Source organism: Myotis nattereri (assembly GCF_964212035.1).
Source record: "Myotis nattereri genome assembly, chromosome: 9".
In the NCBI taxonomy this organism is placed as follows: domain Eukaryota; kingdom Metazoa; phylum Chordata; class Mammalia; order Chiroptera; family Vespertilionidae; genus Myotis; species Myotis nattereri.
Window position 1 is genome coordinate 7,777,831 of NC_138084.1, and position 114,622 is coordinate 7,892,452.

Sequence of the window (114,622 nt, forward strand, 5' to 3'; positions counted from 1 at the left end):
GTAACGTGGAAACAGCAGTAACCTGCTTGGGGTACGAGTTACATAATGCAAAAGCCAGCCTAACCCCCGGGTCCAGGCAGCTGTGATAACACAGCCCTTTTTGTACCTGCGACAGGTGGGGTCTGAATGGCGTGACTGTTGACATAGAAGTGCTGGAAGCACAGGCCGAGGGAGGGAGCTGAGGGCCAGCAACTGCCCAGAGTGGGGGCAGCTCCCAGTTTAGCAGCAAGCCACCCCCTTACTCTGAATTCAGAGCCAGGTTCTGCTTGGCCCTCACACGGAGCCCCCTTCCTCTGGTCCCTGGTCAGCCCCAAGGCAGTCCTGTGCCTCCTCCTTCCAGAACCTTCTCCAACCCTGCCACCCCCAGTGCTTCTCCCCGTGCCCTCCTGCTGCAAGGTGCCCGGTGCCCACGTCTGCACCTTGCCTGGGGACTGCTGCCCAACCACGTGGGCCCGAGTCTCCCCTGACGACTTTAAAGCTCCTTGGGGCGATGGGAGGCGGGGGTGGGTGGGGACCCACACTCTCCACCTTCTCCACTTTCCTTCTTACCTTTTTCAGGAACGTTGAGAACAGTGCACCTGTGGGGGCCCCACAGATGATTAGTGCTTAAATCAATACTTGCCTGAGGCTCTCGGTCTGTCTCCCCTTGGGGATGGTCACTTTAGAAAGGCAGAGGGGACATGGACCTGGGTTCGAATTCTGCTCCACTGTCACCAGCTGTGTGGCCTTAGGCAAGTCCTTTCACATCTCCAGCCTCAGTCTCCTCAGCTGTAAAATGGGGATATGCACAGGGCGAGGGGGAAGCAGAGCACGCATGTCTTGAAAGTTCCTAGGAGGATAGAGAGGTCATACCTGGCTGGTGACCGACACAGTGTTAACTGGACTCTGTGCTCCAAGAACCCACCATCTTCTGCATGTTATTATCTTGAGGGACACATGTTACTGAAGTAAGGCAGACAGTTGTAAACGTGCACAGATCCAGAGCTCATTGTTGATGAACTTGTACAAATCGGATTCATCTGATACGTGCCACGCAGAGCAGCTGAGCATATCATCAGCTCCCCGAAGCCCCTTTGGGATGCCCCCCTCCTCACCTCCCCACCCATCCCCATGCATTCAACTCGCCTGCCTTGCAACTCAGCGGAATCTGCTTTTGCTCCACATTGTGTCTGTGAGATGCGCCCATGTCGTTGAACAGAACAGCGCCTCACGGCCATAGCTCTGGAGCGTGCCATCCAGTGGGGTCACCCAGTTCTGCCCGAGGGCACCTGCGTTGGTTCCAGCTGGTGGGGTGGGGGGGAGCTCCAGGGAATAATGCTGGTACTGAACGTCCGTGCATCTGCCACTGGGTTCCCACCGAGGAGGGCACTTGGTCCCGGACACGCTGATGTCCGGCTTCAGTCCTGACTGCCAGATTCCCAACGCTGTGATCATTGAAACTTGTGTCAGTGGCGTGGGGATGTCCAGGAACCCACGCCCTCCCCACACGTGGAATTACAGGTTAGGGATTCTCTGCTCTGTTTCGCTTGGCGCTGAGCGGATCTGAGTGTCCCGTGGACTCTCCCTGAGCTTGTCATGTGCTCTGAGCGCCCAGGGTGGTGGTCGCTACGACCCATGCACACGGCCATTGGGGGAGCCTCTTTGGGAAAATGCCGGACAAGCACCTTATAAGGTTGGGTTTTGAAAAAAAATAATAGTAAAGTTGGGTTTTGTCCTTTTTTGTTCCTTTGTAAGAGTGTATATATTTATATATTTGGATGCAAGTCCTTGGAGGTATGTGTATCACAGTGGCTTCTCCCGCTCCGTGACTTGCCTACACACTCACTTAGTGATGTGTTTTGATCAACACAAGCTCTGAACTTGAACGGGTCAATGCGTGCATCTTTTCCTTTGCGGCCAGTGTTTCCTGTGTCCTGTTCAGGAGGTCGCGGGGCGCATCTCCTCTGGTATCTTCTGGAAGTTTTGCTGTTTGACTTTCCCTATGTGGAATGGGCCTGGTGTTTGCTGTGAGACAGGAGGTCAAGGTTCACCTTTCCCCTACGGGGTCCACTGATTCCAAAGACGAACCCACCCCCCCAGGGTGGACTCTGCCGTCAATCAAATAACAGAAGACGGTAGGTCTGCCTCTGGTCCCGAGCCTGCAGGCCCCTCCCTGGACCACCCTCTCGAGGGCAGAGCGTGGCACGCTGTGTAGGCCCGTGGTTACGGGGAGATCTGTCTATGGGGCTGTGGTCAGAGCAGGGACGTGCAGGCCAGATGGTCCTGCCAGATGGTGCTTGAGAACTGAGTTTCAGCCTTTTTTCTTTTTGGTGAGTGCATCTAATTCTCTACCATTATCTTCAAGCACAGATTTGACTGCATTGATAATAATACACTATAATGTGATATGCTGATAGCATATCTTTATTATATGCAGTTCAAAGTAACTTCAAATATTCATAGTGATTTCTCCTTACATCTAAAGATGAAAGAAGAGTCATACTTAATTTCCAAGTATTTGGGGATTTTTATCTTTATCTTTTGGTCTTTGTTTCCCGTGTTGTCCGAGGACAGAGTCTGGTCTTAGAAATATGTTGAGACAGGTTTTACAGCCCGACATGGGCCCTCATAGTAAATGGTATGCGTGCACGTGAGAAGATTTCTTAGGTTGATTTCTTTTGCCTGAAACTCTACCATTTACTAAAAGGGTTTTGTTAGTTTTTAACAGTTAACATTCACAATTATGATGATTTGTTTATTTTAGTTCTGTCCACTTTTGCTTTATGCTTTCTGAGGTAAATATAATTTAGAATTATGTCTTTCTGTTGAATTGATGTACCATTATAAAACATTCCTTTTTATCTCTGGGAAATGTCATCATTTGAAATCTACCTTATTTGATGTTAGTATAGCTATACCAGATTTCTTTGTCTTGTTTTTGCCTGGTATACATTTCTTCCATCTCCAACCCCACCTCATTCTGAGTCTTTATATTAAAGTGTGTCTTCTAGAAATAGTATAGAGTTGAAGTTTTTTTTAAAAAATCTAGCCTGATACCTGTCATTTCATTGGAGTATTTAGCACATTTATATTTAACATAATTATTTTTATATAGCTGGGTTTATACCCACCATCTTACTCTTTCTACTTGTCTCATTTGTGTTTTTGGCATTCTTAACTTCTTTTCCATGAATCAAATGTTCTTATTCCAATGTCTCTTCTACTGTCTGGTTCGTTATACATTCCTTTATTATTCTATTCAAAATACATCCCTGGCTTTTCAGAGTAGGTCTTAAAATAGTGCTTGTGCCACTCATTTTTGGTATATTTTAACCCCCACAAGGTATTGCTATTGCTATTCTAAATAATCCATAGTCATTTGGATTTGCCTACATACTTACCCTTTCATTTTTGAAAAATGCTTTCTCGAGGTATAGAATCCTAAATTGGCCATTGTTTTCTCTCAGACGTTTAAATAGGCCATTCTGTTGTCTTTAGCTTCCATTGTTTCTGTGGAAATGTCAACGTGATCATTGATCTTTTGAAAATAGTGTAGTTCGCCCACCCCCATCCCTGTTGCTTTTAAGGTTCTTTTTCCTTGTCTTCCATTTTCACCAGTTTCATTGTAGTTCTCCTACCTGTGGTTTTCTTTGTGTATGTCCTCTTGACTTTACAGAGCTCCTCATAGCCAAAATTAAACGTGGCCTGGTATATTTCACCGGTTTTGGACAATTCTTGATCAGACTCCTTTCAAATATTGCTTCTGACCCTTTTCCCTCTCCTCTTTCTCTGGAACTCCCACAGCACATAAGTTATGCATATTCAAAATGGTATGTCTCAATCTTTCCTGTTTTATGTGCTTTCATTTTTCTCTTTGTGCTTCAAATAGACTATTTTCTACTGAACTAGGTTCCACTTTACTGATCCCCTCCACGCTAATCTGCTCTTCTACCCATCTTTTGAATTCTCATTTTTTTCCTTTAGAATTTCCATTCAATATTATTTCTAGGCTTCGGTTTTCTGGTGAAATTATCTTTTCATTTATTTTCTCCTACATATGAATGTAGGTGTCCAATAACCTCCAATATCTGGATCTGCTGTTGGTCTGTTTCTATTGTTGTTTGTTTTGCTTGGTTTTTCATTGTTTGACCCTCCTTCCTGGTAATTTTTCACTGACTCTTGGATATCGTGTGTGAAAAATGGGGGTGGAGGGTAGGATTCTGGATGACGTTCGCTTTCCCCAGAGAGGACTTTGGTTTCTTTGGCAGGCAGACTACGGACGGATCAGCTTGCTTCTATCAGGTATGGAGATGATTTGAGTCTAGACTTCAGAATTTGGGGGGCCCTGGTCTCTTTCTGAAATGTAGCTTTTGGGTTCTGAATTTAAAGCTGGTGGATTTACCAGGACCCCCACCTCCTTGCTGGATCCTCAACTCCAATTCTTGCTTCCCGAGCATCAAGAGACAGCTGAAATCAACTGAGCAGAATGTTGAGTTCATATTTCTGTGGTTCCTCTCTCTCTGGGATCTTAGCCCTTGAGTCCTATCTGCCCTGGCTGTCCTCCGGGCCCTTCCCACGCCTCGGTTTTTCTGTTGTTTTTATGCAGCTTCTCTAGTTCTTAACAGAAAGAGCACCTTACACAGTCGCTGTTCTGTTGTGGCTGGAAGCAGAGCTCCCAGTATGGATCCTACCAGCTGCCTCCTGCAGGCTCACTCATGCCTCGGAGGGGTGGACACAGAGTATGGCTGTGAGAGCTGGAACTTCAGACCAACAAGCGGAGGGAAGGCTGGTTCTGGGGGTGTCGTGTAGGGCAGGGTCCCTACCTCTGCTGCTTCCAGCTGTATGACCTTGAGTAAGCCACCGTCACTGTCAGGGCCTGAGGGTCCATGCTCTGCAAAGCGGGTCTAATACCTGTGCCGTGTACTTCATAGGCTTCGTGTGAGGCGAGCCACTGGGGCACGGCCACAGCTACTCAGAGAACAGAGAAATAAGTGACTTTCTTTCTAATACAGATGATGCAGTGGGCCCCACATATAGGGATGGAGTCGGGACATGAGCCTTTTGCTTTGTGTACTGTAGTAGGTATCACATCCCTGACAGACATTTGCAAACATGTGTAAAAGGTGGGTGTGTGCCCCAGGAACCTTCCCCGGGGGCCCTACTTCTGGAAGACCCCAAAGACACTCTCCTAATGAGCTGAATCGCGCCCACCAGGCACGAGCAGAACAGCTGAGAACGCGGCAGGTGTGGTGTGTGCTGAAAGGGCAGGTGGAGCGCGGTGGGCGGAGGTTCCAGAAGTTACCTCCTCTCTGGGGCCTTGCCCAGTGTCCCCTCCTGGGCACTTCCATAGAAATATGAGCTCAACCCCAGCCCGTCTCACTGAGGGCCTACTGGTCCCCTGTGGGCAAGCCTGTCCTCCTGTGCGCCTGAAGGAGGCAGGTCCCTGGCCGAGGGGCAGGACCATTCACTAGGAAAGCAATCCCAGCTCCTGGGCCCCGATCCCCTGGTCCCACCAGGACCAGCCCAGCTCCACTGTGGCCTGCTGGCCAGTGGCCTTACAGCAAAGGCGGCCATTTCGGCTGAGGGATTCCTGCCTTTCTTACAGATAAGACTAAGTGTCTGTTAAAGCGAGCCTCACCACGCAGGCGTTGCCCTGTGCGGGGGAAGCCCAGCCATCCCCAGTCTCGCCCACTGTTTGGTCGGTGTCTCCTTACGCCATTCACCTTACGATAAGGAGAGTGCCGCTCACCTGAGCGCCTCTGCGAGTCTCTGAAGAACCGGCACCGCGCCCCACCCGCCCAGCCTTCAGAACCCCATTGTTCTGGAGAAACACGACCCAGTCGTATCAAGTCTTTTTCTCCCCCTCTTTCTGTCATTTTCGAATAAATCAAAATCAGGCCACCACCAGCACCACGATAGGACACTGAGGGTCCCGAGCCGGCCCCTGGGGCAGTGATGGCGAACCTTTTGAGCTCGGCGTGTCAGCATTTTGAAAAACCCTAACTTAACTCTGGTGCCGTGTCCCATATAGAAATTTCTTGATCTTTGCAACCATAGTAAAACAGAGATTTATATTTTTGATATTTATTTTATATATTTAAATGCCATTTAACAAAGAAACATCAACCAAAAAAATGAGTTCGCGTGTCACCTCTGACACGCGTGTCATAGGTTCGCCATCACTGCCCTAGGGCTTCTCGCCCGGCTTTTCTCAGCCATCCAGGTCTTTTCTGTGAATCTTGCTCTGTCTTTATTTCCCTCATTCTCTCAGTTCTTTTCTCCCCCCCCCCCCTCCACCCCCCTGCTTCTTTGATTCCTCTTTCTTCTTTATCTGGAAAGAGGTCTCCGTGCTTTGGAGTGGACTGGAGGATGCGGGCGTGCAGCCTGCTGGCGCCACTGTCCCAGCCGCAGGTGGTTTGTGATGGGTGCGGTGGAGAGCGTTCTCGCCGGGCGGCGCCTCTGTGGCTTGTAGAGGGAAGGGCATGAACCATCAGGCGGGTCCTTCCTGCTGCTCTCAGGGCTGCCCATAGCATGAGCTGGAGACCCAGCCGCGGCCGTAGGTCTGGGCCCCGGGTGGGGGTCTCGCCGCCGGTGCCCGCGGAGCTGGAGCAACGTGACCCTCAGCCTCCGCTCTCGCACTCAGGACCCGTCTATCGGGAGGAGCCCCTGCCTCACCTTCGCCCCCACCCCAGCCGGTCGTCTGGCCTCAGCCCCACAGGTGACCAGGAAAACTTCTCCCAAGCCCAGATGTTTATCTGGGAAACAGCTTTCTCAGTCCCCGAGTGGCCCTCTGTTGCCCTTCACCATTTTTCTCCTGTGTTCTTGGCCCTATTTTTGCTCTGGGTTTTTCAGATGGACACCCTGGACTGGAGGGTGAGCTTTGAAATTGCAACCAGGGATCAGCCAGATGCTGACCCTCACCTCTCCCCACTCTGGTTGTGTTGGCCTCCAAAGTCAAGTCACTGGGCAGTCCAGGCCAAACCAGAAGGAAATAAAGGTTTTCCTTGTCCCCCTTCCCCTAAACTGCTTCCTTCTTCCCTTTCCCCTCTCTGTGGGAAGTTCCCTGTCTCCCCTTTTCCCATCTCAGATGTCCGTGGGCCTGATGCTGGTTGCCTTGTTTACCTAAAAAAAATAATTTGGGAGAAGAAAACCACTTACACCTTAGTAAGAATTAGATCAATAGTTTGCCTTTTCCCAGGATATTTGTTCTCTGTGTCAATGAAGAGCGTAGGGCCACCGTGCCGACACTGAGGCAGTTACAGGAGGAGTGAAGGCTGGAGGGGAGGCTGATCTCGGAAGTCCTCTCAAAGCCCAGGCACTCACACACACACAAGTTGCTAACCCCAAGATCTCGCTTAGTTGGCATACTGTCCATGCTTTGGAGCAAAGGGCTCTAAAAATGGTTGAGAGTGACTTGTGGCATCACCAAGGACGGAGAGCTGGGGCTGCTTGGCTGAGCGGGGAGTTGGTGCCGGGAGCCATAAGATTCTGCGGGCTCTAAATCTTTGATGTTTTACTTCTTGAGTCGTTCTGGATGAAGCATAGAAGCATAGAAGCAGGGCCGATGTTGTAAAACAGATTCCCTTTGAGATAAGCAGAGCTGCCCGGAGACAGCCAGCTGCCACCCCTTCCCCCCCGGCAGTGAGGTCTCTGTCACAGGGGTTGGAATCTCTTGGGGTCATTGGAGGCCCTGCACGTTGACAGGGGTTGTGCCAGGTCAGGCACGCGGGGCCCTTGCTAAGATGCACATCCTGGGCCCCACCCCACACCCACGGCCTGCTGCCCTGGATCGCCTCCCCCGTAGCAGTCATGGCCTCTGATATTCCTGTTTACCTGTGTGTTCTTTGCCTTCCCCACGGTAGGTAAGTCCCATGGGAACAGGGACTTGTCCCCAGTTTCCCCTCCAGGTCTCAGTGCCTGCTCTGTGCCTGGCACTCGGGAGTGCTCAGTGAATGAGTGAATGAATGAATGTCCACTGTCTGAACGAATGAGTGGCTGAAAGGCCTGGTGTGGGAGGTGCCGACCCAGGTGCCTATGCTCCTGTTCAGCTCCCTCTGCCTCTGGGGTAATCCTATATAATAAAAGGGTAATATGCAAATCGACCGAATGGCGGAACGACCGGTCACTATGACACGCACTGACCACTGGGGGGGGGCAGATGTTCGATGCAGGAGCTGCCCCCTGGTGGTCAGTGCGCTCCCACAGGTGGAGAACCACTCAGCCAGAAGTCAGGCTCACGGCCGGCAAGCACAGTGGCAGTGGCGGGAGCCTCTCCCGCCTTCGTGGCAGCACTAAGGATGTCCAATGCCAGCAGTCAGACATCCCCTGAGGGCTCCCGGACTGCAAGAAGGTGCAGGCCGGGCTGAGGGACCCCCACCACCCCGACCCCTGAGTGCACAGATTTCGTGCACCGGGCCTCTAGTTGTGGTAATAAACAGCTATGACAAGCAGACGGCCAGATGCTGAGCTTCTCAGTGGTGACCCCTGCGTTACATGCCAGACCCATGCATCCCAACAGCCTGTCTATAATTGGGACCAACGAGGAAACAGGGGTTGCAGATCCTACGTACAGAGTGGGTTCTCTGGAAAGTTCTATTTCAATAGATAGAACTTAAAGTCCTCTGGAACAGTCTCTTCCACATCCATCTATGGAGTAGCTGCTGTGTCAGGGCCAAAGGCAGGTTGCATCTGCCCCTCCTTGGTGATTGGAAGGGGCAGGGGCCAGGACAGCTGACCTTGGCTTTCCCCTAGTAATGGCACAGAAGACTTCTCTCCCAAGGAGTTTAAAATGCCCTCAGGGCCTGGCTGGTATGGCTCAGTGGTTGAGCATCGACCTATGAACCAGGAGGTTCAATTCCTGGTCAGGGCACATGCCCGGGTTGTGGGCTCGATCCCCAGTGTGGGGCATGCAATAGGCAGCCGATCAGGGGTTCTCTCTCATCATTGATGTTTCTCTCTCTCTCCCTCTCTCTTCCTCTCTGAAATCAATAAACATATATTTAAGAATAAATAAAATGCCCCAGGTGCAGAGGTGCAGGGGTGCGAGCCAGCCTGTCACTGTGACATCCACTGCACAACAGACCAGAGCTCCCCACAAGCCCCCGGGCACATGGCAGGAGGAGTGCCAACTTCATAGAGACCGAGTCAGCCCTAGGCCTAAGCGCTGTTAGTTCCGAGGGGAAATGCCTGCCACCCTTATGGACAACACGCCCAGGGGCCTGGCAGGGAAAGGCGGTGTGACAGCATGGGAGGCAGGTTGCTGTTGGCGTCCAGGCACTGCCCACGTTGGTCACTCCGGGTGCTTCCGAGCCCTCTGCCCTGTCCCGTGCAGCCATCATAACCTTCCACTGTGTCAGTTATGTCACGGATGTCAATGCCGCAGCGGCACTGTGTGACGGAGGCACCCACGGCCCCGCCCAGCTGCCCTCCCCTCTGCCCCACCCTCTCCCACCCTCCACCACCTCCACCTGTGCCTCCTCCAGGCCCTGGGTGCCCTGGCCTCCAGGCCTTCCCCCTTCTTGGAGCAGCCATCCCCTCCTCTTCATCTTCCTGGTTCCTGGTGATCCTTTAGGGCTCAGCCATGAAGCCACACCCTCTGGAGAACCTTCCGGAACCTCCTGTGGCCTTTCTTTCTCAGACCCTTCCACACTGCCGGAGCCCTGGGTTTTTTGTGACTCCCGTGCAGGCAGGTCTGCCTCTCCCTTGGTGTCCAAGGCTCACAGCTCAGTGGCTGCACACAGCGGGGCCTCCGTGAATATGCTCATTGCCCGGCGGAGAGCCCAGCCCTGCTCTCTCCCTGGGCCAGGGCACAGTTAGAGGAGGCTGACCAGGGCTTGTCCACGGGCCTTTGTGGCAGCTGGACCGTGGCCTGTGCAGCACTGCTTGCGGAGGCCCCATCAACGTGCCATGTTCTTGCTCCGCATGGTGCTAGGATCCGTGCACGCTGGCAAAGCACAAGTTTTTCACTCCGTGGTGCTTCTGACAAATTCTTTGCAACCTGCGGCATGCCGGCTCTGCGGGCTGCTGGCGCCGAGGACACAGGGAGAGTGAGACAGACAAAGGTCCCTGCGTTCCCAGGGCAGAGACAAAATAAAGGTCAGGTAGCAAGTGCTTTGAAAGAAAGGAGGGGCCAGGAACGAGGGCCAGGAAAGCTCTCTAGAAAGGCGATACTTGATCAGGGGACCGGAGGGAAAAAATTAACTCCTGTGAGGCCCTCAGCAAATGTCTGCTGCGTGGGGAGGGGATCCCAGAGGTCCCAGCGGTCATTTAAAGGAAAACAGTTCCCTTTGTTTGGTCCCCAAGATAAACACGCTGTGGGCTGTGACCTGGAGCAGCAGGAAGGGAAGGCTGCCACCTGTCTCCTCCCAGAAACCTGTCCCTAAATGTCGCGGGTTCTGCAGAGGCCAGGCCAGCTCCAAGGACGGGGCTGGTCCGTCTGTCCCCCCAGGACAGGAGGACGTCTCCCCTGTAAGCTTTGCCTTACAAGCAGTTCCCCTGATCGGCTTACACGGGCCCCGTCCACCTCTGGACACAATCAGTTTCTTTTTCCCTCGTTTTCTGCCATGCTCCCCGACAAAGCTAGGGCAGACAGCATTCTCTCCCGCCAGGTGGCTGGAAGGAGCCGCGTAGTTCTGCAGGGGGAGGAGGGTCTGGGGCGATGTCGGTCTCAGGGAGGCGGGAAGGAGAAGCATGGCTGAGAAAGTCTCAGGGTGCTCGTGCTGAGGATCAAGTCGTGGAGTAAAATCCTAAGCAGTTCCTCCCCATTCTCTTGCTGCTTAGGGGCAGGCGGGCGGGCGGAAGGGCAGGGGGAAATGGAGCCACGTGGTTTTCCAGAAAGTCTGCTGTCGGGCCGGCAGGCTCCGCACAAGCAGCTCTGGGAAGCGACCAGCTGGACGCAGAGGCGGGGCGCCAGGACGGCGGCCAGGGGCCCTCACAGACCTGTGTGGCCACAGGGACAAGATGTAGCCACCAGGGTCAGCTTCTGGATGGACGTCGGGACCAATAATTGCACACATGTGAGGAAGAAGGTCCCACACTGGGTCCATTTTTAACCCTTTGTGGATGAGCCGATGTGTGTATGTATGTGTGCGTGCACATGTGTGCGTGTACGTGTGTGAATGTGTGTGTGTGTGTGTGTGTGTGTGTACCTGTGCGTGTGCGTGCTCACTAACTCCATAGGACACAGGCTTTTGGGTTCTGTCTGCATAAGCGAAGGGGTTGACAGGGCTGAGTTGATTCATTGTCGGTCATCGATGCCTTCTGCAAGGGTAGAGGTCTCTCTCTTCCTCCTCTAAATGGTTTACTTCTTAAAGAGGAAAATGCGTTGTTGAATATCTGGCCCCATTCTGTGCCTTTTTCCTGGGTCCCAGTGGCTCACTTCTGGTGTCATTTTCAGGCACAAAACTCCAGAGCCATCACATCGTGACAAGATAGCCTGGAGTTGACATTGAGGGGGCAGACACAGCAAGATACGGAGTTAGGCAGTAGGTAGAAGGCGACAGAGTCTCTGGTGAAACCCAGAGCTGGGGAGGCGTTTGAGGACGGGGGGAGGTAGTAGAATGAATGAATGATGGGTGAGTGAGTGAGCCAGTGCATGAGCCCATGAAGGCATGAGGGAATGTGTGAGGGAGTGAATCGGTTAACGAAGGAATGATGGCCTGAGCAGTCACTGGGTGACTGAATAAATGAGTTGATGAATGAGTGGATAAATCATGGGTGAGGCAATGAATGGACCCCCCAACCAGCCAACATGGTGCTTTCAGAAGAGCAGGAGCCTGAGATGCCTCCTTCTCAGGGACCCACCTGCTTGAGCGTGGCCCGACCCCAGTGTCCAGGAGTCCTCGGGAGGCGGCTCGGTCAGACACCCTGCCCCGTGCACTTGGCTCATTGTGTCCGACAGCCTCCCCCTGCATGTGGTGTGTGCGTGGTGTGCACTTGGTATGTGTGGTGTGTGCATGAGGTGTGCGTGTGGTGAGGCAGACACTGATGCTGCTGCAAGCACAGCATGGAGGGCCCTCCAGGTGCACTTCCATCGGTCCCGAAGTAGAAAACTTGCTCACCCCCTCCACGAAGAGCCTACGTGACCAGCGGTGTAATCAGATATGTTTTGGAATTGAAAACTGTTCTCTCCAAATATCTTACGAATGTGCCTCCAGTTGGCCCTTAGGCAAAGGTGGTTGTCTCTCAGTTGGCGCTGTGCCCAAGGAACGCCAATAGGCCATTTTTCCTTAGATCACAAAAGGGTCCGACATAAGTCTGCAGGGTACACGGTGAGTCAGTGCTTTTAATAATACTTGCTCTTTTTCTGATGACACACTAATCTGTGTTCAAATCTCAGAAAAACACAGCAAAATATGCAGCAGAAAAGAAAGCCGCCCTATGATTCTCCTTTGGTGATAACAAAAGGCTCCGTCGTCCCCGACCGCACGTGGCTTTGAGCCCTGGTCTGAACTGGGATGTGCTATTAGTGAACAACCACACTGGATTTCAAATACTCATCAGGGGAAAAGGACTCTCAAATCCCCATTAACGATTTTTATCCTGATTATAGGCTGAAAAGATAATATTTTTATATATTAGGCTACATAAAATACTGTCTTAATTCCACCTCATTGTTTTTACTCTATAGTGTGGCTACTGGCACATCTCAGATTACCTGCGTGGCTCACGTCACGTTCCTGCTGGGCAGTGCTATGCTACAGGGTCCGGGAGTCCCTCCGTGGACGGGAGTGTGACACCTGGGTGAGGTTCAAGGTTCTGACCCAGTATTATTGGGTCAGGAGATCCGTTGACTTGCTGGTGAGGCCCCTGGCTCATTGGCTCATTCGTGCGTCCCGCAAGCATCAGGCCACAGCTTGGGCTGGGTGCCCAGGGGGCTGGCCCTGGGAACACAAGACACAGTGCATCCCCGGGAGAAGCTTGCCGCCCGCAGCTCGGCTCAGGATGGCGAGCCTGGACCTAGCTGAGGCTCTGACACAAACCAGAAGCTGGCACCAAGTCACACACACATGAAGATACAACTAGACGAAGGCCACAGTGTCCAAGGAAAGGCCACTTGTGGTCCCACAAGAAGCCAGAAGATCTTTTACCCCAGGCCCGGGGTCTCCCAGGAAAGTGTTGGCATCTTCCCATGGAGACACCCCAGCCTCGTCTGCCCAAGGGGCTCTCGCTTTGCTGGATCTTTGCGGGTGAAGCTGGGCGAGGCCACACCGGTCTAAGAGGTGCCAGCCAGTGCCTGTGGCAATGCCTGTGACATCAGTGCAGCCAGTGCCTATGACATCAGGGCCCAGCCTCTCTGGAGATGGGTCTCTAGGGAAATTAAGGGCTGTGCATGGTCACTGAGCCCAGGGAAGCAATAATGCAGGTGCAGTGCACTCACATGTGTGCGCACACACACACACGCACACGTGCATGCACACACGCATGCACATACATGGAGAGTGCAAGCGCCGTCAGGCCCGGTCACACACTCTCAGTAGGACAGGGTCCCAAGCTCCTTCCTGGTTCGGAGCCCGAGGCCTCAAGGGGCCTTCCGCCAGGAGGATGTGGCCCGTATCTGTCAGAGGCTCCGTGGACCTGGGGGACAGCACTCCTCGGAAGAAGGCCCGCCTCCGCCGTGGGGCTAGGCTCAGAGGGAGGAGATGCCTCCGCGTGTAGCGCGCTAGTCCCTTGTCCTCGGGGCCTTGAGGAAAGGCAGCGCTGTGACTCAGCAGCGCAGCTGAGGTTTTTCATTCTTTCAAACCCCGGGAAGAACTAAACCAGCAAACAAGGCTTTCCTTTGAAAGCGTGGAGTCCGCAGGCCGTGCAGGCCATGCCACGGGGTTTCCACGACCTGCCGGGCAGGGGCACCAGTGCTGGCTGGGCCTTGTCCTGTCCCCAGGATGACCGGGGTTTCTTAGGAGAAGCAGCCATCCTCATGGGGATCAGTGCCGCAACTCCCGCCTCTCTGGGGCAGAGGGAGCTGTTGGAGACTCAGGCTGGACTTCTCCCCACATCACCAAGGAAAGGACCCCCCGTGGGGTGGCAGGGTGGGACGTCTGCAGACAGTGGTAATCACCCTAAGGACCTAAGAACGAGGTAGGAGTTGCAGAGAGCTCAGCACGATGCTGGCCTGACCGCAGTGGGCACAGTACCACTGCCTGTTCAATCAGTGAGCACACACAGGGCATCCATGGTGTGGCAGGAGGGCGAGGGGTGAAGAGTGCAGAATAGCGCAGCCGTCTTGAAGTGATGGGGCAGAAATGAGCCCGAGTGTCCGGACGGAGCCGGGAGCGGGGCCAGCGGAACTGACATGAGTAATGCGAGTGAGCTGGACCAGAAAGGCTTCCGGGAGGAGGCAGTGGGTCTGAGCTGGCTGGGCATGTTTTTAGAGTTCTTAGGAATTATTCTCTGAAGGCAGGCCTCTGAGAACCCTGAGATGGAAACAACAGCCATGGATTCGGGCGGGGGGGGGGGGGTGGAATCCCCCAGATGGAGCTTCACGCTTTGGCTGCGCTCCAGAATGTGGGGCCGGCGGTTTCCATGCCCGCGGAGTCTGCCCGGCCAGCTGCAGCGCCCAGGCCTCTGCTGAGGATTCTGACCTCATGGAGGGAAGGAAATGACCGTGGTCCCGTCTCCCGCCCACCATCTCTCAGTTATAAATTCCCCAGACTCGTCTTCCCCGGGATAATTACACCCCAAGTCCTTTTTAAGGTCTTAGGTCATCTACCTGTTTGGCGACCCTCACCGGAGACTCTACAGGGGCACAGAGCCAGCCGGGGAGGGGAGGGGAGGAGATGGGTGGCCTGGTGGCCGTTGGCGCTCACAATAGCCCTGAGTCATGAGCTGCTCACTTCTTCCATGCTCTTTCCCCACCCGCCGTCTGTGAGTCAACGGCATTTGTTTAGCACCTCTGAGTACTATGGAGACCTGCAGTGGGCAGCTGCCCTGGGCAGGGGTGGCTAGGACCCCGGAGAGCAGCCTCAGCTGCCCAGCACCAGCCCCTCGCCAGCCAGATGCGGGCAGCCCCCGGGGTGGCTGTGTATTTTGTGGGAAGAAACCACACCTGCCACCTCAGAGCTCTCTCGTTCCCTCTGTGAGAGCGAGTGCTGAATTCATGGAATGCGCCCTGCCTTTGGGCTGTCACGTAAACCACCTCTCCAGGCCTCCATGCTCTCATCTGAGAAATGTGGGGTGATAAGATCAGCCCCCACCCCCCGAAATCTTCCCTGAGACTGCATATGGGGGCCATGGCCCCCAGGGAACAAGGAACAGTGTCCGGAGACATTTTGGGTTGTCACACGGGGAGAGGGAGGTGTTGCCCACAGTGCCAAGGTGGAAAAGCCCCCACGATCACCATGCAAGAGACCCCCGTGCAAGAACCCCTGACCACCACTGCCCGGCAAGTCAGAGGGCCCGATCTGCCCTGCTTTGCAGAGCTTGGCAGAGTCACCTTTTCACTAAGTGGCAGACGGTGAGTGCTCAGACTTGGACGCACGTTGCTAGACAGAGAGCAAGGTATCCTTTCTCGTGGGCAACCAAGGAGGTGAAACTGATGTTGAAAATAAAACACTGTTGGAAGGGTGCCCTTCCGAGCCTCTACCTCCCCTGATCCCACTCCGCCTTCTCCTGTGTCCCTTGTCACTTTGTGCCTGGACTCCTGGTATTAAAATGTCAGCAAAATGCCCTGACTGGTTTGGCTCAGTGGGCAGTGTCAGCCTGCAGACTGAAGGGTCTCGGGTTCGATTCTGGTCAAGGGCAGATCTCGGGTTGCGGGTTCGATCTCTAGAAGGGGGCGTGCAGGAGGCAGCCAATCAATGATTCTCATCATTGATGTTTCTAGCTCTCTCCCTCTCCCTTCTTCTCTCTGAAACCAATAAAAGTATTTTTTTTTTAATGCCAGCAAAGACATAAGCGCCTGTTGGTGGGTAACATCACAATGACACGAAAGGGCAACAGGGTGACAGACCAGGCTACGCTGTGAAGCCTTGAACTTCCCGTCATCAAATGTACCGTTTGGGCTAATGAGACTGCTTTTTACTAATTCCTGAGCTGGGAATTAACCCTGCTGGTGAAATCTGTCCCCCTGGGTTTTTAATCCTGAGAACCACTGAATCAAAAAGCGGAAAATGCAAGTTTATCTAGAGCAGTGATGGCGAACCTATGACACCTTTGACACGCGAACTCATTTTTTGGTTGATTTTTCTTAAATGGCATTTAAATATATAAAATAATTATCAAAAATATAAGTCTTTGTTTTACTATGGTTGCAAAGATCAAAAAATTTCTATATGTGACACGGCACCAGAGTGAAGTTAGGGTTTTTCAAAATGCTGACACGCCGAGCTCAAAAGGTTCGCCATCACTGGGCTAGAGGGCCTGTTTGTAAGCAACTCGGAGTAGAGACAGAATCCCATGGGGGTGGCCCACGTGAGACAGCCGGACTCACCACCAGGGGAAGGGCCCTTTAAAGTTCTCTACCTCAGAAGATGTCTCAACATAGAAGAATCCCGTTGCCCCTCCCGATTTTTACTTTTTGTTGGTCCTTGACATCCTGTGATCCAAGAAGCCCTGGGCCACTGACGTCCTGCTGGCCGTCCACTCACCAGCTCTGTACAGAGGCCCTGCCTCTCCCCTCAGCGTGGTGGAGCGTTTTCACACTGTCCACCTGGGAAGACTGGGGAGGAGGGCAGAGCAAGGACATCTACAGGGATGTGGCCAAGAAAGGACGCTCCGCAGGCAAGCGGACCTCCGGAACATCTGGCTAAGGCATACATCACAGACACGAGAGGGCCCTAGGGGGCACTGTGCCCGGAGGAAGTCGGGAGCTGCTGTGCCTAAGAGATGGTCCCCCACGCTGCAGCCCCCCAAGAGGGCTCAGCATCCTCTCGGGGTCAGCAGTCAAGTGTCATTTCCCAAACTCTGGGAATGCCCCCAGAATTGAGGAATCACAGATTTACTCTTTTTCACAAATTACACCTCGTAGACTTCTGCAGGACCCTTTGTACTTGAAAATAAATTTAGAAAGATGACATTAGGGTTACACAATCTTGGTTGTTTACCAACAAGGATAAGAGAACTAAGTTACATAAGCGTGTGTGTGTATGTGTGTGTGTGTGTGTGTGTGTGTGTGTGTGTGTTATTCTTCCCGGCTTTTAAAAATGTGAACTTTTAGGAGTGAGGCCTCCCTGGCGAGGCAGAAACCGTGGAGGGCTGTTTCCGGCGGGGACTTGGCCAGCCTAGTGCACTTCTGCAAACCTGTTATCCCTGTCCAAGGTGCAGACAAAGGGTCCTTTAGGGCCACTTAGCACCCGTCGGCAAGGCCAGCCCAAGGGCAAAGTAACCTCCCTCCCTGCACCTCTCCAAGTTCAAGAAGCTCACAGACTTGAGCCTAAATGAGGGGGAGAGGGGGAAGGGGAGGTGGTGACAACGCCTACCAACACCCAGCCTCCCCCGGTGCCTGGCACGGAGCTGAAGCTTTGCACACCCTGGAGGCGAAGGAGGCTCACCCAAGGTCATCGAGCTGGAAGGTGCCAACCCTGGAACCAGACTTGCCTCATTTCCCCCACCCCATCCTGTCCGATCCCAGAATCTCCCCCCCCCCCCCCCCCCGCCCCGCTTGGAACCGTGGCATGCTACTGACATAATGACCTTGGAGGGCAGCTTTATAACCACTCCTGTAGGCCCTGGATGTTCCTCCGTGGCCATTCATCAAGCAGTTGAGTGTCAACTGCATGAACCCTTGTAAAGTGAGGTGGAGTAAAGAAAGGAAGTGCTGTAGTTGAGGTACAGGCAGGTACAGGCAGGGTTCCTAGAGGAGAGAGGCAGAGGAAGGGAGACAGTTCTCCCTGGGCAGGGCTGCCAAGGTGGCCACCCCCGGAGACCTGCAAGGATAGAGGATTAAAGCTGTCCTGAGGAGCACCTACTGTGTGCCCGGCACCTGCGGGTCCTGGGAGGAGAATAATCAAAGTCACTGCCCCCCCCTCCCCCCCACCCCCCTCAGGGAGGCAGTAGAGAGTCATGCAAGGAGTGTAGACTACTGGGCATGAGCCACCCTTCACCCCCCCTTCCTTCGCCTTCAAGCCCCCACCCCCTTCTGCAAAATGAGGACCAGGCTGTACGTGAGATGGGCTGTAGGAGGGCCTTGGCTCCTGTCCGATCACAGAATACTAAGCATTCCATAAATGGGGGATGCAGGTATCACTTGGGGATTCCAGAGAGATGTTTGCCCTGGGGGAGAGACCCGTGGAGCCAGGGCCTGGGGAGGGCGGGCCTGCTAAAAGCAGGGGAGGCTCCCCGGAGGAGGTGAGACTGACAGCAGGAGTCCGCCTGCGGGTGGAGGGAGAAGAGGCAGAGAGCGCATTCCTGACTTCACTCTCAGAAGCGTCTCTCCCCTGCGAGGCCACCCGACACCGAAGTGCGACTCTTGGAGACTTTTCTTTAAGGTGGGGGCGCTGGGAGTTTCCTCCCCAGAATGAAACCTCTCGGCCACCCTCAAAAAAAATCCTAGGGGCACTTTCTCCGGATAAAAATAAAACTTGGAGGGGCCGCAGGAACGCAATACTTTCTTCCTGCGTTTAAGTTTCTACGGAAAATGTGACCAGCGGCCGCCGCCCCTGCCCCGAGCGGGCGCGGAGCGCTTATATCTTTCTTTAAGGAAAAGACGGCCAGGGTGGGGCGGGCGCGGCAGGGTGGGCGCTTGGGGCGCGGAGCTGCTGGCGCCCGGGGTGGCGGGCGGAGCGGGAGGCCCGGCCCCCTTCGAGCGAGCGCGCCCGCCGCGAACGCTGCCGTGTCCGCTTTCAGAGGCCGCCGGGGCCGTGGACGGGGAGGGCGCGCCGCCCGGCGGTGCCGGCGCCCTGGCAGCCGCGATGAGGGTCAATGAGAAGTACTCGACGCTCCCGGCCGAGGACCGCAGCGTCCACATCATCAACATCTGCGCCATCGAGGACCTCGGCTACCAGCCGTCCGAGGGCACGGTGAGTGCGGGCGCCGCGACCGGCGGGAGGGCCGCGCACCTGCGCCGCGCCCGGGGAGGGCAGCACGGGGCGCCGGGCCTCGCGGGGCTCGGGGTGCGTGCGGGACGCCCACCCGTGCACGTGGGGCGCGGCTGCCGGCGCGCACACAGTCTGCGATCTGCGAGTCCAGAGCGGGGCGCCTCCCCACCCCCCCGCGCAACGCGGCGCCCCTCCCTCGGGCCCGACTCGGCGTCTCTTTTGCCCCGGGTGAGTGCGGAGTCGCTTTTGCCGCGGGCCCCGGGCCCCGGGCCCGGAGCCCAAACTGGGGCCCTGGGTGGGACTTGCCCTTCCTATTGGTGTTGGTTGGGGCCGCCAGGGTGGGGGTGGGGGAGCCACCTCGCTGGAGGAGGGTGGCAGCCTCCAGGCCCCGCAGCACCGCCCCTCTGGCGGCAGCTGCGCCCCTTTGGCGTCCGACCCGCCAGCGTCTCCCTCACCTGCCCCGGGTGCGCGGAGTTCCCAGGGCGCGCGGCCGGAACGGGAACTCCCCACGCCCGGGGCAGCGGGCGGGCTCTAGTCTCTGGAACTTCTTTCCACCCTGTTCCCACCCCGCACCCGTGCCCAATCAATCCTGTGGTAGCCCCGAGGCGTGGGCCAGCGCTGAGCCGGCCACGTGGTTGGGGACCTCTATGGGGTCCCGCTGCCCCCACCGCCCTCTCCAGTCCAGACCCGTCAGTCACAGGGATCCCTGGAGGACAGATTTTGTCCATGAGGGGTTTGGCTTAAGGTTAGAATAAAGTTTGCCTAAGGAGGGCAGGCTCAGCTGGGGGAGCCCTGCGGCTGCTCACTCTTCACAGAGCAGACTCCCCTTCCGCCCAGGGCCTCGGCCCCTCCCCAGGGGATGCCAACGCCCCAGACCGGTGGCTTTGTGCGCTGAGGATTGCCCTGGCCTGCCTCTAGCCTCAGGTCTGGAAACAGGCATCTAGGGAGGTGCCTGCCATGTGGGGCCCCTGTGGGGCAGAGACGGAAGGCCTTGCAGCCCCTGGGGTCACAGTTGAGCTCCTGGCAGTCATTTCAAGGCTCCTCTGCAGCTGGGCTTGCTTGGAGGGGCAGGCAGGCAGCACTGGGCACAGTGTTGGTGGAGAGGGGTCTGCCTGTGATAATACCATTGGCCTTGAGAGCTTCAGGGTCATCATTTCAACAAACGCTGTGTGCCAGGCCGTGCTGGGTCCTGGGCACCCCCACAGGGAAGCCTCGCCTCTCTGGGACTTAGGGAGCAGTGATGGAACGTGACCCAGGACGGTGGCAAGGGACACGTTCTTAGCACTGGGCCAGTCGCTGCCTAGCAGCTCATTTAACTCGCAACAGCCATAGGGGGTAGGTGCTGTTGCTACAGATGGGGAAACCGAGGCCAGGAGGGATCTGATGAGCTGTTACCAGTCACCCAGCAGCTTGGAGGAGAGAGCTAGGAAGGGCCAAGACAGAAACGCGGGTGGCCTGAGGAATGGGATTTCTGGAGAAGAGCTCCTGTGTGTGTGTGGGGGGGGGGGGGGGGGGCGGGGGGAGCAGGTGAGAAGGGGGGTGTCAGACAGAGAACTAGAGTGTGCGAAGACCCAGAGGTGGGAACGCAGGACACCAGTTAGGAGCCATGAGGTAATGGTGGCATTTGAGGAGGACATGGAGAGAAATGGACAGTCCAGAGGTAGACCAGAGTCCATGTGAAATAAGAAATGGAGCCCTTAACCTCCAGTGGCCTCTGGCTCCGGAGTCTTCAGGGAGCCACCTCCCCCCCACCCCCCTGCACTCATCTGGATCCAGAAACTGTCTTCCTGAAATCCTAGTGAGGGTCTCAAAGTCTGCAGAGAGGCAGCTTGGCCCTTCCCTCAAGGTCTTCACTGACTGGAAACCCGCAGACAAGCCCAGGTGAGACCATTGACTCTTACTTTGCAGGTCTCGGGTATCGAGGGCCTGAGGGCTGTGAATCGGGCACTGGTAGGAGAGGTGGCCACAGAAGGGCTGGAGGCAGCAGCTCTGGGAGCCGGGGGCCTGTCTGGGAGCTGGGGGCAGCGTGGCGGGAGAACTTCCTAGAGCCGTGGTCGGCAAACTCATTAGTCAACAGAGCCAAATATCAACAGTACAACGACTGAAATTTCTTTTGAGAGCCAAATTTTTTAAACTTAAACTATATAGGTAAGTACATTGCTATGAACCTAATTAGGGTACTCCTAAGGCTTAGGAAGAGCTACACTCAAGGGGCCAAAGAGCCGCATGTGGCTCGCGAGCCGCAGTTTGCCGACCACAGTCCTAGGGCATCCTTGGCACAGCTGAAGCCAATCATTGTCGCTCTGTGGTTATCTGAGTCACCCAGTGACAGCGGCTCTGTGCATGCAAAGGCCAGAGGGCGTGGGCTGCTTTCCGGTTCCCAGACGTGCCCCCGACGCGTGCGGTGTGGACGTAATTTCAATCAGCCATCAGCATAAGCCGGTCCCATGCCGACCGCCGTTCCCTGCCCATGACTTCGTGCCTCCCTTCTTCTCATTCCCAGATTCAAGGGCAAAAGTCACTTGGTTGTGTCTGTGCAAAGAGGTGTAAGGAATGACTCAAAAGCTAGAGGCCACGTTGGGTGCTGTTTATTTCATGAACTGTTCTTTGTGTTCATCGGTGAGTGTTTTCACTTTCTTCCTTCACACCGGTGGCTGTCAATGGCCCCATCTACGTGCCCAACAAGCCCAGACACTCCAGAGGCACCTGACGCTGGAACCTGCCTGCCCGAGAGACAAGCATTGCGCTTCCCTGCTTATCTGCAGTTGGAGGCGATCTGTTTGTAGATTACAGAGTGTGCCTGATCAGCAGAAATTGGCGCAGAGTGCTGTGAGTCAGGTCTTTTTTAGTTTTGGAATAAAATGAAGTTTGAGTGATGGTCCCCTTGGACCTGAAATTGAAAACCGAAAGAGATTTGGCAGGTCAGTGATTCCATTTTCCCCATTTTAAGAAAAAGAAAGAAAGAGAAAGGGAATGTGGGAGAGTCCCCTGGAATGGTCAGTGAGACTTTGGTCTCTGAGACGTTGGCTATTTCACCAGAATGTGTGATTCAGCTCCTGGAGCGCCAACTCCAGGTCCGAAGCCAAATAAATGAACACGTCACATGGGGCCCCAGGAGCGTCCCAGGTGTGGACACGGGGCCGCAGTCCCCTCTTCTGCCCTTTCCTCGGGGTTTGGGGAGGGAGTTTGTAGAGGCAGGTGTGGCCCAGATGTGGACTGCCCTCTCACTGTTAGTGGTAGTTGGGACAGGGCCTTTGTCCCCTGACATCTTCCCATGGACCCTCAGGGAGCCATTTCTCTTCCATCATTCTTCTATCTTCCTTGGGGAAGCTCCTTCCAGGAGCACTTCCCCCCAAATATTCCAGGGATTGATCTTCAAAATACTTTCAAATCTCCCCTCAGTCACACGTTGCCCTGACAAGAATCCTGCGACCTGTGTCGAGATGTTTTGTCCCCATCTCACCGATAGAAAACAGGCTCAGTGCTGAGGAGTGTCCTGAATAAGCTGGGTCTCAGCTTCTGTACCCTTCCTCCTGGGGCCCCCACCAGTCATGGTGTGCAAAACCCAAGCCTCTGCCATCCGTTCATGCATGCATGCATTCATTCATTCCACAACCACCCATTCAACCACGTTTCCCTGCGGAGTCTCCCGCCTCTTCCTTAAGGATAAGGGAACGTCCTGGAGCCCCTGAAATGGGAGGTTATGCATACAGTACACGTACATCCGCCCACTGCAAGTTCAATCTGCCTTTTTGCCCTGTCCTATACTCCACTGCTCCATGGAAGGGCCCCGTAGACTCACATGGCCACCATGTCAGCGTCTGTGGTCGTCACAGTGTAGCCACCTCCCCAGCTCAGAATTGCTCTTCAGATCCTGGGGCCTCCCAGCCCATGTTGAGTGCTGTAGAAAAAGAGCCCACACTTTCTGTGTGAAGGCTGCTCACCCCTCACCCCTTATTCAGGTAGGATCGTCCCATTTTATAAAGTTAAGCCAAGACGCAAACAAACAAAGCAACTGCCCAGGGACACAAATCAGTGACAGGGTCAGGTCTGGGGGCAGGATCTGGGACTCACACCAGTGCTTGGTGCTGCCTCCTGCATGTCCTGGCAGTGCATCCAGCTCTCTTTTATAACTCTTTTTACATCTAGATGTGGCATTGCCACCATCTTCCACTTGTGGTCCACTTTGACCATGAGATTGTTTTTCCCTGTCCTCTCCTAGGTCTTTGTGCTGTGTCTCACTTCCCAATTAGAGCAAACTTCTGTTTGCAGATTCTGGGAGGACCTGTTGTAGACGTTTTATATATATTAACACATTTATTCCTTGCTACGACCCTTTGAGGGCAGTCACATCAGACGAGAGAGGTCTTGTTATTTAACCCCCAGCCCTCATTTTACAAAGAAGGACCCAGAGGACAAAGAGAAGAGGCTGTGTGCCTGGGATGAGGCAGCAGTAGTGGCAGAGCTGGCCTTTGCCCTCAGGCAGGAGGACGCCCACTGGATCAGGCCTCTGTGCTGCCACTCCCTAGGTGGTTCGAGATGTGTGGGGCTGTTTCTGTGCTCCCCAGACTGTCAGGCCTTACGGGTCCTCGATCAGGCCTCAGTGGACAGAGTTGTCGTCCAGTGTTGAACCTGGGGGGTTGGGGGCTGCACCTAAGTTTATTTCCCTGCTCTCTGGCTTGATGGTGGTACCTCTGAATTTCTTTCCCACTCTCTAAGGCAGTGCTTCTCAACCTTCTGGCCCTTTAAATACAGTTCCTCATGTTGTGACCCAACCATAAAATTATTCTCGTTGCTACTTCATAACTGTAATGTTGCTACTGTTAGGAATCGTAATGTAAATATCTGATATGCAGGATGGTCTTAGGCGACACCTGTGAACGGGTCGTTCGACCGCCAAAGGGGTGGCGACCCACAGGTTGAGAACCGCTGCTCTAAGGGTTCGTGTGTCCACTTTGTTCAGTAGTAGCGGTTATTCCGGCCAATCAGGGCACTTATGGGGCCCACAGAAGGTGCCACGCCCACCCTGTGTGTAGCAGGTGATGAATGGAGGTGTATTGGGGCAGTTCTGGCCTGGCCTCAGGGACCCTGCCACCCACCTTAGAAGCTGCTGTGAGTTAAGGCTCCTAAGTGGAAGGTTCCCCGGCAATCCCAGCACACCCAGACTGGAGTGGTCAGGGACCCCCAGATGGTGGAGGACAGGGGATTCGTCCCATGCCCTGGAAGCTAGGTAGAATTACGAAGCACGGAGGAGGGCGGGTGTGTAGGTAGGGAGCACGGCACGTGAAAGGGGATGAGGATGTCCTGACTCCTGTAGGCCCCGGTGGGTGGAGGGCAGGGGCACAGGAAGCTGGGGAGGGTGGTGTGGGCAGGGCACGAGGATGGACAGCCACGCCTGGCTCAGCTCTGAAGAGGGCAGTTCCCCGTTTGGAACATAGGGTTAAGCACCTTGTACAAATGCTGAGAGTCTGGAGCGCCCAGGATGCTGGCAGCAGGCAGGGTGTCCACTGTGGTCTGACCTCACCCCAAGTTCTTGCCCTGCCCGGCAGCAGTTCATCCCCTGAGCGCCAGCCAGTGGCTTCCCCGGGCAGCCTTCGGGTCTGGCCTTTCTGCCCACTCCGCCGAGAGAAGAGACACCACATTTAGCCGCCAGCTCACTGTGACTCTGCACTTCTCTGACATTCCTGAGATATTGAGGAGAATGAGCCTCTGCCGTTGGCACCAGGATCGAAGGCAGGGTGACAGGACGCCCCCCAGTGCCTGTCCTGGGAATTGGATGGAGAGTGTGCCCAGCACACGCGTTCTGTAACTCGGATAACCCTCCTGGCCGCCAGTGGACAGCTTACATTATCCTCCCATTTTACAGAGACAGACGCTGAGGCCCAGAGCGGGTAGATGGAGCGGGTCCACGCCCAGATTTAGAGCCAGGTCTGGCTGGCTGCAGGGCCTGGTGCTCGGCCACTGCCTCTCATGGCCCCTTCCTCACTCGGTGCTGAAAGAGAGCGGCACCTCGAGTCCCCGTTACTGTGCAGGGATGGAGCACCCTGGGTGTGCACACGGGATTCAAGGCTGGGCAGTAACCTCAGGAGCCCTCACAAGCCCAGGCCTCTATTCTGCCTGTGACCCTGTGTGAGGAGCACTTCCTGGGGTCGACCCTGGTCGCCTTTGACAAACCATCTGGTCCCTCTGGGCCAGCCCGCTCGGGCTCCTGGAACCAGGAGGCCTTCCGAGGGCCGGTGGCCTGCTTGGCATCTTCATGTGTCCTTCCTTAGCAGAGGGTGTCTCCTTCATGTCAGCGGCATGAAGGCGGCCACCGTAGTTGACTTGGCCCCTTCCCGCATTCGGTGATTGTTGAATGGCTGATGACTGAGGGAGCGAGTGGGTGATGTGTTCGGTCTGAAACCCGCTCCCTCTGAGGGCCCATCTCCAACAACCCAGCGGTGAGTGGGTTTTCCTCCTCTTCCTCTGCAGCTGCTGAACTCACTGTCCGTGAACCCTGACGCCAAGTGCAAGTATGGCCTGTACTTCCGCGATGGCAAACGCAAGGTGGACTACGTCTTGGTGTACCATCACAAGCGGGGCTCGGGCAGCAGGACGCTGGCCAGGAGGGTCCTGCAGAATGACGCCGCGCTGGGCACCCGCAGCGCCCGGCAGGACCAGCCCCTGCCCGGGAAGGGCAGCCCTGGGGGCGGGGGCGCGCGCCAGCAGGAGCCCCCCATGGACTTCCACGAGGATGACAAGCGGTTCCGCAGGGAGGAGTACGAGGGGAACCTCCTAGAGGCGGGTCTGGAGCTGGAGCGAGATGAGGAGGTAACTGTCCCTCTTCTTATTGGCATGTTGGGTGGACAGGGTGGAGAGGGCGGGGCGTCAGTGGGCGGGGCTGTGCGGTTCTTTCTTCAGAAGGCGGTGGGACGTGCCCTCTTAGCTTTAAACCTGTTCTTAGGGAAGGTGGATGAGAACGCCACCCTTGTTAAGGTTGAGTAGAAATTGCTTTGGAGGGGAGGGCAGGTGGAGGTAGGGGAGGCCAGGGGAAGGTCAATGGGGGAAAAAAAAAAAGAAGACATGTACTACTATCTGTAATACTTTAAACAATAGAATAAAAATTTTTAAAAAATTAGAAATAGGGTCCTATTTGGCTCAGTGGATAGAGCGTCGGCCTGCGGACTGAAAAGTCCCAGGTTCGATTCCGGTCAAGGGCATGTATCTTGGTGCGGCACATCCTCAGTAGGGAGTGTGCAGGAGGCAGTTGATCAATGTTTCTCTCTCATCTATGTTTCCAACTATCTATCCCTCTCCCTTCCTCCCTGTAAAAAAATCAATAATATATATATATATATTTTTTAAAAGTAGAAATAGAAAAAAAAGAAAGAAATTGCTTCCAATGGCTCCGGGGAGTCCCAAACCACCCTCATCCAGGCCACCTCTGCTCTGGGGTAGGACTGACCTTCTAGCGATGACCTTTGGGTGGAGGCCTTTCCTGCTCCGGTCAGTTCCTTCCCTGGAAGATGTGCCCCAGGGAAGGACGGAGGATGGAGCTCTCCTGGGAGTCTTCTAGTGGTTGGCCTTGGCCCTTCTTGGAGGCTCAGCTTCTCCAAGTTGGGAGGTCAGCCTGATTGAGCCCTGAGGGCTGGTGCTCTGAAATCCCGCAGCTCGAACCCTTTTCTGGAGCCCCGCTTTCCGGCAAAGCCTGAGAGAGATCCTTTCTAAGGGAAAGGCTTGGTGGAGAGCAAACAGTGAACTCACCTGGCAAGCAGGGCCGCCCTGGTGGCGAGAGGCAAGCAGTGTGGAGAGAGGGCCCTCAGCAGCCCTTGGTTTGCCGGTGCTCCCCCCGCCGACCCCTTAACCTCTCTGTGCACGGGGCCTGCCTTCCGCGAACACCGGGACCGGCCCCTGGCCCGAAGAGCTGTCACTGCGAGGGTTCGTGGAGAATCAGCAAAAGTCTGCACCGCACATTGCGAACAGAACAAGTCACGAATGAGCAGGTTAACTTAGGAAGCAAACAGCCACCTGTGAGTGTTCAAGATAAAAGTTGATGTCGATTTGCTATTTCGTCGCTGAGAACCATAATCAATAGCGAATGCTTTGGGTCCAGTGATTAGCATGCTTTGGGGATTCAGTGGGGGAGCCCGTGGTGTGACGTCTGTTCCCACTGACCTCTTTCTACCCTGACCAGTCGTGGGTCTGTGTGTTTGGCATGGAGCACGCCTCTGGGTCATGCTCACCTTCGGGGGTCGGGCGGCCTGCCGGGTGTGGGTGACTTGCGCTGCAGGGATGTTGGAGTTGCAAGGGCGTGTGCGGGGCCTCAGAGTGCTTTGACGGTCAGGGACTTGGTCCTGACACGGTGGCAGAGTGCCTCTGTCCCTGACATTGGGCAGCAGCTGCAGACAGGTGTGCGCTGGCCCTTCCGAGTTTTGTGACTCGCTTTGAGCTGGGGCCACTCAAAAACAGCAGTCATTTTTGATGACTTTCTGTGTTGTTCCGCCCAGCCAGCCCTACAGCAGTTTGTGGAGACAGTACTGCTACTATGCAGAGCTGACTTCAACATGTCGCTTTCTAGCCGGAGGAACAAACGCTGCGGGCAGAGCCGGGATCTTGGGCTCAGTGTGGTGTGTGCCAGTCTGTATAGTATACCCAGGGGTTTGCTGTCGCTGCCATTCTTTCCTCACTACAACTATGAAATCTCACGCTTGAAAGGGCCCACGAGGTCTCGTGACTCACTGACCCTGGCCCGATCCCAGACCCTCTACCTGTCCTTTGTTCAACTGCTTAGGCCTCAGTTTCCCCATGTGTCAAATGGAGATAAGCCTGGTGTTTATATCACTGGGCTATCGTGAGTAAAATGCAAGCCTGGCACGTGACAAATTCGTACTGAACGCTAATAATATTTCATCAGATACTACTGTTCCTGGGGAAGTGGGAATAGCAGTGCCCTCGAAGGAGGAGAGAAAAGAGCCATATCTTTTTAAAATAACTTTGTGACAAGCAAACATAAAGACGTTGGTTACTGTCACCAATAAAAGAGCTAGTTTTCCCAATAAGGGGCCCCGAAATGTCATTGGTAATTTGGCTCTGTGGCCAGAAGAGGCCTTTCAGCTGCCAATTGGGCCATTTTAAAATGAAAATGCTGTGGTGGTGGAGACTAGACGGTTCGAGTTTTCAAAGCAGCTGACGTTGAGTGTGGAGCCTCTCCCCGGTGAACCGTGCTTTACCAGGGCCGCTGTAATTTGCAGCTCTCACCTGAGACCGTCAGGCCCAAGATTGCTGGGAAAAGCCTTCACCTGGTGCTCTCACCTGCTCTCCTGAGACAGGTGGGACCAGAATCTGTTCCAAGGCCGCTTGGGCTCAGGCAGCATTGAGGTGTGTGCGGCCCCGCCAGGGCGATTAGCAGACAGCCGCTGTTGTGTGTTTCAGGGGGAGAGACAGCTTGTCCATGAATCAGTCCCCCTGGTGCGCTCCGAGGATAAGGCCTAGAGGCTTCGTAGTGTGGGAAATGCGATAGCCTCTGGAAGACCCCAGGTGTGCAGTCGTACTCAATTTGAAGCGAAATTTGGTGCCTGTGTGCACTTTTCTGGGGAGAAAAGTCCGTGGAATCCATTGGATCCTCAAATACTCAGTGACACCCAAAGAGAAGGGACCATTGCATTGAGCAGGTTTCTCGCCCTCGGCGGCACTGCGGGCATCTCATATTTAGCAGCATCTCTGGCTCTCTCTGGCCAGTAGCACCCCCAAGTCACGCAACTCAGAATGTCCCCAGACGTTGCTAAATGTCCCTGGGGGCTGATATTGAGAGGCTCAGCTTTCAAGTGTTAACGTAAAAAAACATTCAAACCTGTAAAGAATTTTTTTTGGTGAGTTTATTTGAGTCAAACTGTCGACATATGACGGGAAGCAGAACCTCAAGGAACTGAGATAATGCTCCGGAGAATGGCGAGTTACATCTGTATTTATACAATGCAATCAAAGGAAGGGACATGGGTGGGTTATATGAAATCCATTGGTGATAGACTAGAGACGGGGGGGGGGGGGGGCGTATAATGTGGGGGGAACCCCTGGGATTGGATAAGAGGTAAAATGATAGACACATACTTAGGTGGGTTCAGGAACAATTAACATAACAATGAAGGGACTTGTGGTATCTGTCCTGGCGCCCAGGCACATTAATTAGGTTGTGCCCCAGGGAGTCCAGAAAAAGGGAAGTTACAAGTTACCCAGACATTTCAAGGGTATGTTATGATAGATGCAAAAAGACAGACAGGCTTAGTCAAGGTAAAGGTTGACCTTGTCAGTGAAGATACCGGCCTAGGACGTAACTACCCACCATAACTGCTTTTAAAGTTTAATTTCAGACCATCCTTTGTGGTGACTTTAAGTCTCTGAGTTTGCAAGACCGCCATGCAGGCCTCCCCTGAGCTTGTCAGGTCAGCATGTGGCCCCTTTCGTCCACAAAAGTCTAGGGGAGGGAGGGACAAGAAACGGGACAGCTAAACAAGGCCTCCTGGGGGCGATGGCAGCCCCCCTGAGCTGTCTGCTGGCCCAGGCTCCCCTGGCCGTGTCCAGGCAGTCCCGTGGAGGTCACCAGCCGCACAGACGTGACCTTCCTTTGCTCCCGGAGGGGCCAGCAGGCATGCTGTGCTGTGCTTTGAGTCGGGGTCTGTTGAGGTAAAGACATTCCTGATGACATGGAAGACTGGCCTGGCTCGGGGCGCAGTGGGGGCCGGTTCTTAGGGACACGCAATGGTTATTCTCCTGGGGCGGCCATAACAAACTGGGGGGCTTAAAACAATCCAGATTTATTCTCTCCCAGTTCAGGAGGCCAGGAGTCTGTGGTCGAGGTGTGGGCAGGGCCCCACTCCCCCCCATGGCTCCAGGGGAGGCTCCTTCCTCCCTCTTCCAGCTTCTGGGGCTCCAGGCCTCCCTTGGCCCCTGTCTTTGTACGACCTCTGTGTGACCTTCGTATAAGGTCACTGGTCCTGCATTGAGGGCCCACGCTAATCCAGTATGCCTTCCTCTTGACTGGGTTACCTCTGCAAAGACCCTGTTTCCAAACAGGATCCCATTCAGTCACCGATGTGGAGGGTTAGGACACGGACGTCTCTTTTTGGAGACACCATTCACCAGCACAGCAGCTGAGACTCTGCACTGAGTAGCGGCCCCAGGAGTGGGTGGCTCACGCAGGGGTACGAGCAGTGGGCGAGGGAGGTGCGGTCCTGGGTGGGGGCAGAGCAGGTAGCTGGTCTGGGATGGGCCCAGCCATGGTGTCAGGGCCCAGGATATGCACAGAAACCCGCCGTGGTCCTGTCGGAATGCGGCTCTGATGCAGGTGTGGGGTGGGAACGGGACTGAGTTTCTGACCAGCTCCCAGGGCACGGGGAGGCCGCTGCCCCCGACCACACTCTGAGGCATGAGGAGCGTGCAGGCCTTCTTCTCCATGTGCCCACAGAGGCATCCTCAGAGAAGGGCCCCAGAGTCCACGCCCCGATCCCACGTTGGCACCCAGAGGTAGCCCCGACAGAGCCCCCGGCACCCATGATAGGAAATGACAGGAAGAAAAAGCGCTCTGGAGGCAGGAGGCCCCGCCTTCCTTCTGAAGGAAAGCGCCCTCTATCCCTCCCTCCGACAGCAGAGGGGTCAGCGTCCAGGATCCCATTAAATGGACGAGAGCGGTTTGTGGCCAGCGCGCTTCCTCTCAACTGAAACCCATCAGCATCTTCCAAGTCCAGCCTCAAAGCCTGCCGGACATTATTTATGTCCGGGGTCATCGCCGAGAAGGCCACACACTGTTATCCGCTGTGTGTGCCGGGGGCGCCGAGGCCCACACTGCCCTGAGGTTGAACCTGACCTCGGCTCTGGCAGCACAGTGAGGGCCTCGGACATCAGAGCCCTGGGAAGTCTGTCCGCCTTCACACTGCCGTCCAGGGTTCAGCCGTGCGCCCGGCTGTCTGGCTCGGGTTCCTCCGTGGAGCCCGTGTGGTCCCTCAGCGACATCTGTGTCCCATCCTCGTTACTGGGGATGTTCCCTTTGAGAAACAAATGAGGGAGAACGGAGGCAGCTTCCAGACCAAGCTTCGGGCGCGAGATGCATCGTGGGCTGGCGAAGATGAGGGCTCGGAGCCCCCGACGCGGGTTCAGACCACCTCAGCCACCTCCTGGCTGGTCGGTCTCGGGCAAGGGGCTTCCCCTCCTGGAACTGCAGTTTTCCAATCTGCGAAATGGAGGTGATGGTGCTTCCTTCCTCAGGGAGTGGGCTGAGAGAGTTACTCCTCGCCCCCACCCCGGGCACAGGTGCCCTGCTCATGGTCACAGGGGGCTTCAGCTCCTGCCTTTCTTTCTGCCTGTTGGGAACCAGGAGGCAAATTTTGGGGGAAGGGTGTCCCTGCAGATGGAGACACCCCCAGGTGACAGGGCCGGGGGCCGGGTTGGTCTGCCATGGTCATGGCCACAGGGAGGGGACGTGTTTCCTGCCGTTTCCAGCTGAGGCCTGGAGGGCATGGGCAGGTGTCCCAGGTGGCTCTGGGGCTTGGCTGACTGTGATGACCAGCAGGGGTGAGGGCGGGCCCTCCCCTGTGGCATTGAGGAACTTGAGGTCTAATCCCAACATCTCCATGCATAAGAACAAAGGAGCAGCAAACATTTTGGGGGGGACTTGTCCATTTGGAAGCAAACCCTAACCCACCCGTGTGAGCGCCCTAACCCCGCCGTGAGTAGGTGGTCCGGGAATTGATCCCTTTACAGATGGAAAGAAAGGGAACTGAGGCTCTGAGAGGTGAACCCAGGGAACTGACCCCACAGGGCCTGGGTCCCAGATGCTGGTCCTGTCCTGAAGCAGTCATTTCTCATTCATAATTCCACCAGGATACGTTCGTGTCTTTGGCACTAAAGGTTTTATGTCTTTTGAGTCTTTCTGCTGAGGCTCTTACGCTCCTACCTGAGTTCCTTTGGCCTGTCTTGGTTTGTGAGCCTATCTCTTAAAGTGTATCCTGGACATTCTTTGTAAAGCCGAGTCTTTAAAAGCCCTCAAAGATGTTTGCACAGCCCTGCCCAGGTCCCAGATGGGTTGTGATAAAATCTGTGCCATTCTGGCTGCAGCTGTGTCTCAGGACCCGGAGTGCCCGAGTCAGCTCTTTCTGGCTCATTGGGACCCTGCCAGCCGGTTGCTAACCCTTTGGTAGTTTGCACTAGGCCATAATGGGAGTATTTACACCATGGAAATGGGCAGAAGCTACCACTACAAATCAGGGCTAGGGGTTGTGTTTTCTCTCTGGAGAGCCAGGTTACCAGCATCAACCTGCTCTACCCTGCATGTCTGTCTTCCTTTCTCTGGCTGAGTATTTTCAAACATGTCTGTGGAGTGTTTGATTCTCTTGGTGACACTCTATTTCTGGAAGTTCTCTTGGGTTCATTTCCAAGTTGGCTGTGTCGGGTTTTAGTAGTTTCCTGTCCTTGGCAGAACCTTTCTGATTTATCATCCATCCTAACCCTTTCAGAACCCAAGACCCAGGGCTCACACCTGGGTGTACACGAGTGTCTCTTGCCAGTGTCTTAATTTAGTTGGGGGCCCAGTCGGAGCCCTGACTCTGTCTCCTCCTGGAGACCCCTCACCACAGCTCTGGCCCTGGCCAATCTGTGGCCTCCAAACTCCCCAGCACGAGGGGTCCGAGTCGGGATGGGTCTCACCGCTCTGGGGCCTCCGGCTGTTGGAAAAGGGGACCCGGCCTGTCACAGTGTCTTCCTACCGCGGTGGGCTGCGGGCAGGCTGGGCACCGTGTTTTAAAACATCCCGTGTGTCTTCTTGCCGAGCTGGTCCCATGACCCCTTTCCCAAGTCCGCCAGATGTTTCCCTGGGAGCGACCCGTTGCTCGCATAAACAAAGAAGCGTGTTTTCCCAGGGAGGCGGCCGCGCACCAGCTCCTTGACCACCTCGGGAGAAGTCTCCATGGACTCGGGAGGATGTATTTTGGGTCTGCGTGCGGATGAGCAGTGAACAGAAATAAACTTGATCTGTAGCGGGAGGAGACGGGCTCTGCCGCACGTGGGCATCCATGGTCGTTTCTCCCTGCTCGGGGGTGCCCATGGGCCACCAGGGCCAGCCTCTCGGTGCCCTGCTGGGCCTCCAGGTCCGGGAAGCTGCTTTAGCTTCTTGGCAACGGAGTCCACATAGCGGGCATGGTCTCAGCTGCCTCTCGGCCAGGGAGAGGGAGTCCGGAGCAGAGGCAACAGCCCCTCATTCTCTGACCTCTCCTGCCAGGCATGGGTGGGGGGCCTCCCCCTGACTGTGAAGCAATCCCGTGCTGCCCAGATTTGCAGACGAGCATCAGGGGCTCAGAGAGGTTGCCTGGCTTGCTGGGGACCCCAGAGGGGCAGGGTAGGACTCCCACCCAGGCCACCTGATCCCAAGGCCTCTAAGTCCCATGGCCTAGCCTGGTGCCCACCTGACCTGAGTCCCCAGCCCTGGGCTGCTGAGTCAGGGCTCCAGGCTCCCTGCTGGCACGCCTCTGAGCCCTTGCCCATCGGGAGGGTCCCTGGGCCTGAGCGCCCTGGTTCTGGCTGTGTCTGTGAAGCAGCCCCAGCGCCAGCTTCTGGCCCGTGCTTCTCTGCAACTTCCCTGATGGCCGAGCTCGACGGCCCTGGGAGCACAGCCCCGGGGGGGCTTGGACCGTAGCTTTGTGACGAGTGTAGCTGTGTCCTCTGGACCCTGCAAATGTGACTTTATTTGGAAGCAGGGTCTTTGCAGATATGTAAGGAGTTAAGGATCTTTGGGCAGCATCCTCTGGATTTAGGGTGGGCCCCACGTCCCATGACAGGTGTCCTTCGAAGAGAAAGGAGGGAGATTTGAAGCAGAGACACACAGAGGAGAGGAGGCCATGTGAAGAAAGAGGTGGAGACGGGGGTGATGGGTTCAACAAGCCCAGGGACACGTGGCGCCCCAAAAGCTGGGGGAGGCGGGAAGGACCCTCCCCTGGAGCTTCCAGAGGGAGCACGGCCCTGGGCCTGGCTCTGTGCTGTAAAGGGGCCTCTTTCGTGGTATGGCCGGCTGCTCTGGGGGCCTGCGGCTCACCCCCTGGTGTTGGAGCCTGGACCCTCCCTCCAGGCCCTCCTGGCTCCCTGCTCCCTGAGACCCAGCCTCCCCAGCTCCCTGCGCCACCTGCAAGGAGAGGGCTCGGAGCCCTGTCGAGAGGGGCACGAGGGGTGACGGGCGAAAGGGGCCGGTGTGGCAGCTCCTGACAGGCTGACACGGTGCCCGGAGGTGAGAATGGCTTCCGCCCGTGTCCGCCCGCACGGACTGAGAACGCCGCTCCTCTTGCAGACTAAAATCCACGGCGTCGGGTTTGTGAAGATCCATGCGCCCTGGAACGTGCTGTGCAGAGAGGCTGAGTTTCTGAAACTGAAGATGCCGACCAAGAAGGTTAGTGGGGACGTGTCTGCTCGGAGGCAGGTCTCCGGCCACAGGGCCCCGCAGACGCCCGGCAGATGCTGGCAGGAGGCTCCGTCTGCGTTGCTGCAAAAGCCAGAGAGCTCTGTGCCTCTGGCCAGACCCAGCCTAACACCCCGGGGGTGGCTCAGGCAGGGAGCCCTGGGCCTGCTGTGAAGTGAATGCAGTTGAACTTCCCGCGCAGGGGTTTCTCGCTCTCTCACTGTGTCTCAGCTAGTTCATCAGACTCATTTTAGGTGCATTTCCTGGCTGGCTGGGATTTTTCTTTCTAATCTCCGAAGACGGTGCAGCTCAGACCCCGTCGGAGGGTGGTACGCTCCTGAAGCTCAGCTGGGCATCAGGGTTTCCCCCGGAGAGGATAGTGAGGGGCGGTGGTGCGGGGAGTAAGTCATCCAGGTGTCTCAAATTCACCCCTTTTGAAACTAAAGTTCGGGGAAGTTTCTGGAATGGATTGTAACTGCTCTCTCGGCCGGTCTTGCCCGAAACGCCGGGCTTCCCAGATTTATCTGGAACCCAGACGTGGAGAGGGGCACCCTGGCGGGTCCCAGGGTGCGTTCCCAGGAGGGGCCGCCTCAGGAGGGTGGGAATAGAGCCCTGAGTTCCGGGCTCAGCAGGTGACGGTGCCCCGCCCCGTCTCGCCGCAGATGTATCACATCAACGAGACGCGGGGCCTCCTGAAAAAGATCAACTCGGTGCTCCAGAAGATCACGGACCCCATCCAGCCCCGGGTGGCGGAGCACAGAGCCCAGACCATGAAGAGACTCTCCTACCCCTTCTCCAGGGAGAAGCAGCACCTGTGAGTGAGCCCGGCCCCTCCCCGGGGCCCTGCTGGGTGGTCACCCCCCTGTCATCATCCATAACGTGAGAAATGCAGGTTGTGGGACAAACTCCCCCAAAGAAGTGGGGGTGGCAGCCTCTGGTGCCTCTTCTCATGGCGCTCGGAGTTCTTCGGGCCCTAAAAACGCTCCCTAAGGTCACTGTTAACTGAGGAACTAAGGGGGCAAAGAGCTTGCCATTCTGACAGGGACACTGGCGAGGGCACAGTGAGGGCAGGTGTGGGCCTCGGATCACAGCCCCAAAGCAGTGTCTGGGCACCCTCCCTCCCTCCCTCCCTCCTGCCCAGCTCCATCCCCCTTATCCCTCTTAGGATGCATCCCAGGAGAGGGGCTGCTGAGCGGCCTCCTGCAGGCTGCGGAGCTGGGAGGCAGGAACTGTAAAGCAGCCCCAGCTGGAGTTCCGAGGCCCCAGGGACTCAGCAGCCAGCGGGGTTGCCTGGCAGTGCAGTATCTGTTCCCGAGCCTTCCCACCCCGCTGCCTCCCTGACCCCTCGGGGCAGTGGGGCGTAGCCACCTGGGGTGGTGGTGGCTGCAAGGCCTTGTTGGGCCCTCACTGGGCAGAGCTGGAGTGCGGGCAGTGGTGGGAATAAGTAGCTTGGGCTCCGGGAACGCAGTGGGACTTTGATGGCGAGCCAGGGCAGGGCGGGGGAGGGGTGTCCCAGACACCCCTGCTCTCACGGGCATGGAGACCTGTGCCTGGCTCAGGACTGGGACTTCTTCCTGGCAAATGCAAATGCGTTAGTCACAGCGCAGAGGTCCCGTGCCCCACTCCGCCTATTTTCCCAGGACAAGGGATAAGAAATAAGTGGCTCAGCCCAGCTTCTTCCACCAGCTCCCAGACAGAGAGCTCCGGGGCCTTAGAGGCAGGCCAGGACCCCAGGCCCGGCCGGCCTCGCTCTGCCCTGGCCGACTCCCTTGCACCCTGCCAGCCCAGGCTTGCCGCCAGGCTCCCCCCAGCCGCCCTCCCAGCCCTACCTTGCCGAGTGGGCCACCTACCCCACCAATGTCCCTATGCACTCAGAAGAGTTAGGCAACCTCAAGGTGGCCCAAGACCTCAGAACCAAACCCATTTGAGAGTTACAGGGAGATTATCTTATGCAGAAAGCATGCTGGTGGAATGATACCATCCCCACCCCCAGCAGTGTTGAGGCAGAGACCACAACTGCCCACCAAGACTGTCCTCAAAAGGGCGTATAATTGGACAGCCAGGGGGTCGGGGCTGCCTGTCACTACTTGAGCCAATTAAGCAGACAGGGTTGAATCATATATGAGCGTTTATTCCAATAATTTTGGCAGCGTGGGAGAGCAGCAGGTCATCCACAAACATCTGCACTCCCTCTCCCCATAAGCCAAGTGCTTATATAGGGTAGAAGGGCAAAGATTACGTTGGAAAGTAGGAATTACAGGCACGGGGAAGTTGGCAAGGTATAATCGTTGCAGGCAATAGGGGCTGGGGGTTGCAAAGGATGGGTGCCTCTGGGACTAGATTATTTTGGCCTCGAGGTTGTAAATCTTTCCATGCTAATAGGCAGTTCTTTGGAGAGGAGGACGGACTGCATTCTGATGGTAGCTCCCATGTCCCAGGGCGTGCACCTCCCAACCAGGTTAGAATGTGCTTCCTCTAATCAGAACAGAACCATCACAGTTAACAGAGCACGATGACTATTTCTTACTAGTGGCCTGGTGCATGAAATTTGTGCACATTAAAAGGGAATTAATTAGCGGAAATATTTTAATATTGCTATTTGCCCTTTCTCTATAGTAGAAGTGTCAGAAATTAAAGAAAATTAGTAAAATGTAGATGAAAATCTCCCCCCTGTCAGAGTCTGGGGCGCGCCGTGGGACCTAGAGTCAAATTCCCACCCACCGCCCATAGGCGCTTCAAAAACACAGGAGACCCAGACCTGGCTGGCTCCACCCCCATTGGGTGAGACCCAGACCCGGTTGGCCCTGCCCCCGTCAAGCCCCTCCAGGCGGGGGGCACAGCCTCAGATCCCCCAGCCCGGTGCCAGGTGGGGGTTGCAGCCTCAGGTCCCTGCTGTTCAGTTGTGATGTTACATGTCCCGGCTAATTTGCATATCCCTCTATTACATAGATAGGTAACTGTAGCTGGTCCCCAATATTCTATCTCTGCCCCTAACAGAAGCAGGGTCTTCCAAGGGGAGGGCTGAGCACACTTGCCTCTGGGGTCACTTCCCACCCCTGAAGGTCTCCCATCCTCTTGGTGAAAAGGTGGGGGAGGGGAGGGATAAACTGTTCCAAGCGCCTAGGACAGCCGTGGGCAAACTACGGCCTGCGACCGGATCCGCCCGTTTGAAATGAATAAAACTAAAAAAAAAAAAAAGACCGTACCCTTTTATGTAATGATGTTTACTTTGAATTTATATTAGTTCACACAAACACTCCATCCATGCTTTTGTTCCGGCCCTCCGGTCCAGTTTAAGAACCCATTGTGGCCCTCGAGTCAAAAAGTTTGCCCACCCCTGGCCTAGGATCTGGCCACACCTGGGCTGTGGACAGTTCTGCCAATTCCACAGCTGATGCTCATGGGGACAGCGTGGTTCTCAGACTCCGGCGAACTGTGTCTTATTATTTCAACAGATTTGACCTGTCTGACAAGGATTCCTTTTTCGATAGCAAAACCCGCAGCACAATAGTAAGTATCACGTGCGCACGTGGGGATCACCAGCTCCCCAGCAAGGTGGCCCCAGGGAGAGGGAGGATAATTTCATTTCAGAGAAACTCCTCGGGGTGGAAGTGCCTCTAATTGTCTGTGACAGAAATAATTAGGATAATAAAACCTAGAGAGCTTGGAGGGGCCCAGAGGATGGCCCAGCCCAGCAGGGGGTGGTGGGGAGAGGAGGGGAGGGGGTGGCAGCAGGAAAGAGAGAGAGGGATTCCAGACCCTGGGGTGATTTCTGGGTGGTCTGGTCTTGCTGTTCCCAGCACAGCTCCCTGGGCCCGAAGAGGAATCTGCAGGTTCCTAACGGTGGGGCCCAGGCCGAGAGGTTGCCCAGGCAGCGGCCAGGCAGGTGTGATGGGCAGTGGCCCGCAGAGCCGGGTGGGTTGGAGTAGATATCTGAGGCTTTGCCAGATGAGCAAACCGAGGTTTGAAATCTGACCAGGCCACCCTGCCTTATTCAAGGTACAGTATTGGTTTAATGTTTATCCATTGGCTGCCAACTTGTCCGCCAGCCAAGCTGGGCCCTGCGTGGCTCAGGACCCAACTTTTATCTAAACAAGAAATTAACCTCGCAGCCAAGCCACAGCCAAACCTCTGCTGCTGCCCTCTCCTCCCCGCCCCAACGCCCAGCCGGGGGGTGGGGGGTGCAGGGCTGGACCTTGAGCAGATAACTGCCAGGCCAGAGACAGTGCCGTCGGTCACACAGATGTGGGGGGCTGCTGCTGAGGCCTGGACAGGCAGATCGGGGTCCTGTCCCGCCCCCCCCCCCCCCCCCCCCCGCGCGGTCCCTCCTGGCCTCGTGACTTTGGGAGTCACGGAGCCTGCGTGCGAACTACGGCGATCCTGGCTTCCTGCGCAAAGGACAGCGGGGGCCTCCTCCGAGGGTCACCTGGACGCAGAGCCGGGAACAGAGGCTGTGATTTTTATTGTTAACCGTGTGACTGATTAGTTTTAGCAATTAAATCTCATAATTATAAATGAGGGGGGACTCCTTTACCCGGCATAGCTTGGGGCTGACCTGTGTCCAGAGGGAACCCCTCTCTCTGGGATGCCCACTGCTTGGGAGAACCCCCAGTTCTCACCTCAGTGGTTCCCCTTTCCTACACCAGGATGGGACAGGAGAGAGTGGCCAGCGGTGTTCACTGAGCCACGTGCCCGCGCTCCATTACGTATGTGCTCCCCAACTTTTCGCATTATCCCCGGAGCACAGGGCAGGTGCACATTTGTAAATTCGCTCTTGCTATTATGGAAGGGAGGAATACATGAATTTAAAGTTTTAGTTCTCATACATTGGGGATCAGTCCATGACCCCCAAGTCACAGAAAGCAATTTTGATAGGGCAGTAAGTATAAACTGGACCGTCCATCAGTCCATTTACCTGTGGGGCAGGGTCACTCTCTCACACCCTGAAGGCCAGTTTGTAAACCGCCTGTGCTCTGGATTCAAAACTTTGGCGATTCAAAACGTTGCGCTTGGTTAGTAAGGCTCCATGGTCTTTGAGTCCCAACAGTATTTGGCATTGGTGTGAGGTCATTGTAGGCAGGTAGGAGTCGGGAATAGCAGGGAAAGAGCCAATGTGCTGGTCTTGGGATTTAGACCTTCAGCCTTGGGCACTAGGGAGCCATAGAAGGTTGTGGAACAAGGTTTAAGGTGAGGTCAGATCTGTCCTACAAAGATCACTGCCCATGGCCAGCTGAGGGAGAACAGATGGAAAGTGCAGGCAGATTCATGGTGGTGGTTGTGAATGCAGCTGTGACGGCAGGTGGGTGGGAGGAGGCAGTTCTGGGAGAATAGCAGGTCAGGAAGAGGCCACCGATTAGATTTGGGGGATGACGAGAGCGAGCCAACTGATTGGCCATCGTTCATTCGTTCATTCATTCGGTGGGCAGTTATGGAGCACCTGATGTGTACCCACCACTGGTGGGCGGAGAAGCAATAGGGCAGGTGGTGAAATGCACTCCAGGACAAGACAGAAGTTAGAAGGCAGAGCGGCGGGAAAGGCAGGTGCACTGTGGCCTGTTTGCTTAGGTCCCTCTCATTTAAATCTCGGGACAAGCACTTCTGGCAGAAGGAGCAGCCAGGGTGGAGGCCCTAGGCTATGGGAGAGGGTTTGGTGAGTCTGAGGAGCAGCCAGGAGGCTGGGGTTACTGGAACAGGCAGGATGGGAAGAGAAGGTCAGACAGGTGGGCCTGGGGGGCCACGGGAAGGCTCTTGGTCTTGCCCCAGTGAGTGGGATCGTGGAAGGTTGCAAGGGGGATCAGTGTGCTCTGCCCCGTATGTCTATGGTGCAAGGTCTTGCAGATGGGGAAACTGAGGCACGGGGTGGTGAGGTAGGTGCCCAAGGTCACACAACTACAAGTGGTAGAGGCTGGACTCAGACCCAGGCAGGCAGACTCCCCAGCCGGGGCTCCTGAGGCCACCAGGCAAAATGTTCTGTTAGCAAATGGGGTACGGAGGAGCATGCGATGGGAGCCTTCCCGGGGGGGGGGGTGGGGGTGGGGGGGTTCTGCCAAGCACCCTGTACTCTGCTGCCTCTTGACAGCAGAATGGAATCCTGAGATCTGCCCACTAGGGGTTTCTGGAGCTTTCCTGGCTATACCGGGAGTTGCCAGGTGCTTATGTCTCTGAATTGTAACTCACCTCATAGCCAGGGGGACAGTAACCCATGACGCAGGGCCCACGGGACCACCCCTAACCCTGAGCCTAGCACAACACGGAGTCGGTGCTTCGAGAAGGAAAGTAAAAGATGGGACCCCTTCGAAACGCACTGACTTATCCCTGAGAACATAGAAACCCCAACGCTGTTGACCGAGCATCCGCAGAAAAGTCCCCGGAGAGGAGGTCATCACGGGCCGCGCTCGACCGCGTCCCTCCTCGGCGATCACACGGCGGCCTCTGCGTGCCGTTGCAGCCCCAGTAACTGTCCGCCCTTCTTGTCTCCTCACTAGGTCTATGAAATTCTGAAAAGAACAACGTGTACCAAAGCCAAGTACAGCATGGGTAAGGACATTTCTGGGGCTTGACATCAGCGCTGGGTTCCCAGCGGTAATCTCGCCTCGGCATCATCTCCGTGGGGGGCGGGCAGGCAGGCTTGGGAGTTGTTAGAGGGTTTTGATTTAAGCCCGTGTGACAGTCTCAGAAAGGAGAGCCGTTCCGGGACCGGAACCGCGGGGCAGTTTTACAGCCCGCACTTCTCGGCACCGAAGTCTCCTCTTTGGCTTGAGGCATTGGCGAGGTGGTAAATCCTGGCTGCTGGCCGCTGTAGGATGACCAGGTGTCTTAACCCTCTCTGGACCTTCACAGTCCAGCAAGAAGTAGTTAGGGTTCCAGCCGGGGTGATGGCCCACAGCAGCCCCTCCAGGCCGGTGCAGCCCCATACCAGGCCGATGCACGCCCATACCAGGCCTTGCCGGAAAGTGCTCCCCTCACCACACTCCCTGATCCTAAACCTGCCGCAAAACCACCCGAGCTGGGCTCCTCGGGGGCCAGTGTCCAGAGCCTTACCAATCAAAGCATGTGGACGGGCACCGCCCCGCCGCCGGTCCCTTGCCCACAGCTGCAGGCTGAGCTTGCTAATCTGGAACATTCAGAGCAAAGGAATGCCTTTTCTAGCCGATTCTCCTTCTTCCCGAGCTGTGGTAGGCCCTGCCGGGGGCGGTGCCCACGCTGCAGTTTATCACGCTGGACAAGCACCTGAGGTTGTGAGGCTGTGGCGATGGCCGCAGGGTGGGTCTTGTAGGAGCCGGGGTCTGTGCACCCAGGAGTGAGAGTCCTTGCCGCCTGCTCCCCACGGAAGGAAGGACGCCCTGGGAGGGGGTGGGAGGAGTAAAATGCTCGGCAGGTGATGGTCCTGGACAAGTCCAGGTCTCGGGGTGAGGATGAACCCTACAGGGTTAGACAGGCTGTGTGGCCTCTGGCCAGTAGGACCGATGGCCGGTCACAGGGACACGCTTCCAGGCCTGAAATCTCTAAGCCCATGTCCTAGGTCAGAGGGAGTGGGGCCTCAGTGAGGGGTCAGGAAGAACCCAAGAAAACTGTCCCCACAGGCCTGGCCACCGTCAATAGAGTGAGAGCCTCCAGAATGGCCCAGTGTACACAGTTTTTAGCAGGGAGGAGTAGAGCAGGGGGGATAGAGCAGGAGAGAATAGAGCGGGAGGACTAGAGCAGGGGGGAGTAGAGTGGGGGCGGGAATAGGGCAGGGGGGATTAGAGCAGGGAGGAAGCATGAATCTAGCACCCCAGTACGTCTGGGAGCTCAGGCTGCCTGTGGGGCCCCTTCCCTAGGAAGCTGTTGATAGCCGGGGGCTGGGGCCTCCGGGTGCAGGTGCTCCCTGGGGGTGGGCGCACTGAGCGTTCCCGCTGTTTCTCTGGCAGGCCTGGTTCCCAGAGCCTGGTGTCAGAGCAGATCGATGTGGGGGGCACCTACTCTGCACCCCCATTCACATGGGTGCCTTGTCTGAAAGCCCTACTGGCCTCCAGATTATTCATTCAGCACCTGAGGAGTCTGCCACCCGCCAGGCCCCTCCAGGTGCTCCCTGCCCCCAGGGGTCTGTGTTCTGGGGGAGGGAAATAGACAGTAAATCATCAGATGCACCAGGTCCTAAACTTGCCATTGCAGGGGGTGGGGAGGCCCGGGCGGGGGGGCGGGGGGTGGGGATGAGAAGCAGTGGTCAGAGAAGGCCCAAACCTGAAGGAAGGCAGCTCCGTGTTAAGAGGGTCCTAGGAACAGCAAGGAGCCAGTGACCTGGACCATATCCACATCCTTTCCTTTTCTTTTATTATAATACGTTTTTACTGATTTCAGAGAGGAAGGGAGAGGGAGAGATAGAAACATCAATGATGAGAGAGAGCCATTCATCAGCTGCCTCCCACACACCTACTACTGGGGATCGAGCCCACAAGCTGGGCATCAAGCCCACAACCTGGTCGTGTGCCCTGACCGGGAATCGAACCGTGAACTCCCGGTTCATAGTTCGATGCTCAACCGCTGAGCCATGCTGGCTGGGCCCCGGGTCCATCTCTTATTGCAGGCGAACTCACTTGTGTGTGATTTCAGCCATGTGCTCCCGCCTCTCTCTGGTCTGGATTGCCCAGCGCCCTCAGGTGCCCTGACCATTCCAGGTCACTAATGGTGGACACAGTTTGTAAGCAGATTTCCAGAAGCCCCCTTTCCGGCACACTCTCAGCAGTGGAAAGTGGGCCAGCCAGGCCAGTGCAAAACCTAACCCACATATCCCCTAGAACGCCTCTTGGGCCAGGCAGGTGGTTCTGTGACCAGCAAGGGGCTTCATGGAAACCCCTCAACAGCACTGAATCCCAGAAACGTGTGTGTGGACCAAGACCAGAGTCCCAGGACCCGATCCCCATGCACAGCCAGCCTCTCTCACAGCACTGCCTTCCAGGGCGGGGCGCCCTGATCCACAGGAAGTGCAGGTGTGGCTCTTGGTACAGTGCACTCCGTGCAGGGCCTGGGGTCTACGAATAAGGGCCTGACTCTCATCCCACTGCCCCAGGGGCACTGGGCCGCAGGGCGCGCTCTCCCCCAAACGCAGCTTCGATGCTTTCAGGCCCTTTTGCTAATGTAACTAATAGCCGGATGTATAAACAGGGCAAGGAGAGGGAAGAAAGAAGGACTCTGCCCTTTTAAGTAAAAGGCGAAAGTGTGGTAAATACGGTAAGTGCCTCTGCCCTCCGTGCGTGCGGGGCCGCCGGCCTCCTCCTCAGCTTTTCCAATCAACCTGAAATCTAATTCCAAATTGTATGTGTGTTTCTGACACCATCAATTTTCCTTCCCATCCATATTTTTCTCGTGATTCAGCTTTTCTAACCACTCGAAATCATCCTTCCGATCTGCAGGCTTGCCCTCAAGCAGGCGGGGTCGTTGGTGAATTGCCGGTTTGGGGTTCCTCCTTCCTTCCAGACGTAACTTCCTCTCGGGGTTTCCTGGGTGTCTTCCTGATTCTGCCAATCGAGCATGTGTGTGTCATCGGGTCGAACCTGGGGAGGACGCCCCAGGAAGGTGGCTGGGCTCTGTGCAGCCAGGTGTGGTTCGCTCTGTGAACACTCTCGGTGGTTGCGACAGTCCCGGGACAGCTCTGTCGGGACATGGAGCAGCAGGGGACACGCCTGGTCCATAATCCTCTCTCTCTGCCTTTATTTTCAAGGCATCACCAGCCTGCTGGCCAATGGCGTCTACTCGGCCGCCTACCCTCTGCACGATGTAAGTGACCTTGACAACAGGCTTTATCTCTGCGTCATTTGCCTTCCAGAATCCCCACGGGCCCGCACACCCCCTGAGCTCTCATTATCCTGCGGTCTCGGCTTCCTGCTTTGGCTCGCCCTGAAATGTCAGCTGGGCACAGGCCTTCCCTGTTCCCCCGAGTGGGGACCGAGGAGTTACAGGGCCATCTTTTCTTGAAGAGCAAATCCACCAGACACGGTGGTGGCAGAGCGTCTGCCCCAGCCTTATCTGAACCTCAACCAGCTGTCCAGGACCTGTCTCCCCTGGCTGGTCCCCGCCCTGCCCAACCCCCGGGTTCTGGCAGAGTGGCCAGGGCTCTGCATGTTTCTATCTCTGCAGAGCGAGTGGCCGGCTTCCTGAGCTGAATCTCCAAATCCCACTGGGATCCCCTTGACAAATATAGCCCGTGGCCTCGGCCCGCGTTGTCTTGGCTCCGGGGTGGAGGGAGCGAGATGATTCCTCCTTGTTGTCTCTATGGAAACGGTCTAGAGTTCAGAGGGGCACTGGGAATGGGCCGTGGGGCCGGAGCAGTGTGGGAATCCCGGACAGAGGCTCTCGAACTTTCCAAATGTGCGTTACTGCCACGGTGAGGAGCCAAGAAGCCGGAGAGGACAGGCCTGGGGGCCAGGGACTCAGACGCTGGCCCTGCTCACTCCTCTTCGGCTACAGTGGAAATAGCCCCTTGTGGTCTCCGAGCCCCAGTGTCCCCACCTGCCAGTTGGGAATAATGCCCGCCCCGTCCCGTTGCCAGGGCCAGTGGGGGTGTCAGAGGGAATGCAGAAACGAAAGGGGTTTCAGCAGCAGTGGACTGGACAAACGGAGGGTGTAGAGCAGTGATGGCGAACCTTTTGAGCTCGGCGTGTCAGCATTTTGAAAAACCCTAACTTAACTCTGGTGCCGTGTCACATATAGAAATATTTTGATATTTGCAACCATCGTAAAACAAAGACTTACATTTTTGATATTTATTTTATATATTTAAATACCATTTAACAAAGAAAAATCAATCAAAAAAATGAGTTCGCGTGTCACCTCTGACACGCGTGTCACAGGTTCGCCATCACTGGTATAGAGCAGCAGAGGGCCGACCCCTGGAACTCTGACCTGCTACCCCTGCCCTCACCGCTCACTGTAGGGATTTGAGGTCAACTGGCTTCCCCACCTTTTTTAAAAAATATATTTTTTTATTGACTTTGTAGAAAGAGGAAGGAAGAGGGAGAGAGAGAGAGAAACATCAAGGAGAGAGGAACATTGATCGCATGCCTCCTGCACACAGCCCCTACTGGGGATGGAGCTGGCGACCCAGGCATGTGCCCTGACGGGGAATCAAACCGTGACCCCCTGGGCCAGCTTTCCCATCTTTGTGCCTTCGTGCATGCTGTTCCCTCTGCCTGTCATGCTTTTCCCGCCTCCTCTGCCTGGACAACACCTCTCCCCTCCCAGGACAGACGAAGCATCACATCAACCCACGCCTGCCTTGTTCCCCTTCCCCAGCTCCGTGATCTCTCCCTGCCTCCTCGGGGCCTCTGATGCTCTGGTCCCAGGAAGACACCACTTTGGGCCGCCATTCACTGTGGGTGTATCTCATGAAAACCCGATGCCAGCACCTAGTGGTGCTCAATCAATGTGGTGTTGACATGGGCTGGACCAAGTCAAGTTGCCTCGGTGAGCCATGTTGCTGGATGAAAGTTTCCAGGGCAGGGCTCAGAGCCCCACAGATCTCACCATTGCTCCTGCCTCCTCCCACAGAGCCAGGGGTCCAGAGGGGCTTCGCTCACCCGCCCGCCATCCGCTCAGGCTCAGTGTTAGGTCCCACTGGCACCAGGAGTGCAGCCCTCTCCATCACCCACGTGGCCTTTGAGCTGAGGACTCCTGGCAAGGGTCAGGGACACAGAAGCGGAAATGTTTCAGATTCCCTGCCTGTTTTAAGTCAGACCTTTAAGTCTTGAAAGGGAAAGGGGAGAAATCAACTTTTCTGAGCACCTACTATGTGCAAAGAACTGTATTTAGTAGGAGCTTTACCTTATTTAATTCAGTGGAGACAAGGGGACTAGAGAGGTTTAGTAACTTGCCCAAGGTCACACAGCCTCTGGGGAGAGCTAGAGCCAGAAGCCAGCCCTCTGACCCGAGGCTATGCCTCCATCCCCAAGTGGACCACCACCTCATTTTTCCCTGGGCACCAAATGCACCCCCCCCCCAATCACTGCCACATTTGTCCAGCAATCGAGTCTGTCTGCAGTGTAAGCAAACTGTTCCCACTTTACGGATGGGGAAACTGAGGCTGGGGTTGCTGGGAAAGACGGCCAAGAGGAGGCAGAGCCTAGAGCCTAGATCCTCTGGTTCCACTTCCAGGGTTCTTTCCAGCCAGGTTATGGACTTGGGCGTCTTGAGGGAATACGGAGTTTTATATCCGTGAATTTCCCATACACGTGAAGGACACCCACCTCCTTCAGTGCCAAAGCTGGTGTTCAGACATGGCTGTGAGCGGGGCCACGTGCACCCCATGCTCTTAAGCAGAGAATACTGCCCACAGTGAAGGCGCAGTCTCCTTGGTCGGCGCAGGCTCTTCGCACGTGCTGTGTAGTCCTAGCTCTTTTCAACCCTTTTCATCTCACACACACATAACCTAGTTACTAAAATTCTATGGCAGTCTGGCAAAAAAAATACATATATATAGATATCATTTTGATTCATTCATACCGGAGAGTTACTGTGTTGGCCGTTATCATTTTTTATTTGACAGTCTAAGGCAGTGGTTCTCAACCTTCCCAACGCCGCGACCCTTTAATGCAGTTCCTCATGTTGTGGTGACCCCCAATTTCATCGTTACAAATTGAACATAATTAAAGCATAGTGAGTAATCACAAAAACAATATGTAATTATATAGGTGTTTTCCGATGGCCTTAGGCGACCCCTGTGAAAGGGTCGTTCGACCCCCAAAGGATCGCGACCCACAGGTTGAGAACCGCTGGCCTAAGGGAAAAGAGGTCAGTGCGCCTGACTAAATAGTCAGGTATTACATGTTTAAAAATTCTTGTGGCGCACCGGGTGGAAATCGCTGCCTGAGCTCTGAATTTTTCATCTCCCGTCTCACCACCACTACGGTGTTCGATGTCTCTGCTCGCTGCCCTCCGTGCATGCCCGCAGCACTGCCACCCCTTCCAGTGCCTGGCTCACTGTGTTCGTTTGTTCATTCATTCATTCATTCATTCATTCATTCAGCAAGATCACCTGTCAGCAAGGTGTGGGGTGCTGGTGCCAACCAGAGGATACCTGCCAAAATGGGGTGTGCTCTGAGCAAGACCCCCCCAGGGGGTCTCTGTAATCAGTGTGTCAGCCACAGAGAACGGATTTTGACATTTCAGCTGGCCCCTCAGCTTCCTTCCTGGTTGGCATCTCCCCGCCTTGAGGTCACCAGCTAACTGACCTCTGGATAGATGCGGTACTGTGGGGCCCAGGTGGCTGACTCCACCATGAGAAGAAAGTCAGGGCAGGGGAGAGTCCTTTAAGACTCTCAGAGCATCTCCCTTCCAGGACCAGGGTGGCGGGTTGCTTGCCAGGTGGCCCAGTCCTCCTCACCTGGAGGGGGCTGATGGTGGAACGGGCAGTGGGCACGCCTCCAAGGGGCCTCAGAGCTTTATCTGTTGGGCAGTTCTCAGGACCATCCTCACCAGGCCCTCACTGAGCCCCTCACTTGTGGCTCCTGCTCAGTCAAAGCTGGTGCATGGGACTCACTTTTGACTTTTAGACCCTCCTCTTCCATTGCACTTGGAGACGGGATCTGAGTCCCGGGTTGGATCAAATTCAGCCTTCTATCCTCAGGAAAATCAATGAGCCTCAATGTTTCCATCTGTGAAATGGGAGATTTGGGCTCACTGATCTATACGTGCCGTTACCATATCATTTATCGTCCCTCCTGGGACAATCAAGAGTGACAGGGACCCCACCTGGACGGGGTACTGGGGCCGAGACACTAGGGTCACCTACAGAGTGGAAGGTGTGTTCACCCTGTTGATAGATTCTCCAGCCCCAGAAGGCACCTCCAGGGACCTGGCCACAGTCCTTTCTCGGACTTCACCTCTGGGTCAGGTGGAGGGCAGGGCACGCGGGACACACGGAGTGATTTGTATCACGGGGGGAGGCCTGGTCTACTTCCTGCTCTGGGTGAAGTCTCGTCCCAGGGTGATCTTAACCGGGTCAGTGCGTGTTTGTGGAGTCTGTTTGGAGACGTTAGGAATGGAAATTACTCGAGAGTGCCCTTGGGTGGTAAGAACATCCCTTTTCTCTTTTCCAACAGGGAGAGTATGAAGGTGAGGACGTGGAGTTCAATGACAGAAAAGTAAGTGGATGCGAGGGAGAGAAGGGGCTCCGGCCGGGTCTGGAGGGGCCCCTGGGCCTCGGGAGGGTCAGGGCGGGTTGCTCCATGGGCATCTGTGGTGACAGGGCTTCCGCTGCCACAGTTGAGGGAGAACGTCGGTGAACTCCATTTGGTTGGTTTCTCCGTCTGATGCTCAGAAACGCCGGTGGCAGGTTATCTGTGCTGCTCAGATGCTGCCCGGACCGGGCCGGGGTAAACCTGTGTCTTAACCGGGGTACACAACCTCCGCCGTCCCTGCTGACATTCAGCCTATCCTGCCCTGCTCCGGGCAGATGAGTGTGGGAACCGCTGTGGCCAGCTGCACAGAGAGCCCCCAGCACCCTGGGGAAACTTGCTGGATGGTATTCAACCCAGTGTTTCTCAAACTTACTTGACCTGGAGCCCTTTTTTTTAATCTTTAATTTCTTTATTGGTTAAGGTATTACAAATGTGTCCTCATCCCCCCCATTAACCCCCAACCTCCCCCCCACACACACACACTCATGCTCTCATCCCCCTGTTGTCTGTGTCCATTGGTTTGGCTTATATGCATGTATACAAGTCCTTCGGTTGATCTCTTCTCCTTACCCCCACCCTCCCCTACTTTCCCTCTGGGGATTAATAGTCTGATTGCTGTTTCTCTGTCTTTGGATCTGTCCCTGTTCATCAGTCTATGTTGTTCTCTGTATTCCACAAATGAGTGAGATCATGTGGTATTTATCTTTCTCTGACTGGCTAATTTCACTTAGCATAATGCTCTCCAGTTCCATCCATGCTGTTGCAAATGGCAAGAGTTCCTTCTTTTTTACCGCAGCGTAGTATTCCATCGTGTAGATGTACCACAGTTTTTTAATCCACTCATCTGCTGATGGGCACTTAGGCTGTTTCCAAAACTTAGCTATGGTGGATTGTGCTGCTATGAACATAGGGGCGCATATATCCTTTCTGATTGGTGTTTCTGGCTTCTTGGGATATATTCCTAGAAGTGGGATCACTGGGTCAAATGGGAGTTCCATTTTTAGTTTTTTGAGGAAACTCCATACTGTTCTCCACAGTGGCTGCACCAGTCTGCATTCCCACCAGCAGTGCAGAAGGGTGGAACCCTTTCTAATGGACAAGTTGTTGAGCTAGCATTCGTGGAACGCACTTTGGAAACGTGATTCCTCCCTTCCCCAGTGGGTGTTCCTGATTCCAGCCCCCAGGCTTTCCAGGAAGCTCTGTTCCTCCACCCCCTCTTCCCCCCACCCACTACATGTACACATCTTCCCACAACAGCCACCTCTCCGCCCTCCACACTCTGGAAGGTTCTGCCCTGCCGTCCTGCACATGTGCCCACGCCCAGATACCAGCCTTGCTCCTGGCTCTGTGTCACCCCAGACAAGCTCAGCCCTCCCCCCGACCCCTCGGGGAGCAGCCCTCCCTGGGCCCTGTGTCTCTTTTGTCCCCTGTCCAGCCTCTCACCCCGAGAGTGGATCCCTCCAATGTGGAGAGCAGAGACACTCCCCCGAGAGCCTCACAGTGGTGGCCTGGTCCCAGATGGCAGGGCCAGGAACCTCAGGCTCTGGAATGTTCCTCATTCCCGCCCCCTCCAGCCCCCCATACGTGTTTTTAAACCTCTGGTACTTGATCCAACTTGCCCGCCCCGGCATCCAGCTGAAGATGCTATCTGGGTTAGCACAAAATTACATATTTGGTTATTTTTAGTGGAACATCTGGCATTCGTCTGAGACCCCATGACTTGCAGAACTCCCCCAGCCCCTCCCCCGTCCTGGCCAACTTGACCTCGGAAGCCCCCTTCCTGCTCTCTCTGTGCCCCTTTGGCACCAGCAACCCCCTTCTGGCCTAATCCCATCCTCCAGGCCCTAGGCCCCTCCACCCTAGTCCCCCGCCCTCCTCCGCACGCTCCAGCCACACTGGCTGCCTTGCCAGTCTGAAGGCTCCTTGGACGATGATCACACCAGTGCCAAGACTGTCTCCCCAGTTGCTTTGGCAGGAACTATTTACTGAACACTGCTGTGTGCCAGGCCCAGCCAGCATGGCTCCCAGTTCACCCAGACCCACCTGTTCTCTGCCTGGAAAGCTGCCAGCCTCCATCTCCTTTTTAATGTTATGCCCCAGCAATGAACATGAGGCCTGGCCCGGGGGGCTAGTCAGGGAGTATTAGATGGGTGGGTGGATGGATGAATGGACAACGGACAAACAGATAAAAGTTAGGATGGGATGGAATGGACTAAAGGGAAACAGAGAGGGAGGCCAGGAGGGAGGATGCCCAGTCAGGTGTTTGGGTCCTATCTCAGAACCCTAGAGAACCTCGCATTCTCCCATGATGACTCCCCGCTAAGGGGCCCGGTTCTGAATATTTTGCCTTTCCAATGACAGAGTCTGTGGCATCCTGTCAGTGGCAGGAGCCCGTGTGGCTGACCCCAGGGACAGGACGGAAAGGGGGACCCAGGCAAGCCAAGGCCATCTTCCTGGCTGAGCTCCAGGAGCAGGGGCCCAGCAGGAGGCAGGCGCGGCCACAACCGGGGGTGGGTGCAGCTCTCCTCTGCACCTGGTCCCCTCCTTCAGGTGTGGATTAAGGTGGCTCCATCCTGGGCTGGACTGAGAGCCACAGGGCCCAGCCCATGCTGCCTTCCTCCCTCCCTTCCTTTGTTCATTCATCCATCCATCCATCCATCCATCTGGCAGTTACTGACTGGAAACCTGTTATCTGCCCCAAGCCTTGTTGGAGGTGTTGGGGACGACACAGACCAAACAAACCTGGTCTTCTTGGGGCCTGCCTTCAGGGGGGGACACGGCAAAGGGCAAGTCCATACACAGCCATTAAGAACTGCGCCAATGCCCAGCATGTGGGCCCAGCGGGAGGTCTGGGCAGGAGGAATGCTGGCAGGTTGAGCCGAGACCCCCTCTGAGGTCTGGGTGCTGGGAGCTCTAGGTCACTGTGACTGGAGCCGCCAGTTCCCCACCCAGGGCACCCCCGGCACCTCCCACCCTGCTCATGAGGCTGGGGTGCACCCTGGGAGTTCTGCCAATGGTAACAGGGAAATCTTCAGTCAGATTTCTCTACCCTGACAGCTACAGGGTGATGGATGTTCTCTGCTTGGCAGGAAGAGAACTTTACCGAGGTAAAGTGGCTTATGTAGAAATCGGGGTGTGCCCCACTTGGCACAGCTGTGGGCGCATGGTGGCCGGCCTGCTGTGGGCCAGTCCTCCTGAGCAGGCTCGGGAACACGGTGACTGGTGTGACATGGCCATGACTTCAGAGGCTCTCCAGGCTTCCCCCCTGTGCCACCCCTCCCGGGCCAGTCTTCCTTCTCTCTCTCCCTCCCAGGATCTCTCCTTCCCCCTCCATCCCCCTCTCCTCCCTCCCTCTCTCCCTCCCTTCCTCCTTCCCAGCGCCTCCCAGCCTGTCTATGATATAAATCAGTGACTTGATTTCAGCCAAGGGAGGAAGCCGCCCGGGACAGGGATGGCCATGTTGCTTCTCCGGAGGTGCTGTGCAGTCTCATCAGAGTTTGCTGGCGCAGACCACCCTGTTCACAGAGTGCAGCTGTGGGCTGTGCGTCGCTTTCCGCATGGCCAGGCGTGTGAGACCGGGAGCATGGCCCTCTGCCTTCCACGGAGCTCCCTCAGTGCGTGAGCCCGTCTGGGTTCATTCTGTGACTGGCAGGAAGGACAGCGCCCTTCAGTATAAAGGAGGCGATGGGGCCCAGGGGAGAGCCCCGATGCCCACCAGGACTCAGAGGGGAGGGCCAGCTCACACACTCAGCGCTCAGTGGTTAGGGTCTACGCAGGACCTCCCACTAAGCTCAGAGAGGTCTGCCCGGGATGGCCACTCCAGACTCAGCAGAGCCAACCACCCCGCTCAGAGCACAGCGGGGGAGGCCCCGTGCAACCTGGCTCCCTGCCCGCCCGAAACTGCAAAGCTCCCCTCACCCCACCCCCCTTCCCCAGCAGCAGGCCTGGCCATTCATCTGTCAGAACTTGGAGTCCTGCTGAATACATCCTGTTTGTACCACTCACAGGACTGAAGGTCTGAAGGCAGCTACCCCATAAAGATCAGAGCAGGCAAAACGCAGGATGCTGACAGCCAGGTTCACTGTGATTTATTACGACTGCGCTTTGCTCTCCTGCGTTCTTTCCTCCCTGCTTTTAGAGGTGCGTGCGGACCGCTGACGGATCACGGTGCCACTCTTCCTCCCGGGCGTTCTCGCTCAGCAGGGGCCTGAGGAAGGGGAGAAACTGGCTGGGGGCCATGTCCAGGGAACCCTGTCTCCCTGGTCTGTGGAAGCTGGACCCACCCAGCAAGCTTCTTACACATTTTTCATTTTCAAAGACTTGAATATACGTGGGTGCCCAGAAATGGAGGAGAATGTGTTAGCTCGGGCTGCAGGCACAGAACCGCGTAGAAGGGCGGCTTAAACAGCAGACATTTATTCTCACAGTTCTGGAGGCTGGAAGCCCAGGACCCAGGTGCCGCCGGGGTGAGGTCCTGGAGGGCTCGCTTTCTGGCTTACAGACGGCCGCCTTCTGGCCGCATCCTCACAGGGCCTTTCCTCTCTGCGTGTGCGTGGAGAAGGGACGCTCTGCATCTCTTCTTATAGGGGCACCAGTCCTGTCACATCCAAACCTCACTTTTATGACCTATTTTAACCTTAATTACTTCCCAAATACAGTCACATAGGACACAAACATTCAGTCCATAGCATAGAGCGTTTGGGATGCTAAGATGGGGCCACAGCAAAATCTGAGCATTGGAGACCCCCCAATTTTTTTAATTGAACATAGGAGACCCCCAAAATATTTTAACTATGAAGAAAAGAAAGAAGGACACAGGGCAAGCTGCAGCATCCAGAAGAGACCCTGGCGAGTGCTCACGGGCATCCCCATGCCTGCCTCCTGCCCAGCAGAGACAGGTGGCGAGGCAGGGAAGGCCCCAGGGCGGGCCCCCGCTCCCGTGCAGCCAGCCGTGTGACCTTGGGCTTGGAGTTAAGGCTGGGAAAGCACTAATTACCCCTGTGCGTGGGATTTCCTTCTTCCAGCCAGCAGTCCTGACACGGCGGCGTCCTGGGACACCCTGAGCGTGTTCACGCACAGCTTCCGATCTGTCCCTCTCATTACCGTTCCTGCCCACGGCCCGGGGGTAACGGTGTGTGCAGGCTTCATTTATTTCACTAAGTGTCTTAATCAGACAGCCCGTCTCAGGAGACAAACGTTGAGCTCTGTGCATCCCATGAGATTTTTTTTTTAATCTTGCCACTTTTATTTCTTTGCTCCAAAGCCAAGTAGATTCTGTCCTTTATCACGATGGTTCCGTGTGTGACAGGAGCGACCGGGAAACCTAAATGGAAAAGCCTTACAGTGTCGGATCGCTTTAGATCAAGTCACGAAGGGAGAGGATTCCACGAAGATGCCCAAAGCCTCTTTCCCATCCCCACCTTCACCTGAAACCGTAGGCTCGTTCCTGCTCAGGGAGCCCCAACCCCATCGCTGGCCTTCAGCGCCAGCTCAGCAACCCCTGAGGGTGGGTTCTTTGGGACCCTTCCCAGAGCTGAAGGCCGTGACCCAGTTTTTCCATGTCCATCTCCCCCACCACGACAGGGGCCCAGGGCTCAGGGCTGTGTCTGCCCTGCTCCCCTCTGAAAGCCCGGTGCCCAGCATGGGGCCTGGCCCTTGTCCGACTCTCGCCAGCGTTTGTTGAATGAATGAAGGATGAAGCTGTGAGCAGAGAACATCAGCCCTGTGTTCTGGGAAGGGAACTGGGAGCATCCCACTCTCACCAGCCCCTCGCCGCTTTCTCTTCCCCAGCTCCTGTACGAAGAGTGGGCCAGCTACGGCGTCTTCTATAAGTACCAGCCCATCGACCTGGTCAGGTAAGCGAGAGCAGCCCGGCTCCCCGGGCAGCGGCTGTGGGAGGCAAATCCCCAGTTGGATGCCAGGGGGATAAATGTCCCCACGTGTGCCAGCTGCCCTGACTGTTCAGTGCCTGGGAACCTGTTTGAACTTGACCCGAGGCCTCCCGGCAGGACCCAGTAGCCTTAGTTCACTGGAGGATGGCTCTTTCCTCATACTCGCTGTCTCCTCCTAATTTCGCAGCCCGGCCTGACTCTGCCGGGCGGCGGGCCAGGTCCTCCCGTTGCTGTGCTGAGAGGCAGAAAAGAATGTGTCCTCTCCCAGAGGACGTCTGTCCCGAGGGCAGGAAGGGGGTGGACCAGATCCAGCTGTGTGTGTCCTCTGGGGACATGGAGACAGAGCTCAGCCCCTGAGCATTCGTCTAAACCCATCACGGCATCCGAGACACTCAGCAGGAGGCACAGGCCCTCTCCTGGTGCCCCCAGGCCAGAGTGCCAGCTCTTAGCTGAACCCAACTCGCAAGGAAGCTGGCAGCCTCGCGGGCCATGCATCGCATCCACCAGCATGCGTATCACAAGCACCTCCCCCGGGGCACAGAGAGAGGGGGCGGACGTAGGGAAAGCAGAGAGCACCCCCAAACCTGGTAGCCTGGCTCAGAGCCCCGCCCACTCTCTACTTCCTGGCCCAAGAACCAGGAGCCGCTTTGAGCTGTTGCCTGCAGGGGAGGGGACGGGACTTGTCTCCCAGCGGTGCAGAATGAGTGAGCTTGTCTCTCTGGCTTTGCCCGCCGTGCAGGAAGTACTTTGGGGAGAAGATCGGCCTGTACTTCGCCTGGCTGGGCGTGTACACCCAGATGCTCATCCCCGCCTCCATTGTCGGGGTCATCGTTTTCCTCTATGGATGCGCCACCGTCAATGAAAACATCCCCAGGTAGGCGGGGCCTGTCCCAGGACACGCCCATCTCTGCGACCAGCTGCAGGCCTCCGTGGCCTTGGGCCCCAGAACCTTCCGCACCCACACTCAGCCTGGGACGGGCATGCTGGCCGTGTGCTGTCAGGGCGGGGCCCGGTGCAAGGGGCGCAATTGCCATCTGAAGGCCGGGCATCCTTTTCGGGCACAAACACCCTGGGAGCCGTTTTACTGTCGAAAGCAGACGGGAGACAAAGCTCCTTTTCTTCCTCTGAAGTTTTCTTTCCCCTTTTAGTTCTCAGTCCTCAGGTGACAGGAAATCCCCTGCCTCCTGTGAGGTTGGGACATGGGACAAATGCCACTCATGGGCCTCGGGCAGGGGACTCAGCCGGGTCTCTCTCCACCTCGACCCCGGGGCTTGGGAGGTGAGGCATGAACAGCAGACCCGGCCTCTGCGCGCAGAACCCATGCTCCTGCTGCCGTCTGCCACGGTCAGGGCCGGCTGGGCACTAGGGAGAGGCCGAGACTCTAGGGGCAGCCTGACCTCGTGCTGGGGGGAGGAGGAAGGTGTCTCCCAGAGTGGCAGCCAGAACATAAGTCAAATCGCACGAGCTCGGAGGACCCTGTCTGCAGGCACAGAGCTCGGAGGACCCTGTCTCTGCATGCACAGAGCTTGGAGGACCCTGTCCCCGCATGCACAGAGCTTGGAGGACCCTGTCTCTGCATGCACAGAGCTTGGGGGACCCTGTCCCCGCATGCACAGAGCTTGGAGGACCCTGTCTGCATGCCCAGAGCTTGGAGGACCATGTCCCCGCATGCACAGAGCTTGGAGGACCCTGTCTGCGTGCCCAGAGCTTAGGGGACCCTGTCCCGTGTGCACAGAGCTTGGAGGACCCTGTCTCTGCATGCACAGAGCTTGGAGGACCCTGTCCCCGCATGCACAGAGCTTGGAGGACCCTGTCTGCGTGCCCAGAGCTTGGGGGACCCTGTCCCCACATGCACAGAGCTTGGGGGACCCTGTCTGTGTGCACAGAGCTCAGAGGACCCTGTCCCCGCATGCACAGAGTTTGGGGGACCCTGTCTGCGTGCCCAGAGCTTGGGGGACCCTGTCCCATGTGCACAGAGCTCAGGGGTCCCTGCGCATGCATAGATGTCTCCCCTCCTTTCTAGTTGTTCCTAGACCTGCCAACACCAGCCCCAAGACAACCAGGTTGTGTGTGAGGACGAGAGGCTGCTGTACCCATGGGCAAACTCAAGTTTAGAAGTGCGGGTGCCCCCTGGCCCTGCCTCCCAGGAGCTCCCAGTCTCTCTGGAAAAGCCCTAAGACATCAGCTCAGTTCCATTTCCTATGGCTCAGCCCCGAGTCTCGGAAGCCGAGCTGTGGCTTGGGAAGTGCGCCCACCGTCCATTCAGAAAAGAGCCCGTGAGCCTTAGCCTGGCAAGGAGGTGGCTCGTAGGGCCCACAGCCCAGAGAGGCCGTAGCCAGTGAACCTCGCGTAAATGTTTAATATGCGAGTGATACCTCAAACACGTGTCAGTGTTCTTACACACGAATAACACCTAAGGTCCACCCACTCAGGATCTAACGGTTAAGGGCACCGGCTTCTGTGGGGCACAGGCGGGAGAAAGTTTATCCCTTTGTTTGCTAATGTGACGTGAGGTCACAGTGCTTGGGTGTGGCTGTGGCGAAGATGAAAGTGGCCTAGGTGGGGCGGGGTTCGGATTCTAAAGCCCGCGGGACGTGGCCCGTGGAAGCCGGGGCGCCCTCACAGTCCCCCTGGGAGGCTGCAGAGGACGTCACCTTCCCTCCCCCCTGCAGGGGATGCGGAGCCAGCTGAGGCGCTGCCCAGGCAGGCGTGCATTCCCCAGCACAGCCATCTCCCAGGCCCGGCCAGTGCCTCCACCTCCCACCACATGGCCAGAGGCAGACGGCGCTTACCGGGGATTCCTGAGTCCCATCGGCCCTCAGCCCGTGATGTAGGCTTGTTCCCCGGGGAGGGGGGGTCTGATCTGCCCTTTTACCCCCTCCAAGGACAAGCCATCCCTTTCCTTGTCTTTATTTTGGCTGAAAGTGGTGAAGGGAGTGGCGGAGGGTTTAAAACTGGCAGCAAACAGGCTTTTAGTCTGGCTGGCGTTAGCGCTGGCAGGGAGGAGGGCTGTGGCAGCCACGGGACTCACGGCAGGCAGAGATGCGGCCAGCCCTCCTTGGGGCGTCTGCCCCCCACACATGGGTTCCTTCTGCCTCCCAGCAGAGGCCCCCAGAAGACAGGAAGCTCAGGGAGGGGCAAGGGGTAGACCCCTCAAGGCGGCCCATGGGCCTCCTTTCAAAATCACTGCAGCTGCTCGGCGCCTGGCTATTCCCGTAACAGGAGTGTGGTGCGCGCGTGCCAGCTCTGTTCCAGGGCTCCGCGCTCGCTCTGTGTGATCCTCCTGCCAACCCAGTAACATGGGCACTCTTCACTCTCAGCATCCCCACGCTGCAGATGGGGAAACTGAGGCCCAAGGAGTTGGAGTAACATGCCCGAGGGCACACAGATCCCAAGTGGTGGGGTGAGATTCCAGTCCAGCGCTGGCTGGCTGCACGCGGCCCCGCCACCGGCATGCACCCACCCCTCACGCACACGCACACGCACACGCACACAGACACGTGTACACGCATGCACAATTCCCCAGCTGCCTCGAGCCAGCAGCCTCGGTCACCAGGCATCTTCCCATCCCCCGGGCCCAACACAGAGCTGGGCACATACAGCACCTGCACATTCTCTAATAGGCATTTGGTGAGTATCTGAAAGGACAGAATGGGGCCGGAGTGCCCACTGTGCCGGGAAGAGAACCATTCAGCAGACGTTTACTAGACACCCACCGTCGGCCCTGGGCCAGCTGTGATTCGGTGCATAAAGTCGTGCAGCAGAAATTTAAAACAAAAAGCAGCACCCCCGCCCCCAGCCTTCTCCTGGATGACCACCTCCGCCCTGGGAGTGACTCCTGCCTGGGTCACTGAGAGCTCCGCCTCTTGTCCAAGTCCGTGGGGAGGAGGGCAAGGCAGACCAGAGCTGGGCCCTCCCCTCGTCTTCCAGAAGGTTAAAGGGCCTGGCCAGGGGCACCGTGGCAGGGCCGGGCAGTCCTTGTGGGCTGGCGGAGGACTCTCAGCGGCTCCCTCTCTTCCAGCATGGAGATGTGCGACCAGAGCCACAACATTACCATGTGCCCGCTGTGCGACAAGACCTGCAGCTACTGGAAGATGAGCTCGGCCTGCGCCACGGCCAGGGCCAGCCACCTCTTCGACAACCCGGCCACCGTCTTCTTCTCCATCTTCATGGCTCTCTGGGGTGAGCAGAGCGCCGCGCCCCCACCCCCACCCCCCGGGCCATTGGGGCACAGGTGACGTGAGGTAGGCCCCAAATTTCCTTCTTGGGACCGCCCACAGGCAGCACATGCCGGGGATGAGCACGGAGGGAGGTCGTGGAAATAACCCCCCGCTTGACCTGCAGTTCCCAGGTTCTCCGCTGCGTCCGCCGCAGCTGCAGTTATTCTGAGTTATTCTGACCCAGCCAGAACCCCCCGGGGAAAGGCCCAGGAGGGTGCGCTGCCCTCAGAAACAGGTCCTCCCTCCAGGGACCAGGGTCTGTTGGCCCAGGGAGGCAGCTGCTTTAGCGCAGGAGGCCTGGGCTCTGCATTCCTCCAGCCGGAGCCAGCCCTGGGGCACGTGGAGTTAGACCCTTACAGATCCCTATAGGTGCCGCGTGCCTCTTTCACAGGTTTGGAAGCCATGGCCACTGAAATGCCAGGTCTAGGAACTGAGCCCCCATTTTCCTGAGCTCTGGCCCCTCCACTCCTCCCCACCCATCCCCCGCCTCTCTGGATCCTGTGTCCATGGAGAACCATCCCTAGCCATCCCCCACCACCTGCTGCTCCTCATCCCCAGCCTGCTGGCCCTCCTCAAGACCTCAGCACCGGTCAGCTCACTGCCCACTCCCCTGCTCTGACCTGGACCCAGGAAGCACAGCCAAGCTCAGCCCGCACAGCCCGCACAGACCGCCGGCCTAACCATTGGGCTAATTGGATAACTCGGCTGGGTTGGCCGTGTACTAGGATAGGGCCCCTTCCTGGGCCAGACTCCGGTTTCGTGCCCAGCGCTGTCACCTCCAAGCGGGGACAGGTCTCCGTTTGTACAGTGCAGATAGTGCTGGTACCCAGCTGGATTGTTGGAAACCTCGAGTGCATCACTGTGACGATCTCTGGGCCGTACTGAGAGCCAGCTGTGATGTCCTGCCAGCTGGCACACCAGTTCCATGCCCATTTGCTTTGTGAAAACAGCCTAGACTCTAAAAATTAGAGCCCAAATCTGACCTCCCCCCTTGTGCTTGGGGCCCTCTGTAAGTCCTGTCACTTCACCTTCAGAAAGGAACGCGAGCTTCAGTGAGCTGGGCCCCGCTGGGCCAGGCGCTGTTCTGAGCGCCTCACGGGAGGTGGTTCATCATCCCCCCGTGGCTTTAAGAGGTGCTACCTCCATTGCCCCATTTGACAGATGGACACACTGAGGTGACTTTCCCAAACAGACACCACTAATAAGAGGCAAAGGGAGACGAGAACCCAGCATCTGCTCCCCAACCCCACCCCAATACTCCACCCCTGGGCTCTGCCCCCTCTGCTGGTGTCACTCACAGCTCTGGTGCCAGGCACACTTAGCACCTGCCTGGCTCATTCCTGACGGGACCAGCTCGCATTTGTGCTGGACTGGCTTCCTCCTCTGCCCACCACTCCTGCCTTCCCCTCCAGAGCCTGTGCTGAGGGTGGACTATGCCAGGCGCTGGCAGGAGTGGTGGGCAGAGGAGGAAGCCAGCTTATCTCAGTGACCCCGCCACAGCGCACAGCAGAGGGAGGCTCTGTTCATATTCTCTCATGAGGACACTGAGGCCCAGAGAGGTTAAGTGACTTACCCAAGATCACACAGCTAACAGACTCATACCAGCCATGACAGATCCATGCCCCGGTCACAGCTCCCCACCCAGCATCCCCCAAGCCCTGCTCTGTGCCCTCCTGGAGGAGCCGAGGTTCACCCAGAGCAGGTAGTGAGGGCACTCGGGCAGCAGCACTGCTCGGCCAGGCAGCACCACAAGGTTTCAGTTAAATCCAGTAAATCCGGTGCAGCCCCTTCTCTGCCGCCAGCTCGCTCACTTCACACTTCTTTATTGAGCACCTACTGTGTGCAAGGCAGTGCTGCTTCACACCCTCAGAGGCATTGGCCAGCCCTCACCACAGCCCATCCTTGCGGGGAAAACATATGGTTCCATCTGCACCACCACCACCCCCACCACCAGGAGGGAAAAGGGCAAATCTGTTCCGCTGTCTGCCCCAGCCTCCTCCAGCTCCACTTCCCCCAGGAGACAAGTGCCTGTCAGAGAGTGTCTGTCAGAGAGTCAAAAGCAAGCTCAGTCTACACTTTCCCATTCGGGGGGAATAACAGAAGCCAAACCACTCCCATGAAGCACTTACTTCAGGGAAAAAGGAGGTTATTAGAAATCAAGACAGAAGCCACGGGAAAGAGCCTGCTGGGCGGAGAGGTGTGTGTGCCCTGTGCGGCCGCACCGCACAGGATGTGGGGGTGGCGGGGGGGACAGTCCCTCTGTCCCCTGCCTGGCCTTGTGCTGCGGGTTTTTTAATCCTCTGTCAATTGTTTCTTCATTGCCCTCTCAGGGATCACCTTCCCACTGCTGCTTCATCCCACTGTGTCCTTTCTTTTCCGTTCTCCAGCTTCTAACGTTTCTGCTCACACAGTGACAGAGCGGCCCCAAACCTGTTCCTGCCGGGAGGGGCGCGGGCTGTGCCCCCTGAGGGATGGCTGCCGGCCTGCGGTTCTAATCTTGCTTCCACCCCACGTTGGGATCTGACTTCCCTGGGGCTGACACTCTGGGCCCAGAGACCTCAGCTCCCTGCTGCCTGGAATTTATGACATTTCAAAACCTCAAATTAGGCGTCACACACAGCAACTTTGAGCCCCATTTAGCTGTTCTCCAGGATCAATGTTCTGAAATGATGGCATAATAATGGGTTTTAACTGCCTGTCAGTTTCCTGCAGAACAAAGGAAGTAATTAGATTTGAGCCCGGCCCCAAGAAGCCGGAGGATGATGGTCCCTGCTTGAATGAAATGGCAGAGGCAGGGCTGAAACCCCTTCCCCGGGGTCGGCGTGGAGTGGGCAGGTGACCCGGTTGAGTCACCCTGAGCTGGAGGGACACAGAGAGAGCGACACTGTGGTTTCCCCTGGACTCAGGGAGGCCGTGGAGGGCTAGGGCCTTCGTGCCTGGCCCCCGTCCCCACAGGGGCTAACAGGCAGGGTCCCGTCTGCTCCTCCGCTCTCAGAAAACAGATGTGCGTTGAGCAGACGTGTGACTGTTGGGAGCCACCGTTCATGCAGCTGGTCTCTGCTCTCAGGGGGCTGCGCTTTAAGGAAGATGCAGCCCTGCCCTATGGAGTCTGGGTGATGGAGCCCAGAGGTTTGGGAGACAAGACCCCGGCCCCTAGGAGCGCGGACCTCCCCAGGGAGGCGGGCAGGTCTGCACGCAGCGGCAGAAGCACCCGGACCGGCCAGAGCCTCGCCTGGTGGCCTGAGACTCCAGCGGCCGGTCTGAGAGGCTCTGCTGGCCCACCTGGCACAACAGTCGGCAGGGAGGCCGCGCCAGGGCATCTCCCGGGCCTGCAAGGTCACGCTCGGTCACAGCAGCAGCGTTCAGGGGTGTGCTTGGGAAAGGGCTCCGGTAGCCCTCGGAGGAGGCATCCAGAATTAGGGAAATTGGAGGCAGGCCCAGGCGGGAGGCAGTGGGGACAGGGCAAGACAGGGCCCAGGGCGCGGGTGGATGCGGCCTGGGTGGAAGCTGAAATGGAGGCCTGGGGGGTGGGGGTGGGGGGACGAGCGTTAAGCAGCCAACTCATCGCTGGGCAGGGACGGGTGGGAGGAAGGACGGGCGGTGGTAGGTCAGTGTGTCTGCATGCCCCGGGCCCGAGTGCCACTGCACAGCTTGTTGCGAACGTGGGCCCCAGGGATCTGCATTTTAACAAGCTCCCTGGGGGACTCTGATACCGCAGAACCCAGGCCCAGGCTCTGAGAAACCCCAGGGGAAAACGGTCCATTTCTCCTGCCTTCCAGGTGTGGCAGGTGGCCAGCCGGGGAATCCATCCTTGTCCTGTGATTTGACGCCATCTTGATGCCACCACTGTCAGACCAGCCATTTAATTCCTCTGAGCCTGTTTCCTCCTCTGAAAAAGGGAGAGAGAATAGCACCTCCCTCCTGTCCTGACTGGGAGGTTGATTAATACTTTACACGACGGCCCTTCATATAGGCCTGACTCGGGACAGCTCGACCTTTGCATGCACCCGAGCTTCCTTCCTGGGGAGGAGCGTTAAGGATAAAGGGTGCAGCCAGCATCTCCAGTTGCAAGCTGTGTGCTCATGAACGCCGTCCGCTCATTCAGTGAGCACCCTTGAGCTCCAGTCTGCGCCGGGCACCGGGCGCCGGGCTGTGTGCCTGGGACCCAGGGGAACAGGGCCCCCCCTGCACCCCCCCCCAATAGAAAGGCCCCTTGACATGGGACGGGGATCACAATGGAGGGCAGTGTGGACACCGTGAGCGGGAGAGGCCCCAGGAGGAGTTAGTTTCTTTCTGACACAGGAGGAGGATTGGGGGCTCCCTGGAGGAGGCGGCATTTGAACTATGCATAGTCTGTTGGGAATGCGAAAGCAGGAGGTCGCACCTAAGAGTGCAGCCCAGCAGCCAGACCACCTACGAGGGTTTGAAGCTTGAGTGTGTGTCCTTGGCTCTCCCCTCACGCTTTCTGACCTGGGGGTCCCCAAGATCGATGGAACAGGACGGTTAAGAGCCCAGGCTCTGGGACCAGCCTGGGCCGGCCCCTCACTGGCTGGATGAGTAACCTTGGCCAGGACTTGATTTCCACGTGCCTGAGTTTCTTCATCTGTGAAAGGGGAATGGGACCGTCTCTGCCTCAGGGTGGGCAGGAGGGCAGAAAGGGTTCATTCCTGTGACGTTCTTGCCCAGCACGATGTCACCCTCACTCACCAAATGGTGCAGGAGCAAAGAATGCATTTGTGCCATCCGGCGTCTCAGGGCTGCTCAGCCCTGACTTTATGGTTTTCCTCCCTGCCTGCAGCCGCCACCTTCATGGAGCACTGGAAGCGGAAACAGATGCGTCTCAACTACCGCTGGGACCTCACAGGCTTCGAGGAGGAGGAGGTGAGTGGGGGGCACTGCGTCCTCCCCTGCCCCCACCCATTACCTCCTGGGGACGCTCCTGGAAGCCTGAGGCCCTGGGGCCCAGGCAAGGCTGCCCCCGCCTGCTTCTCAGTTCACATCCCTGGTGTTTGAATCACCCGCGGTTGCCAGGGCGACGGTTTGATGTCTGTCGAGTGTTTCTGATCTCCATGCTCACATGGACGCACCGCCCACCAGTGTGGTCAGGGACAGCTCACCACGCTGACCTCATCGAATCCGGGGGAGGCCGGGCGAGTCTGGGAGGGAATCACCACCGCCCAGGAGATCGAGTCCCCAAAAGCGCTGTGAGTCTTTGCCCCTGTGCCAAAGCCACACCCTCAGTGCCAGTCGTTGGGTGTGACTGAGAGGTAGGAGCCGAGCCTTTCCCAATAGAGGGAAAACCAGACGCCCGCATCCCCGCTTTCCCAAGATGGCCCAGGGGCCACTGGGACGGCGGAGAACACTCCCCAGAGGTTCCTTGGAGAAGCCTGGCCGCTGCCCTCCGAATGGGCAGCTCCCGCCTGAGTTCCCCACGGGAAGAGTGGGGAAGACAAGGAAAAGCAGTCCCCACAGCCTGCCGCCCGCAGAGCAGAGCTGTAAGGTGTGGCCACACTGGTCGCCGCTTAAATTTTTTTTAAGTATATATTTTATTGATTTCTCACAGAGAGGAAGGGAGAGAGATAGAGAGTCAGAAGCATCAATGAGAGAGAAACATCGATCAGCTGCCTCCAGCACACCTCCCACTGGGGATGTGCCTGCAACCAAGGTACATGCCCTTGACCGGAATTGAACCCGGGACCCCTCAGTCCGCAGGCCGACGGACGCTCTATCCAATAAGCCAAACCGGTCATGGCCGCCACTTAACTTTATAAGACGCCAAGCTTGTCTTTTAAAAGCGAGCACTCATGCATGTTCACTGGATGTGAAATCTCCCCCATCGTTTTTTAGCATCCCATCGTTCTCCCCACACATGCTCCCTCCTGACACTGAGTCTGCCCGCCAGTCTTCAGCCGAACCGACTGCAGTCAGGGAAGCTGGTGGGCGGGCTCCGTGCTTCCAGTGCTGCTGGTGGCCGAGGGGACTGGGGTCTGCGGGGAGAGGCACCGCAGGGCTTCCATCCTGGTTTGGCACTGCCCTTGCTGTGTGCCCGAGGCCAAGTTGCCTAACCTCTCTGTGCCTCAGTGTCCTCCCTTCTTAAATACGGATTGTGAACTAGTTCTCACTCTAGAGGGTTTGAGGGGGTCTCAGTGGATAAGAAGCACTTAGGGCAGGGAGGGCCCCGGACCAGTAAGTGCCCCAGGACCAGTCACCCGCTAGCCACCTCTGAGCTCAACCCTCTTAACCCAGGGGGCCCCATTATCCTGTCTCACTCATGGCGACGCCAAAACAGGTGCAGCCTGTTCACCGACAGGCAGCCCTTCAGGGGTGAGCCAGGCACGGAACCTCCCCCTGGGCAGGTTCTTTCCTTGTTACTCTTTCAATTAGGAAGATGCAAGCACAACACAAAGCAATCGCCGTCTTATTTTAGAAGAAGATTGAGAATGTCCTTTTCATGATGTCCCTCTGGTTGGGGAGAGTTGGGGAGGGGGCCAGTCCTGTGTGTTCAGCCCCTCGGGGATCCATCCCACGATCTCTTCACCTGCCCCCCCGCCCCCGGCACTTGACTTGGGGGTGGCAGTCGGAGCCCTTGGGCATGAGGCCCCAGGGAACTGAATGAGGTCCCCAAGGTGAGTCTCCCCATCACCTCCCTCCCCCTCATAGCTGACCAGGGACCCTTTGGGAGTGAATCTGAGGGGTAAAGGCTGCCTCTCCGTGCAGTCTGAGCTCCCGGCGTTGGCCCTGGGAGCAGAAGGAGCCCGCGTGCCCCTTAGCTGAGACCGACACAGTCCAGCACCCGCCTGGGAATTCCCCAAATCGCTCAAACTGCAAAAGCAACAGCACGCACGGTCACCCTAAAGCAACGATGACCGCTAGCGGGTCTCGGCCCCCAGGTGCTCCTTGTCCACCCGTGTCCTTCACCCTCATCCCAGCCCTTAAGAAAATTGTCTTTAGTTTAGAGGACGTGGCCTATTTCTTTAAAAACAACACAAGTAATGGAGTCTTTTCTGTTTGTTTTCATGTTTATGTTTCTGGTTCCCTGAAGGAGGCCGTCAAGGTTTGGAACTTTTTGTCACTCCTCTGTCTCCCCATAGCCTGTCTCCCGGGAAGAGGGATCTTCTCACGCCTTATCTGTCTCTTTCTACCATCAGGCCTCCGCAGCTCCTCCACCGCGGGCGGGGTCTCCGCTTCTCCCCACCTTCGGGTCTCTCTTAACCCCGTTCTTCCGTTCCAGTGCCCTCTGCTGGCCTGCTCCGGGCTCCCCCGAGGCCTGGCGCCTCCGGTCTGCCCGCGCTTGCTGACACTTACTGCGTCTCTCCTGACCCCAGTAGACGTTCTCGGGGCCAGTTCACAGCTGGGTGTTCAAAAGGGGGCCACTGGGCACTGATTCGCTGCCAGCAGCACCCAGAGCCAGGTTCTCTGGCCTTCCCCACAGGCTGCGTTCCCAACAAGGGGTAGATCCCGGACGGACCGCGTATGGCGCGTTCTGAATTGGAAATGGTACAAAACAGCCAGCTGTGAATTGGCCCCCCACAAAGGGTGCCCAGCGCGATTGGGTGGACTGGATTTGGCATGCGTGTTCAAGGTGAGGACCTCAAACTCACAGTTCACAGGCCAGCTTGGTTTCTTCCACAGGACCATCCCAGAGCTGAGTATGAAGCTAGAGTTTTGGAGAAGTCACTCAGGAAAGAATCCAAGAACAAAGAGGTACGTTGGCCACTTCTTCTGGCTTTCCCAGCAATACAACATTGTGTGTTCATCAACAGTGTAGACTGGGGCTCAGAAAACTCTGCCTGTTCAACAGTGTAAATCAGAAGCTGGCCCGCGAGACAGAGAAATATTTAGACTCTGCAAGCCTCTGTCACAACTACTCAATTCTGCCATTATGGCTTGAAAGCAGCCATAGACGGCAGGTAAACAAATGGGCCTGGCCCATTTGTTCCAATAAAACTTTATTTATAAAAACAAGTGGGGGGGGGGGCCAGATTTGGCTGCAGGCTGTAGTTTGTCAAACCTGCTATAGCTCTACCGTCTTGGTCTATCCTGAGCGTGACCTCAAACTTCAGCCAGCATTTTAACATCAAGGACCAGGTAGCTTTGCAGCTTTGTCGCAGTACACTTGACATTCATTGTGTCCACCTCACTGTGTTCTGGGTTGAAGGATGAAATGGAAGGGGTTGCTCAACCAGCCATCCCTGAACAAATGGCCAGTTCCTTGTTCCACTCACAGACAAGGAGGATGAGAGAGAGAGAGGTGGGTTTTGGTGATGTCCTTGCGGCCATCATCTTCTCATAATACATGCCTTTCTTTCTCCCCAAACCTGTCATTCGAGTTGGTAGTCTTACGTGTGCAGCCTGAAGGCTCACAAGCTCTAGAGTGTTGGTTTTTTTGCAGGGGAGGTGTTTGTACATGGCCGGGGCCGCACAGAGCCCTGGGCCCTTGTCAGCCTCTGACTGCGGCTGGGGACCTTCACATCATGCCTGTGGGACGGGGACAGTTGACAGATGCTCGTCCCAGCTCCAGTGTCTGCTGTCCCCTTTGCACACTCAGCCCCTGGAGCTGATCAGGACAGTCCCCCAGTCTTTCCTGGTCGTTGTGTCACATAGGCAGAGTTTTCTGGTTCCGAGAGGCTGGGGGTCGCAATCGCCAGCATCCCATCTAGGGGATAAAATGGGTGCACCATAGCCCCCTCTCGGGCCCGTTTCCATGACAGCAGAGTCCAGCTTAGTCCTCTTGTAGTCACAAAGAGGGTGCACTCTTTGAACACACTCCTACAGTCTGAGCGGGACTCGGGGTGCAAAAATATAACCACAAAGGCATGAGCCATCACCCAGCTCGGGAGATTGTCTTCAGTTAGACCGACCAGAAGGTGTGACACCCCCATGCACGGTGCCTTCTGAGCAGCGACCTGTGGCCTTGAGCGGCTCCGTTTCCCCTCCTGGGCCTCGGTTTCCCCTCCTAAAGGGAGAGGCGTGATGCCAATGCGCTCAGTGCGGCATCTCGGCGGCGGTGGCCCAGGACAGTCCATCCCATGGCTTCACAGTGGCACCTCTGAGCGTGAGCAGGGGTGGGTGTTGCATTCCCTCCTAAGGGGGAAAAGGGCTTGTGGCACATGTCGTGTCTGCGTAAGTCGAGGGACTCAACCAACCCCAACAGTGGGTCTGGGGGCGTGTCAGGAGTGCCCCTGAGACCCCCACTCACTCCCGCTCTGGGCTTTGACCAGAGATCTCAGATCACATGAGAACAAGGTATGCGGTGATTTCTGCAGGCTCTTGGGGGACCCCAAGCCCTGTTTGCCCCTGGGGGGCCACACCCTTTATTTCCTCCTCCATTTCATTGGCTCCCAGCGGCTCCTTTATGGTTTTCGTTTCCCCCGCAGCTGAGGCTCCAGAGTCACTGAGGAAAACACAGTCCACCCCTTAATGGTTATATTAACTTACAGCTCTGGGCGTGGCTTCCTTTGTGTTGGCATCGGGCGCTCAGCACGCGCCGCGTCTGCATAAGCGAACCCTGTAGGTCACAGCAGCCGGTTGGCGAGTCGGGCATTACCGAGCCCCGCGGGCTTCCGTGCTGGGGTCTCGGTCTGAAGCCTGGTCTGCGCTCCCCTCCCCGCTGGTCTCAGCCTTGCTGTTAGGACGGGGTCCCTGCCAGCTCCTGTGGCCTGCAACGCCCAGAACCTGGACCAGCCTCGGCGGCAAGCACGCCACGGGGGTGACGGGGGCCTGGGCCAACGTCACACCTCACCCCGTGGTGCTCTCTTGTTCCCTCCCCCCTCCCCTTAGAAGCACCGGAATATTCCAGAAGAGTCAACAAACAAATGGAAGCAGAGGGTTAAGACAGCCATGGCGGGGGTGAAATTGGTACTTTTCTGTGTCGGGGCGATGCGAGTCGTGACTGTTTGCGACGACCAAAGTCCATTGCGTCCTCCTCAACCAACTCTGACTTTTGTGTTGGTTTTGTCTTTTTTTTAACATTCACATTCATGCTTCCTCTCCTCCTGCCACCCCCAGCGAGCTGTGACGTGTGCGGAGGTGTCACTGCATGGCTACGGAGGGCTGGGGGGCGCGGGGGGGCCTGTGATCTGTGCTTGTCACCACTGCCTGCCAGCGGTCTCGTCTTCTCGTTAACATGCATGCCACCCGCCCCGGAGCGAGGGCCTCCCGGGTCCTGTTCGCGGCAGCATTCCTTGTCCAAACACTCGCGCTTCCCGTTGAAAAGCCCACCCCGGTTCTTGAAACATCCCGGGTTGGTGACTGGCTTCCACCTAGGGCTCCTCCCCACCCAGAGAGCCTCCAGGCGCCTGTCGCCAAGTGTCGCCACGGTCCGCTGCGGCTACGCGGCAAGCAGCATTGGAACGTGTCGTGCGGGCTGCCTGTTTCGACTTGCTCTGCAAAGGAAAATAACTATTATGGTCTGGGCGGCGGAGGGCAGAGCACCTTAGATCTTCTCGCCCCAGACGTGAGACCTTCCGCCGAAGAAATGGGGTCCAGACACGCTTCTCCCCGACGAGGGTCTGACACTCTTGTCATTACTGCTGTTGTCATCACACAGAGGAAGCCCATGTTAAACGAGTTCCCTCTGTCATGACGTGACATCATTTCCTAGGTCACGGGACCCCCGCTGTTTCTGTAAACACTAGACGTTTGCATCCACTCGAACTGTAAATGTGTGTTTTTTTAAGGTGTTTCTAAGTGTTTCTGTCGTCCGAGTTCACGCACACACACGTGCACACACACACGCACATATGTGCACACATGCACACATACACAACGCACGCCTCCCCGCCCGGGTGGTTCCCACGGGTGACCCGCGTTGTTCCATGTTGCAGACGGACAAGGTGAAGCTGACCTGGAGAGACCGGTTCCCCGCCTACTTCACCAACTTGATGTCCATCGTCTTCATGGTAAGTTCCGGAAGGCCGAGGCGGGAGGACGCCGGGGAGCCCACACTCGGGCCGGGGTCAGCCGTCACTGTGGCAGGTGTATGCTCGTGGGATGGTGTCCCTGGAATGGGGAGGAGCGAGGTTCCCCGTGGTCCCCAGGGGCGCTCTGCGGGCCCTGGGGTCGGTGAGAGAATTTCCCAGAGTCCCCGATGCACATCTCTCATTGTGACAGCCAGACCCAGATCTCACAGATATTATTTAAGACAAAACTGAGGTTTTTATTATTTTTTAATTTATCTTGATTGTTGAAAGTCTTACAGAGGTCCCCTCCTTCCCCCCGCCCCTCCCCAGGCCTTCACCCCACTGTTGTCTGTGTCCATGGTTATGCATATGTGTATATAAGTTCTTTGGTTAATCTTTTCTTGCCTTCCCCCACCCCCTTTCCTCTGAGATTCATCGGTCTCTCCCATGCTTCTATGTCTCTGGGTCTATTTTGTTCGTCAGTTTGTTTGGTTCATTAGATTCCACACGTGAGTGAGATCATGTGATGCTTGTCTTTCTCTGACTGGCTTATTTCACTTAGCGTGATTCTCTCCAGGTCCCTCCGTGCTGTCTCAAAGGGTAAGAGGTCCTTCTCTTTTACTGCTGCACAGAGTTCCATGGAGTAAACGTACCACAGCTTTTTTATCCACTCGTGTACTGATGAGCACTCAGGCTGTTTCCAGATCTTAGCTATCGTATATTGTGCTGCTATGAACATAGGGGTGCATGCCTTCTTTCTGATTGGTGTTTCGGGGTTCTTAGGACATCGTGTTAGAAGCGGGGTTGCTGGGTCAAAAGGCAGTTCCATTTTTAATTTTTTGAGGAAACTCCACACTGTTTTCCACAGTGGCTGCGCCAGTCTGCATCCCCACCAGCAGTGCACTGGGGTTCCCTTTTGTCCACATCCTCGCCAGCACTTGTTGCTTGTTGAGCTAATGATGGTAGCCATTCTGGCAGGTGGGAGGTGGTACCTCATTGTCCTTTTAATTGGAAGGTTTTTAAAGAAAGAGATTAAATAAGCACAGACAGGACAGAAGTCAGGGTGATACAACTCAGGGTGACTGGGGGGCTGTGACGCGCTGGTGGGCCCGAATGACTCGGCCACACCTGAGCTCTCTGAGAGGGTTTTCCCCCACACTGATGGGGCTCCCCGGCCGGCCGTGCTTTCATCCTTCCCCAAGAGGTCAGGGCCACTTGTGGTCACTGAAGGAACGGCTGTCCCCTTGTCCAGCCCCCACCCCGTGACCTGGCTCCCAGGGGCCCCGGGTTCGAGGGCTGAGCCTGAGCCCAGCTGGCCAGAGCGCCTAATAGGGAGCATCTCCTTCAGGCCTCACCACCTGCCTGTCCTGAGGCCACCCCTGCAGCTGGTGAAGAAACAGGCCTGGAGGGCCAGTCCCTCTCCCCAGGCCGCCAGCCAGCAGGTGACAGGGCCAGATGCCACTAGGCCCGTCTGCCCCAGGAGCCCGCTGTTCCATATGAACTTGGGGCCAGAGGCTTGTCTTGGTTTTCCAGGTTGGGGTAAGGGCAGGGCAGAGTGAGGACTCAGTTTCCCCTCCTGCTCTTACACACGCTAAAGGGGGCTCTCGGCTAATGGAAGGAAATCCCCGGAGCCAACTCGATGGGGCTGGGGGCTGTTGTGCCATCCAGGGGACTCTGAGCGGGCCAGTCTGGTCTTGAGGGCCCTGGAGCACATGCCCCAAAGGCATGTGAGTGTCCCCTCTGGGCAATCATTGGGCTTAGTGCTGGGGTCACGTAAGGATGATGGGGTCCCTACCCTGAGCCTCCCTGGGGCTCACAGCACAGGGGTCGGGATGCAGAAGCAGGAGACTGAGGCACCTGGCGGAGAAGCCGCAGTGTCCTTGCAGAAGGACCAGCGAGAGCGGGGTGGTGGGGGGTGGGGGGGCTGGCTGGGCCCTCTGCACCGCAGCAAGGAGGCGTTGGCTACATGTCACTTCCTGGATGGTCTTTCAGGGCGTCTAAGCTCCTCGTAACCAAAAGTGAGGAGGTGGCTGTGCAGGGCTCGTCTGGCAGCCCCACAATGCCGCCAGACACTGACCTCTCTGACCTCCTTCTCACCCAGCCTGTGCCTCCTCTTAATCACAACGAGGCTGCTCCAGCCCCGGCATCACCTCCACTCTCCAGGCGGGAGGAAGGGGTAGGGCCAAGGGGAAGGAGACCATGCGGGTGGAGGCAGCCCCTCTTTGAAGGTGCTTTCCAGAGCCCTGCCCACAACCTCTGCTTGCATCTCACTGGTCAGACCACTTCACGTGAGCCCCCCTATCTGCAGGGAAACGGGGACATGGGCGCACTGTCACTCCCAGCAAAGGCAGGCTGGTGGGAAGGGAAGGAGCTGGCCTTGAGGTACTGGCGACCCCGTCAAATGAATCAGCAAGTTTTGTCCCGCCCACAGGAGCTCCATTCACTGAACAAATGTTGGCTGAGCACCTACGATGTGCCCGTGTTCCTGGTCTAGAGACACTGGAGTGGCCGCACCAGCCAGCCCCACGCCCCGGCGCCCTGTCCTTCCAGGGGGAACTGTACCCAGGAAGGAGGCTGCACGGGGCTTGCCTGTCATGGGGACGTGCCAGCCCTCTGGCTGGGAAAGGGGGGGCCTTGCTGAGTCACCCTGTAGGCCCAGCCGCCTGCCTGCCCCACCACACGCGGGCACGAGGGCCAACTCCAGGGCCAGGGCGGTGCCTTCCCCTGGGAGGGGCCCCTTGGCAGGAGCCAGGGATTTTCCGAGGAAAGCCCTTGTTCCCAGAGCCGGCAGGGAGCGGTACCCGCACCTCAAAATGGGGCCACCCCTTCATCAGGGCGTGGTGTGGCCGTGGACATTTCTTGGGCAGGGTGTGGTCACCCTTTAGTCAGCAGCAGAAGCAAAGTCACTGGCCCAAAGTTCAAAATAAGAGCTTTGCTAGGAGACTTCTGATGGCTGCGGTGCCCCCGAGGGGTGAACCAAGCTGCAGACGCACAGTGCACCCCCCCCCCCCCGCCCCAGGACTGTCCCGGGGCCTCTCGGCACCCTCCTAGCAGAGCTGGGGCCCGCCCTCCGCACCCTAATGGGGTAAATGTGTGAGGATGCGGACACCCAGGAGGGAGTGGGAAGAGCGTGGAGCCTGCGCCCGCAGTGTGTCCTCGGGGCTGGGATTCGCACGTGGCCTCACCCCTGGGGCAGGACAGGGTCTCCCCGGCTGAGTTAGGGTCTTTGAGGAAAAGGAAATGGAATCCAGACAGACAGACAGACAGCTCCACACAGAACAGCCTTGTCATTCCAGCCAGCTGCACTCCCCCCACCCCCCTTTCCCAGGCAACTTCCAGCCCGAGTTGTGTGGGACGTTCCAGTCCAACAGTGGGGTGTGGCAAGAAGAGGGGCTCGCTCTTGGGGACAAGCCCGAGGGTGTTGGTGAACCAAGGAGGTTGAGAGAAGGGACCCAATCTGACTGCCCAGCCAGGCCTGCAGCAGCGCCCACCCCAGATCGGGCCGCCCACACGCCACCCGCCTCCTTTAAACATCGCTCCACCGAGTGTCTCTGCTTCTGCTCATCATCAGGTTGAGGGGAGGAGCCCCCACCCGGTGGTCAGCCTGGTGAACCCCACTTGTGTGCTGGGGGACCTGGCCTGGTGGCCGGACCGCTCAGTCTCTCCTGGACAACAGAAACCAGTCCTTTGTTCGTGTCTGTGGACTTAATGCTGTAGAGCCCCTGGCATGTGTGGGTGACAGGGTGGAGGGAGGGCTGGCTGGGGAGCACAGGGGGAGGTCCGGGAGACCCAGGTGGCCCCGCCAAGGTGTCCCTCCTCCTCTGCAGATCGCGGTCACCTTCGCCATCGTCCTTGGAGTCATCATCTACAGAATCTCCACGGCCGCCGCCTTAGCCATGAACTCCTCCCCCTCCGTGCGGTCCAACATTCGGGTCACAGTCACGGCCACTGCAGTCATCATCAACCTGGTGGTCATCATCCTGCTGGACGAGGTCTACGGCTGCGTAGCCCGGTGGCTCACCAAGATCGGTGAGCGCCCGTGTGCGGGACCACAGCCCGGCCCGCCCTGCAGCCAGGCAGCCCCTCCTGCCCTGGGGCCTCGGGCGGGTCACTTTCCTCCTCTGGGCCCCGTCCCCTGAGAGCCGCGTGGAGCGGTCAGCCGGCCACTCAGCAGCCTGCGTCTCGCTCCCTCCAGAGGTCCCCAAGACTGAGAAGAGCTTTGAGGAGAGGCTGATCTTCAAGGCTTTCCTGCTGAAGTTCGTCAACTCCTACACCCCCATCTTTTACGTGGCTTTCTTCAAAGGCCGGTAGGGACCTCCTCAGCCACTGAAACTCACTGCCTTTCCCCCACTCGCTGCTGCCAGGCCCGTGGGAGGCTCCCCTCCCGTGTCGGCAGGCGGGGGGCACCATGGCCCAGGACAGAGCAGTCAGGATGGTTCTCACTGCCGCCCAGTTCTAGTGCCTGTGGGGGTGCCAGGCAGCAGGGACCCTGAACATTAGGGACTCCAGGCAGCAGGAACCTTGGACCATGGAGACCCCAGACAGCAGGGACCCTGGACAGTGGGGACCCCAGACACTAAGGACCCCAGGCAGCGAGCGCCAGTTGCCTCCACAGTGGGTCAAGATGACTCGAGGGCGAGGGCCCTGGGAGAAGGTGTAAGAAGTGCCGCTACTGACCAGCTCCATGTGCCAGGCAGGTGGCAGGGTGAGCCCGTGTCTGGACCCTCTGGAGCCATCCTGGCCCGTGACCCCCTCCACCAGACTCCCTACCACCCCTCCTGCTGGGGCTGGCAGGTCTGATCCCAAAACCCCTCCCGAAGGCTCCTCCTCAGCACCCTATCATTTACAAGACCCTCGGGGTCCTCGCACCCTGGGGTCCCAGAGCCCAGCCAAGGGGTCCAGACCCCCCGAGAGCATACATGACAATGGAGCAGGCCCCCAGCCTCACATCCCACAGGAAGCTGAGAGGCAGCCTCAGGGACCACCACACCCCAGCCTCCAAGGTCCCTGCGGTCCCGGGGCCCTGCCATGGTGGGTGGCAGCTTGGCCTTCGTCCCCTCCTGGGCTCCCCGCTTCCGTCCCCCCTCAGCCACTTGTTTCCTGTCACGTTTCTTGCCCCATGTGGGTTTGGCAGTCACAGGAACACTGGACCAACAGAAAAGCCCCCGGTCATTTCTTAGCCAGTGGAACAGGCAGAGAGAGGCCTCTGTAACACACTCCGGGCTGTGCCTTTGGGGATCTCAGCTCGCCCCTCCCCCACGGGCCCCCCAAGCTGGGACTCTGCTCTCTAACTGACTTCCAACCGTTACAGGTTCGTGGGGCGCCCCGGCGACTACGTGTACATCTTCCGGTCCTTCCGCATGGAAGAGGTAATGAGCTCGCAAGCCTCCCCGGGCCCCCATCACATGTCCACTCAGCACCTGGCCGATTCCTTATCGGGGGGCAGCCTCTTTCCTTCCCGTGGGAGCCCCTCTCCCCCGGGTGGTGGCCGGGCTCTGATAGTCTGAGGTGTGTCCGTACAGGCTCACCCCGAAAAGAGCGTCTCTTCGTAGCCGGGGAAACCCAACAAGGACACCGATTTTTTCCCTTTTTCTGTGAGACCGAGGGTCTTCTCCTCTTTGGTTAAGATGAGGGGAAAACGAAACTCGGCTGCCTTTCATTTTACCTTAACATCGGAATGCCCACTTCTCTTCCCCCCAAACACGATGCCCGTGACCCTGGGCCACCGCGGGTCTGGTCAGGGCGCCCACTGTCCTCTGCCGCCGAGTCCCAGCCCAGACCAAGCTGGGCTTCTGAGCCGGTGGGTTGTTCAGGTCTCGGGGGACCAGGTCAGCATTTCCAACCCCCAGAATAATTCCACGTGACGGAAAATAAGGGGGAGTGTCTTCCTGATGAAGAGCCTGTGGAGGGGAAGGTTGGGTGGGCATCAGGCACAGGGCAATCTGGCTGCCCAGGGCACAGCCTCGAGGTTCAGCCTCTTGAGTGCCAGCCTCTGAACATCCCGACACAGGCCTCACCCACGGGAAGAGATGTTTGCCAAAAGCCCAGCCAGGGCTTTCCTGGACGTGCCCTTCACATGAGCGGCGCCCTGTCAAACTCTGCAATGTCTGGGGAAGTTGGTGACATGCCTTCGTAGAACAGAATACAGCAAAGACATCTTTTTTTTTTTTTTTTTTTAGAGAGTGGATAGGATGGGGAGAGACGGAGAGAGAAAAACATCAATGTGGGAGAGAGACATTCATTGGTTGCCTCCCACATGTGCCCCGACCAGGGCCGGGGACCAAGCCAGCAAGTGAGGTGCATGCCCTCGACCAGACTCAAACCCGGACGCTTCAGTCCATGAGCTAATGCTCCATCCACTGAGACAAACCAGCTACACCATCATCATTTTTTTTTTTTAATGAAATAACAGCTCTGCAAGAAAAACTTTTGGGTAACAATATAAAGAGATTTGCTAGGGACTCAGAGGAGTCATCTGTACTCGGGGGTCTCCTAGTGCGTCCTGAGTTCTCTTTGTTCAGATGAGTTAAGTTCTCACCCTAAGGCCACACAAGCCCCATAAGGACAGGGGCAGTAGGTGGCTGGCTGTCTCACCGTGTGGCTTCCCAACTGCAGGGACCCCAGGCTGCCGTGCCCGTGCCGTGGCCATGCCCGTGGCCATGCAGGGTCTGTGGACAGGCAGCCAGTGTCAGGGACAGGGCACTGGCCTTGGGGGAGGAGGGGAAGCCGAGATCAGCCCCAGCGCTGCCCAGCCTGGCTGTGCATTCCCTCCCTGAGCCAGGTCCCTGCCCCAACGGCCTGCAGGCCGGGCGCACTAGCTCCCGGGGGGCCGAACAGAATACCACAGATGGGAGACTCGAAACAACAGAAATTGCCCGGCTGGTGTGGCTCAGGGGTTGAACATCAACCTATGAACCAGGAGGTCACAGTTTGATTCCCAGTCAGGGCACAGGCCCCGGTTGTGGGCTGGATCCCCAGTAGGGGGTGTGCAGGAGGCAGCCGGTCAATGATTCTCTCTCATCATTGATGTTTATCTCCCTCTCCTTTCCTCTCTGAAATCATTTAAAATATTTAAAAGAAAAACAAACAGAAATGGATCCCCTTGCAGTTCTGGAGGCCAGATGTCCAAAACCAGGGTGTCAGCAGGGCTGCGCTCCTTCCAAAGGCTGGAGGGGGCTCTGCCTGGCCTCTCCCGGCTTCCATGGCCGTGGGCAGTCCTTGGAGCTCCCTTGCATATACACGCAGCACTCCGACCTCTGCCTCCCTCCGGCTTCACTCGCCTTCTCTGCGGGTCTGTGTTCTCTTCCTGTAAGGACACCAGTCATTGGACAGGAGCCCTCCGTGCTCCCGTGTGACCTCATTCTAACTTGGTCCCGTCTGCAAAGACCCTATTTCTAAATAAGGTCCCCTTCTGAGGTTCTGGGATTAGGACGTGAACCTAGCTTTGTGGAGGACACAGTTCAGCCCACCCCACGAGGGCCGAACTCCCCTCCCTGGGGCCGGTCCTCTCTCCCGTGCCCTCGGGGTGGGGTGGGATCTCACGCGCCCTCCCTCTACCTGCAGTGCGCCCCGGGTGGCTGCCTGATGGAGCTGTGCATCCAGCTGAGCATCATCATGCTGGGCAAGCAGCTCATCCAGAACAACCTGTTCGAGATCGGCATCCCGTGAGTACCGCGGGCCGGGGGGCGGGATGATGCCGGGCCTGGGCCAGGACGGGGTGGGGGGCGTGGGGATGCCAGACAGGGAGGTGGTGAGGACAGAAGGGGAGGACCGGACGGAAGCCACCCCACAGGGAACGAGGAGGAGGCCGGGGACTCTGCTCCCCGACTGGCCGAGGATGCAGAGTACCGACAGGTCCTGTGGAGGCTGTGCCTGCTTACCCAGCATCCTTCAGGAACCGTGGCCCGGTCCCTCTTCAAGGCGCCATGATCTATCTGCCTTCTCTTTCCGCCCTCCCAGGGTCCGCGTAGGCACAGCCAGACCCTTGGCACCTTCCCGCGGTTTTAGGTGGCCATTGCCCTCCCTGCGCCTCTGCTTCCTTAGTACCCCGGCCTCAGGGGAAAGGGCAAAGAGGCCCATGGACAGAGCAGTCCTGGCCAGAGCGACAGCTCAGGGTGTGACATGACGGCTCAGGGAATTCGGAGCACGGCTGGCGGTGCAGACTCAGCCCCCCAAAGCCCGCCCTCCTGGCAGCCTGACCGAGTCCTGGCCTTGCTTTCAGGAAGATGAAGAAGTTCATCCGCTACCTGCGGCTGAAGCGCCAGAGCCCCGCCGACCATGACGAGCACATGAAGAGGAAGCAGCGATACGAGGCGGACTTCACGCTGGAGCCGTTCGGGGGCCTCACCCCAGAGTACATGGAGATGAGTGAGCACGGCGGGCTCGGAGGGAGGCGGGCCCTTGCTCACCAGGAGGCCTGGCCACCTGCACTCGGGAGGGTGCCCAAGGGTGGCATGCAACTCTCAGGCGGAGCAAGGGACAGATGCAGGAGGTCAGGTGTGGCCACATGGCAACCACCCGGGGCCTGACCCCACCCCCCACCCGCCTCCCCCGGCTCTGGGCACACAGGCCTCCCCACTGTCACCCAGAACAAGTGGCCACCTCCCTTGCACTGGCAGGGCCAGGAATGCTCTCCCCCTAATACTGGCACCACTCCCCCTCTCCCTTCCCCAGGGCTTAGCCCTGAGTGTCCACCCCAGAGGGTCTTCCTGACCACAGTGTTGAAAGGGGGCGGCCCCTCCCTGCCCAGCGGCTCCCCTCCACGCTCCCTGCACACGGCTCCCATCACCCTCTGACATGGTCAGCTTTCCTAACAGGCCCCCTGCACCTAGAACAGGCCCAGGCGGACAGTGGGCGCTCAGTGCGTGTTCGCTGAATGAACGGATGAGCGATGGAGGCCTCAGCGGGGAGTGTCCCCTGGCCACCACGGACAGGTTATTTAAGATGTGGGTTCCCTGGCCCATCCCTGGTCTGTGCGGGCTGAGACCCGGGGCTGTGGATTTTAAAACAAACCCCTGGGCAACCTGCCGAGGTGAGGCGGTGCGGGGCAGGGCGACCTGGGGCGGAGCTTCCTGCTTTATGAGGAGCCTGCCCTGCGCGCCTGTTGGCCCAGCTGGTCCGTGTAAGTCCCGCCCGGCTTCCCAGTGGTGCACAGAGCACCGCGCCGTTGACTCAGAAGGAAAAGAATCTGGAGGCTTGGAATAAAAGGAAACAGTGTTGTGTTTGGAGGACATTCTCTATTTCCTCCTGGAATAAAATCCAAGCTGAACCAGAGGCAGGTGGGCTGTTCACCCAGCATGGGGTGTGGGAGGAGGCCTCCCCTGCCTGCCCTGCCCCGGGAGGGACGGGGGCGCAGGAGGGGGCGCGGGGGGGGGGGGGGAGAAGAGGCAGCCTCTGATAGGCTAAGAGATGAGGTCGTTTCTCAGACATTCATTTCTATGATGGCTGGAGGTTGAGTCCCATGTTCCCCTGGATTTGATGAAATTAGGTCCTGGGACAGGCTCCTCCTGCCCACCCAGGGAGCGCCCTGTTCCCCCGTGCCCCACGCTGCCGGGACGCTGGGATTGACTTATGGACCAGCTGGGCCAACAGGCCCGCAGGGCAGGCTCGCCATAAAGCAAGAAGCTCCGCCCCAGGTCGCCCTGCCCCGCACCGCTTGCCCGGGGGTTTGTTTTAAAATCCACAGCCCCAGGCCTCGCCTGGCTCAGACCAGGGATGGGCCAGGGAACCCGCCTTTTAAATAAGCTGTCGGTGGTGGCCATGGGCACCCCCCCTGGAGCTCTCTGCAGGAGTCTTCAGACCTTTCCCTCATCCGTTCATCCAGGGGGCACTCTGCACCCCATGACTGTCACCCCGCCACACCCGCTGCCTGTCTCCCCCTCGAGGCCAACTCGCTGGGCACCCAGAGCACGGGTCACGGGTGCCCGTACACGGCAAGAAAAGGCCCCACCGAGAATGTCCCGCCCCCGCCCCGCCCCATCAAGGCTCCAGCTGCCCTCCTGGCCCCATTCCTGGCCCAGCAGTGCAAGACGAGTCGGGGAACCCACAGCCTCAGCCTCAGCAGCCCCTGGCCCCACACTGAGCTTATCCAAGGGCCCCGTCACCCCCAGAGCCTTTAGACCGGACCAGCGTACAGCCCAGAGGCCACATGGAGCCCCCACCCACGGTGCGGTCAGTGGTCACACTCAGCTGCCCAGGCACACCGTGACACCCTGTCAGCTCCTTGTTCACCGCCTGCCTGGCACCAAGGGCCTTGGCCGGGTCCTGTTGTGCAATTCCCGAACCAGCAGCCCCACTCGCTTCCGCTCAGCAACCTTTTCCTGTCCCCTCCGGGTCGCCGGCCCTGTGCTGGCTGCAGTGCCCCCAGCGAAGAAACCACAGAGGCGGCCTGTCCGTGATGAGGATGAGGAGGGAGAGGGAGGGGCCTGAGGCCGGGGGACATCATCCTGCACACTGGTCCCCGCCCGGCTCCCCGAGGCCCGATGGAAGGGGATGTTAAGGGCTTTTGGAGACACCGGCAGGCCCCCCAAGTGCAGGAACCTCTGGCCGATGGGAGCGTAAGGGCCCATGCGAGGTCCTTCTAGCCCAGGCACGATGGCCGAGGCTGGGCCCTGATACCCGTGGGGCCTTTTGCCCATTATTGATTTTCTCTTTTTACTTATTACAGTTTACATTCAAGATAATTTTGTATTCTTTTTCAAGATTAAACATGTGATAAATGAGTACTTATGGACCAGCTGGGCCCATTGTTCAAGAGTCACACTCCCGGGTCACCTTCCTCTGGAGGCAGGGCACCAGCCAGAACCCCAGTGGTCAGCTCCCGGGGCTCCTGGGCGGTGGGCACCCCCTCCCGGGTGGGAGGCTGACGGCTCCCTCTCTCTGCAGTCATCCAGTTTGGCTTCGTCACCCTGTTCGTGGCCTCCTTCCCCCTCGCCCCGCTGTTCGCGCTGCTGAATAACATCATTGAGATCCGCCTGGATGCCAAAAAGTTCGTCACCGAGCTGCGCAGGCCGGTGGCCGTCAGGGCCAAGGACATCGGTGAGTGACACCGGCGGGTTGTGAGCGAGCGCATGCTGGTTTGGGGGGGGAACCCGCTCTGCCCAAGCGAGAGTCAGAGCCAGCAAAGTGGGGCCAGGCAGGGGGTCCCCACAGGCTGCTCACCTCGCCTTGCCTGCATGGAGACTCAGGGTCTCCGGGCGGGGTGATGTACAACCCCAAGGCTCCCCACTCCCCCCACCCGCCGACCGCCTAACTCCCGAGATGTATTGGCCACGAGAGTTAGTCCGGACGCGTCTCACCACCCACTGCCCCAGGTCCTCTGGCTGCACGTCCCTTCGATGGTCCTCAACTTCCCCTCCCCACGAGGGACACTGTGTGCACCCCCAGAGCACAGAGCTAGGCCAATGGGGAAGCGCACGTTAGCTGCTTAACAAGAGCCTTCCTATGCAGGGTATCGTTTAATCATTTGATGTTCACAAGAAAGAAAGAAAAGGAGGGGAAACGCCCCCCTCCCCCTGATGAAGGACTGGATTGCAGTGTGGCAGGACACCCCAGGGCCTTCCTTCCTGGGGGATCACTCTATCATTTCACAGCCGAGACATGATATTGCTAAATATGGGGGCTCCATCAGCCCTGCCAGGAGCTCTTCTGTCCTCTTGGGCCATCCCATCCCTGTCCTTGGCCGTGCCTTGGCCTCTGCTGGCCGATGGACCCGCCCATGGTAGCCAGACCTCCCCCCCACCCCGGCCCCCCCATCCACCTCTGAGATGGCGTGGACTCTATCACAAGTGTGGTCTCTGAGGTTGAACTGTATGAAATCGCCATCTTCATGGCTCCGACATGGTCGCCTAGCGGTGATTTTGTCCGGTTCCCATGCAACGCCACATTAGAGCTGTGGGATCCGTGGAGAGACCTGCAGGCCCGGCTTTGAGAGGAGCCTGGACACTTTGGATTTCCTCAGGGAGGGACGTCAGAGCCAGGACTCGAGTAGAGCAGCCATCCCCCTGCGTTCTGACACGTTAGCTTGCCCCCATCACAGACCACCAGCAAGGACTCAGAACAGACGCCCTCCCTACCCAACTTCCCGGTAGGATTCCATGTGGGATTTTTTTTAATTTATTTTTATTGAGTTCAGAGAGGAAGGGAGAGGGAGGGAGAGAGAGAAACATCAATGATGAGAGAGAATCCTTGATCGGCTGCCTCCTGCACACTCCCTACTGGGAATCGAGCCCGCAATCCAGGGCATGTAGGAATCGAACAGTGACCTCCTGGTTCATAGGTTGACGCTCAACCAGTGAGCCACACCGGCCGGGCTTGTGTGCATTTTAAACAGCTGTTAAGGCCCTTGAACTGGCTGGCTCTCTGAGTCCCTTCTGGTCTGTGATGCTGCCTCCCTTCCCCCGCATCCCCCCATCACATGGGTCGGAGCTCAGCGCACGTGAAGGCCCCAGAGTCAGTGTTTCAGTCCCTGTGGACCAGGAGGCCTCGTCCTCGAGTCAGAGCAGCTGGGTTTCCATCTCACACGTTAAATGTAAGAAGCCGGTCTTCGCTCGTGGGCCACCCAAACCCAGGCGACGCTTGCAGACCCCCCGGAGACTGAGACACGGCAGCAGGCTTCCGTTAGCACATCACGCCTGCTCCGAGGACCGCCCCGGGGAGCAGGTCTGGCATCGAACGTCTCCTGGGGGTTCAGCTGTCCAGTGGCAAGATCCTGGGTCCCACTTTCCAGATGGGAAAATCGAGGCTAGAGGGTTGACAGCCGTGCGGGGACGAGGAGAGTGGCCTCCAGAAGCTTGTGCTGCACCAAAGGCCTCGCCAGGGGTGGCAGGGGCCTGCTCGCCACACACCGGACAGTCCTTGGGAAAGCTGGACCCCGTGCCCAGTGACAGTAAAGAGCGTGACCTCCTGTCACTCTTCCTTATGATTCTCAGGTGCCCGCAGGCCCCGGTCCGGTGTTTGCTTTGGCGCCCTTTGCTTGGCAAAGCCTGGCTGCCCCCTGCAGCCACATCCCGAAAGTTGCCAACCCACCAGGGTGGGGGGAGCCTGGCAGCCTCCGGCCTCTGCGCTCCTCTGTGGCCGTAGTTCCCACCGCGTGCAAGGCTTGGAGCAGGTCTCCGGGCCTGGGGGAGGGTGGCTCTGTTTTTCTCTCGTTCTTGCGGATCACCGCCCACTTCCTGGTTCCTGTATGGTTGGTTGGAGGCATAATCTGCCTCCTTTCACGGCTTTATTTATGGGCTTCTTCGCTGTAACCTTTTCCTGAAGAGGCTTTTGTATTCCTCCTGTGATCCGTGCAGGGCCCCGAGGGGACGGAGGGCCCCCAGGCCCCTGCGACCTGCACCCACGGGCGGGGTGGCTGCGGGAAGCTCTGCCACAAAGGCCGGGCGCCTCCGTCGCGCTGCCTGGGCACGGAGAGGGGGGAGGGGTGCGGCGCGGCCCTGCAGGGGACCCAGCCCTGTGCGTGGGAACCGGCTCCAGCTTCCCAGCCCTGACCTCTGACACCAGATTAACCCGCTTCCGGCTCTCAGCCTCCTTCTGCGGAGCCTCCGGGAACAGACTCCCGCCGGCATTCGGCTCCGGGCGCCGCGTGTGGTCACGGGTGGCTGCACAGCCCTGTCCTGTTCCTGGAAATGGGGCTCAGCACCTGGGACGGCAGAGGCACCTTGAAGAAGGCGGCCCCCCCACCCCGCCCCATAAAGGAAGCCCAGAGGTTTTTCCCACGAGCGTGGTCCCTGGTGCCTGGGGATCCACAGGGCGGCCGTCCTCACCATGGAGCTCAGCCACGCACCTGGGGAGAGTCACGACGCGAGACAGGCTGGTCTGGCCCTGGTTTTGCACTTGTTAAGCGGGACCCCACGATTCTGGTGTGGGGGTCACTCCGAGGACCACTGGCCACCACGTGAAGTCGCTGCGGCACCTGCAAGACAGGTTTCGCTCCCAACTTTGGGAAAGCTCTGCTGGCCCACCCGTTCCCCGCTGCCACCAGCCCGGCCATGGACCCGTTTCCTCGTGCTGAGCTCAGCTGCCTCCCAAGGGAGCCCCCGACCCAGAGACGGCAACCTTCCCCAGGCTACCTGAGCCCCAGCACCCCAGCTCTGAGGTCGCAAACCCAGGCCCCACAGGTGGGCCGCATGAACGGGAGACGGGCACACGCAGGATGCTGACACGGCCACGGAGCACGTGATGGGCCGAGTTCCTGCTCTCAGGGAAGACCAAAGAAAAACACACCAACTTGTGTCTGGATTCGGTCGGCCCTCGCATGGCCGCAGGACTGCTGACCGGAGGCAGGGCCGGCAGCAGGGGGCGCTGTCACAGACTCCTCACAGGCCGGCGGGGAGTAAGAGAGCTGGCCTCGGGCCCTGCCTCCAAGCCTGTGGTTTCTAGCTTCTGGGCCACACAGACCTGGAATCATGTCTTTGCAGACCACCAACATGCACCCCCAAATCGGGGCCGAGGGGGCGTCCAGGTGCTCACTGCTCTCCTGCCCCAAAGCAGCCTCCGCCCTGAGTAGAGAAACCCCACCCTCCACAGTCTTCCCTAGTGCCAGTCGCACCAACAGGCCAGGCTGGGTCGGGGTCCTCTCCCGCCCTTTCCGAGAAGTGCTGGTTGTCCCCGGAATCAGATCTGGTTCAGCGACAGGGTTCCTGGCCCAACAGGACCGGGTTAGGGTCACTGGGCTAGGAGGCACTGGGCCCCTTCCCAGGAGTCGCAGCATCGAGGCCCTAACAGGCAGGGCCCCCAGATAAGGCACTTCCTTCCTGGGCCGGACTGCCAGGGAGGCCGTGGCGGAACACCTGCTCCTCCAGGGCAGCCGGATCCTTCTCGCCTGCGCTCAGGTGCACGGGAAATGGTCATTACACCCAGGACGGGACCCGGCCTCAGCAGCCAGGACCCCGCACTACCTCTGGCTTGTCCCTAAATACAGGGACAGAAGGAAAGAGCTGCCGTAACAGTTCTAGTCACCAACCCTCTGGGCTTGTTGTTGTAGAAAAAACGGCGGCGTCCAAGCCAATCAGTGGGTAAACAGGCTCATGGGAGCTTGTTCAGGACGACGGAGGGACCAGCTGGTGGGAAGCACTCGTTGAGAAATTAGGATTTGCTTACAAGCAGCTGGTGGACCTGCAGGAGCCCAGGCTCTGGGGTCAGCAGGTGCCTGTCTGGGCCAGGGGCTCTCTAACACTGTCCTTCTGCCTCCCCAGGAATCTGGTACAACATTCTCAGAGGCATCGGGAAACTTGCCGTCATCATCAACGTAAGTGACAGCGGTCGGGCACAGGGAGGCCCTGGCTGAGCTGGCTGGCAGCCCGTCGCCCCTCCCAGGGAGCTGGGCACCCTCTGCTTTCAACCTGGGTGAGGCCGCGGGCTGGCAGCAGCGTCTCCTCTTTAGAAGTGTCCCTGGGTCGTGTTGAGACGTTGTGGGGAGCTTTAGGCAGGAATCACTGATCCTCCTGAACCTTTTCCTGCGACCTTGAGCAAAATTCTCCACCATGCCCACCTTGACCCCTGAGTCCACTCTCCCAAGAGTCCTGAGAATAAACAAGAGAGAGACAGAGACAGAGAGACATTGAGAAAGAGATTCCTCATTGGCAATCTTTCTGCTCTTTTTTTTTTTTTAAGTGCCTGGCCGGTGTGGCTCAATTGCTTGAGCATCGTCCCGTACACTAAAAAGTTGTAGGTTCAATTCCCAGTCAGAGCACATGCCTGGGTTGCAGGCTCCATCCCTGGTAGGGGGTGTGCAGGAGGCGGCAGATCGATGTTTCACTCTCACATCGATGTTTCTCTAAACTCTGTCTCCCTCTTCTTCTCTCTCTAAAAATCAATTTTTAAAATCTTAAAAAATATATATATAAAAAAAAAAAACACGAGGCACGAGGATTGTACAGTGGGTGTTGTTAGTCCTGTGTAACCAGAAGAAAAATGGAGGCACAGAGAGGTTAGGTGACTAGCCCAAGGCCACACAGCTAGTAGAGGCTGCCAGCATTCATCCCATGCCTTCCCACCCAGGGGTGATGTGTTCCCAGCTCCTTGGGCTGCCGGAGGGGCTGACGGGAATGCCCCCAACCCTTCCTGTGTTCACTGGGCCTTTGCTCACATCACTAACTCATGGGCAGTGTCCCACGAGCAGGCCCAGGGCCACGGGCCCTGTGCTCACCCTGCTGTTCCGCCCAGGCCTTCGTGATCTCCTTCACGTCCGACTTCATCCCCCGCCTGGTGTACCTGTACATGTACAGCAAGAACGGGACCATGCACGGCTTCGTCAACCACACCCTCTCCTCCTTCAACGTCAGCGACTTCCAGGACGGCACAGCCCCCAACGACCCCCTGGACCTGGGCTACGAGGTGCACATCTGCAGGTACCCTCCCCGCCCCTCCCAGTGAAGAGCCCGCTTTCTGGGAGAACCCGGTTCAAGCCAGGATTCTTTCAGGGGCAAGTCACGGGACAGCTCAGTCGTACTGCGAGAAATAAAAGATCCCTTCGTTCTTTTAACTAGGAAGTCCAGAGTAGCTTCAGGCATGGCTGGATCCAGGTGCTGCCGGGTGCCATCAGGGCCACTCAGGTGCTGCCTCCCACCTTTGTCTCGTCCGTGCGGGCATGGTTTTCTGGCAGCAGGGAGGTCCCCCAGCAGCTCCTGCTTTGTACCCTTTGGCCCAGCAGTCCCAGTGGCAAGAATGTCTCCTGCCCAGTAGTCAGCAGTCCCAGGCCCGAGTCTCGTGGACTCTGCAGGTGCTGCTGATGGCGCTGCAGCAGCAGACACTCGCGGCTGGCGAGTGATCAGTGAGCAGCGACATGGTGCCCTGCGTGCTCTGTGTCAGGGAGGGGCCCATACTTCAACATACACATAGGTGGGCACATGCACCCAGGATAGGCAGAGGATGACCTGCTCCAACCCTCCGCCTGTCCTACTGCAGGCAGGTGCCCCAGGAGCACCAGTACCTTTGTGTTGTCTGAATGTTCATGCCAAGAGCACGCTCAGGCTTGACCTATTTGTCTACACCGAATTTTAAAGGAAGGATGATTCTGAAGGAAGAAGGCAGGGAGGTAGGAGGCCATTTCATTAGAAATCCCCTCGGGAGTGTCAGTGTTGATGTCATAGGGTCAGCCTTGGGTCTTAGGATCAGGAAGCAGGTCACAGGCATTGGTTAAGGAGGCAGCTCCCCAGCCCATGCATTAGTTCAGGTGTCCTGCTCACATAGTGGGAAGCCAGGGAGCAGGGTGAAGGCCCCATTATTTTAAGTATCTTGTTGCTTTTACCCCCGTGGATATGGAAGACTGTGGGCCAGACCCCTGCACTCCCCAGAATTCGCTTTCGGCCAGGTCCACCCCATCCTTTGGCCATGATCATGGGCTGCAGCTGCTGTGAGCTCCACGCCTCCACTGGCCGCGCCCATGACAACCCACTTCCCGGAGGAGCCGGCTGTGGGAGGAGCAGCATGGAGCCCAGCCTGGGGCGGTGGGTGTGAGAGGCGGCGGAGCAGAGCTGAGAGCTGTGATGCTGGTGGCTACCATTTGTCCCTGTACTAAAACAGGCCTTGTCTCATGTAATGCTCACAGCCATCCCCAGAGAGGACATCAATATTGTTATTCTCCCCAGGGGAGCTAGCAGGTGGCTAAGGAGAGCCACGCAAGGGAAAAAAAAAAAGATCATAGAGGTCAGTGCAGGTGGTGGCATCTGGACAGATCTGTAAGTGGGCTTTGAGGGATGCATAGGAGTTTGCCAGGTGACCCAAACACATTTCCCAGTCTCCCGATGCCGCAGGCCTTGAGCACAGAAAGGAGGACACGTGTGTGGCTTCTGATGCTGGGAGAACACGGGCTGCCTGTTCCCATCGGAGTTCAGGTTGTGCAACTTCTGTGTCGCTCAGCAGCTGGCACCAGACTGTGGGTTCCCAGCCCAATCCTATCTCCGGGATTGGCAGCTTAGCCCTCCCATCCAGCTCACGCCAGAGATAACGCTCTGTGGGTGAGGAGCCCTGTCGGTTGTGTTCCCTGCTGCGTCTGCTCCCTGGATTGGGGCCTGGCACGTGGTAGCTGTTCAGTAAAGGCACACGATGTGAATAAGTGAGGGAATGCCAGGCAGAGGCCCAGAGAGGCCAGGCGATTGTGCAGGGACACACAGCAAGGCAGTAACTGGATGGGGTCCAGGCCAGGGCTTCTGTGCCCACAGCGCCGGTGCCGCCCTGTCTCCTCTCCCCACTGGAACTCAGCTTTTCAGTGACCGGCACGGAGCACACCTGTGGCCCCCTAGCCTGGAAACTGCGGGCATTTTTCCTGAGGGCATTTCCAATGCAGAGGGGCATCAGCCCATTAAGCCCAAGCACCCCCAGATTTCAGGGAGCAGTTGGACGGGCCTCGGTGGAGACAGAACCCTGGGTCCTCACCCTGGGCATCTCTGGGCCTGCGTGAAAGAGGAAGGGGATGGAGAGACCGGAAGCTCAGGAGGTGCCCATCCCTCCCACTTGGCAGAGTGGTGGGCAGAAGGAGGGACAGAGGCAGGCTCGGGGGAGGGGTGTGAGGAGCTGGTCTCTCCGAGCAGGAAGTCATTAGGCAATGTCTAAACGTGATAACTGGGAAGGAGGGGTGGACTGTATTAGTCACAGATAAGGAGGTCACAGCCGAGAGGCTGTGGCTGGAAGAGAGAGGAGTGCCCCTGGGCACTGGGCCCCCTGGGGCAGTTGCCAGGCAGGCCCCGGCCACACCACTTGTATGTTTCACCCCCTCCACAGGCCACGCTGAGAAAACATGTTGTTCTTTCTAGTAGTTTCCGCTGCAAAGACTGGGCAGGTGGTTTTCAGACTGGGTTTCAGCAGACCCAGCCTGAGTGTTGTGGACAGCAGGCGTGGGTCAAGGTTAGGGGAGCCAGGCTTAGGGACCCCCACCCACTTCAGCCAGGGAAGCTCTGCTCGCTTGGTTTGACCTCCCGGGGTTTCCGGTGGGACTTCTTTTGGAGATAGGGTTTCACCAGATGGTCCCAGAGCCTCCTTCTGGGGGCCCACAGCTGGGCCTCCAGGGACACTTAACTGGGGTCCTCAACTTTCCGCAAAGCCCCTCGGGCCCTGCCAGCCCACGGTGGCTCCTGGTCATCCCTCCAACATGGAGACACTTCCTGTCCCCTGGGCGGCGGGGCTGCCCCTGCCGAGGCTGTGGCCTCAGGGGCCACGTGGTGCTGGGCAGAACCCCAGGGTCCTCTCGCAGCCCCCCATTCCTGCCGGCGTTTGCAGGTACAAAGACTACCGGGAGCCCCCGTGGTCGGAACACAAGTACGACATCTCCAAGGACTTCTGGGCCGTCCTGGCGGCACGGCTGGCCTTCGTCATCGTCTTCCAGGTACGCCGGGGCCCCGCGTCCAGGAGTTTGAGAGTCTGTGTCAGGCAGGGTCCGGGCGGCAGGGTTCCGAGCCGCGGCACGGCGGGCGTGCCCACGGAGGCATCAGCCGGAGTTCCGTCCTTTTGTGGGCTGCTTTCATGTTATTAATTGCTTTGAAGCCTTGACACTTGTCTTATTTGGTGATGCGTGACCCAGCGGATCATCTCTGAACCCTCCCAGCCAAGGAATTTCGATTCCTCCAGAGGCGTTTCCTATTGACGGAGCTCAGATTCTCAAGCAGGCCGGCCGCCCTGGCCGGTGGCTCGGTCGGTGAGAGCGTCACCCACTCCCCCCAGGTTGTGGGTTCGATCCCCAGGTCAGGGCACCTACAGGAATTCACCCAATGAGTGATGAGCAAGTGGAATAACAAACGGGTGTTTCTTTTTCTCCCTCTCGCTCCCTCTCTCTCTCTAAAAATAACTGTAAAATTTTCAAAAGAAGGCTAGCAAACATGTCGGGAGGAGCTGCTGGCAGGTTTCCTGCCTCAGTTATACCTTCCAGGAAACCGAGGCCCAGGAGCTCCAAGGGGGTGCCCAAGGCCACCGGCAGGGGCGTGACAGGGGGGGCGGTGCTGCCAGGTGGGGAGACCTGGGGAGCATTTTCCGGGGTCCTCCTCTCCACCCCCACACGCTGACGGTCCTTCCAGAACCTGGTCATGTTCATGAGCGACTTCGTGGACTGGGTCATCCCGGACATCCCCAAGGACATCAGCCAGCAGATCCACAAGGAGAAGGTGCTGATGGTCGAGCTGTTCATGCGGGAGGAGCAGGGCAAGCAGCAGCTGCTGGACACGTGGATGGAGCGGGGCCCGAAGAAGAGCGAGCCCTGCAGCAACCACAGCCCCCAGGCCGGCCCGGACGGCCCCGAAAACCACGGGGGCGCCCTGTAGCGGCCCCGGCGCCCGACCAAGGGGCACCTCTCCCGGGCAGGCGGCCCACCCCCACCAGGTCGGGTGGCTCCTGTGTTTGCAGCAAACCTTGAAGACCACCTTCTGATAGAACAACATTTTTTAAAATCTTTTTTCTGGGTTTCTGTTTTTTTCCCTTGTTTTTGCACAAACCCATGATGCAGGGAATTTTTTATCTTTTCTCTTGGAGTTAATCAGAATGGTTGCTGGGATAGGGTGGTGCACGCGGCAGAGGCGGCCTTTGCAGGGCAGTCCTGGCGTCTCCCCCCCCACCCCCAATGGCGGCCGTGAGCAGAGGCGCTGGGAGCACCTTCTGTAATCCCCCTGGCACCCTGACAGGTGGGAACAGCACCCGAGGCCCTGGGCACATCTGGTGCCACCTGGAGGGGGAACAGAGAGGAATGAGCCATTTGAGACCAGTTCCCTGAGACCTCACCTGCCTCTCGGTCAGGAGAGCCAGCGGATTTCCATCACCTTTTCTGTAGGCTCAGAAGCAGGCACTCTGGTCAGGGGAGGTGGCCTGGCCATGTCGGCCAGAGGGCGTGGGAGCGTCCAGCTTACGCCTGAGAGCCAGCGGGGGCAGGTCCCGTCAGGAGCCACACCTGTCCCCTCCCCTCCCCACCCCACCCCACCCCCGTGCCGGGAGCTGGCCTCACAGCTGTCCCCTTTCCTCATGGGCAACGCCCAGCGACAGGACAGCAGGCAGTGAGCGGTCACCCGGAGGCATCTGGGGGCGACAGTGGTTTCAGGAAGTCTAACGGCTCCCAGGGTTCGGTCACAGCTTTCGGATATTTATTGAGGGTTTGTGTTTTTTTTTGTTTTTTTTAATCGATTCTACGGTGGATTTGAAGGGTTTTTTTCCTGTAGCTCAAAGGTGGAAGGAATTTCTTTTACTAGTTAACCAAGTATCATTGAGAGGAATTTAAAATACTGTTACTACCAAAGATTTTTATTAATAAAGTCTTCTATTTTGGTAACACTTCTCTATATTTTTACTCACAGGAATGTTACTGTTGGACAGTTAGGATTTTAAGAGCTTGTGTACACAGGTCTTGTGGGTGCCGGGGTCCAAGCCTCGAGCACCCAGAGAAACACGGGAGGGAAGCAGACACACCGGCTGCCAGCCCTGGTCATAGTCTGCAGGCGGCGATGTCCCTCATGTGCTAAAATCGTGCCATCGGATGCTCCTGTGTTCCTGTGTACAGGAAGTTGTGTGAAATGGGGGTTTTGTATACGAATATTGTATTAAAAACTAGGTGATTACCAAAAATCCTCTCATGGAAACCTTTTTTTTTAAGTGAATGTGCACAGATCCGGAAGCCGTAGCTAGACATTCCTGACTAAATGTGTGTGTGTCACGGAACACTGTCCGGTGACATCTGCCCCGGAGGCTCCCCGGGCTCCCCCCGTGTCCCAAGCCCCAGGGCGGAGCTGAGAATTCGGGAGGGACTTGGGGGCATCCATCGTCTTTGGTGAGACACATGGAGTGCTGTGGGTGTTCCTGGGACTTCCCCTCTGAGTGCGTGTGTGTGTACATGTGTGCAGGGGCATGTGTGCGCACATGTTCATATGTGCATGTGTCTGTGCATGTGTCTATGCTGGGGCTTGTGTGTGCACATATGCGCTTATGTGTTTACTGGTATATGTGCTTGTGTGTGTGCAAGTGTGTATTGGTGTGTGCCTATGTCTGTGTGCAGGGGCTTGTGTGTGCATGTGTTTATATGTGTTTATATGTCCTTGTGTTCACACATGTGCGTTGGGATGGGAGTTGTCGCACCTTCCCAGCAGCCTCTTCCATGAACCCCAAATCCTGACCCCTGCTCCCACCCAACAGAGTATTTGGGATTTCATGGAGCTAAACCTTCCCGCCAACCTTTCGGGGACCAACCTAGAGTCACCAGTGTTTTCCTGTGGCCAAGTGGGGGCACCTGCTTTTAAACCACCACCGAGAACCCCATCATTTCGTGAAAGAAGGGGCATTTGTAATATCAAACTCCAGCGGGCAGCACACCCTGGCAGCTGGACACTCACTCAGGAGCCGCTCGGGGTAGCGGGGTCCGCACACCTCCGGGCCTTCCCTGCCAGCCGCAAGCCTCGGGCGCCCTCTGGTGGCCACGTGCCTCCGTCCCCAAGAAAACCTCAGCAAACCGCAAGCGCCCAGTGTCCTGGTTACTCGCATTCAGAAAGGCCTTCTGAAGCTTTGGGACCGCACTCTAGGTCCTAAATGGAGGGCAGCACCCAGGGCCCGTGTCGCAGGAACCCCTTCCTCTCCTGGGTCCTCCCTGAAGCCTGAGGGCTTATGGTGGCACCTGCCCCGTTTGACAGATGAGGACACAGCATCAGAGCGGGGCGGTGACTTGCCCATGATCACAGGCTCCGTAGCACCTAAGCCAAGACCTTATGGAGGCTGGCACTCAGGGCCTTCAGACATTCACTCATGGCACGCTCACAGAGAGAGCCATGGACCAAGCAGACGACGCCCCTGCTCTCGGGGGATGGCTTCTTACAGAGGGCACCAGATGCTGAGCCAGAAAATGAACACCAAAACACGATAGCTTCAGAGGAAGAAAGGGGTGCTGATGAACATAAACAGGGGGTACCACGGACAGACTGAATTGGTCAGGGAGGCCCCTGGGGAGCTGAGCAATGAGGAGCCAGAACGTAAAACCCTGGAGAGGGAGGCAGGACAGTTCAGGCAGCGGGAACAGCCAGTGCAAAGGTCCTGAGGCAGCAGTGTGCTGGGCTAACTCTAGGAGCAGCAAGGACAGCGTGGCTAGAGCAAAGGGCAGGGGAGGCCACCAGAACCAACTCACGCAGAGACTCCCGGCCACGTGAGGACTGTGAGCTTGGTGCTAAGTGCCATGGCAAAGTAAAGGTGGTTTTAACCAGGCAGTGCCAGGATCTGATTCACATCTTAGTCTTTGCAGCTGTTGGGTGGGAAGCCTGAGAGGAGAGAGCTGCAGAAGTCCAGGTGAGCGAGGGTAGGCTTGGGCAGGGGTGGTAGAAGTGGTGGAGAAAGAGCAACAATGTCAGAAAGACTCACAATCTCACAGTGGAAGGATTCCCCAGAGATCAGCTGGTCGGTCGGTGCCATTACTTCACAGCGGGCACAAGGAGGCCCAGAGAAGGTCCTAGTTCCACTGTAGTCACACAGCAGGCTGCGCAGCCATCTTTCGCACCCAGGCCCTGTGGCACCTAGTGCCGAACACTTTTGTTTCTGGCCCCTGGATGGTGTGGGAATGGGCAGGAGTCCATCCCCCGGCATCTGATGTGGGGTTTTGAGCAGCCCTCCCCAGAGGGTGGAAGCTGGTGTGAGCTGCATCCAGCCCCACAACCTCCATTTGATAGGTTCAGAATTAGTTGATATTTGAGTGAATTTAATATAGAAAAACCAGTTAAATCCACATAAAAATCCTGGCTTGCTGTTCTCTTGAAAATTCTCCCCCACTGATGACACGCCCCATTTTTCACCGTGTCACCTCTCACGTGGGACTGGGGCCGGTTGCCCTTCTTTAGACGGTGCAAGTCCTTTCCACCCGCCACAGTCCACCTCCCACCCTCCCAAACGTGCCTGCCCACAGCCCACAGGGGCAGCTGAGACTATGGCTGCCGGAGCCACTGGCTTTCTAGACGAGCCCAGGGCAGGTCCTTTTCCTGAGATGCAGAACCAGCTCTGGGGGTCCCTGCAACAGAGCTTGGCCAAGGCGTGTGCTGGGACACAGCTGTCCTCACCCCAAGGCTGGACTCAGAGCCGGGCACCCACATCCCCACCTCCCACACATTCACCTGCAGGCTCCTAGGGCCCAACGTGCTCCCTAAAATGACCCCCAGCACAGGTGTCGGTATCTCCACGCTTGGGCAGCACTCATTTACCGTCCACGTTCTGCAGGAGCCACCGCCAAGTGGGAAAGTACTGACCCTGCAAGGAACAGACCCGGAAGGAGCAGGGGCCCAGGCCGGGCACAAAGAAGGCACCAGAAGTGCCAAGTGAGCGAATGGATGATGGGTGGCTGGGAGGATGGATGGATGAATGGATAAGTGGATGGGTGGATAGATGGGTGAATGGGTACATGGATAGGTGGTTGGGAGGATGGATGCATGGATGCATGGATGGGTGGTTGGGAAGACGGATGGATGGATGGATGGATGGATGGATGGATGGATGGATGGATGGATGGATAAGTGGATGGGTGAATGGGTGCACGGATGAGTGGCTGGGAGGATGAATGAATGGATGGATGGATAAGTGGTTAGGTAGACAGATCAGTGAATGGGTACATGGATGGGTGGTTGAGAGGATGGATGGATGGGTGGTTGGGAGGATGGATGGATGGATGGATGGATGGATAAATAAGTAGATGGGTGGATAGATGGGTGAATGGGTGCATGGATGGGTGGTTGGGAGGATGGATGGATGGATGGATGGATGGATGGATGGATGGATGGATAAATAAGTAGATGGGTGGATAGATGGGTGAATGGGTACATGGATGGGTGGTTGGGAGGATGGATGGATGGATGGATGGATGGATGGATGGATGGATGGATGGATAAATAAGTAGATGGGTGGATAGATGGGTGAATGGGTGCATGGATGGGTGGTTGGGAGGATGGATGGATGGATGGATGGATGGATGAGTGGTTAGGCAGACAGATCAGTGAATGGGTACATGGATGGCAGGCAAACAGACTGACAACTGAGCTTTTCTGCCTTTGGGCTGCGTGGACCTTAGAATCAACTGGCAGGGGTGTTGGTGGAGGAGGTTAGGGGTTACGTGGGAGGCAGGTGATGCCTCTGGCCCGCAGATAGGCCCACAGCCTCTGGCAGAGGAGCTGACACCTGGCACACTGACTTGGGCAGCACAGACACCTCAGCCAGGTCTCCTCAGAGGAGTTGGTGTGAGCCCCCGGGGCCAGGATCCTGGGATGCACCTGGGGAAAAGGCAGCTTGTGAAACTGAGGCCTGATTTCCTCAGCTCTGCCGATACTTATTTACTGTGATCCACTCTCCCTCTCCCCTTCTCTTCCTCCCACCCCCATGCCCCCTCTCTCCCCGCCCATTGACGTGTAACACAGAAAACTGCACGTACCTTAAGTGTCTAGACAACTGCCACAAAACCCACACCGCTGTAGCCAGGACTCAGAAGCCTCCCTTGGTGCTCCCTTCTGGTCACCCCTCCTCACCCAACTGTAACCAGGGTCCTGAAGCCCTGTGCTGACTTCCAGCCGCGTTAACGCTGGTCCCTGGGTTTGTTTATAGGTGGCTGCTTCCCTCTGCTGGCTGCCTGTGGGAACTGCACTTTGGGAGGAAAAGAGCCTGCAGGCGGGCCAGGGCTGGTTTTCTGTCTGCTGTTGGGGCAAATTACCACAAATTTAGTGGCTTCAAACAACACACATTTATTAACTTCTAGTTCCGTAGGTGACACGTCTGACACAAGTCTCACTGGGCTAAAACCAAGGTGTCGGCAGGGCCAGACCCACCCCACAATCTTCAAGCCAGTGTCGGCTGGGAGTCCTTCTCACGCTGCCATCTCTCTAGTTAGATGGCATCAAAGGATACAGTCGACAGAGTTAAATGGCAATTCACCAAATGGGAGGCAATGTTTGCACATTATATATCTGACGTGGGACTCATATCTGGAACATATGATTCTCTCTCTTCACTGATGTTTCTATCTCTCTCTCCCTCTCACTTTCTCTCTGAAATCAATTTTTAAAAAAATGCATTTTTTAAAAATTTACCATCACAAGCACCACCTATCTGCAGAATGCTCCCAAATTCACATCACTGCCCAGATCTCTGTGCCAAACCCTCTTCCTGTACGTCCCACTGTCCAGTCAACATGTCTAATAGGTCCTCCCCCAAACCCACCCACCCCCACCTTCCCCAGGTGAGTCAATGCACAAGTACCCTCAGTTCCTCTTGTTTGTGTCCACCCCAAATCTGAAGAGGGCCTCACCCCTCTCACCCCCTGCACTGCACTCGGTCCAGGGGCTCTCCTCCCTCATCGGGATTAGTGCAGAGTCCCATGGCTTCTACTCAGAACAGTTCCTTAAAAATATTACGCAGAGCCCGGCTGGCGTGGCTCGGTGGGTTAAAGAATTATCCCTCTGTGCCAAGGTAGTGAGTTCGATCCCGGTTAGGGCACATACAGGAGTCAACCAATACATACATAAATGAGTAAAACAGCAAATCAACATCTCTCTCCCTCTTTCTCCCTCTCTAAAATCAATAAATTAAAAAGTTTTCAAACATATTACTCAGTTCATAGCAGCATTATTCATAATAGCCAAAAGGTGGAAACAACTGGAATGTCCATCGGCTGATGACTGGTGAACAAATGTGGTCCATCCATGCATGGAAGACTTCTGCCCCATAAAAAGGAACCCACACTGACACCTGCTATGTCGTGGATGAACCTGGAAGACACCTGCTATGTCGTGGATGAACCTGGAAGCACATCATATATATATATATATATATATATATATATATATATATATATATATATTAATGTAACTCAGATGTCTTTGCTTCTCACTCTGCAGGGGCTCCATCTCAGCAGAAAAGCCGATCCTTACGTGGCCCCTCCCTGGCCTCCCCCTGCCTTCCCTCAGCCCCCACCCCCACCCCACCCCTACCTCCTGCCCCCCCCCCCAGCCCCCTTCCTGCAGCATTGACCTCAGGCACACTGCGCTTTCTTATCTGCGTTTTGTAAACGAGTGTACCAATGACTAAGCTCTAGCAGGCAGGGACTTCCCGAATTTGTCCCCAGCACCTACTGCCTGGCATACAGTAGGCGCTCAATAAAGGCTAAAAAGCATTCAAAGCACCAATGACTACAACTTTAAAAATCAAATACCAATTAAAGTTAACCACCTAAATAAACCTGAGTCACCTTTTCCGCACACAGGTGCCTAGGGGGCACTAAAGGACATGCACCATCACCAATGTCAATAAATAAATGAATTTATCAGCAGCAGCTGTCCTGCCACATTCCACAGGAAACGCAGGCCCGCCCTCCCGCCCGCCACCGGGGGTCTCGGGAGCTCCAAGGCCAAAGGTTACATCAGGAGGGAGAAGGTCCGAAGGGCGCAGGCGCAGAGGCCACCCCAGCCCGCGCCGGTACCCTGCCTGGGGCGCCCCCTGGAGGCGGCGGCGCGTCTCCCAGGCAGAAACGGCTACGGTCGGGTCCCGGGCGCATGCGTGAGTCCCGCAGTTCTCGCGAGGCTCCGGAGTTCTCGCGAAACCCGGAGGAGGCCCTGGGTGGACTTCCGGTGTCGGGATCGAAGCTCGGGGTTTGTGAAGAGGGACCCCCAGCGGCGGCGCAGGCCGGCGGGCGGGCGGGCGGCGGGCCGAGGCCGGGGGTGGCGGGCCGGAGCGGGGGACGCGCGCGGCGGGCCAGGTTCGGCGCCCGCCTGGTGGCCGCCGCCATGGATCGGTTCCTGGTGCTGCTGCACTCGGTGTCCACCGGCCTGACGAGCGGCGAGCTGACCGAGCTCAAGTTCCTGTGCCAAGGCCGCATCAGCAAGAGGAAGCTGGAGCGCGTGCAGAGCGGCGTGGACCTCTTCTCCGTGCTGCTCGAGCAGAACGAGCTGGACGGCGAGCACACCGAGCTGCTGCGCGAGCTGCTCGTGCCCCTGCGGCGCCAAGACCTGCTGCGGCTCCTGGACGACTACGAGGCGGGCGCGGCGGAGCGGGCGGCGCCGGAGGAGCAAGGTGGGCGCGGCCGGCGGCCGGGGGCCGGGGGCCGGGGGCCGGAGCCAGTCTGCCCAGCAGGCCGCGTTGCGGGTCTGCCGGGCGTCTGACCGTTGCCAGGTTCGAGTTTGCGTGGGTTTCCCCTAAACCCCCCTGGAACACCGGTGACGTGTGGGAGAACCGAACCTCAGAACCGTGAGCTCGCCCTGGGCTGCAGGGCCTGGACACCCGCCCCCCAAGTTCAGTGTTTGTGGTGCAGAGCCCGGGTCCGCACCAAATAAGAGAAAATACTCGGAAGGAAAAGGCGTTGCTGACCTGCTCCGGGTGGGAGAGGGTCGCGGGAGCCTGTGCTGCCGCCCGCACTGGCCTTCTGCTGGGAGCAAGCGCCCAGCTGTGCCCGCCGCCTTCGGGGAAGAGTGACCGTAACAGTAGGCGGGTTTATGGCTGCCCTTACTGTTCTCGGCACATTACGTATTCAGTTTCACAATAACCCCGTGTGTTAAAGACTGTTACCTACCGTTATTCTTCCTCTTCTACAGGCGAGAGGACTGTGGCCCAGAGGGATATTCAGTGGCTTGCATAGCCAATAATTAACGGAGGGAGGGTTGAGGCCAGGCAGTATGGCCGGGGGCGGGGGGGTGGGGAATTAGGCACTAAACTGCCCCCCTGGTCAAGTCCATTCTGCAGTGGCTCCTGCCCGGCTAGCAGGCACCCCCTCCGCAGCCCGCACCTGTGGCTTGCAGAGCCTCCAGGAGTGAAAGTGAAACCCAAGTTCAGGGTTTCTAAGCCACAGGCCATAGTCTACAACCCAAGGGCAGGAAGTGCTTGGGGGGCACCCCTCAGGGCTTCCGGCTGTGGCCTGAAATGGGTTATTCTGTCTCTGAACCCAAAAAGGATATTAAGAGTCACTCCATAAGCACGGGTGCTTCTTATTGGTGGCAGGCTGACAGCACAGCTCTAAGAGTAGACAGATTTATACATATGTACACGTGCACACACAGTGCTAGACAGACAATCCGGGACATGGGAAAAGTGTATCTTCAAGTATTTTCCGGGGGGGAGGTGTGTGTGTGTGTGTGTGATGTACGTTGGAGGGAAGTGCACCAGGAGGTGAAGAGCAGGTGTGAGGGTTGACAAGGGTGATTCTTCGTGACTCTTCTATAGAAGATGATTAGCCTAAAGATTCAGACTGTCAGGGTTTTGCCACCTGGCTCTGCCCTGGTCTGGCTGTCCGACCTCAGGAGGCTGACTGGCCTTCTCTGTGCTCGGTTTCCTCGTCTGTACAAATGGCCATAGAGTCTCTGGTCTGTCGCTGGAGATGGAATTGGCAGGAACATTTTGTCCTCTCGCCTCTCTCCGCATTCCAGAATAGCCTGTGGTCTGTAGTCCCCGGCTGGTTGGTCTCAGCAGTAGCGCCAGCACTTGAGGACGTGGTAGCCGGGGACTGAAGACTGGTGGTCAGTCTGGGGCTGCCATACAAATCCCCACCGACTCGGTGGCTTAAAGCAGCAGAGCTTGCTTCTCTCGCAGGAGGCAGCCAGAGTCCAGAGCCAAGGTGTCTCGGGACTGTGCTCCCTCCGCAGGCTTTGGGGGTGGTCCTTCCTGCCTCGTCCTGCTCCTGGGGCTCCAGGCGGCCACGACACTTGAGTGTCTGCCCCCATGGTTACATGGCCTCCTCTGTGTATGTCCTATCAGGACACATCACTGGATATAGGGCCACCTGCATAATCCAGGATGGCCTCATCTCGAGATCCTCAACTTACTCACATCTGCAAAGACCCTTTTCTAACTAAGTTAACGTTCGTGGTTCCAGGGAATTGACACGGATATATCCTTTTAGAGGCCATGGTTCGGGATGGGTTAGGGGAGTAGCCCCATTTCCTTCCTTCCAGCAACTCCCAGCCCTTTCTTCAGTGTCCCCTGTCCAAACAGATAGTTCCACCACAGCCCGTCCCAGCCACCAAGTCTTCAGCAGGCCACACCTCCGTGTCTTGGGGTGGCATTGGCTGGGGTGGGATTAGAAGTCACTGCTGGGCTTTCTGTGACCTCCAGCCCCTCTGCTGCCAGGGGACTTCAGCTTTGCAAGAGGACCTCTGGTGTACCCAGCACTTGGGTCAGCACAGAGAAGTCCATTGGGGTGTCTGTCTCCTAAGCAGCTGCCCCAACCTCTGGTCAATCATTGTGTTCTTTCTTTCCCTAGACCTTTATGCAGCATTTGACATCATATGCGATCACGTGGGGAAGGACTGGAGAAGGCTGGCTCGTCAGCTTAAAGTGTCTGACAGCAAGATCGATGCCATCGAGGTGAAGTATCCCCGGAGCCTGACAGAGCAGGTGAGGGAGTCGCTGAGAGTCTGGAAGAGCACCGCACGGGAGCGAGCGGCCGTGCCCCCCCTTGTGGAGGCGCTCAGGGCCTGCCGGCTCAACCTGGTGGCAGACCTCATCGAGGAGCACCAGCAGGCCCGGGACCTCCAGCGCGAGAACGAGAGCGGAAGCGGCACTGTGTCCCTCATGTCATGGGACGTGGACGCACCCAGCGCGAGAGCCTCCTCCTGACCCCGCGGCTCTTCTCCAGGGACCCCTCCACCGAGCCTGACCAGGGCTTCCGTGCGCCTGCGCTGTGAAGACCTCACAGTGAGCCAGGACAAGCGACCTCAGCGCTCACTCGCACAGCCACAGGCATCTCGGCCAGAGCGCTGACTGAGCGCACACTGTGTGCCAGGTGGCGCTTCGGGCCCGGTACCCATACATCCATTCATTCTTCTTGATCACCCTGTGAAAGGGAGTCTGGCCTCCATTAAGTGAGTTCCTACAGAGGGATTTTGGAACCATATCCAGCACATAAAAGGAATCTAGCCCTGGTTGTTACCTCACAATTCTCAGGGGAGGGAGAGAGCTCAGAGTTAAGGCACTGGAGGGAACTGGGGTTGGTGCCAGCAGAGCTGGGATTGGAGGCAGTGCGCCAGCTCAGAGCCCACTCTGCTCGTGAGGCTGTCCGTGCGGACCGAGTGCTCGGGCAGCGCATGGGCGAGAAGCACCCCTGCTCCAGGCCCTGCCCCTGCCCCTGAGGGAGCTGCCTCCTCCGAGGTGGTGCCTGTTCGGGGCTCAGAAGTGAAGTGATCTCACAGTCAGCTCTACACTCAGTCCCTAGAAGCACTATGATTCCTGTGAATCCAGTTACTATTGTAACAAAATCACTGTCCTTCTGGTAACAGAATTGGCAAGGGACTGGGATCTGTAATTTTAGAAAGCAATCTTCCTGTTTCTACAGTAATCGTACTAAGCAAATGCCTTTATAGCAAAAATCTCCCTATTACAGATAATTTTCTATTTCTATCGATTTTATATCACATATTCTCAAGAGTCCCGTCTCAGCCGATCATGGTCTCCCTCGCAGCCCATCCTGGGCTCAGCCTGAGTGGCCGCATTTCCTCACAGTTGCCCCACCTCTGAATAGGGGAGTGTTACCCTCAGGACACCGGGGTCTGAGGAGGGCAGCGTTCGCTGCTTGGGCCCTGCCTACCTCCAGGAGGCACCCGGGAGCCAAGTGGTGTCCCTAGTCTGGGCCTTCAGCTGCCACCTGGGAACAGCCACATGTAATGGGATGTCATGCGTGTGCCTCCCCCTGAGGACCTAGCCATGCCCCCACTCAGTGTGGACCCGGCCCTTGAGCCCCCACACCTTCAGCAGATACTTCCTGTGCCAGGAGCTGGGGCGCAGCAGCACACAGGACAGCATGGCCCTACTCCGTTCACCCCGAAAGCCTGCCCGGAACACGGGCGTTAACCAGCCCATCACAGGTCTGAGTGCTGCCAAGGAGCTGAGCTGGTTTCTGTCCCGTACGGTGTGGTCCGGCCCCGTGTTAGCACTACACACCCCCACCCACCAGCAGCACCCTCTTGAAGCCCCAGGCCAGCCCAGTTCTGTGGACAGCAGACGTCCTCACCATCAGCAAATGTGAGTGGCTTCCCGAATGGGTAGCTTTGGGAATTGAGTTTTCTCGGCAGTGTGTCCATATTTCTTGCCCAGAGATAGGTTTTAGAGGTTCTGCCATTCCTATGGTTTGTGGTGTCCACTGCTGAAATGGGGATGTGTGGAGCAGCTGGCAGCATCCTCCCCCACATCCTCCCTCTCCCACATGCTATAAGAACCCCAGCCCTCCCATCATGCCAGGTGCTCCGATAGAGGCTTTGATGGGCGTGGTTGCTGTATCCGAAATTTCCCATTGCCCGGTAGAGAGACACAGGCTCAGTCCTCAGCTTGCTCCAGTGGCCCATCACCCAGTGCCAGTGCAGTGAGGCACTGACATCCCACGACTCCTGTCCCTGTGGTGAGGGAGGAGCCCTAGCCTTGGGGCAGCCTCACCTCATCCTTTGCGTGATCTGATCTCACTCAAACAAAGCTTGGGTCTTGAGTTGTAAAACTCAGCAAAGGTGATGGGTGACAAAATGCCTCCAACTGATGCTGCTGGGCCCAGGGGGTCCTAGCCCTGGGCTGCTGTGTGCCACCAGGTCAGAGCCGGAGGGTGGGGTGAAGATGAGGCTTCAAGCCAGATAGAAGCGTGCACGTGGTCGGGAGGCTTCCAAGGGACGGCCACCGAGCCTGGCGTGAGACTCGGTCGAACAGGACACGCAGCCTGTCCTTGAGATGCACAGTGTCCCCAGTTTTGTAAAACAAGGAAACATAAACCATACACACAGCTTGTACAAAGCACAGATGGGCACAGAGGTGAAATGCACACAGCAAGCATCTGAGAACGGTTATTTGCTGATGACAGGGTTACTGTACTTGTGTTTTCCGCATTTTCTTTGATGTGTGGAGTAACCTGGACTATTTGGTGGGGTGTTCTGCCCCTGGAGAGCATGTGGCTGAGTCTGACACAGATGGTGAAGGCTGCTTCCGCGGAACGTTCTGGGCCTTTCCATAGCCTCTCCTGGGACAGACAGGGTTGATGTCTGATCAGAGCCGTGGCCTTGACAGGGTCAGTTCCACCACCCAAAGGAGGGAGCTGCTACAATTTTTGGACAAGGAGTTCTCATAGCAACCCATGTGCCTTATTTTTTGCAATCATGACATCGTATGTTTCTAATAAAGGTGTGTAGACAAGTCAACTCGAAAGCTGAATTTAAGGGCATGTTTTGCTCTCTTCACCCTTTTCCCCCAGAAAAAGAGAGGCCTGTGTGTTTCCCAGATTTCAGGCCAATCAAGGGGAACTGGATCAAGCGTCTCCTGGAACAAAGGGTCAGTGCCTGGCCTGCCCACCCCTCCTGAGTGCTCTGGCTTCACACCCTCTCACCTCTTCACACCACAGCCAGTCCTGCCCTGGACACACACAGGGCTCTCTGTCAGTCACCCCGCCTCCAGGGTCACCAGCCACTGGTGGGAGGCCCTCGTTCATCCTGTTTCCTCCCTACTCACTGGCCTCCGTCCTCACTGCATCTTCCCAGCACTTGCTGAGGTTGCAGGTTGCAAACTCATATGCCTGTTCAGCCTCGCTCAGCCTCCAGGCATTGACTGCTCTTGACCATTCCCCATGAAATGCTCCTGGTTTCCTCTTGCCGCTGCCCACTCCTGCACACCCTCTCCCAGCACCAGTTTACAGCCTTGGCCTCACCTGTCCCAGCTCCCTGGTTCCTCCCAGTCTTTTCCTAAAACACCAAACCCATACTGTTTGCAGCCAGGGGTAACATCTGTTGTCATGCAAGAGGTATTCACAGGTTCTGGGGGTTAGGACTTGGGCACCTGGGCGGGTAGGCATTTTGCCAGCCACAAAACTCAAGCTCAGCATCTTCCCCATCCCCTCCCCCCCTCCCCATTCCTGGCCAGTGCCTAAGGTGCAGAACTGGGACTCCTCCTGCCTGGGGCTACCTCTAGACCAGACTACCTCACAGATTCTCCTGCTGCCTCCCAATGAGCCTCACCCCCTCTAGAAAACACAGGCTCTTCTCCTTCCTGCCCTTCCCTCCCCTTCTAACCCACCCCCCATCTGCAGAGCTCTCAATGTATTCTTTCTATTTTAACATTTTTTATTGATCTTGAGAAAGAAACATCAATGTGAGAAAGGAACACCAAGTATCTGCTTCCAGCGTGCCCCCACCCCCCACCCCCGCGCGCAGGGGATCAAGCCCCCAACCTGGGTATTTGCCCTGACCAGGAATGGAACCAACAGCCCTTCAGTGCACAGGATGACGCCCAACCATCTGAGCCACACTGGCCAGGGCCCAGAATGTATTTTTAGAGCCACAAGCTCTCTACACATTTTTTTGTTTTGTGTTTTTATTTCCATGATCACTATTCTGAGTCATCTCTCGGACCGCTTTCTAACCACAGGGTTGCTGTGTGCATTGTGTCTGGAACTGGACAGGCAAGCATGCTGGGGTCGCATGTGCTCGTGAGAAAATGCCCAGTCTCCCTCCGTCTGCGGATACAAAGGCAGAACTTGTCTCTCACAGGGAAAATTTGCAATGGAAATCCAGTTTCATCAAAGAAGCCCTCAGTTTTGAGTCTGTCTAAATTAAGACACTGGCCAGAGACACACGTGTGTGCCCCCCATATTGCCACCAAGGCACAGAGGCTGACTCAGTGGGTGAGGGGGGTCCTCATTGAGTGAGAGCCACGTGATGTGTGGGCGCAGATCTCCTGGTTGGGTTGAATGAAAAGCCATCGGCCATTTGTGTCACCCCAGATACCAGGGGTGCAAGGCCTCCCCCTCTCCCAAGCCTGCCCGATGACCGTGTAGACACGAGGTGACAGCTTTGTCCCACCAAACCTCACGTGCTGCTTCGTGGGACAGCTGTTGGGAGACGACAGTTTGGGGGATGGAGGGTGGCCATGACTGCACAGCACTGTGAGCGTGCTCAGTGACGTTTAAACATGGTTGAAAGGGGCACATTTTGTGTCTATTTTACAGCAATTAAGAAGTCATTCTTCACATTAAATTAACCATTTAATTACGCTATTCATCTACATTGTGTCCGTTTTGTAGGCAACCCTCTAACTTGTCATTGTATTGATGTTCTGTAGTTTCTGAGAGCTGGAAGCAGAAGCCTCCATCTGGCCTTCTGTTTGTATGGATCTCAGTAACATCGTCACAAGCAAAGCCTTGCTCATCACTGAGTCTGGGTCAGTGGCAGTGCTTCCCGGGGGGTCCCAGCTGGAGGAACCGGCTCCCAGGATGCCCAGGTCCCCCAGGATCAACGCTAGTCAGCAGCATCGTGATGCCAGGAGCGGTGCCCAGCAGGCTGCCCAAGCCATTCTGACAGCAGCTTTGCCCAACCCCACTACCTGTCCTAGGCCCCTCCTGCCCCGGTCCCACCCCACCAGGCTCAGCACCCTGAGCTCCACTACCTACAGCTTCCTTTTCACTGCTGCTCCCAGCGCCACCCAGCCGCTTTGCAGGTAAGGCTTACTGTGGGTCTGCTGAGCGGATCAATAAGTGAACTGCATCTGTAAAAGGCCAGCCCAGGTGTCCTGGGGGTCCAGAGTCTCCTGCAGGCAAGAAATTGTGTCATTGGAGGGTTTCAGATTCCCAGGGCGCTTTGCCTTTGCTGGGCTTGGGGCTGGTCAGGCTCTGAGATTCCTGCTGGGGTGGGTGCAGGCAGGCCATCCCCACTGATGCCCAGTGCCCCGGCCAGCACTCCCCGTGATGACCAAGACCTGGAATTTGCCCTTCACACCACGCAGGTCCAGCCAGGGACCTCGGGAGCTGCCCTCCCCCCAGCCAGGATGGATGCCACTTGCCCATACTCAGGAGCATACCTTTGCTCTGGATCCATCCACCCACCCATCCATCCATCCACCCACTCACCCATCTATTCATGCAGTAGATTCTTAGCAAAGGGCTCAGCCTGGGACTGCCCACTGCACCTCCCTCTAGCTGGGTGACCCCACAGTGAAGCCCCACCTCCCCAACCTCCATTGCTCACCTGAGAGGACCCTCCCTCTCCCGGGGCTGCTGAGATGAGGTGTGGTGAGTGACTGTACATTGTGAAGGTCACTAAATGTCATTATCTTAATTGTTCCTGAGTGACCGCATGTTTTAAATGACTTCTTTTACAGCTTGCTGGTATAAACTCTTGGGTCACATGTTTATTTCCAGAGATCTTCACGGGCCCTGGGTAACATCTAAGAAGTCAAGCCCCGTACCTCGCTCTGAGGAGCATTTGATCCAGGCCTGGCCGGCAAGCCCTTACTTATCAAGATTTTTACATATAAAATGGATGGATGGATGAATGGGTGTGTGCATGGATAGACAAATGGGAATGGGACTCCTGTCATCTGGCCCCACTGATGGTGTTTGCAACCCAGACCACAAACCAAAGACTATGGGAAGAAGTCAATGTACATGGATCGAGGAGACTGGAGACTAACTCATCTTTGTCAGCACAGACCAAAATTCAAGTCGCCAAAAGGATGTGGGGGACCGTGTAGAGGTAATGGATAACAATAAGGCAGAGCTAACAGAGACCCAGCGAACCCCACCCCCGGGGGCATGGCATCCCCAGGAGGCCGGCTCTGGAGCAGCCTGGCCAGGTCGAAGCCCAGCTCCACTACTTAGCAGTTGTGTGCCGTTGGGCAAATGAACTCATCTACAAAGTGGGTGGTCCCGGCACCTCCCCCTAGGACCCCGTGAGGATTCTGTGACTTGCTCACAGAACAGAGGGAAGTACACAACTAAGGACGCATCAGCCCCTTGTTCCAGGGCTGTGGCAGTCACAGCGACCTCGGTGTAGCCATCAGCAGAGCCGAATGACAAACATCACTGAGTGGCTAATCAGCTTGCTCTGCTCATGTGACACATGCCTAAGAAATGCATGCCCAGAGCCCTCACCTCCCAGGGCAATGGCACCCTCTGCCTCCCTGCAGCGCAGGGATGGCCCAAAGCCAGGACCCGGGCAGGGCTCGGGGACCCCATTGCACAGGCGGGAGCAGCACAGCAGAGGTCTCGTGGTGGCTTGGGTGGCAGTGCCAGCTGGAAGGTTCCCTGGAGCACTTGCCCTCTTGAAGCCCGAGAGTGGTCTGCTGTCCTTTAGCAACTCGCTTTGCTGTGTCAACCACTCCAGCCTTTGTTGTGCGAGCTGGAACTCCAGGAGTTTGATTTTGTCCCAGGAGTAAGGGGCAGCCCTGAAGACGTGCCAGCAGCGGGCAGGGTAATCAGATTTGCTGCTCTGGCTGCAGGGAACAGAGGAGGGAAAGGGGAGTGGGTTCAAGGCTACTGGAATGGGCCAGGCGACCGGGGAGGGGGGGTGGCGATGGAGGGGGCTGGGATAGTGTGCGGTGGTGGAGGGAGAGCAGGAACGAATTCCAGGGTATATTTGTGGCCTGGCATACATGTGGGGCAATGGGGCAAGAGAGAGGGGGTGGTGCCGAGCGGTTCAGGGCAGGAGGTGGTGTCCTGAGGAGGCGGCCCAGTGGCTGGGGGGGGGTGGGGGGACAGCCCACAAAGGGATGCTGGGTTCAGAGGACGCTGAATGGGAGGGGCCCTCAGGACTTCCACCGAAGGGGGCCCCTGGGCAAGGAGGTGCATCACGGGGCTGGAGTAAGAGCTTCGAGAGTGTGGGTGCCTGCTGATCAGGAGAGGAGAGGGGGAGCACCTATCCCCAAGGAAGAAAGAATCTTCTGGAAATGTGTTCAAATTGCCCAAGCCCATTCATTCATTCGCTCATTCTTCAGGACCACCCTGCCCGGACCCCCACCCCCACGGAGTCTGATTCAGTCCTACACAGAGCCCTGAAGTGGCCCCAGCACCGCAGGGGGCAGGATGACCGGATTCCTTACCAACGTGAGGTACACTAACTGCCTGGGCTCTAACCTGGCCTTCCCCTCAGGATGGGCTGAGGCTGGCTTTGATCTGGATGGAGCCCAGGCCTGTCGTTGAGCATGGGCTGTGGCGGGAGGGGTCTAGCAGCTCCAGAGACTCCCAGTGGTCTTGTGGGGTTCCGGCCCCCAGGGGACAACGCCCCCCCCCATTGCCAACCCGAAGCTCAGGGAACAGAGAAGGCAGGGGGTGTTCTGGGCCAATCCAGTGCGTAGAGCTGAGCCCTAGGCTGAAAGCTGGCCCTCCTCCAGGCTGGAAATGATGTAAGTGGTGGATTTGGGGTTTTGGTTTTCGTTTTGTTTTCTGGTTAATCTGAGAGGCTCTGTCATCCAATTTGTAAAACAAAGGGGGTTGGGATTCACCTTCCTTTCTCCCTGTTTGGGCTTGGGGGCGGGGGGGGGGGGATGTGAGGAGTGACCTTGGGCCACCTCTGACACCCACTGAGTCACCGCAGCTGGGTGCCTTCTAACTGCACACCCAGTGCTGCCAGCCCAAGGAATGTGGGCACTCACTGCTCGCTGATGGAACCCCTGCATTTCCTATGAGTAAAGTTGGGGGTGCCCCGCCTTTCCCAGGGCTGCGGTGGGACAAAGCCAGGGCAGAACTTGAAACACCAAGGAAGGTAGTTGCTGACTTATTACCATCATGGGATAGTAACTGCCTTAGGCAATGGGGAGGAAGGACAGGACTGGAATGAATGCAGGGTGGTATGTGATGTTCAGGAGTTCCAGGTATAACAGGAGAGACAGGAAAACAATGACAAGAGAAGAAACCAGAGTCCTGAGAGCTGAGTAATCTGTCAGATCACAGGTGGGGCAAGGACACCTAACTGTGTTTCGGAGAAGGGGCCTTTTGAGTTGGGTTTCATAGGATAAGTAGGAGTTCAGCAGATGGCGAGCAGTTCAAGCACAGAAAACAGCAAGTGCAAAGGTCAGGAGGCATGAAAGAAGAGAGCTTGTTCGGGAGGCAGGGAGCAGATTAGTGGGGCTGGTTCGAGGCAGGTTCAGGAGAGTGTTCTCAGCCTGAAGGGAAAGGAAAGGCCTGGATTTTATCTTCTAGACAACATGTTTTAAGCAGGACAAGGACATGACTAAATGTGTGGTTCATTTTATTAGAGATTCAGTGAATGTGCTTGCTCATCGGAAAATGAGAAAAACCAAACAACTAGATTCCTAGGGGTGGTACTTTAACTTTTGGAGTTTGGTGATTGGGTGGGGGGGCGGGGGAGGGAGGCTCACAGTAGGAGGCGGAGGGTGAAGTCCGCAGACTGACGGAGCTGGACTGCCCTGCAGCACCTTCCAGCTCCCAGACTGGCCCAGCTGGAGGGGGCGGGGGGGGGGGGGGGGAGAAGCTCATCCCAGCCCACATGCTGTCCTGGGCTCCCACGGAAGGTTGGCCCAGTCACCACAGCCAGGCAGTCACCAGCAGCATGCGTGGCCAGGCGTCTGCCCAGCGCGGAGCAACCCCTAACATAACACTAAAATAAGGCTGTGTGCACTCCAGAAATACTCCGCTGAAAGCAGGGCGGGCGCTGGAAATAACCGCGAGGGCTGGCTTCCTGCCCAGAGCAGTCAGGGAGGAGCCCAGGGAGCCACACTTCCGGTCCCCACACCCTTTTATTTTGGGAAAATGGAGTGTTCCCCACCAGGAGCTGCCGGCCAGGGAAAGGGGTGGCATGGTTCCCCGAGACTCCTGCTTGCTAGAGAATGTTTGCACGCAAAGGCAGGAGGATGGCCCTCCCATTCATTCGCTCATTCTTCAGGACCACCCTGCCCGGGCCAGGCACGGTTCTGGGCACCAGGGCCCCAGTTTGGGAAGCTTCGGACCCTGTGTGGATCTGCTCTGCTGTTCACACGCCCGAGACCATCGGGAGCAGCTTCCTCTTGCTGTCCAATGGGGATAGAGGTGACCGGTTTGCTGCACTGTGTGGGTGCAGCGAGACAATGCAGACAGCGTCAGCACTGCCAGGATGTGAGCCCTCGCCCCATGCACTGCCCTGGTCAGTGCTTTGTCCACATACTTGTTCAGGATGGCCTGTGGGCTTGGCTTAGTAGACCCCTCCATCCTCTCAGCAGCCTCTGACCTAGAGACCTCTGACCTATCCCATCTTAACTTCTTTCTTATTCTTAAACCCCATGGCAGCCCCACCCACCCCCACGCCTGCCCCCAAAGCAAACAAACAGATGCTGATGCCCACAGGTCCCCCCTCGCCAGGCCTGGTTAGCTTTCCTGGTTATCCAGACCTGCGCTCCTCCCAGCTCCAGGGCCTGGCTCAGACCGTTCTGCCCCTCTTCTGGGCTCCTGCCTCTGATCTGTCCTGCTCCAGGCCGCTGTCCACAGGGGCCTGAGATATCCTAAAAATGAAACTTGACCCTGATCCATCTGGCCCTTCGATTATCTTTTGTGTTTCTGTATTCACAGCATGCTTCCTGAGCTTCACTGAGCTCCAGGCCAACCAGGGGCCACCTGTTCCTTTATTTACTTAGCTTTTTCTTTAAAGCGACACTCTTTCCTCACTTGAAATTAAAATAAAATAAAAAACTCGATGTCTCCATCAGGAGAGAAAAGCAGAGCGTGGCAGACTCGCTCGTTTCCCCAGTACCTGTTCACACCTTCTTGCTTTCCCTGAGATCCCTGATTTTTAGATGAGTGGATGGCTGCCCAGAATCCAGGCTGCTTCCCAACCTCCCTTGCAGCCGGGCGTGGTCATTTGAGAAGAAGTGCCATTTGGAACTTCCTAGAAGTATCCTTAAAGGGAGGGAGCTGTGCACGTCAGCATCTCCTTCCTTCCTTTGGCTGGAACGCAAGCCTGGTGGCTGGAGCACCGGCAGGTATCTTGGACCACGAGGGGTAAAGCAGCAAGGTGGACGGAGCCTGGATCGCGGAGCCTCTACCAGCCTGCCTTCGGTGAAAGACATGCTCTCTCATTGAAGCCACGGTGATTTGGGGGTTTCAGACACTTACCACCAACCTACTACAAACTGAAAGAAAGGATTTCTTGGGAGTCAGTAGAAGGTGACCGTAACAATGACTGCGGTGGAAAAATAATATTCAGAAACCATTGACAGATTCAGCTGCCCTTCAAGGCTCTGGACCACAGGGCTGCTCTTGTCTTTAAAACAAACAGAAAACTTCGTCATTCGCCTGAATAACCAGGATCCTGAATTTCAGTTTGCTCGGGATTGATGGGTAACTGAAAGGGGAACAGCTTTCTCACCATGTGACTCAGTGCTATCTGGTGCCAAGTCCCTTACCTCACCGCTACCTAGAGTCCTCCGGCGGGGCACACCCGCACGCAGGCAGCCCCCGGAGCGCCGCCTCTGCTGGCCTGGAAGCACCTCCATTCCTGTCCCCAGGCCCTGCGCTCCGCCAAGAGAGCGGCCCAGTGGATCATGTTCTTTCCATGAGGCAGGCGGCGGTGAGGACGGGCAGGTGGGAGCAGGGCAGACCTCCAGGGGGAGGCTTTGAGAGTGGGTCTGGCTTGGTTCTGTGTGGCACACTGTCTTCACCCCAACTGCAACATCGGCTTTCTCGTCTTGTCCTGGCCTCCTGCCTTCCGAGCTCCAAAAAGATGGCATCTGCCCTTTTCCTGTGCCTGGCCGGTCACCGCCGCCTCCTCAGCTGGATCTCAAGGCCTTGATGCCAACTCCAGCTTCACCGTACTTCCTGACACAATCTTCCTCTCTGTGCCCAGGACGTGCCATGCCTTTCCTGCCTCTGAGCCTTTGTCTACCCCCCCCCCCACCTTTCAGCTCAGGCGTGCCCTCCGCACCCCACTCCTCCTCCTCCTCGGCGGAGAGGGCTGGTCTGCAGTGAGAGGAACCTGCTTGCACACCGTGACGTGGCTGACGGTGAGACGCTGGGCAAGCTCCCACCCTCTCTGAGCTGCTGTTTCTCCACATGTTAAATATCCAAGTCAGTGCGTTTTATTGAGCTCCTACTGTGCCTACAACAGTCTGGGTCTCCGCAGTGGGAAAATGTACATCTTGCTGCACCCTTTAAATGCCGTGTCAAGCAAGTGTTACTTATTTAAATTTTTATTAAAGTATTAATTACCAGTGAAGCAAGACTTAGGCAAGGGGACGATCGCTCACACCAAGGGCTACCATGAGGATGCAGAGAGGTGACACAAATAAAGTGCCAGGTCTGGGACCCAGCAAAGAGGGAAAGCTCTGTAAGTTGCAGCTGTCACCACAATGCTGTCCTCTCAACTCCTCTAATAAGCCTCCTTCAATTAAACCTGACCCCCACCTCCTCATGGCACCTTTGTTTGCACTGTATCATCCATCCACCCACCTATCATCATCCATCCATCATCCACCTATCTATCTTGCCATCCATCATCTATCCATCCACCGATCTGTCTATTCATCATCCATCCATCCATTAATCCATTCTTTACACACCCATCCATCCTTTCATCAACCATCTATCCATCCATCCATCCATTTGTCTATCTAACCACACACCCATTCATCCATCCATTCATTTATCTATTCACCCATCCATTTATCCATCCATCCATCCATTCATCCAGCTCCAACAGAGTCATCCATTCATCATTTATTGCATGCCCACAATGTGCCAGGTCCTCTGCCAGGTGGGTAGGAGATAATGACAATACACTCCCAGCCCTTCCTCTCATGGAGATAAGTGTCAGGTGGGGGAGAGATGCCATCAGAAGGAGTTGACTGTACAGCATCGAGCTTGAATAGCTATGTAGAGTAAATGTGCTCCGTAGAGCACATGGTGCAGGCACAGGACTTGCAGAAAAGAGGCATCTCAGTTGAGACCTGCAGGGAGAGCAGCCAGGTGACGACGGGAGAGGGGGTGAAAAGGGAAGTGGAAGGAGCACAGGTGGGGTGTTGAACCTGAGGTTAAGAGTAGTGTGGGCCTGGAGAGGTAGCAGAGGACTGTAGGTCGAGGAAGGAATCTGAACTTTGACCCAAGCACAGGCTTAGAGGGCTTCAGGCAGGCGGGGCAGGACAAGGGTCTGGTTTTGGGGAAGAAGTCTGGCTGCTATGTGGACGAGTTGGAGTGAGCAGTGATGTGCAGGGAAGGCTGGAGCAGAGGTGACCCTAGCAAGAGTGCAGGGTGGCAGTCTGGGGCAGAGCACAAGCCTGGGGTCGGAGAATAGGCTGAGATCAAAAGAATCCACCCCCAACTTTTTATTATTAAGACTTCACCATGCCCTGGCTAGTGTGGCTCATTTGGTTGGGCATCGTCCTAGGCACCATGAGGTCGCTGGTCCGAGTCCTGGTCAGGGTACATGCTTGGATTGCGGGCTCAATCCCCAGTAGGGGGTGTGCAGGAGACAGCCAATCAATGTTTCTCTTTCATCATTGTTTCTATCTCTCTCCCTCTCTCTTCCTCTCTTCCCAAAATCAAGAAAAACATAATCTGAGTGGCCAGATTATTATGACCAGCCAGATTATTATGACCACCCCATCAGTACTTCGTTGGGCCACCTTTTGCCTTCAATACTGTGGCGATTCTTCTTGGCATTGACTCCACGAGGTGTTGAAAGGTGATGCGAGGAATCTGACACCATGCCTGATGAATAGCTCTGTCCAGTTCTGTGAGATTTGATGGTTGTGGAACCAGCAGCCTGATGGTTCTTTTAACTTTGTCCCACAAATGCTCAATTAGATTGAGATCTGGTGATTGTGGGGGCCACCTAAGCAAGATAAAGTCTCCCTCATGTTCTTGGAACCGCTCCTGCACAATACGAGCACGGTGGCATGGCCCATTGTCTTGTTGGAAGAAGCCATCTCCATTGGGATACGCCATCAACATGATAGGATGAACTTGATCAGCAACGATACTTAGGTATGTTGTGCTATTTAGAGGTTTATAATGATCTGGCCCTCTAGCAACTTGAGCATGAAATTATAGCTAATTTGCCTACAAACGTCAGGTGGTCATAATAATCTGGCCACTCAGTATATATATATATATATATATATATATATATATATGTGTGTGTGTGTGTGTGTGTGTGTGTGTGTGTGTGTGTGTTTTAAACAGACCTTGCTATATAAACATATGGTATGGCCATCTTTTTTTTAAAAAGAGGCATTGTTCGTTTGTTTTTATATCTTTTTTTATTTCAGAGTGGAAGGGGGAGAGAGAGAGAGAGAGAGAGAGAAACATCAATGATGAGAGAGAATCATTGATCAGCTGCCTCCTGCACACCCCCTACTGGTGATCAAGCCGCAACCCTGGCGTATGCCCTTGACCAGCACTGAACCTGGGGCCCTTCAGTCTGCAGGCCTACATTCTACCCACTGAGCCAAACCAGCTAGGGCAAAACATATATATTTTTTTAAAGCCTGCGCCCTGCTCAGAAGGTTGATGAACATTGTGTCCACCTGGAGTCAAGCGTCCCTAACACGCTTCCCCTGTTTTCTCTCACCAGACGGGCAGCAGGACAGGTAGAGTTCTCTCTTCTGAACCATCTGAAAGTGAGTCGCAGACACGAGGACGCTTCGTCCCTGCGTCCTCAGCTGCGCCCCTGGGATAGGACTGTTTGCTCCATCACGAGACCAGTGTCACTCGGAAGTCCGGCAGGAGCGCCGGTGCTGCCGGCCTGCATTCAGGTTCGCGTGATTCCGGGAACGCCTTCTACCGTTGGGCCCTGTTTGTTTTGAAAGTCCCATCAAGCTTGCAGAGTTGCGTTTGGTTATGTCTGCTTGTCTCCAAGAACAGTTCAGGGACGGTGAGTCACTGGGTGGTGGGTGAGAGGCAGGGAGGGGTCTGGGTGATGGGCAGGCTCTGGCCTGGGCAGCCAGCGGTGCATCCCCGAGCTGGGGGTGCCGGAGTGGGAACAGAGCTCATGGGAGGCGTTATCTGGCAGGCAGGTGGGGAAGCAGGTGTGAGCTTCAGGAGACAGGTCGTGATGGGATACAGATGGGGGGCTGTGTGAGTGTCCTGGGGCGGCCATAACAAAGGACTGCAAGCTGGGAGCCTTAACACAACAGAACTTATGCTCCCAGAGTCCTGGAGACGGAAGTCCTAAGTCAGGGTGACCCAGGGCCGTGCTCTCCCAAGGGTTCAGGGGAGAATCCTTCCAGCCTCTTCCAGCTGCTGGCGGTTTTCGGTTTTCGGAACCCATCGTGTTCTTAGCTGCGGCTGCCTCTCTGAGATCTCTGCCCATCGTGGCACGTGGCTCCCACCCCTGTGTCCTCCCAGGATCTCTTATAAGGACACGAGTCACTGGGCTTAGGGCCTGCCCTCCTCCAGGGTGGCCTCACCTTAACTTACCTTGTCACATCTGCAAAGACCTGCTTCCAAATAAGCTCGCATTCTGAGG

At 56.9% G+C, this 114,622-nt stretch overlaps 2 protein-coding genes across 2 annotated transcripts; both read left to right on the forward strand.

The window, feature by feature from the left end:
- The first annotated feature begins 18,809 nt into the window (after positions 1-18,809).
- On the forward strand, positions 18,810-91,059 carry ANO1 (anoctamin 1). Its single transcript, XM_081100165.1, has 26 exons — positions 18,810-18,932; positions 25,422-25,760; positions 34,255-34,353; positions 35,025-35,176; positions 37,818-37,872; positions 40,848-40,899; positions 43,507-43,572; positions 44,063-44,118; positions 48,438-48,479; positions 54,306-54,370; positions 55,146-55,280; positions 58,428-58,588; positions 63,425-63,507; positions 66,259-66,330; positions 68,407-68,484; positions 69,453-69,527; positions 73,355-73,556; positions 73,723-73,834; positions 74,839-74,896; positions 77,091-77,191; positions 77,749-77,894; positions 80,412-80,564; positions 84,722-84,774; positions 85,692-85,876; positions 88,743-88,848; positions 89,534-91,059. Exons 1-26 carry the CDS (start codon positions 18,825-18,827, stop codon positions 89,774-89,776), a joined length of 2,997 nt encoding a protein of 998 aa, XP_080956291.1. The 5' UTR covers positions 18,810-18,824; the 3' UTR covers positions 89,777-91,059.
- A 6,042-nt stretch (positions 91,060-97,101) lies between these two features.
- FADD (Fas associated via death domain) lies at positions 97,102-102,613 on the forward strand. Its single transcript, XM_081100203.1, has 2 exons — positions 97,102-97,514; positions 99,694-102,613. Exons 1-2 carry the CDS (start codon positions 97,229-97,231, stop codon positions 100,047-100,049), a joined length of 642 nt encoding a protein of 213 aa, XP_080956329.1. The 5' UTR covers positions 97,102-97,228; the 3' UTR covers positions 100,050-102,613.
- Positions 102,614-114,622: the final 12,009 nt, after the last annotated feature.

Excerpts from the sequence above, each read along its gene's own strand:
- ANO1 (XM_081100165.1), top strand. The coding sequence starts at position 18,825 with ATGAGGGTCAATGAGAAGTACTCGACGCTCCCGGCCGAGGACCGCAGC. Across the intron at positions 68,485-69,452 it reads CCATGGCGGGGGTGAAATTG|ACGGACAAGGTGAAGCTGAC; the intron begins GTACTTTTCTGT and ends TCCATGTTGCAG. Across the intron at positions 85,877-88,742 it reads TACGAGGTGCACATCTGCAG|GTACAAAGACTACCGGGAGC; the intron begins GTACCCTCCCCG and ends CGGCGTTTGCAG.
- FADD (XM_081100203.1), top strand. The coding sequence starts at position 97,229 with ATGGATCGGTTCCTGGTGCTGCTGCACTCGGTGTCCACCGGCCTGACG. Across the intron at positions 97,515-99,693 it reads GGCGGCGCCGGAGGAGCAAG|ACCTTTATGCAGCATTTGAC; the intron begins GTGGGCGCGGCC and ends TTCTTTCCCTAG.